Source organism: Amblyomma maculatum, chromosome 10 (genome assembly GCF_055883805.1).
Source record: "Amblyomma maculatum isolate TAMU_Amacu chromosome 10, ASM5588380v1, whole genome shotgun sequence".
Lineage (NCBI taxonomy): Eukaryota > Metazoa > Arthropoda > Arachnida > Ixodida > Ixodidae > Amblyomma > Amblyomma maculatum.
In genome coordinates this window covers 31674219-31804869 of record NC_139353.1, presented here as the reverse complement: position 1 = coordinate 31804869, position 130651 = coordinate 31674219, and the positions used below count along the sequence as shown (strand labels likewise).

The window sequence follows — 130651 nt, the reverse complement described above, 5'->3', positions numbered from 1 at the left end:
ATGCATCTCCCACGAGCTCTCAGCCGCGGCACGTGTAGAACATGAGATTGTCTTATCAAAATAGCTCTTTGAGCCAGTTTGTTCATACTAGCACATAAAAAGACCAGCGCAAAATAAGGGAGGGGGGGGGGGGGGGGGGCAAAGGAACACAAACGTGCGACAGGACTGCGCCCGTCCTGTAATTTTGGGCTCCTTTGTCACCGTTTTTTGCGCTCGTCTTTTTATGTGCTAGTATGAGATCGTCGTTCTGAGCTTGTGCATCTTTGTGACCACACGAACAGTACACTGTTAATTTTTATTAGCGTTTTTTTTTCGTGCATGTGGAAAACGTCGCTAGCAATACGATCACCAAAGAGTATATCGACCACACATCGAAAACATGAGATCTGGTAGTGGAAGTTCCCGCTGTCAGGATATCTCGCAAGAGGGGTAGAATGAAAGAGTAACTCAAAGTGAAAAGAGTGGCAGAAGAAAATTAATGTGATTTCGCTTTCAGGCACCATTCACTTAAGTTGTAGTAATTTAGTACTGTCGACAGAACAATGAGTGTACAGAAACACGCGCGAACGTTACAACACGAGCACTCACAGCCACTGCGCTGCTCTACCGGTATAAATTGGCCCCGCTTTGTGTTATTGTACTGCCCTCACAAAGTCAATGCGAATTTGGTAAGCTTTCGTTGTCCGCGCAAAAGAAGATGTTCCAGATTGCTCTAACAATACAGGCAGTCTAGAACACAGTCCGGTGACTGAGCTAGAATCAAGGTTAAAACAAGGGCTGAGTTTTTTAACTAGTTTGTTATTTAGTTTGTTAACTAGTTTTAACATTCCGAGCGCAAAGTCATAGACTGCACTTTTCTAATTACTCCCCAAAGTTTAAGCAACGTGTTAACGTTTGGTCGCCAGTATCGTGGGCATTATGCTTTCTTCTTCTTCAAACCGACCGTGTCTAGTGTTCACGCACACAAGAAAACAACAAAGCTTGGAAAGGAGATATCTAGTTTGTCCCCTTGGCTAAGACGAGAACAAGGCTTTTTCCAAAGAGAGTTCTGTCATCATTGCGGAGTTAATTGCATAATTTAAGAAGTATACAAGAAGCTTTTGCTATCTCGGTCAAGAATTGCCTTTGGCTACCCATAGATTTCTCGTCTCCTTATCTTTATCTAAAGATCTTTGATTTCACATAATAGATGTATAATAGCTCCAAAATAAGCGTCACGAGGGCTGCCTCTTTAATTTCCCTGCTCTGTTCGCTTAGCGCACGTGTTGATTCTAGGGTGACCTAGGCTACTGCTATATCACTTGCCCAGTGCCACTCTTCAGATGGGTAAGAGATTTCCTCCAACAGTACAGAGCAGTGCATATAACCATTGTGTAGGGGGCAGCACGTATAGTTACGAAAAGAGAAACACCCCTGTTAGTATTTCATCTTCAGAGTATCTATATGTAACGCTGTTTAATCTTCGCTAGTGTGTGATTGCAATCTTTTATTAATTCAATGTGCTCGATGGTCTGGCCTCCCCACTACCCGTTCACCTGTATCTGTGAGCATTCCTCTAATTCCTGCAGAATTAGTACGTTTATCTAATTATGCCTTGGAAGTGTGTGCTTCTGTTCCCACAGGCAGTTTTTACGGCACTTCATGACTCATCTCTCATGACACCGCACTCTGTAGGTGGTGACTGCGAAAAACAGCTTGTCTCTGTTATTATTGCTTCTCGTTTAGAAAAAGTACAGTTGTTTGTAGTCATTTGGGCCAAGATGCCGTTATAAGAAGAGTCGTGGAAAAAAAAAAGTTGTCTACTAATTTTGTGCTCTGCGCATCATGTACCATTAGAGCGTTGTACGCGCTGTTCAAGTTACAAAAATTTATAGGGGCCTGTTTAAATTTATAGGCCTGTTTAAGTTTGAAGGCCTGTTTAAATTTACAAAATTTATAGGGGCCGTACAACAAAAGGGAGGCCGTATATTACATTGTTACTCGTGTTATATGTTTGCTGTAACCCAAAGAAAGTGTTGTGAACGTTGTACGACTGCCATGTAAAATTGTTAGTGTAGGTAAAATACTTCAATACATTTTCATTGTTCTCGAACTTGAACTATGTTGCAGCCCACGGTTTCATGAGCCCACATTGCAACAGACTGACCATGCTTGTTGTACTCGTTGTCATGCTTGTGGAAAATACATCTGTATGCTTCTCTCGCAATCTCGGTGTGTCTTGTCGTTCTCGATCGCGACAGGTGACAGGTCACTGTGAAGTCTGAACATCAACAGCCCTACAACAAGACAATTACAGGTCCTTACCGTTCTTCGGCGTCCTGGCAGAGACAAGGTAAAGATCATAAGGTTTAAAGTGCATAGAAAGCCGACGCTCACACTGACGCCCGCAGCTGCGTCGACTTACTATGCAATCATCCGAACAGCCACAAGGCCTCCACCAACCCAACCCTTCTTCTGCCAAGACCACGTGCTTTTCGGCAAGCGGTACAGACTAAACGAAGCTGCCATATTCGGCACCTGCAGAAGAATGGCTACACCCGTCGCTTTAACAGTCGCGTCACCAGGCGCGGAGCAAAGAAATCAATTAGGAGCAAATCGAAGGAACCTGCATGACCGCATGGTACTATACGCTACGCGAGAAGCACGCATCCTACGGAAGGAAAAATTCGCTATGACTGGCAAACCCGCGCAAAGTTCATACACTAATTCCTGCCATTGGTCAAGGTTCACGTCTCCCAAGGACAATAACAGGGAGGGACTTGCAAGGAACATTGGCTAGGCAAAGCCGAAATTAGAAAACAAAGCAACACAAAAACATTTCGGCGGGGAATGACGAAAGGAAAACCCTCGCCGAATAACGCGTGCTTCTACACCACAAAATCGTAGTCAAGCCAAAAAGCGTTTTGGGCGTAGGACATAACCTGAAGTTAAGAAGCTTCACGTCGAATCATGGCACATTACAATACAAAATGAACATAAATAGGCTCCCACGAACAATACGCGTAACGTGCATGAATGACATTCATATGTGACCAACTAAGGCTAGGAAGTAGGGTCAGCTCTCTGCAAAGTGCTGACCTTTCAGCCGGACTGAAGATGATCCCGAGTTCTTCTTCTTCTTCTTCTTCCTTGATATTTGGCACATACCCACGAAGGGGGATTGGCCAGGGTTCAGTGTGGACTGCCAAATGTCCTACACAAACTGAATTAGTGTAATAAAGTAATTGACAACTAAACAAAAACAAAAGGTTTTAGATCACAAAAGTTATTGAATGAAAAAATATGATGCAAAAATTTGTAGTTTTGTAAATTTGGAATGCAATTAGCAGGGGAATCTGTCCGTAGCTGTTATGTAGTTATGTAAGTACTGACAAATTTGAGGCAGCGCAAATCCTTTCGCACTCGCACCGAAGGAGAGTAGAAGCGGGACCGATAACGTAAATCCCAAGCGTGAAATTGGACTTTCTAAATGCACCCTCCTCTGATATGAAAACCTTCGGCAAGCGAGAAGGAAGTGATCGATATTTTCAATTTCACCGCAAGCCTCACAAACGTTTGTGGGGATGATCCCGCATCTACATAAATAAAGATTTAAGCGAGAAATCCTGCATCTCAGAAGAGTCATCGTAACCTCACACTGCCGTGATTTACATGCTCGAACTTTCCATGAGTATATGAGATGCTGGTATTCGGCTGTAGATAGCAAAGAATCATTGCATGTAGCGGCTAGGTATTGATATCGCTGGAAACGGGACATTCCAAAAATGGTGATATTAGGAATGGTACAAGAAACAGATGCATCAAGAGCTGATTTAGCCAGGAAATCTGCAGTTTCGTTATGAAAAATACCGCTGTGTCCGGGGACCCAGATGAAGCGTATTTCTTTCACCCACCCCGGTATGAAATACTTTAGTGAGCGGATCAACTGAGCATCCCGTGCTGACTCCAGTGACAACAAAACAGAAAGAGAGTCTGATAGAAAAATTATTTTTGATTGACTACAGGGAACTTTTAGTAGCGCTAGCCCAATTGCCATAAACTCTGCTAGAAATATCGGTGTGTAATCCGGGACACGCACCGAAAAACTCCAGGAAAGAGACTCCGAAAAAATTCCAATCGCAGCTTTGTGCGCAATCACAGACGCATCAGTGGCAATTACAGCGTGATCAGGGAACTTTTCAAGGTGTTCACATAGGAGACTGGATATTAAATTTGAGGGCAAGTGCTTCACATTAGATGGAAATATAGAATCATAATTTATATCCACAAAGGACGTTGAGCAACCAATAGGACATATAGAAGCAAGGTCCACACCAATGTTTGTTAAAATGCTCTGCGTATAAACAACCTGGGGCTTGCAGACCCTTGGCCACTGGTGAGTGAGAAAGAGGGCGGGGTTTGACACAAAAATAGGTATAGCCACACCGGGAGTAGTCTCAAATGATCGCAAGAATGATCTGACAGTTAGAAGGTGGAAACGGGAGTTAAGGTCCGGAATGCGGGCCTCCAAGTACAGAACAGTGGTAGAGACTGACTGTGGAAGCCCTAGGCAGAGGCGCAGCGCCCGTCTTTCTAAAAGCAGCAAAGGATGTAGCTTATATTTTGGACACCCAGAAAAAAGAATGCAGCCGAATTCCAGAATCGGTCTCACATAGGCTTTGTACAAAAGTAGAAGAGTATCTCGACGCATACCAAATTTCCTGTTACTTATCCGTGTCAGTCTACCAAGGGCACGTTCACCTTTCCGAGCATTAGACTTGATGTGAAGCCTCCAATCCATACCAGCATCATACGTAATGCCTAAATACCGCACAGATTCCACTTGAGGTATGACATCTGAGCGGTAGTTTAACGAAACATATAAGGGGGTTACGGTTTTAAAAACTAGCACACTACTTTTGGACACATTTAAAACCAATTTAATTTTGTCAAACCAGACCTCAATTGCATTTAGGTAAGCCTGTAGTGAACGATATAGGTCATGAATATCTTTTGCCGAGGCGAAGAATGCTATGTCATCTGCATATACATATACAGTGACATCAGGATGAACCGGAATATTGCACATTAATATATTAAAAAGGAGTGGGGAGAGCACAGAACCCTGAGGCACCCCTCTTGTCTGTGCATAGGTGTCTGAGGTTAATGTGCCATCAGTGCAAAAAATTCTCGTCCTTTCAAAAATTCCCTGATCCACGCATAAATGTAGAACTGAGGACGTAATAATGACAACTTGTTTAGTAGAATGGAATGTTCAATGCTGTCATAGGCCTTAGCAATATCGAGCGTCACTAACGCTGATACCTCCTTGTTGTACATTGCAAGGCGAATCCTACTTTCTAAATCTACATGTGCAGACCATATTGAGCATCCATTGCGGAAGCCTATTTGGGAAGAACTCAAAGCATTAACCTCTGAGATATGCTTTGAGAGGCGGCCATGCACAATTCTTTCTATTAATTTTACTAGATTCGAAGTCAAAGCTATCGGCCGAATGTTTTCAACATGAAATCCTTTACCAGGGTCTTTCAAGAGCAATATAATTTTCGCCACTTTCCAGACGTGAGGCAGCCATGCAGATTCTAATGATTCATTAACCAGATCCAGGAGATCCTGAGTGAAATCATTTGCTAAAATTTTGACCATACCTACCGTAACCCCGTCCCAACCTGGAGCCGAGTTTCTCATGGAAGAAATCACAGATAGTAGTTCTGACCTATCAACTTCAACATACTCTGAGCAGGAAATGGGAGCGTGCAAGGGAACTCTGCACTGCTCCTGGAAACGTAATGCTAGTCCTTGCGCAATTTGTTCTAACTCATCCTTTGCCTCCTGTGGGGACAACACTACTGAACTTAATGACTGTGAAAGGTGCGAGTTTCTATTTCGTTCCATGAAACGATACAAAGCCTTCCTGTGCTTAGGGTTTGACAAATAATTATTTAAATTTTCGTTGTACTCGTCCTTTGCCTGCGCTATGGCTCTTTTGAATGACGCCGAACAAAATTTGTAGTTTATCCAGTTTACTGGGCTCTGGTTATAAGAGAGGCTTTTCCATGCTGCTTTTCTACGGCGGAAGGCTTTCTCACACGCGTCATTCCACCATGGGGATGGCGACTTATTGTTTACTGTAGACCGCACAGTGAACTGGGAATCTACAGTAGCATTCGCGATTGAGGAAAATACCTTTTGTGCTTTGTCGGTCCTACATGAACAAAGGTTTGATTTGAGGGAGGAGCGTAGCGAAGCTGCATATTTGGCGTTGTTTACTAGTTTACGGTCCAAAGTTCTATCTCGTGTTGTGCTCATCATGATGGTAAATGTTATTGGAAAGTGGTCGCTAGACGTACCACTATCTACTGTGGACCATCCTCCTATACCTATCCCACCTGCTGCCAGGGATAAATCGACGACAGATTGTGAATTTCCGCGCATGAAGGTTATAGCCCGAGAATTGCAGCAGCGCACAGCATTTGACGACATCCACGTCCATAACAGCTGTCCACATGCGTCGGAGTAGTTATCCCAAAGTGTATGGTGCGAGTTAAAATCACCTGCAATAACTACCCTATTAGAATTTGTAAGTAATCTGTCAAAATAGTCTGAGCTACGTACACCTGTGGGGCAGTAGACGTTAGCGACTGTGACAGGGCCACAATGCGGCAATGTGATATCTACAGCCAAAATCTCACACTCAGGATTCATTACTGTTTTGCTTATTTTTGCCCGGTGACATAATTTTGACGATATCAAAGTTAATAAACCACCGCCCCTACCGTTTACACGATCGGCGCGGAAAACATGATATTTCTTTAAGGTAAATGACTTTGCGGGGGAGAGCCAAGTTTCTTGCAAAAGCACTATGTCTGGTTTATGTGTTGAAAGGAGAAGATATAAATCTGGAAGTGAAGATATAATAGAGCGACAATTCCACTGCAGAACTTGTACACCTGCCATGATTACTTATCTAAAATTGAGGCCGCAATAGCCTCTTTTAACACATCGGTTTGCTGTGAAACTTTGGAAGGTCCTTTTTTAGTTTTGGTCTGAGAAATGGAGGACTTAGAGGGTGAGCTAGAAGCACGGCGCTTTTGAGTAGGGCATGCCATTTCAACATCATTAGAGCAAAAACTTTTGCGAGAAATGCCTACAGGGACACTGTCGATTGGGTGCACTTGAGCCAGCACTAGAGGAGAATCTGCATTTGAACTTTCAGTACAGGTTTGAGATGAAATAGATGCTGGAGTCAGCACAGGTTGAGGTGGGCAAAGTGACTGGCTACCAACAATACTAGACAAAGCTTCAGTAAAGCTGGTAAGCATACGGTCAACCACGACAGAAAGGGCTTTTTCAACCGTTTTCACAATTGCGGTAGACAACGTGGTCTCAAAGTCTGGAGTAGAAGGGCGCACACAGTTGGCATAAGTGTGCCTTTTCCGATCAAGAAGGGCATAAGCATCTGCTCGAGAGCAACGATTCTCTTGAATTAATTCTAGTAACGCTTGCTCCTGAGATCGTTTCTCACAACTGGGGTCATCAGCCGAGTGCTCGTTACTGCACAGACAACAGCTAGGTCTTGCAGCGGTACAGCTATTAGAAGAGTGTCCTTCCCCACACACCCTGCATCTTGTCGCAGACTTACACGCTCGTCCACTGTGTCCAAATCGCCAACAGTTGGTACATTGAAGGGGGCGAGGACGTAGCGGGTCAATGCGATAAATAATTGGCCAAATTTTTAACTCAGATGGACACATGAGACCGGCAAAGGTTGTTATAACTGACTCTGTAGCAACACGCACCCCGGCCACTATGCGAGAGCAGCGATACACTGAAAGAACACCAGCTCCTGCGTCCTGAAATTCCTCCAAAATTTCTTGAGCAGTAGATGCAGGATCCACTCCACGCACAATACCCTTAGTGCAAGCCAGCTGTTCAGGAATAAAAGCTTTTACAGGAATCGATGTAAAAGAACTGCAGCGTAGCAGATCTGACACACAATTAATGTTGCAGATTTGCAAACTATACCTCTTCTCCCGAAAGGTCGCACCTCAGAGATATCAAGGTAGTGATCCGTCAGAGTTTTGAGTTGCTGCTGAATAGCTTTCGGATTTTTCATTTTCAGCATTCCATCGCCTATCGGTATGAGTGCGACAGGAATCACATCGACGCCATTTTTTGCAAATGATTCCAGAGGCAAGCTTTCATTCGGCAGGCTGGCGAACCAATCTGGCGAGCCCCCTCCCGGGGTGGTGAAAGACATGCCTGTGCGCAAGGTAATGACACCTTTACATTACCATACCAAATCCTATAAAGCTAGCCTGAACCCTGATCAAAACCCCCCTGAACGTGGAAAGGCCTCACCACGAAGAAGCTCAGGCACCGAACACCTTGAGGACTCCCAAGACAGGCAGATCAGAAATCGACGTCTTCTTATTCTGTCTGGTTCTTCCTGTCTTTCTTCGTCGCAGAGCCGTTGGTATCCGAGTTGGTCCCATGCTGCCCCCGAAATTTTCATACTTCGTTTTTTTCCTCGGCCCTTTGTCGGTATCAGCCTCCTTCCAATTGCAAGACACAAAATGGATATCTATAGATTATGTTTCCATTCAAGTCCAATGAAGACACTGTTCCCAATGACGTCTCAACCAGCACGACTGCAAAAATAAAAATCTGCACAGATAGTACAGAACTTTTTAGTCGAAGGAAAAAGCACCCCGGGCCAGATTTGGAACCCGAAACTACCGCCTGGCAGGGATAGTCGCGCTACACACTAAGCTAACCAGGACGACTAGCAGGAGGACGAGAACGAGTGGATCATTACCTCGAAGTGGAAACGATATCAGTACAGAGTTCGCTATGTGTCTGGGTTGCTTTCCGTATGTCCTAGATAGTTTTCCGCACGTCTGCACACTTTTGCAGCCGATATAGTGCATAACCTTCTGCTGCTAATGCGAATGCAAACCTACAAACACATTTCCTAGCATCAACACAGATATTGAACCCACCAGTGTTCGATAGCAGTGAACAAAAGAGCGCGAGGAGCCACTGTGGATTCGCCAATATTTGCATGGCTCAATTATATGGACACCGCTAGCGCATAAAGCTCTCCGAAGCTCTTAGCTAACCATCATCACACACTCATGCGTTCACTGTGGACAAAAATAGACAAGTCTGTGCGTTTGTGCGGTTCAGGTTGTATTCAAATATTGTGTTTGCAGCCTAAAAACTGATGTCATACGGCTTATCGTTACAACGTACAAAACCATCATATAAGCCTGGAAAGCTATGAAGGTATATAGGTATGCGTGTAAACGTACATATTAATGCGACCACGCTATCCCTCGAGGCCGCGTTGATTCCAGTAACTGCATGGACTAGAAATAAAGGAGTAGCTACTCATTATAGCATCCGACCGAACGTAGCCATATGGCTACAAAGCGAAACTATACAGAAGTTAAAGAAAAACTCGTTCTGGTTCGGGGCTTAAACCCTGGACCACCGCCTGTCCTGAGCTGTCGCTCTACTCACTAACCAGGATGACTAGCATACTTAGGGAGGAAGCGAATCGATCGATAATTTGAGGTGTGGTCTGTGTTAGTTGAAAGTAAAGGGGAATCCCGTAAGGTGGAGTCAATTTGTAATCAAATGGCAATTACTCATTAACCATCCCTAAGATATTAGATATCAAAGAATCATTCCTTTTCGTCATTTTCTTAACATTTTTTCTCCCCACTGGCGGACCTGACTTGCCTCTGTAGCTCTCATTGACCAGTTGACTCCCGTTCGCTTAGAGAAAGAGCAGCTGCTGTCTTGCAAGGTATTCATCGCTCTCTACGTATCGCCTCCCCTAGTATAATGTAATGCCCCGCTCACATTTCTGGCATACAGAATCAAAATGACCGAATAACACACCTAGTCCCCTAACATCGGTAACCAATGTCCACGAATGGGCAAAGTTGTCTGTGAGTTTGTTTTGTATCAGATCTTGACTTTTCTAAACCCCTTTCTTGATACGCTGAACGTACCCCAGGGCACAAGGCGTAACAGAGTCCATCGGTATTCCTACATTTCTCAACGTTTCGTTAATGCGTGCGTGTATGTGTCGTCATACAAATCATCTCGCATCCATAGAAATGACAAACAGGAAAGGTAAGCAACTCCCCCGCAACAGTGGTTCAACCACGGTCTCGAAATAACAATAGAGAGATTTAGTTTACCGTGATCTGCGATCCGCCACCGCGACTCTCTACCGCGCGTGGGCAGGGCGCTCAAGCTGATTGGTCCCGACGCGGCAGGTCTGTGTGCCTACATTCAGTATGTGGCGCCATCTATCGGCGTCAAGGGGGGTCTGGACATGCGCAGTGGAACGCGCGGTGGCGGATCACGGTAGCGGATCGCGGGTCACGGTAAGCTAAAACTCTCTAATATCATGCATGCGAAGAAAAGCGTAAGATGCAAGCAGTAATTTCACGCATTATGCTGACTGCCAAGACAAGTGCGCCACGACGCGACGTCAGCAACTTGCTTTCACATTTCGCACAAATTAAAACTAAACTCATATTTAATATGTCTCATGATTATCAGCGTTGTAAGACGCCTAAAAGCGGGCGATTGAACAGAAACCGTTTTCACGTGCTTGCGTTTTATGTCTTTTTTATTTATTAAGGAACAACTAGCAAGCACACTAACTAGTTAATTCCCTGTCGTGCAGTAGGCTTAAGTTTTTAACACACGTTGCAAAATCAAAGAGCTAGTGTAGGTGAATCGTATTGCGGTTCCGGCTTTCACAATTATCGGCACCTGCGATTTGTTATTTCCTACTTTTGTTTTTCTCAGCAAACAAAAGGAAGATCAGAAGCATAAAAAAGGAGTTATTCTCGGGCACAACAGTCAATCATATCTTTATTTACAAGGCCAAGTTTTGTGGCATGTGTAGTGAATTAAATCAAGGCACTCTGGAGCTCGGTTTTTTTTAACCATCCGCTCATTCACGCATAAAGGGAATTTTTGAGAAGAACTAGAAGAACAAGACACAGCCGAGTTCCCCCAACTAGCCGTCACGGAGTTTAGCGATGTGATCCTTCTGGAATATTGAAGGGACGACGTGCCTGCGAATAAACAAACACAGCCTTTACTATCGCACAAAATATAAGATGATAAGCAAAGTTTCTGGTATTTCAGAGAAAAAAAAAGAACGCTGGAAAAAAGACGGCGAAAGCACGCACGCAAAATATATGCGTCTATCTACACAAAGAACAAAAAAAAAAAAAAAACAAATATTGCATGATGCTAGATGCCAGATAAGCTTTTACTACAAATGTGAGCAGCCCTGCAAAAGGTAATTTTAATTTCTTACTCTTTCTTTGCGGCTGAGAAAAAGAATAAATACGAGTGACTAAAGCCGCGCTGGTGGCGCAGACCATGCCAACGGGTTCATCCTTTTATATGCAGTTTCAGTAATGAAGCTGATTTGTTTTCAGCCTATAGAGTCATATCCTACAAGTTGTGTGTGCTAAACCGATAAGCTCTCTCTCTGCTAGACCGATAAGTGCATTATTTCTGTAGTCACTGACCTAGTCTTGGGACAGTGACCAAACGGAAGCTATCCACTCCTCCCCCTGTGACATTCCACGTTCACAACATACGTGCATGTCATCATCATCCTCATCGTTAGCCATGAAGTAATTTTTCGCACATGAAGGTTTCACTCATCATTTGAAATCAACCCTGCCCTAGGTCAGATGTGTCCCGTCAAAAAAATTCCTTATCTAATCAAACCACTGACTCTAGCCGCCCCCGGCAGCTACATTTGCTATATACAACGGGACTACCGCACCTTGGAAAAATATCCCGATTTCCTTCTATATCCCCACTATAACTGACTCCGCCTCTGCCCACCTCACTCTATTATTCCTCCATGCACCACTGACTTTAGTAATAGTTTCGCATTGGTTACCAAGGGAAGGAAAGCGTATCAGAGGGCGGCAGAAAGTTAGGTGGGCGGATGAGAAGTTCGCAGGGGTCAAGTGGATGCAGCTAGCACAGAACCGGGTTAATTGGAGAAATATGGGAGAGGCATTCGCCCTGCAGTGGGTATAGTCAGGCTGATGATGATTATTATTATTATTATTATTATTATTATTATTATTATTATTATTATTATTATTATTATTATTATTATTATTATTATTATTATTATTATTATTATTATGATGATGATGATGATGATGATGATGATGATGATGATGGTGGTGGTGGTTTATCATCAGCGGTTCTCTGTCAGCACAATGGTATTTTAATATACGGCACCACCAAAATGCGGCGTACTTTTGAAGTCTATAGACTTTAACGAAGCTTCGCAGTGAGCGATCAGTGCTACTCCTTTGAGCATGCGCGTACCTTCTGTAAAAGGTCGGGAAGTACTGGGCCAAGTAACAGTAGACGACGAACGGCTGCGGGCCGAACCAAATCTCCTCGAGCTTGTTGGCCACGGCGAGCACGATGAGCTGAGCGGCGCGTGCTGGCGCCATCTTATTGCTCTTGCCAGTCGGGGGTTTGAAGCTCTCGATCTTTCCTAGCGTGTCGGTGAAGCACTTCTGGCGAATTGGTGTGGCCACGGGTCCCGGGCAGACCATAGTGATGCGGATGCCCTTGTCGAACACCTCTGACCAAAGGCCCTCGAAGTAGCCCTGCAGGCGCGACCGACATCGAGGTGTGATGATTGGTCAGCACAAAACAGTAGATGTATGGTCTACATAGCGGCATTTTTTTGCTTTCCTACATGCCTGACCACAGGTTGAAGGTTTGATGGTGATTACAGCCTTACCTTCAGAAAATTAACAATGCTGAAAATAACCGCGAGGTGTACGTAGAGGTCCGCAAGAAGGAAAGGATGGCTTGTTTACTCGTAAAGTGATAATATAAACAATATGACATTGTTGGAATAATTTTGAACCAATAATATCTCACCAGGATTGAATGGTGGGGGCATAGCGGCTCGGAAAAAACAAAGCCTAACGTATAAGAAAAGGATTTATGAAAGGCACAGTGACAAGCTTAAAAGGGCAACTCCATAGACTTTTTTCATATTCACAGATGAAAATGAAATATTAAGTTCATGTATTGCATAGTATTTATTTCCTCTTTATTTCTTGAAATTTCTCATTGCGCACATTAAACGAGGTTCTTATAATGAACTCGAAAGCGTTGAAAAACCGCCTGAGCCGTTTTATGACTTGGTGCACTTAATACCCAGCGGATGCGCCTTTCAATTCCCTGTTGTGCACATCTCATTGTAGTCAAGGTACCTCAATTAAATCACACTGTATGGATGCTACGGCAGAAATGATTTTGGTTTTACAATAATTTAGCTGCGCTACCATGTATGGAGGCTGTCTCTTTTTTATTTTGCAGCCTCCTACGCCAATCTTTTTTTCAACTTCTAGCAGCCCACGTACAGGTGGTGAGTGCCCGCTTTCGGTGGTTATGCAAAATGAATTGTTTTTAAAATCACTTCCTCGAAAAATGCAATCGGAGCAACGGAAACCGAAAGTGCATTCAACTTACATGCAGAGCTGCTTTCGTCCCGTTGTAGGTGGCTGAATCAGGCAAGCCTGCAGAATAAAATATTCAAGGCAGTGCTAATCCGTTGCCATAGACAAAAAGTGACCTTGTGAAGCGACTAATAAAGATAATACGAGATGCAGCCTGAACACTCAAGAGTTCTCGTAGTATGCTCATTTGCGACATGGTTTACGAAGTGTTTGTAAACTCGACCCATCCATCAATCATCCTCCATCCACAGCAGTTCGGTGTGGGCGAAATTTATACGCCAATTAGATGGTGCATGTACGCATAAAGTATATATTCGGCCTTCCAAAGACCGAGTGAAATTGGAGCAACAAACAGAACAGTGCCACAAACACACCTATGTACGCGAGGGCCCACGTAGATAGCGAAAAGACTCGCAGCAGTGCTAGAAATGACGATGTACAGGATTGGCCAAAAGTTCCCATGTTATAGTGCTTACTTTTAAGCAATACAGCCTGGCACATAGCACTTAATTTACTAAAACAGATAACAATACTATCTGGAGTGAAAATAATATCACCCCTACCCTCTACAGAGATTTGTGACCTTAGAGGTCTTGACCAACCCTGTAGGTATATTGAAGGCGTTAAATCTTTTCTCATGAAAGTGTAATGCGCGGATTGTGGCGTGTCCTAAGCAGGCGGAATTGAGCCGCGCATGAACGGGCAGGTAGGACCACTGAAATCTATGCTGCTGTGTTACAGGGTAAGCGACGATCTGTATTTTGAGTAGAGATGGCATTCCGCACACTTGGACTTTTCCTCTGTGAATTAACACACGAACAGCAGAAATCACTCAATAGATCATGTCATCTCATGTGCGTCACACATTGGTTTTGTTTTAGATTATTTTTTACATGGAGAAACTAAGGCACGGCATAGCTCAGACAGGTCCTTCAGCTCCACCATACTCACCAGCTGACCCTAACCTATAGACGCACTCAGCGTCAGCATCGCATTCAATATTGCTGAACTGTTTTGATGTTTTATTAATGAACGCGACAATGAGAAACGTAGAGTGAGCCGTTCTTCACCCACCTATCTTGGGGGCAACACTGCTGAGCACAACCACGTGACCGCTCCTCCTCTCGAGCCAGTGCGGAAGCACGGTCTGCGTCAGATGCACGTGGCTGAATACGTTCAAGTCGAACATGGCCTTGTGTACCTGCATGCATTGCACACCGACCCCGTACAGTTATTACAGCGCAAGTATAAGTTGTTCAACATGCAAAAAAAGCTGCTCCATATGCGTCATTCACGGCAAGCAACATTTTCACTATGCGCAAACTAAATGACGGCGCCTCAAGAGATCTGTCTTAAACCCACCACGCCATTTAAAGCTTATACCTCCTAACGGTCGACGTTCGCATAAAGGCAAGTCACGTTTTCACATCTATTGTCACGCTCTGCGCTCTAATAAGGCTATGAAATTATAGGAAAACCAAGTGCTATTGAGCCCAAGGGTGCAAGCTGATACTAAGCAAGAAATTGGTAGAAACAGAGAGAGAAAGAGAGCAATAAACTTCACCTAGCGGGAAAAAGCGATTGAACTGTTACATCCTATAGACTTAGGCTAAGAGACACACGCTCGCCACAACTTATCATGATGTATTGAATTTATGCGCCTTATGTTCTCATATATTGAGATCTCTGTTCATACCGCTGCTTAGCCCGTGAGATTAGCACACACTGTAATAATGCAGTAACTGCGCTTAAACGGGTATCAGCATGCACTTCGTTTATGTGCTGAACTTGTACACTCCCCCAAAACAAATAGCGTCCATCATACTTAGAAATGTGTGCTATAGCATACACTGTGTTTAAGGTGTGTTTAAGCTGTGTTTAAGCTGTGTTTAAGCTGTGTTTAAGCACTTTATGTGCCCATCACAGGGGACCAGCATGCACTTCTATTATGCGCTTTATGCTCATCACATTATATTGCCATTAATTATGCTTGTATATGCAGACGCTCTCAGCCCACAAAAAGAGAGACAAATGGGCAACGCTCCTGGTACTGAATTTCTCACCATGCTGGCATGACCATGGTGTTCACCAGAAGTACCAGTACATTCTCACGTTCGTGAATGGCTAGTATATGAGAATTACTTCAGATTTGTTTTCCCTTGGCCACGTTCCTTGTGTGGCTTACGCGGTCCCTACACATTCACGTAACCACGCACACCGAAGAACATACAGCAAGACGCACAATGACGCTGTTTTGGTTGTGATCCAACTGAAAGCAATAGAAAACACTCGAGAAGGTGGTCACCTCCATTTTGATGTCTTCGAATTTGGCTGCCTGGGAGCGACCGGCGCAGTTGACGAGAATGTCCAGGTGGCCGAACCTGTCCAGTACCTTCTTAAACTTGTTGGCGTGTTCGTCGAAATTTGTCACGTCCATGGGAAGCACTAAGACATCCTTTTCGCTCAGAAGTTCCTGCGCTGGAAACATCGACCGGTGATTTATCGCAGGCGAAAAAAAATTTCGGTGATAAGCTCGACGCCTACTGTTTTGCATGTCGGCTAGGCGCACTGTCTGATAGGTGTACTTCGTGAATGCTAGCTCGTTACAGGATAAATTAGCACGTCACTCAGTACGGCAGGGCACAGAAGACGAAGTAACGTCCAACAACAGTCGCTGCAAAGTACGTTCCCTGTGTTCGCACTTACGGCGAGAAAGACGGTATACGCGCAGCAAAGTATGAGATGAGCGCACGTCAACACTCGACTTAAGGTTTCGATTAAACAGCAGCGAATTTCACGCACTTCAACTTCAACTGTCTTCTGCTTTCAGAAAGCGCGCTCTCACTGACCGCAGAGTGCAAAAAGCGATTTCCCTCTATTTTAGTTTTAATCCCAGCGAAAGAAGTGTGCAACTAAACGAGAGCCATCGGGGTTTTTTCGAAGTAACAGTCGTTACTTCGCTCAAAGTGCTACGGTGTTTTCAACGAACAAAACTGGGAAACAATGCAGCAAATGCCACTCAAACGACGATTTATGCGCACGACTTCACAGCAAGCCATCTTGTGCCTTCTGTAGTAGGATACAACTTTAAAAAAAAAAACTGCAGTTACCAATTACCGACAATGGGCAGTGAACACGGCTGAGCTGGTCAGTAAACATAATCGCTTTTCAGTATTTGACAGTACCGAAAAAAGCCAGAGGCATCGATATTATTGCGATTTCAATTTGGTCTGAGGTGAGCTTTTTTATTTGAGTTATCAGAACAGCCATAACGGCGGACTATTTCCTGTCGCGGAGGAATTGTGCCTGTTGGTTACAGCATTAAGTTGTATCCAATTACAGCGCGGCATCGCAGATGCATGGCGTTTGCGAAACAGTTGACTATCGTCATGACAGTAGGTTTACACCATGGGTTAAAGGACCTGCTTCCAAGTTGTTTGCCGCTATGCTCTTCGTGTGCATCCAACCATAAGCAGAGCTGTCCTGCTAACAGTGGCAAACACTGCTGAAATCTAGTACCAGCAGGGGCATGGCTTCGATGTGCTCCCGGACACAAGTGTCTAGAAGACAACTTTGCACGGTACCTCAGAGCAGCGCCTTGCTCAAAGGCTGGGATGACCACTGTAATATAACTGTACCCTGAGATCAGGCTCCTGGGGCCGCATTCCGAGTTTGCGTTGTTATTGAAAGTTCCCGTATCTCCCCGACGTCAAGTCATGTGATTGGTGGTAAAGATGAAAGTGGTAGTGACATCCGGTTCCGGCATTTCCCCCAATCAGATGATTCGAGGTCGGGGAAATAGCGACACTTTCAATAACGACGCAAACTCAGAATACGGCCCCTGTTCTCTTTCAGTTCATCGCTGTGAGTGCGTTAATCTTTGGGCCCCTTACCAATGAGCGTGTACTTGACGTCTTCAATAGCCTGCTCGTCGATGTCCGAGAGGGCAACCTTGACGCCGTGCGTGGCGAACTCCAGCGCCATGGCACGACCCAGGCCGCTGCCGGCTCCCGTGATCCATGCCACCTGCCTCCTCAAATCGGCTGAAACGTGGTTGGAGAAAAGGACATCTTGTTCATTATGTTCACGTTGATATCACATGGCTGATAAAGTTATAAAGATAAGCGCCAAGATATAAAAATCTGGACGCTACTTTTCTTTTCTCATCGCCGTTATGCATGGGTTGTGCTCTAAGCATCAGCCTTGGTCGTGTGTGGGACTTGTAGAGTTCAGTCTCCATATTCGTGATAAGAATATGAGTGGTTGTTCCATGAAATATCAGCTGTTTCTAGCAAAAGCGACGAATTCTTCAGATGCTAAAGCAAACGTGCAAATATATTTTTAGCCCTGAGGCAACCATACGTCAGTCTAACACACATTGCACTTACCGAATTACCGAACAAGCATGACATAGTTGTCGCTTTTCTGATTCAAACCATGAACTCAACAGCACAAAGAAGCAATTTAAAATTTTAACACTCTTCTTCGTGCTGGAACTGATCCCAGCTATTTCGCATCCGCATTTAGAACCAGCGAAAGCCTCACGACACCATGTATAACCGGAGGTCAACCTGGGCGTTCGCTCGACCTTCAACGAGCTAGAGGTGACAATGTGGCTATATAGCTTAACCAACCACCTGTGGTGTACCAACACCTGATCTTTCACCTTTGACGGCAGATACTGCATCACGCATTTATTCTTGTTGACGGCGTCCTCGACTCTATAATCTCGCCAATTAAATCGCTACAAAACCATGTCTAAACCTAAGCCTAACCAAAGCGAAAGCAAGCAAAACGTTTCGCTTCGCCTAACTAGGTTTAACATGGTTAAACCTCAGCCAGTTTTTCACCTGCACAGAAGACACGTATCCAGAATGCATGCACATGCCAATGAACACGGTGGGAAGATTGTGAGTCCCGGATTTGCTACTTTCTAATCCCTACTCAGCTTTCGTACATCCTATATACTTCGTTTTGCTTAGTTATATACCCTTGCTTCATATTCGTTATATCGCTCGATGTCTAACTTATTATATGATACCAGTCGTCAGGGCGCAGACTTTAAAGTATAGTTTCTCGATGCACGCGTTTTCGAAGTGTTCTTTTTCTATGCCTAGTCTGTCAGCGGTTATGCGCACTCCGCTCCTATTCCCCCGGATTACGTCAAACTGAAAAAATATATTTGCCGTCCCTGTTACTCACATTATTTTACCGTAAAATTGTAACGAACTAAATTGAACCATATCATTATATTTGTGAGAGCTACGCCACATTCGAGGGTACTTGCATCGTGTGAAAAGCGCATTACTTGTCCTTAACCAGCCAAAGTAACCGGCCTAGAAATGCGATACTTAGCCATTAAGCTCGGGAACGGTATGGTATGGTATGGTATGGTATGGTATGGTATGGTATGGTATGGTATGGTATGGTATGGTATGGTATGGTATGGTATGGTATGGTATGGTATGGTATGGTATGGTATGGTATGGTATGGTATGGTATGGTATGGGTATGATATGGTATGGGGCGGGGGGGAGGGCATTGGCATGGCATGGTATGGTATATATATGGTATGGTACGGTATGGTACGGTACGGTATGACGTCCTGAAACTCAGTTTGAGCTATGAAGGATGCTATAGTGAGGAATTCCTTGAATAATTCCGACCATTCAGGGTCGCCCTTAAATCAAACAGCACAGCACAAAGACGGTTTTGCATCTTGTCTCCTTCAAAGAAGGACCACCGTGCCAGAACTCGCTCCATCATATTGGACTCGGCAACAAAGCGCCAGAGCAACTAAGCCAACGCGGTGGGTACCTTCTCTGGAACAGTTCTTCAAAAAAGGAGAATTTTATGGCAAAGCAACACTCTTTAAAGGTCGATTGAGTACACTGCATGTTCGTTTATTTTGTGTGTTGGTTCTTAATTCATTCTCGCTCCCTCGGACACAGCCAAGCAGTGCAGCGCTTTTATTGCGCTCCCAGAGCTCAGGAGGCCGCAATTAAATAAAAAGGCCATTCGTCTCATTGTCTAAATCATACAGAGCAAAAGTACCCCGGCAGGAGTCCTTCCACGCACCAGGGCAAGCAACAACGCGAAAACCCTTCTGGTCGAAAGCGAGGCGCCTCGACAGTCTTCTTAGTGCTGACCGCAGATAATGAGCACTCCATATGCACTAAAATGATTATGAATATATGCGCACGAAGCAACTATTTGTGACGTGCTCTCATTACCGAGAACAGCCCTACAGTTGCACTACAGCGCTCAGTCCTTACAACTGAGTGAGTGAGCATGCGTGCACAGAAAATGACATGCACGTCTTTGCAGCGAGTGATAAGGACTTGCTGCCAAGAGCCTTGACTACAAGCCCTTATCACTCAGACAGCTTCAGGCATGAGTTGACGGCTTGCAAAGAGAAACAAGCATGTCCGGAAACAAAACAACCACGCCGTTGGTGGAGCCAACGGAGATAAGCCAAGTCTACCTATCTTGTTGAGTTTTTACCGCGCTGAGCCTATCACTAGCGAATTTTTGCATTTTCTATGTTGGCTTTAGCTCCGACTTTTATTATAGTCTATACGTGGTTGTGCCGGCTTGTAGATATGCAGCCAATCCTTGATTTTGGGGAATTAATATACGCTTATTTTTTTTTTACAAAATCTATCGGTTATCATACCTTAAGTCTAAAGATGTGTCACTGATGAAGCAAGGCTATCAGAATAAACTTAATTAAATCATAAAATAAAATTCGCCGTCAAGTCTGTTGATGGGAAAAACCTTTGAAGTTCTCCGCAGGGACTTTCAAAGAAAAATAAACATGCAAATAAACCCCGGTAGACTACGCAACCCAGAAGTAGCAATACTATAACGTTCTTCTCTGAACCACATTACAGATGTATCGCGTTACATGTACACTTCCCTTATTACATAGCGAAATTGCGTTTTTATTTCATCTGTAGATTTCAGTCGTTGGACCGGGACCTTATTAATTCCCTACTGAAAAACCAAAAGTTATACGCGGCAATAACCTCATAACATCTCATCTACGTATTCGTATATACTCTCACACGGTGCACATCATTATAATAAAATATCGTACATATTTATGATAATGTACAAAAAAAATATCAGATCTTATGTAATTATATGCGACTTGTATGTGATTTCTTATGTGAGTTGAGTGAGATTGTGGGAGAAAATGTGAGGGTATTGCCTCATACAATTTTTTCAGTAGGGTTAGCTCTTCGCTTTTGCGTATATATGTCATGAGTTACATTATTGCACAATGTCATAGGCCGCAGGTGTGACTCTGAGAACAAAAACCTAATTAGTCTTTTTTATTCACACAAATATAAAAGGTGAGCTTGGTGCCGGATATCGGCTACTCTTTTTCGCATTTTTATTGACAAATCACACTGGCAATGAAATATAATTCGCAACGCCAGAAGTAGCAATACTATAACGTTCTTCTCTGAACCACATTACAGATGTATCGCGTTACATGTACACTTCCCTTATTACATAGCGAAATTGCGTTTTTATTTCATCTGTAGATTTCAGTCGTTGGACCGGGACCTTATTAATTCCCTACTGAAAAACCAAAAGTTATACGCGGCAATAACCTCATAACATCTCATCTACGTATTCGTATATACTCTCACACGGTGCACATCATTATAATAAAATATCGTACATATTTATGATAATGTACAAAAAAAATATCAGACCTTATGTAATTATATGCGACTTGTATGTGATTTCTTATGTGAGTTGAGTGAGATTGTGGGAGAAAATGTGAGGGTATTGCCTCATACAATTTTTTCAGTAGGGTTAGCTCTTCGCTTTTGCGTATATATGTCATGAGTTACATTATTGCACAATGTCATAGGCCGCAGGTGTGACTCTGAGAACAAAAACCTAATTAGTCTTTTTTATTCACACAAATATAAAAGGTGAGCTTGGTGCCGGATATCGGCTACTCTTTTTCGCATTTTTATTGACAAATCACACTGGCAATGAAATATAATTCGCAACGCAACATATCTACAATACGCAATAAAAAAAAAAAAGCAAATGCTCACGCTAGACATAATATGAAATAAGAAATAAACTGTATTATTGAAAACAGTGTTTGGCCATAGCGTTCACCCCAAGCACGAGGTCACGGGTTCGATCCTTCATCTCCAGCGGCCTCATCAACGAACGGGGACGTGTGAAAACGCAGGTGGCACACATTAGCATTAGATCCCTATAAATGAGCCCTGGAGCCAAAGAAATATAAGAGCTGAAATCTTCCTTTTCACAAACTTTTGCGAGTGCGTGTATATGCATTTGGATTTTCGCAAGACTTAAAGAAAATTCTCCATTGGTCGAAATTTACCACCAGAACTGCGTGCTTCCGAAGGCGCGACTTCGCTATGCCGGGGAAAATTTTTATAAATGGCATCCACGCTACATACAGGCACATTCACAATGCGAGCGATCTGAAAAACCGAGGACGCTCGGCGAAGCGAGTGTACCTTGGAAACATAAACATCTCAGTATAATAATAACAGTACCTGACATACTTGGATGCCAGCACTTCTTTTTTACGAATAGTCACCCTTACTCTTTAACTGAATCAATGTTATGACTAACTCAATCACTTTTTTTTTTTCTTCGTGTGCCATATAAATAAGTAGTGCCCTTTGCTCAGTAAATGTGGTCGTATCACGTTCAGGTAAATACGGTAATTACAAACGTATAGCCTAATAGGTAACCCTAAATACGACCCCTTTCGTTCACCTGTTCTCTTTAACGGCGCTATCAATGCGCCGAGGACATCGATATCAGTATACAGAAAACGCCACACGAATCTTTACCTGGCGAAGTACCAAAGTGCTCGGCGAAGATGAGGCTCCAACAGGCGTCGGTGTGGTAGCGGAACCAGTAAGCGAGCGCCGCTAGGACGATGCCCGCAACGCCCAGGGCCACGAAGCACAGCATGGCCTCAGTAAATCCTCTCTGGAAACCGAGACACCCACACTGTCTACCCGAACGTTTCAGATGCCACGAAAGCTCGCAGCGTTATCACTGCTATAGCTCTAACCATACACATTCCCTGCTTTCTTATCTGCCCGCACGCCCGCCACCGCGACTCTCCGATCCTCGGATCGGGAGCCACGACCGCATTTATCTGGAGCCCGTTATCCACTCTGGCGAGTCCTCACGCCGATTGTTTCAGTTATTGCTTTCCGGCCTTTTTTGTCTGCCACGCATAAGCCAGCTGTATTGCTCATCGCGAGCTCTCGTAACCGCTCCAGCTGTGAAACTTCCCGCTCAAATCTAGCACTGCAAAGGCATCACAAAATTAGAATTAGCAGTATAATGGATGGATGGATGGAATATAGGAGCGTCCCCTTTGAAACGGGGTGGTAGCAGTAGCTATCATGCTGATTTTTCTCCCTATATCTTAATTATTATCTTAGATTGGTTAACTATACCATCATTCTATTTATTGATTTTTGTTTCTACATTACTAACATTATGCTAACAAGTTCCCGCGCCATCTATGGCGAAAAAAAAAAACTAGTTCTGATTGGGTAAAATCTTTTTATTTCGCAATAATTATTACAAAATTGTGATACGAAGTGCCTACGTCTTAAAAATTTAGCCATACGAAACAAGAAGACGGTACACGATGAGGAGTCAATTGGTACAGCATGATTTAAACGAAAGCCTGCGCGGCAGATGAGGCACGGAGAATAATGAAATTGTCCGAACATTTCTAATAGAACTATGCAGTGTACAGACTGGGCAGTGAAGTATCCTCAAAACGTGACAAAGAGGCACTTTCCTTTTATCTAGAGGGCCCTCCCGCCGACAGCGGACACAAAGCAGTGTACTTGACGAAACCGATCAAAAAACGTTGCTCTCACTTCGGTTTCATACTTACTCGGTGTTCATGTTCATGAAGAAAAATAAAATAAACTCTTTCTTCCTCTTTTTCTTCCTTTCTTTCTTTCTTCCCTTCTTTCAAAAATGCAGACAACCATCGTTCAAGTGTTCAACAGATAAAATTGCTGTGATGCAAACGGTTTTCGGCAGTTGCTTTTTTTTTTTGTTTTGTTTTTTCAAGCCCATTTGATATTTTGAGCTTTCGGGTATTTACGGCATTTTTTTTTCCTGGTCACGTAAAAGCCAAATTAACGAGAAATCACTCTATTCAGCAGCGATATAACCACTCAACCCGCTTTCATAAATGCCCTTCCTGTACAAAAAAAAAAAAAACTGCATACCGAACCCTATAAAATTTATACTGGGTTTGTCAGTAAGGTACTTCGTGCAATTCGGGTTTTTTTCATTTCCAATTGCCATGCGAATTCTGAAATAAACAAGGCGAACAGTGTTTTCTGTAATCAATTTTCCTTTTGCGTTTTTTTTTTTTCTTCGCTTTTCGGGTATTCCATATTAAAATGCATTTTTTTTTTTTTTTTCACAGTCGCATTCTATTCGTGTTCGTAAATTTCAGTATTCTCACACTCTAGCTGCAAATTTTTTTTTTGGGACTACTTCAGACACTGTAACCCAGAAACTTGTACTGAAATCTCGCGACTGAAGTTCTCCCGCTGCTATCCTACATCGGGTTCTCCGGGGAGTAGGTCCAACCGAAGTCTTCGGACGTGTCCGAATGCTCCCAGTCCCCACGGGCTTAAAAGACTTTTATTTCCTCTTCCGTGAGGAAAGAGGTCTGCCAGTTCAGACGCGGCGGGAGGAGCGGGTTTTCTTCCTGTCATGGGATGCCTACTACCTCTTGCATTGTAAGCGGAAGACAGCGAAACATGTTTTACTGAAATACAGTACAGCGACAATATTCTGGAACGAAATACGAAGGTTCTCCGAAAGCCAGGTCGTCACATGGCCCACCTCCGGAGCTTAAGATGTACCCTCGGAGTCCGCCATACTGGGGGGCTGCTATAGCTACGAGGCCTCTGGAGTGCTCGGACGGGTGTGATGGAATGTTTCCAATATCTCAAGTGGGCAATGCGCGCACTCAACACTCCGGAGTCGGCACTCAATTATGAATTGGATTCTAGACGGGCCAAACCTATCGTTTAATCCATATCAAAGAAGACCGTCCCTGCGGACGACAGTCAACTTATACCCAACTCTTCGAAGAGTTGGGTATAAGACAAACGAATTCGTTCATCTTTATCGAGGGGTCTACCTTGACTCATTTCTTCCTAATTATAATTTCCATAATTCAGACTTCTGATTTTTTCTCGCTTGTGGTATAAATATTTTGCCTGGCCTTAATCGTCTCTTAACTCAGGATTTGCTCGCTTCAAACTTCAAGTTTCTCTCCACCTTTTCGTAATTCTTCTTCAGTCGATGGCCAGCCTCTACCCTGTTGTTACAGGATACAGCCCATCTCTTATATACGGTACCCCACTCCCACTTGCACCATTCTTCACTCAAGGGTGGGTATTTTCCGTATATCGTCTTGTGTGTATGTTACCTTTCGCTTTGGTACATCCCTAGAAATTCCTTGCTTGCCTGTCAGAATCGACCAATAGGAGCGCAGCTAACTGATCAATTTCTGAAAGGCTTGTAACGCATCGTTGCGCAAAAGGGCCCCAAATTCTTTTAATTTTTCTTTCACATCAATTACACCATTACATATACAACTTAACAGTTGCTGACATGGTCAGTCGTTCGCGCCGTACAGCAAGCAAAATTAGTACTTTATATTTGGTTATACCAAACGAGACAGAAGCATCGAAAGTTTTGAGCTTTTAATTTGTCAGATGGTTAAGTTTTTATTTGGGCAAACAGAAAAGCCTTAACTGCGGACTACTATCGGTCGCTGAATTGAGCGTCACCGTGCGCGGCGGATACTGCAAACTTGAGCTATATGGGTTCTCCTTCCCAATTGTCTTCTTCTTCGAACTTCCTGGTTTTACGAAAGCCTGAGAGAAATCAATGGCAAATTGTTTATGAGCAAGAAATATGTACAATTTTTCTAATAATATCAAGCCTAAGAGTGGTTCGGTTTTAAGGCCTGTATTGGATATTGTTGAACATATCTCCAACGTTCGCAGTCACAGCTGGCGACAAATCTCGTCCTCGCTCCTTTCGAGCTATATGATATTCCAGAGGAACTTGAAGAAGCCACGTTACAGGGCTTATATTTGCAAACTTCCTGGGCTGCATGGTTTTTTTACAAAGTCTGTACAGTGTGTTTACAACTTTCGCTGGCAAACTTTATGGCGGCTCGCGGACCTTCTCTGCGGCTACTCGAGCATGGGATCTGCCCACCTACAGCAATACAGACAAGTTGACAAATTGCAACTGTATTCTCTACCTTGGTTTGGTGTACTCTCACAAAAGCAAACTTGAATATGCTACTTACCATACAGAAAGGTACGATTGACCGTATTGGAAACATGGAACAGATGTTTACTACGAGAAATTTGCTTCCAGATCACTTAAAATAGTTTCTGTAGTGCATGTTTATGAATTCCGCTTACTGAAAATTTCCAATCTCTACTCTCCTAACGTTAGACGCATTTTGATGCAGCAGATGCAGCTAGACGAGCGGAGCGCGCCGTCGAGCGAGACGCTGTTTCCGTTTTTCATCTGTCTCTGTAGCCCGCTGTCGTTTCCTGGCTTCATCGAGACGGCGTGGCTTTTCTTTCTGTTTATCAGGAGCGAGTGCCTCAGCTGACCAAGCGCGAGCATTTATATACCCATCGTTTTCCTCCTCTTCTCTACTGCGAGAGAAGAGGTGACAGCAGCGCCTCCACTCGGTAACAGCGCGCCGTGCCTACCGACCGCCGCCACACGACGACTCGACTTCGTAGCCCATCTCTCACAGCTGGTATAACGTCACAGTGACGTCATCATCTCATCCGCGGCGCACCGTGCCTACCGACCGCCGCCACCAGACGACTTGACTTGGTAGCCCACCTCTCGCAGCTGGTATGACGTCACAGCCATCTGGGGTCATTTAAAGGACAAACGTGCCTACCTACCGTGGCTACGTGCGAAGGGCTGAAAATGGGAGTAGTATACTTTGCTGTCGCAATAAAAGATGGCTGGCACAGCGTTTCCTTTAATCAGCTTTCGTTCGTCCACGACGCGATTGTTTATAAACAGCTCTCCGCAAAATGGACTTGTACAGCCTCGTCCACTTCTAGCTGTAACACGCTCACCGCCTTCAAAGCGTTGTTGCGTTCGAACCGTCCACACAATAAAGCTAAGTGGCAGACCATGTGAAGCAGCACATCCGGGTCCCCGTGTGCGTGCATCGATTTGCATCGATATGTGGCTGTTTCGTACGTAATGTTGATTTGAAAGCAGTGTCTGTGTTATAGCTAGAAGTGGACGACCCTGTACATGATAAACAGTAATATTAGGAGCCGTGTAATCATAGCAGAAAGAAATTGGCCATTCAGACATTTCATTCAATTTACACAAGGCCACAAGCACTTGAGCGATTTCGCAGCGTTTAACTTTTATGTCGTTCCATTTTGTGGCTCTTAGAGGCAAATATCCCAAGATATTGGTATAGAAGTATGTCACAAAGACAAAAGAACCGAGCATGTCAACAGTATGTAATCCTTTCATAGGAAACCGGTGAAAAGTAGTGTAAAAAAAAAAAAGAATCTTCATTATCAATTTATTCGGAGGAAGTGCGAAAGTATACGCGCAGAATACCGCATTAAAGACCTTTACAACTAATTTTCCTACCTCATTTGAGTGGCAGTTTTTGTTCAGCTCAGTCATTTTAAGTCATACTTAGGTTGCTGCAAAGGTTTATTTTGATTAGTTATTTTTGATAAGCGGTTATTTTACCACGCTATTTTAAGCCAACCCAATTTTTCTGCGTCATTCTAAATCAATGTCCATTTCGTAAAATTTTAATTTTAGCCCACATTGATTTCTTTGACTAATTCAGCATTAGTAAATGTCAGTCATTATTCACAGTCTTCAGTTTAATTGCATTCATCTCTTCAATGCACCACCAGCTACACATTAGTTAAACTTAAACCTGACTAATTTGTCAAACAGCCTTGGCGCACTTTTTTTGTGTGGGGGAGGTGGTTCGGCTAAAGGTTGCATAGCAACAATCTCTGATGGGTTCGCTTTCTTAAACATTTTAATGAGTAACGGAGGCATTTGCAGCTTTACACACAGTTACAAACAGCAGAGGGCTAGAATGAAGGTCCCTGCACCACTGCCATGCACGCTTGTATTTCCTTTGTTCATTGGCTAAGCATTTCAAATACAGTACACGATTCTGCGATGTACGCTGGCACAAATTATAGTGCCAAATATCATGCGCGAAATGTAAATAAATGCCTACAAAATCGCTAACGTCTTTAAGACACACGTTAGGTCGCACGTAACTGTGGGGAAAAGAAAGGAAACGAAACGAGCAGTTGCATGCACACTGCCTAAGTGTGAACACTCGGTCGGCTGCTACTTGTCCCGCTCCATCTTTATTAGCCCACACGAGTCTTCTATTTGGATCTCTAGGAAATGCAAACATCATCCAGCCATTTTGGGAAACCCCTGCAGGAGTTCGCACAGGGCGCCGAATGAGGTAAGGCCGCCCTGCATGCATGCCACAGAGATAAGTAAATAATTGAAATTGCACAATTCTGATCTGTTGTATCTGCAAGCTCAAAAACAGGTACCAGGACGCTCTGTTTAGCTTTCACTGCTGAATGACACCTCTCGCATTTATTTGCGGACAAAAATAAACACCGAAGATGCTTGCCCTACAACAGGTTATTTACCGCTGCACTTAGCGCACTATGTCAAAAAACAACAGCAATAACAGTGGCCGACAAGCGACGATCGCAGATAGTTAAGGCAGACATATATCGCAGATTTGCTCGGCACCCATAAATTTAAAACTGTAAACTTTAACGCAGTTGAATGGATATTGGAATCGCACTGTCTCTACTGCCGCAAAACCGCGCCTGATTGCGCCGACGACGAAGAAAAAGCCGAAAAGCCCACTACCGCGGCACAATTCTGGGACAAATTTAGAATTTACACTCAACTAAGAACATAATTATCAACATTTAGGTACTTTCAACAAACATGGCGCTCAATGCGTTTGGGGAAATTTAAACAAATTAGTGTCAGTCGAAAAAAACCCTAATCATGGCTGGTTTTAGTCTCATGCCCGTTATTTTTTGTATAAGACTACTGAGCAATGCTTATGAAAGCTATCCAGTACCGTGGTAATAATAATGTTTAGTTTGAGTGCGCAGACAAAACATATCATTCGAATTGCATGGCGGAAGCGGTTGGAACTAGCTGTAGCCACCAGGGCAACGTTGGCCAGGGAGACTGCGAAAGGCTCTCATAACGGACGAGTGTCACAGTTAACTGTTAAGATTTCTCAGGCCCATTTCTTGTGCATGTTCTTTCGACAGTGCCTATTTGCACTCAATATTGCGCTTCCTGCATATCGCATTAGGAATTTGGTTAAGCAGTCCACCATGTGGACCCACGGCGGTGACCGTGAGAGCTCTCAACTACTGATACCGCTCATGACAACCACGTTTCGATGTAAGCGAAACACTGAAACAGCCTGTGAAGGCGCCTGAAATAATATACTGATTACGCCACTAACCGCTGTTATCACGAACAGAGCTTGTCGCGAAGAATGTATGCGGTGCGATGGCGCCTGAGTGCGAAAAACGTACGATCTGGCTGGCCAGATTCATGCAACATACTTTTCGGTCTAAATGACGTTTCAAGAACGGCACATAAAAAAAAAGCAGAAAGAAACCAAGAATTTGTTTCAGACATAATAAGCTTACTAGACATTATTAAATCTTGTCAAATGTTCAGAGCCCATGAAGTCCTGCACACAATGGAGACTGCATTTCAACATGGGAATCCCCTTCGCCAGATTCACAACTCTGGCGATGCATCACGAGCTATATGGTGTGGAAATTAACCAAGAACAGGCTAATTTCACTTCGAAAAAGTGAGCACTGCTCTTTAGAACAGTTCATCCCCATTGCTTGTATTTCCCCTCCCGAGGTTTATGTTGGCGCGAAACTTTGAGCGAAACACAACGGGACACGAGGCAGAAACACACACACAAACTCACGTATGAGCGCACATATGTTTCTGTCTAATTAAAGTTTCCTCTAGTATTTGGCATGTTCAACTGTTAACACTTAATTTGTTTGTGTTGGTGCATGCACTTTTGCTGCCGTATATCCTTTTCTGCTAGGCAAGTTAATCTTTCTACAGCAAGCTCTAAAGACATCACCGACTGACTGTCACGGATAAAAAAATTAAAGGGGGGGAGGGGGTGCAAAGAAAAGCTACACACATAAGATACCTAACTTTGCAATGGTTTTTGTTAAAGATGCTGTACAAGATTTGTACTGACAACTCCTCAATCAGTGGATGCATTCACTTTTATGTATTTCGACATTGGAAACCCATCAACAAGCATGATCATGATTTGCACACATCATCAAAATGAGGAATCAAAAATTAATAACACCCCAACCTCCATACAATGGATGAACAGTTCATATATAGTGCCGCAACTCTTATTTCCACACATAGATATTACACCAGAGTTACATATGTCTCATCAGCAACAGATATGGTAGGCCCCGGCTAGCACTTTAAGAAATAGAAACCACTACAGCCCAACAAAGTGACGAAAATCGTAAAATTATACATTAGTAGTGCAAAGGAAGTCTTGTTTCTCAATGAAAGATGGACACAGAAAAAAATGCACTATAATGAGCACCTCTGTGAGGAAATATCATGCACTGAACAACATGTAGGTTATTTTTCAGCAACATCCAACATGTGGTCATGCGTTGGGATACACTGACGTGCTTCAGCGTGCCTTAATTTTCAGAGCCAGATTAACAATATAAATCATTTTATTGCCACTACAGCATGCATTCTGTCCATTTCGGGCAGTACCATTTCTTTTCACTGTAATCTTAAAACATGTTTTGGTCAGTTCTCAGTCCTTTCAAGCATTCCAATGTACTATGGGCAACGAGATTGTGAAGTAATATATTGCACATTACAGCAACTAAGGTTTGACATTACCAGAACAATCAAAGAGAATAACAGAAAGAGACGCTGTGTAGGAGTGCTTTGCCTCCAGATTAACACAGATAGAATGGAAGACAAGAAAGGCACGCAGAATATACAGACTCCACCAGCAGCTCAAAGAAACACAAAAGCACGTAACATGAATGCAGGATTCGAACACTTGCTAAACATGCACGAACCTATAAAGCTTATGAAAGCTGGCCTACCACTGTAACACACATTATTTACAAGAGCGACAACACACTAAATGTAAAGACAGCCGTGAAATGCACATCAAATCCAGCTTTACAAACTGACAGCACAGTTTATTTGATGCCTGCATGCTGTGATTTTTTACTGAATACACAATAATTTTCGGAATGGAAATCACAGGCAGCTTTTTGGATAAATATACAGTTAAGAGTGGTATGTGCCTAATGTACACCTCACCATGCAACCTACTTCACAAAATAGGCTGTAAAAGCTGCAAAGTTAACAAGCGCCTCCATAGTGCCCTCAAAGCAGACAATGTCACCTGGATGGTATTCATCCCTAATAACGATTGGGGGCCGCTTGGAGAAGAGGCTACACTTGGCTGTTGAGCTCCTTTGCATGAAGAACCGTCTGATGCAACCCAGCTGCTCTAGAATCTTCAGCAGATCCAGTGTCTGCACGCAGGGCTCAATCTGACGGGAAAAGCCATTCCGGAAGTAGTCCTCGGTCACACCAGGATGGTCCATGACATGAGTCAAGACTACCGATAGGTACTGCAAGAAAATTGGGCGGTTGAGCGTTCCGTCGGGCTTCCGCCACAATCTTGGTATGTACATTATCTTCTCAAGGCTCTCAATATTGATGTTTTTAGTCATTGCCTCATAATAAGTTCGTTTGAGGCTGCAACTGTTGCTGTCTCTAGTCCTCCGTGCGGCTGGAGCTCTCCCAGTGAGACCTCTACTTGCAACATCAGTGCCTGCACTGGAAGTGCCAGCATCCTGTTTTTCAGCACTTTCGACGTGAGATGTTGAGGGTACCCTGAGCGAGGAGTTCGGCTCGTTCTCTGCTGTATGGTATGAACGGTCAGCAACATCCATACCGATTTCGGCAGCCTTCTCTGCTTCATCAGCTACATCAGGTGCTGCCATCTTTCTCATCTTTGCTCTCAGCACGTGCTCCTGTTCACCAAGAGCCGAAGCGTAGGCTTTCATGTCTTTTGGGATCTTGAAAGAGCGGACGACCCAAGGCTTGCAGCGCTGGACTGCGACGTAGCGAATGCACGTCGCTCCAACCTGCATTATTGTATTTTTACTGACCAGAAAAGCAAGGTGGAAGTCCAAAGTGGCACTGCTCATGACCGAATGAAAGGTGTTACTGAGATCAGAATAAGGGGCTCCGAGCTGTTCCCTTTTGAGGATAAAGTAGTAGATTTCAGTTCCAACTTGGGCATCTTCCTGAGTTTGCCCCTCAAGCATGTACACATTGGCGAGCCCTTCAGCCGTCCAGGAGGTATCACAGAGGTTTACAGAGTGACAGGCACGCTGCTGGCAAACAATCTTATCGTACAGTGGATTACGGATTTTAAGAGAGTACGATTTGTCCTTTGGCTCTTCAACAGTCCAGCCCGGAACAAGGTCCTCATCAACGAGTGAAAAGTCAAGCCTGCACGACTTGATGATGGCGCAGTCCTGTGGACGTGTGCAGTTGTACTGGAGTGCTTTTGTCATATCCTGCCTCAGCATGTACAGGAATGAGCGAGATGTTTTCGCGTTGCTGCCTGCCGCATCAAAGTTGAGGCTCTTTGCCTTGTCGCTGAGTGTTAGTTCTTCTCCAAAAGAGCTGTCAGTAAGTGCCGCCGGTGCTTTCCGTCGCATTGTCCATCCACTCAACAGACCGCTGTCGAAATCGATAATTGCCTGAGGCACTTCCATGTCATAAGTGAGCTTGTTCATGAGTTGCAGAGTCATTAGTAGTGGCACATATACTGGCTCAATGCAGCTGTCAAAAGTATACGCTTTCCCATTCCGGTGCCTGGCCAAGAAATCGAGCAGAAACTTACTCATTTCTGTGAAGTGCGCCGGAGTGAAGCGCCGCGTCATTTCATATTTGAACCTTCCAGACAACACAAACGGCAGCATGGGCAGGTTGAGAGAAATGTACAGTTTCTTTGCATGACGGGGCTTCCGGCTGATGACACCATTGTGCCTGAGCCGAGCAGTCACGGAACGAACAAGTTTGTCAGGGTATTGCTCGTAAATTTTGTACAGTATCAATGCCCAGTTGGTTTTGCCATCATCAGCAGCGAGAGATGCCAGAATAACCATTGCCACAGAGATGAAGTGGATGTCGACTATGTTGTGAGGCTCCGAATAGGACCAGCTCTCGGACTCCGCTCGCCCACTCACGACAATGTCATAGTGCTTCTTCAGCTCCTCCACAGTGTTGGGAAGGGTGATAGCTTGATGCCGCTCTTCTGAACTTTTGCTGAACTTTATCATGAGATGATCCAAGACAGTTCTGAACATTGACTCCCATTGTTTTTCATCCGATTTCACTGGTTTGGGCCCATGGAACATCTCCACTAGCGTCTGGTCCTGCAGTGCTTCACAGAAGAAAACTGAGGCATTTGCCTTGGTGGCTGGGTTGAGTAGCATAAAACGAAGCCGCCTCTGGCACGCCCGGGAGGTCTTGTCTTTGCTCAGAGAGGGGAAGCGCTCATTTAGGACATCTCTGATGACAGAAAACGGCACCACCATCTTGTCTAAGTGCCGGTCCAAGAACCAGGAAGAAACTTTGCACATGAGAAGAACTATGTCTTCCTGCGATGTCCACGTTACCCGCATGGTTTTCATCTCCTTCAATGCAGCCTGGTCCTTGTCGTCGTAATACGGCTTGCGGACTGCCGAACGTTTTCTGGGCTTGAGGACCCGTGTGATGCTTTCACATTTCTTGCGTGCCAAGGTTTTTTTCTTAGGTTGCTGCTCGCACCCTGCTTTGTCAGCTCCTTTCACAACAGGCACAGCCAGCGGTGCGCTGTTTGGGTCTTTTGGGTAGTACACAGATATCCGGGAAATTGTTTGCGCTCTTCGGTTCTGCTTTGGCAGATTACCGCTTCCTGTATCCTTGGAAGCTCTGTCCAAATAGCTGAGTATCTTCTGGAGGGGCTTTGCATTTTTGGAAGTCCCTTTCTCACTTTGAGCAAAATTCAGGCCCGGCTTTCCGGAAACCTGAGAGGGATAAACCCAGTTTCTTTTGAGGTGCGCAAACAATGCTGAATCAAAGCCGGCTGCACCGAGCTGATCTCCGGGCACCGTGGCATCGTCCTGTTCTTCTCCAAATTCCCTGTTCCTGCAAGCTTCAATCATGGCTGGCTTGTGGTACAGATTCTGCAGCTCAATAACCTGTCCTTGCTGAGAGTGTGCTGTTCCAAGCGGTGTACACAAGCAAATATTCTCCACTTCCAGCCAAAACTGGTTAACATCTAGCTCAGTCTCGAGAAAATAATGCCTCATTGGGTAGCTAACGTCGGTTGAAATTTGATGATAGCCAGGGCGAGAAACGGTCGTGTCTTTGATACACAAGTTCCGGTGAAGGTAGAGGAAAACCTGGTCTTTCTCCTTCAGCCGGTGTGGCCCGAAGGTGAGCATACCCACATATGCCAGCCTTTTTACTGTCTCATGGATTGTGTAGATGTACCTTCTGGCAAAGAGTAGTGCATTCCTCAGCTTCGCAGGCAAGCTCCTGATGAGGTAGTGGGACCTGACCTTGTCGTTTAAGTATTCTTCAAGTCCTTCAATCTTGTGTCTGACTGTGCTGATCTTGACAAAGAGCGAGAGTGGAAGGGAGAGCAGCATGTCCCCGAACAAGACCCATCCTTCAGGCGTGCTTGGACTCTTGGTCAACGGAGGTATGAACATCTTCCAACTGACCTCTTTCTGGTACTGTACAGGAGACAAAGGGTCATCAGGTGATGGCTCCTGTGGAACGCCGTCATAGGTGTACAGCAGGTAGTGCATGAAGACATAACAGAGGTGCATCTTGCGAAACTTGGGCTGTGACCCATTGTAACGCCCCATAGCAGGGCTGTAGACCATTTTTGCACACTCAGTTTCAGGCGCAGGACTGCTGCGGCTGCTGTTGTTCTCTGACTTTGTGGGTTCCCTCTGGGCAGAAAAGTATTTAAACTTTGCTTGTTCCACAGACATCTTGACAATGTTGTCCTCCATGGTCATGTTTGGGAGGCCAATAAACCTTAATTCCTTCACCCTGTCTCCCAGCCTCATGACGATCCGGAACGACTTTAGGTACCCCCCCTTACAAAGCTTGTAAAGCAGCCGCTCGAGGGAAACCTTGTCCAGCTTCATCGTCGAGCCCTCGTCCTTTTCAACCTTCTGCAACACCTTTAGGAGCTTTGTGATGTTAGAGACCAGCTTCTCGGACCTGACATATTCAAGTATCCTATTTGCCCTTTTTAGCATCCCGTAGGAGGGAAGCATACGCTGCAAAGATCTCCGGTTTACAAAATCCGAAGAGCCTGGGAAGCTGATATGCGAAGTTGGGTTCACTTTCTGGAACCAGCAATCCGAGTATGTCTCAACAGATACATTTAGTGGCTCAGAAGCGGATGTGGCCTCACTCTCATTAAGCAATGAAACAGCTGGGGTTGACAATGTAGAATTGTCCTTGCTCTCTTTGGCTTCTTTCGATTCCTCCTGCACTCCGAGTGCTTCGGAGGCTGTTGAGCTCTCAGTCATGGTTGCTTCTTTTGTCTCATCTTTTCCTGAACATTCTACTAGCTCTACTTGTTCCACTTTTCCTGCTGGTTCAGCTGCTTCACGTTGTTCTGGTTCATTTTCGGGAATGCCTGGTGTAGCAGTTTTCTTTTGCCTCTTTGCAGCTGGAGGTTCTGCCCTTGGCTGCTCAAGTAATCGCTTCTTCTCAGCGGCAAACTTCTCGTGTACATCAGATTTCGTGGCAAACTCTGGGCAAAAGTACCTGATTACACGCTGCTTACCAACATCTTCCTTATATGGCACCACAACCTTTTGAGTTATCAACCCTTTCTGAAGATTCCGGATTTCCAGACGGGTTGTCAGCATAGATGTGGCTAATTCACGCTGTGTCATCCCAGCAGTACCAGAGTTGTAGACCTCCCTGAAAGCCTGGTCCAAGCGAGGCCTATCATAAATATATTTTTTCGGTTCAAAGATGAGGCAAGCACTTTTATCATCCAGGTTCTCTTCAGTGTCGTCTTCTACATCATCTTCGTCATAAGACTGGACCAGCTGAACAAACCGAACAGTGCGCATTTTATTGTTGTTTTGCGTGTACCACTGGTCAGGGGTCGAGTCAGGATAGTAGTCCTTGAATGGCATAGAACATCGCTGCAGGTATTTGCACGACGAGGCAGTGATGAGCTTTTTGAACGCCGCAGGGCACATACCCAACTCACTAAAAAGTTTGGTTGACACTTCGCGCTTGTTTGGCTTGGTCTCCAACAAAGCACATAGCTCCTTCAAAAGAACTTGGCTCTTTGTCTTGATCTCAACAAAGAAACGCGGCAAGTGGAGAAGAAAGCCAATCTTAGAACCGCCATTTTCGCATGTTAGGACAAAATCTTGCTTCGTGATGAGGTTTCTCTGCACCAACTGCTTGCGCATTACAAACATGCTCGCGTGGGTCAGGTTGAATACACGCAGGTCCAGTGCGCCTTGTGTTGTCTGGCCGAGGTAGCGAGAGCGACCGATGCGCTCCAGGATGCAGTACTTGTTGTCAGTCAGGTTCAGGTCTTTGGTCGAATTACAGGGTCCGACAAGCGCTTGCTCGCGCGTTAACTGGTCAGCTACTATGACCAACCTGTTTCCCCATGTGGCCATAACTTCGTCAAGTTTGGGGCAGCTCTGTCTGATACTGTCGCTGATGTCTTCGCGCGTGTAGAACGTCGTGCACGAACCACGCTGCCCGTCTTTGTTTACGATTTGGATGGGGTATGTGTCAGGTGGAAGCACAGCCGGTTCGATAACGTAGCCCGTGTTAGGATCGACGTTCTGGTACCGCTCGTAGATGACGAGGTCCATGCGAGGCTCCTTGAGCGCGTAGAAGCGAAGTCGGGACTCTGGAACGAGATTTCGCCAAATGAAGGCTTTCGAGTTGTCGTCCAGGGAGAGTGGGAAATTAGGCCGCCGCCGCAGCCGTACCCAAAACGCTTGTAGCGTGATGCCATCGAGACCTTCCAGTGCTATCTCGTCGATACAGCACGAGTAGAAGTCGTTTTCGGTGGCCATCGTTACCTCTTCAGTAAAGCCTAACTAGAGTGAACTAGAGGCACTCTAGCTAAACCATTGGCCAAATATGCCAAACGCGCATCATGCCATCACCAAAACACTGTCAACAAGCTACGCGCACGCCATACATCTCGGAAGGAGTCTTCGGATTGTTCTTGATTGGGCTGACATTCAAGCCATAGTTCAAGCCAAGGACTGAATTTAGTTTATCTAAATTTAAAATATAAGCATTATATTGTTTCAATAAATTGTAATACGTTGACGCACAAAAAGTTGAAATAATTAAAAATATATGTAGTATCCCCGCATCCCTGTAACCAACTGGTAATTGACTCGGATTGGATATATGTTGGGTAGGGTAGCCAGCAGGACTTCATTGCTGGCTGGTGGTAGCGGGTTTTGCTGTGGTGGTAGCGGTAATGCCAGTGAAGTGATTGTATCGGATCTGCGAGTAAAACACCGGTAGAATTGGAGTTCCTGAAGAAGGAAGGTAAGCGCTAAACCTGTACAACCATGAATCCGTTGGTTATTTGCGCATATTCGTGTTCCTTTGTGCTTTGAATCTCTGAGCGTCTCTGACCGCGCTGTGCGTTTCACAAGACTCCTTGTTATTCCTTTTTACAATTACTTGCACAGTCACCACTTAATTATTGTGTAATGTACTTAATGGTATGTAGAGTAAACACCGCAGCAGTTTAAGTGTAAGCGAGGCCTTTTTAACCCGCTCATGCTGTAGTAGCTTAGACGGCAAGTATAAACTATTTACCTGTTTTGTTTTGTCTGATATTGCCTACATTTTTTCTCGTATAGCAGTCATAGCTGTGCGTATTTCAGTGAGTTGTAGCGTTCTTGTAGCTCAACATCTTATCGCCTTCGTTTTGCTTTGTGGGATCAAAAGTTTGGTAGCGAACTTGTCATGCTAGCCACGGTCCGTGTTCAGTTCACTGCACTCCTTCGTTGCCTGTGGTCGCCACTGCAGAGCGCCACTGCAGAGCACGAAGCCGACGTTTTGAAGTGCTTTCAGTTGCGTGTGGTTCGCGTGAGTTTACAAACTCACTTGAACTGCGCAATCAGGTCATACGTGCATTTTACACTTGTTGCACGGTTGCCACTGTTTCCTGTTCTGTGATAATTTTTGAATCTCGCATTTTGGTGTCTTGGTGTTTGTAAAAAAGAGCCCTGATTTTGTGGTGAACTAGGCGCTTTACCATCTGTGTCAGCCTGTGTAGTGCAGTGCCGATAGGATTAATCTCTGCGACACTATTTATTTGCTGGTGTGTTTGCGGCACTGCGGAAACGAAACATGTATGGATCGAAATAATAGCTCGCTGTTGGTTTTCTTGAAACAGCAAGAGTTTGGAGCACAGCGGGAGCGAAACATATATGAATCGAAATAATAGCTCGCTGTTTTTCTTGAAACAGCAAGTTTTGCGCCGTTTACTGTGGCATGTGTGTTCATCAGAGCATGACTTGGGCACAGAAATGGAAGGTGAACATGGGAGCAATTATTATACAGCGCCAAATTTCCATCCCTAAAACCATGATCACTTGTCTGAAGAGAGGTTATAATAGTAGAATTGCTTTGGTTAGGTTGGAGATGTGTGCTGTATCCATCAGTTCTGATGACGGTCGGAATGTTGCATAATCATCAGTAAACATTTCATTACTGTGTCTATGTCTTGGTACAGAAACAGTGTGCATCCAACATTTCAGCAAAGCTAATGTACATGTGATACTCACAGTTGTAGACCTTGCATAGTAGGGCCAAGATAAGATCATGAAGTTATGTGCTAGCCTTGCATTGCATTCACATTTTAAAGCCTGTGTCTCATGTGGAATCAGCATTGACTAATACACAGAGTTCAGGCAGTGTAGAAAGAGCACTGAAGGCAGTTTTTTGAATAAAAAGTGCATAATCAAGATGTAACTGAAGGGCTATGAGGTCAGGTTATCGTAGAAAACTAAAGTTTTGTGCATCTGAGATGTCTTCAAAATGCCAGTATCTGTTATCAAAACTGCAGCTGAGGAGCATTGTAGGGGTTCTCAGTGCCTTATTACTGCTTTTTTTAGTTGTGTGATGTGACATAAACCCTTTTTTGTTCTCACAGTTTGAACTATCGTTACTTAAACTAGCTTCAGTTTAAAAACTCCAGAGCGGCACGCGGTAAGTGGCGCTGCAGTCAAATCGGGCTTTAGCAAGCCAGCGCATTGCCGGCGGCTGCATGTGTTTCAGTGGCACGCGCGACAGTTTAAAGCATTGATTTGGCTTTTCGTGGAATCTAGCGGCTTTAGGAAAAGTGTTAATTTTGTATTTCTCTTGCTTTCTTTTCCTTCTCATATTTCACCATATTGAGATACATATGCCATTAATGGGAGCGGCGTGGTGTGCAAAGTTGCCACTCCACCTGTGACGATAACGAAAAGAATAAGAAACGAAACACTTTATTATCTTTGTCTACAAATTTGTTTTGAAATCCTGCACATGTCTGTGTTCTAGCCACTATATCTGCATGTAAGAGGAGTTTCCTTCATGCTTGAAGGCCTCTGTCCGCAATAAAGTAGTCGGCAGACGGCTAAAGTGCACGCAAAGGACTCAGTCTACTCAGTCCTAGCCATCCAAAACCATTAGTTTCCGAAAATCCTGAAATAAGTCTCTGCACGCTGTGAAGAACTTAGTACGACAGCTCAAGAAGAAAAACGAAAAGGTATACACAGCATGCTCGTCTACTATTGCCCTTGGTTCCATCCCTCGTCAAGTTGTCAGGCTAATCTGCTCACCGCAAAGTGAAACACCAACTTGCCTGACAGCATGTGCTGTCCTGAACCGGGGGCACTGCATGTGTGTAGGACTGTGCATGATTTTTTTTTTTTTCGTTGGTGTGTGCACATGTATGTTTTAGAGCTCTACAACTGCAAAAGTGCAGACTCAAAAATCGATTGCCTGTCCTGCTTTCAGCCCAGTAGAGGTGAAATATGTATACCATCAGCTAAGTCAAGTGTTTTATGCACATATATCACTGTCAAGAGTTAATGATAAGGTAATTAAGTAATAGCTAGTATAGAAAGGCGTGTAAAATTTAATGAGTGAACCATGTGATATATCTTTGGCTAGCTACTGACGATCACAATTGTTACACTGTTGCTTAGTCATTGCCATACAATGCAAAATGGTGCTTACGTCTGCTGAACTAGGTTTGAACACTTGAACACCACCAATATTTTCTGCATTTTTGAGTGCACACTTCTGAACGGCCTTGAAACACCGTCACTGTGGGCCCAAAAGTGCAAAGAGGAAGCAGTATTTATTGCTTGACCGTGCAAATGCACGGGAGAGATTTACAAGCGTGTCAGTCAGTTTTCTTGGTGTCCTTCTTGGTGTGGGCTATAAATGCTGCCCTTCACCCACTTTGCCCCATCACGCTCCAGCTTTCGCTGCTGTTCCACGGCTTCATTCAGGAGCTTGTTTCGACCACTGCGCCACCTCATCTACTCCAAAAAGTGGCCTAGCACCGTAGGAGATGCACAGTGGAGGTGGAGAGTTTCCAAACTGAAGCTGGTTCTGGTAACATTGGTTTGAACTGATGTGATTTCATCTCCAATTTTTTTTTTTCTTATTAGAAAGGTGCTTTTGCTTCACGAGCCACTGTCATAAGAAACATTGGACTTGAGTTCTCCAAGTCAACTGAACTGTTTCTATGTTAATGATTTTTTTCAGTTGGATAAAAGATGGGAGTCCCAGCCTTCTTCAGGTGGTTAAGTAGGAAATACCCGTCTATTGTTGCCCACTGTGTTGAAGAAAAGGTAAGTTTTTCATTGGGCTGTATTCCGAGTTTGCGTACGTTTCCAGGAGTGTCTTTTTCGCACTTTGTCTGATTGGTGAAAATGCTGGAATCGGAAGTGGTGGCAGTTGAATTGACATCTTGTTCTGAGAGCATTTCCATCAATTAGAGGACTCGAAGCGAGGGCGAAAATGGCACAAGCAATGAATGCGGGACAATGATTTATAGCTTTTCTTTTTTATAGCATGTTACAAGTCAGGGTGTCTAGCAACTGGGAAAACCGGAAATTGTCGGGGAAATTTTATGCACCAGGAAAAATTGGTGAAATGTCAGGGAAACCATCAAAAATTTCGCCAAGGGAAAATGGCACGACACTGCAGTGCATTTTCATTTTAACTTGGCGCACAGCAAGTATGTTATTCATGCAGATTTTATTTTGTACTGTCAGCGCGCGTCTCCCACGCCGCGTCGCAAGGTGAGGCACGATATATTACTTTGGTTTGGTTTGGTTTGGTTTGTGGGGTTTAACGTCCCAAAGCGACTCAGGCTATGAGAGACGCCGTAGTGGAGGACTCCGGAAATTTCGACCACCTGGGGTTCTTTAACGTGCACTGACATCGCACAGCACACGAGCGCATTGCTTTTCGCCTCCATCGATATATTACTTTGATGCCAACGCATGGATGAGCTGCCACAATAGAAGAATGAATACGCATGTGAGGTGGGCATTCAATAAATTATGCAGAAGCTGGTTTTGGTTGTTTGGTTTTGTGGAGTTTAACATCCCAAAGAGACTCAGGTTATGAGAGACACCGTAGTGGAGAACTCTGGAAATTTCAACTACCTGGGGTTCTTTAACGTGCACTGACATCGCACAGCACATGAGCGCCTTGCTTTTCACCTTCTTGAAAACCGGCCGTCGAGGCCGGGATTCGATCCCGCATCCTTGGGAACAGTAGTCGAGCGCCCTAACCACTGCGACACCCCGGTGGGGTAAATTATGCGGAAGCGCTGCGTGAGCATAGTATACGTGATTGTACTATAATAACATGTATAATACTGCCATGCGTGCGCGCAGCCGTTTGGATTGGATGGGCTCGGCTTTTTTGCTGGGTTGGCAGCTCGCAAATTTCGAGGCTGGTATCAGTGCGCTTTTACTATACAGTAAACTTTTGATGTCCTTAACGGCCATTAACACTAATGACAGCCTTTTTACTATTGTAAATTGCGGAATATGATTAATAAATAGCTTTTTGTTGGGTATGATTTGTCTATGTTCATTATCATCAGCAACTACATTTTTTAGCCTCTTCACTCGTCTAAACTTAAATAATCAGAGAAAACCTGGAAAAGTTGGGGATTTTGAATATAGTGGTTTAAGACACCCTGCAAGCATTGAGAGGCCTTTTTTAAGGTGCATTATGTGTGGCACTTGTATAATAATTTTTTTTGCATCAAAGTTTCAGGAAGTAGAAAAGTGTCATTTTATTCAATAAGGACAAACTGAAATAGTAATAAAACCTTTGCAGAAATGGCTTAATTATTCCAGGGATTAGGTGAGGACATAAGATGAAAGAAAGACGAGTGAAGGCAGCTTGATAGAATTTAATAATTTTGTGGCAAGATTTTGCAATCCTTTCTTTTTGTTTTCCAAAATAAACTTCAGCCACAGATTGTAGATGGCGTCAAGATCCCCGTGGACACTACAAAACCAAATCCGAATGATGTGGAATTTGATAACTTGTACTTGGACATGAATGGCATCATTCATCCCTGCTGTCATCCAGAAAACAAGTAGGTTTGCACGTTTTTCCTCTACCTTCCCAGCCTTGACACAACTGATGGTGTGCTTGGCTTTGTATTTGCAATGCAACTATGATGCATGGATCATAAAGCAGGCAGCAGCGCAGTTATGTTAAAAGGTTGTTCCGTATTTTTCTTTTTTTAGAGCAATTTGTTGGCAGGTCTTTGTACAGAGCTTCGGACATTGACTAGAATGGTGCGAACGTTAGTTCTTGGATCTGCACCTCCCACAGCCACTGCGAGGGCTTTAACTGTCTTTTTTTTTTTTTTTTGTAATAATTTCGAAATCATTTTTTGCTCCAATTTTTTTTTTATCTGAAAGAGGAACAATAAAGGCTGCTGAAATAGGTGCGATGACAGAACTCAATTTTTAAAACCAAGAATGCTATTTTTATGTGCTTTCCCCCTTGAAATGCATAAAGTGCAATATGTAGATGATCTGATCACCTTGAGGCTTGTTTAGCTGATTATTATGTGACAGGGCTGTTGTGTTTGAAAAAGGCATGTTTTTGAAGGGCCTGGTCTCACAATGTAGAAGCTCTTTGTATCACAGTTGTCCAATAACACTTGCTTGGGGGCTAGTTGGTGCAAGTTCCTTTGAAAAGATGTAGCGCCAAAACTGACAACACAAAAATAGACAGACAGGATAGGGCACCTGTCCATCTCTATCTACGCATTGTCCGTTTTGGTGCTGCAATTTTTACTCTTGCTACTACTATGTTATGGCACAGGGTTAGTGTTGGCGGCTACTGTTGATGAAAAATTTCAGTTTGGCTCCCTGGCTACTTTCTGGCTGCTTCGGACATTTATTTTGGCGCATTTACTAGTCACTTTTTGTTTATGTTAGATACAGTAGCAAGGAAATAAAGACCACCAATTTATTTCCGAGCTTTGTTGTCGGGCTAGACGATGTGCATGCGGCATGACCACCAGCAGGGATGGTGTGCATCGACAGAACCTTGCGCGTGCCTAGGGAATCTACACGTGAATGGCACCACTTCACCGACACGCTTATAGGCTCTGTACTTGAGTCTGACATGGTACGCCACCTTGTGAGCACCGTGCATCTAAAGTACTTCTTTCACAAGGATGCATGTGAAGCTCGGTGGCAACACCAAGTGGGTGCCAAATTGGGTTAGCCGCCCCTAAAATTTGTGGGGACACAGGAAAATATGCAAGATGGTTCGTTCGGACCCTGATGAGGGGGAGGTTTCATATCGGGGTACAGACCGTATTTGCCTCGTCAAAGGTGCTGTCTGAAGCTTTTCCCACTGCTGTTTGTTCATTTATGTTTATGTAGAGCCATGTGTGCAAAGACCGCCTGATAGCGGGCTGCTCGATTAGACATGCTTGAGTCTGTGGCACGAAGCAGCATTGTACTAGGACACCTGCGATGTGTGCCATGGTAATTTTGGCATTGCCAGTTTCTTTCAGTTCGTTCTCTGAGCGTGTATTCTCTGGTGCGAACTTAACAAAAACAGAGATGCATGGCAAAATGAAACAACTTGCTTGTGACATTTTTGTTACTTACATTTGGTCTATGGGTCCAAGAAGGCACAGCTTTAACATTTAGTGTTTCAGCTGAGCTAGATAGTAGCAGTAAAATTACTCTGGTAAAAACACTGTCTATTCTATATAAGCAATGTGTTTGTCTTCTTCCATGCACAGAAACTGCATTTCTAAAGAACTGAAAAGCGAAGCAAAAACGAAGTGCAGCTTATACATTTTAAGACAGCTTAATTATGAAGGAGGAAAATTTGTTGTTTATTTAAAAATGGTAGCTTGCCAGTAACAAGTTTTAATTTTCGAGCCGCTTCCACTCGCGTCATTTCTGTCCGTCATGGCATCTTTATTTCATTGATCGCGGTGGCAGCTTCACAGCCTGGATGCCACAATCAGCAGCCCGAAGGGCAGCCACAGCGTTGCTGTGCTATTTTCTTTACTTTTTTCTTTGCTTCTTTACTAATTACTTTTTCGCCACCACCACCATGCGGGCTTTGCATCTGTCGCGTCTTGTCTTATTTTCCCCTAACCATGGCGTCGTCTGCGAGGTGTTAAAGTTAGGACGCAAAATTCAAGCTGCATGCAGTTGAATTTTCCAAAAGCATGGGTACCGGGTTCAAGGAAGGCAGTTTGCAGTTAGCGAAAAAAATATCTGAGACGGGCGCAAAGCCGCCAGTGTGCTCCGTGCAATGAAGCCGACCATGAAGGCCAGGATATTGGCTGGTTGGCATTGCATATTTCTCCTCGCTGCTCCGCCCCCTCCTCCTTTCCTCCTCCCTCTCATTTTTTTTTCCGATAAAACATTTTTGAGAAGTAGTACTGCTCAGACTTTGGACGCTACATGCACTTGTGTGAGCACTGCGTATCACAGGATATGCATATGCAGAGTCTGCCGCAAGCACATATTTTTGTCGCACTTTCTCGCAGCATGATCCTCAACGTGTTTTCTACTGAGTGAACAGGTGCGACTTATACAAAGTTTCGACTTATACACCGGAAAATGTAGTAATGGTTGACATAGTATTTGTTTGCAATGCACCTGTGGCTTAAATACTGAGCAAAACAGCCAAGCTTCAGGGCTCTGTATGCTGTTCTACTTGTCTACAGATTTAGAGCTAAGGTCAAATGGCATGGCTACTTTAGGCTACTTTTGGCTCGAGTTCTGGCTCAACAGCAACCTTTTGCAACAAGTCTAAGATCTTGTACTCTAGTACAGCTTGTTGCTCTGTTAGTGGCATGTGTAGAGAAGAGTCCACTCTTCACACCTCTTTTCTTTTGGCAGACCAGCCCCCAAAAACGAAGATGAAATGATGGTTGCCATCTTCGAGTACATAGACCGCATCTTCAGCGTGGTTCGGCCCCGACGACTGCTCTACATGGCTATTGATGGAGTGGTGAGTCATGATGTTTACTTATTTGGTTAGTGCTCAGGAATCTGGTTAAAAGGACACTGCTGTTGGCACTAAAAGTGGCAGTGTATCTTTGAGACAATGTCAGTCTCATAAATAGCAAAGTAGCGGGGGTGGTGTTTTAGACGGCGACCTTTCCGCTTTTGGTATGGTGCCTCACTTTTGTGAATGGTGCTGACCTACAGTTCTTACTGTGATCGACCACACATCTCATGCCTGTATTGGCTTGACATATGAGGTCAGAGGTTTTGGCAGGGTTACCTAGATGTCTTGTCTTCTTGGTAGGGAGGGGTAATTGGCTGCAAAAGACAGGCTGTACAGATGATGTACGAGGAATGAATCCATGATGATGATGTTGGTGATCAACTGCAGACCACTGCTCACCACATAATGGCTTGTATGAGCAACTGCCAACACTGGTTCAGCATCGCATTGCTATTTTTTCATTACTGGTGCATCGTAAAATGGCACCTGTGTTTCATGATACCGTCATGCAAAGGGGAAAAATGACTGAGCGAACATTGAAATAGTTTAGCTGGATTTCATTTCGTGTGGCCTGCTGCTGGAAAGTTTGCACAGTGTCATTCTGCTCTTTCCCAAGGGAAGCAGATGATGTGCCTCAGACAGCTTTATGGAGAGAAAAAACAGCGCTGCAAAAAGAGTGACCACTGTCATAATCATTTGTTTGAACTATGCCTCCCAAGATTACTATTTATCAGCCTACCTTGTATTCACTCATTTATTGTCGCACAATTGCGTTGTGAACATGGTTTCATTTCATATTATAGGTGCACCGTAATTGACAATTTAACTTGTCCTCGAGCTTTCAGGAGGGATCTCCAACTGTTTTTTTTTATTACTGTAATCAATGCTTGCCTTCGACGAGTAAACCTTGAGGCTAGCATATTTCAGTGCAATCAAGTTGCGGAGAGTGTCTTTCTCAGCATGGCCATATTTCAGGGTAAGTAGGTATGAGTTGATTGGAAGGAAACCCATAGCGATTCAGTGTGCATCTTTGTAAATAGCAATCTCGCATGAGGCACACTGCATAGGCTCCACAGTGCACGATGCTACAATGCTCCTTGCCCGTTTCGCTTGCCGTGCTGCCTCGTCTAAACCGGAATCTTATTGCGCAGGCTCCACGGGCCAAGATGAACCAGCAACGCTCGCGCCGTTTCCGGGCTTCTAAGGAGTCTGCAGAGAAGGTTGAAGAGATGAGTCGCATCCGCGCGGAGCTGCGGGATCGGGGCGTGCCGCTGCCACCCGAAAAGGACAAGAGCGAGCACTTCGACAGCAACTGCATCACACCGGTGAGCGGTCACTGCTCGAGCTCACTTTTCACCGTGACTACACTCTTGCTGCCTCTTATCGTGGTGACGAAAATTTCTCTCCTGTTGAGAAAGGTGTAGTCACTGCGTCAGTATTGAGGATGCTTGCAACTAGCATTCTTTGTAAGCATATGGCGTAGTGGCTTATGGGTTTGGCTTGGGAAGCAGCAATCCGGGTGTGGCAAAACTATTTACATCTCACAGGGTGAATTGTTCTGTACTATCAACATCGATTTAGTGAATACTTGCTGCGGTGGCTTAGTGGCTTTGGTGTTTGGCTCTTCATTATAAAAGTCGTAGGTCAAATTTCAAACTGCGGTTCAACGGAGGCGAGATGCAAGAGGTGTCTATGTGCTGTGCTATGGACCCTTTGCAGAACTCGGGAAGTCAGCTTCTCTGCACATTAAAAATCCTTTCACTGTGGCACCCAAACCTGTTTTGAGAGCAGAAATAGGGTGCTGTGCAGGAGACGTCTTTTGTGACAATAATGGCCGTGTTCATTTCCTGCACCCCTGTGCCTTTTGTTGCTGTTGCGATTAACAGATTAAGAGCACCTCTGCGTATCATTTACATGATTGTAAGTCAACTCGAATGTAAGCCGACCCCTCCAAATTGCACGTCCAGAAATTAAAAAAACAGAAATACTGGTGGATCCTTTCAATAACAAAAATTTATTGCCTGGCAGTACTACTGGTCCCCTCCTCAGATCACATATTTCTTTGATGCACGCTGCAAGCTTTGCCTCCAGCCATGGATAGCATCCAGACTGTATCCCTCAGAAGCCTCTTTGCTTGGCGTCACAGTTGAAAGTTATGCCCCCCTGCCACCGCACTCCCACATAGCTTATTCAGAAGCTTCGAACTTGTAGCCCAATGCATAGTTGTTTCTTTGGCGTAATTGATAGCTGCCTTCTTGCATGCTGCCGTGAATGAGTGCCGAGTGCTTTTCGTACTGGAGAACTGATGACGAAGTATGTGGCCGGCCGCCAAGTCAAACGCGCAAACCTCGGGCAGCACAAAAGAACGAAGGATCGATGTCGGCTCTTCCATCAACCATCGACACTTCCTGGAAGTGCTGCCGTGTCACTCGACCCGATGCGACTGACATGCAAATACGAGGGTCTCCATGATTGGCCCTTCCGACTTCCGTAAGCTATCGACACTCCCGTAGTTGCGGTGCGCACACTGAAAGTAAAAAAATTTAAATTCTTCCTGAGAAGTGCGCACGGCACCTGAACGTTGCGTTTTTAGCTATAGAGCAAACGAACTCGCCGTAGCCTCCTTGATACATTGTCTTGTTCTGCCGGGCTTTGGTTTCGATTGTAAGTCGACCTCCTCACTTCAAATTTTAAAATTTTAAAATAGGTGGTCGGCTTACAATCGTGTAAATACGGTACCATTCATAACCACACCTCTCCTCCCCTCCTACTTTTCAATAGCAGAGGAATGCTATTTGCCAGGTTCATGTATCACATGAGGCTTGATACAGATGTTTTCTGCACTGCATGGGCAAGGAAGAAGGTGGCGATGAACACGTAAAGAAGACGGTGCGATCCTGCGAGAAAAAATGAGAGGGAAGTAAACGAGTTGGTACAGGCACGGGACTGGGCGGCATGCCTTCGGGAAAGATAATTTGGTGTGTTTGTTGTTTTTTCATGCTTTCTTCATTTTTTTTTCTCTTCAAGCTGCAGCTGTAGTTTACCTGAATAGGCTGAGGTTTCTTGCCTCTTCTTTTTCATTTTCCTGAGGTCTCGCACTCCCCCCTCATATTATATGTTTGCAAACATGGTATCTAGTTTGGAGTTGTGCTTACATGTGTTTCTTTGGGCTGAGCTTTCGCCTTCCACCCTCAGTGGCAGGCGACCCCTATCTGCACATATCGCAGTGTTTTAAAAATCCCTCTTCTTTGAAAGGACGTCCTGTTATTTCGAAATATCTTCTAGGATGTTCATGGTCGTGCTTATGAAGGAACGCCGCCAAAGACTTATGGTGAAATCAGAAAACTACTTTGAAACCTTTCGTTTACATTCTAAGCCTGCTTTTCATCCTCATTCAGCTCCTACGTCCATGATTGCCCACCCTGTTTGTAAACATGGTATTGGTTAATGTAGTAGTCCAACATGTTGGATTTCACTTTGGCTGGTTTTGTAATTATCTGCACACACTTTTGATTCAGCCAGGTTGTTTGCATTACCACACAGTACTTCAGTTGTCAAGAATATCTCAACTTATCCTGCATATCCTGCACGCATCAAGAAACCAGCAGACACTTTTTGTGTACATGTGGCTTACATTCACTGCAGCAAATAGTATATTAAACTAACTTTTGCTTAGGAGGGCCAGTGTTCTTAGGTGCTTGCCAGTCAGTATTTCATGCTGATGATTGAATTGATCAAAGCCATCTCCAACTTATCTTTCTTTAATTCTTTTTGACAAATGCAGGGCACACCATTTATGGACCGTTTGGCAAAATGCCTCCATTATTACATTCATGACCGGCTGAACAATGACCCAGGCTGGAAGAACATTGAAGTCATTCTCTCAGATGCCAACGTGCCTGGCGAGGGGGAACACAAGATCATGGATTTTATTCGAAGGCAAAGAGGTGTGTGGTGTGTGTGTAAAATGTGGCCAGTTTGTTCAGAAGAGAAGGTCTGCAAATTTTAACCCTTGTGAACACAACTCTGAAAGTTCGCTGGTCGTAGTTGAGATGCTGTAAAACCTCAATATTTCAAACTCTGTAAGTTCAAGGTCCCAGGTAAGTAAAGGAGTTTGTGCAGTCTTGCAGTTTCTAAGGTAGTATATTTGACTGGATAATTTGAAGTGGCGGCCTGCATGGGCCTGTTTAATTTGAAGACATGGGATGCTATGTGGGAGTGCTCAGTCTCAATTTCGCCACAAATTAATCGAATGACGACCCCTAGAAGCCGCTTCGTTAACGCTTAATATGCCATAGCACCCCAACCTCGGGACAACAAGCACAAAAAACTAGCATATGCAGCTAAGCCTGGTTATAACAAAATTGTAAAATGTCCGCATTTTTTCTTTGAATCCAGGTTTTCGTTGTATGTAGTTTTTGCATGAAGACTCGAAAGGACAATGCAGAACGGAAACCAGATTAAGAATTTAATGTAAGGCAAACCATCTTTGAAAGTGTTTACTGTAAATCAGAATAACTCGAAGTTTTAGAAGTAGAACGTTCCTTGATCGCACTGGGGCACGGTGCGACTATGGCAGCAGCCTCTACCTCCGCTGTGGCTCGCACAAGGTGTCTACGAGAGGGGCAGGGAGAGGGTGTGGCGAAGAAGTCAGAGTCTGAGCAGTGCGCGCGGTTGCACCGCTGCCAGACGAGGAGGCACCTGCGTCCTCACCATGTTGTGTAAGCACACGTTCCCTCTAGCCCGCCACGATTGCCCCAGGAAACAGACTCTCTTGCCTCGCGCTCGCCGGCGCTCAGCTGTTCCCACTACTGACGCATGAGAGATTGCAAGCAACCGTGTGGCGGCGGTGGGTGCGCACTGCTTTAGGGTGCCCTAACTCCTTACCTCGTGTCTTTTTATTTGTCTTTTTACTTTTCACTGATTGTGAGCGCAAACTACTGTAGTGCCATGTTCCAAAAATGAAAGCAGTGGAGACTGCTGCATCTGCCACATAAATGAACCGTCTGCGCTGAAACACGGCGCGATGCATGAACTGCAGTCCCTCATTGCGATCGTAGACGTACCTCTCAGGTCGGTTCGTGTAATATCTTAATGAAATTTGTGGGGTTTTGCCAGATATTCAGTAATTCAGCATCAGCCAAGGTATAGTTGGCTCCATGAGTGCATTATATCAAGGTCAACTTCCAAAATATGTTTGTTACATGCAGTTTTCAAATACACATAATTCAGTGGGTCGGCTTTGGGGAATTGAAAAGCTTCTTAACATCGAGAAATTCACTACATGGAGGTTAGTTACATAAAGTTTTAACGGTAATGGGCCGCTGACATCGGAGCATCTCTCACTCATAGCAGTGGCAACGTGCCTTGCGTCATGACCATTTTAGAACACTTTTCACGGTCTCGGTAAGGCTTCACTTTCTCACTGTTCGCCCAAAAATAAATGGCACCAATTTATCTTTTTTTTTTATTGCAGTACCGTGAACGATGCGTGCATGTTGCGTAGATTTCATAATTCTTCTTTCTTTCACAGCCAATCCGAAGCATGATCCCAACACTCACCATTGCCTCTGTGGAGCTGACGGTGAGTGGGTGTTACATATGAAGTCACATATTGCTCAGCTTGAACATCCAATGTCTTCATTCGAAAGGGACACTTTGAGGGAGGGGGGTGGGAGGGGGCAGGGCAGGGTAGGGGGGCAGGGTAACCAGTATATCGCCTCTTCAGGAGCCAGGTAAGTCTGCATCTACTTAGGTGGACATTGGACCGCAAAGCTGCAACATGAACACTGCATCAGTTTCTTTACTTTTTTAACTGGTCGTTGAACATGAATAAATGTTTGAGACTACAAAGACTTCAGAAAATTATTCATCACTTATGAAACAGGTCATAATGCTCGTTCTGTGACGACGGGCAGGGTGAAATTCAGCATTTGTAGTGCCGAACGCTTCTCTTGTCTTTAGGTCTGCACAGTTATACACTTGACATTTGACCATGAGCTCTTGTGGGAACGACATTCCCTCTTGTTGACTGTAGTTGCAGTTTGTATTGGTTGGAGCAAAACTCCCCTTGACCCACTTACTGAAAACTTGCCTCATTGTTTGGGGACCTTTGTTGACATCCACCAAAGAACTGGGAGCTGCTACCGCCATCAATATTGTGGAACCGCCAACGTTCGGATCCTAGACGAGGAATTCCAGAATAAATCAATGAGTGCAACTAACCAGTATGACTAACCTGCCAATTTTCACCTTGAAGTTCCTCCACTTTATCGTTGAAGAACTTTTGTCAGAGATTTCTCCATTGGCAGAATTCTGAGAGTCTACTGCAGCACTTTTGTTTTGTCATGACAATGAAAATTTATCTTCCATTCTGCATTTGCCTGTTGACAGGTTCCACTTAGCAAATTTTATCATTCGTGATTATCCGACGAGAAATCCTGGAAACGACAGCTACTTACTCATTCCGCAGTGAAATTCTAATGCAAACATCTTGGCTTGCTTTCTTCAAAAGTTTCGCTGCACCTGCAAGAGATGGCGCTACAAGCTTTTTGATTTCCATCAAAGTTGCAGGTGCAGACAAAAGTAAACGAAGCACGCTATTTCGTTCTAACATTTTTCACGCGTTGCATAATTGAAACTGACAGCCATGGTATGTGCAAGCTGATAGTAGATGGTAGTGCGCATTGACTTGACAAATAGTTTTCTCATGCCTGATAGAGAAGGTGTGACTGCAGTTGGAATGGAAATGCATGCTCCGTTTACTTATGTGAGCAAGCCTGCACGTGGTCGCTTGTGATAATAGTAAAAACTCGTTACAAGAGACACTCAAGGGACCCAAAAATTCTTACCAACTTTATCAATTTACCAGCTTAAGAGAACCAAGTTTACTTTCCCTTAACTAAATCTGTTTCATATCAGTGTCCTGTTTTGTTGCAATATGTCAGGAACCAAGAAGGAAACTAAACTGTCGCATATACGAGTTCGTGCGAGTCAGCTGCGTTGCATGAGCACACCTGAGTTAATTGTGTCTCTTCTAAATAGTGAACAAGTTATTTTTGGGACTTGCAAAAGTTGCCCTTAGTGACTGAGTGTCTCTTGTAACCTTGTCTTTTGTATGCAATGTTGTTAACATGCGAAACATAGGAAAAGCAACCGAACCATTGCCATGTGTCTCTTGTAACATGTCTCTTGCAATGAGATTGTACTGTATTTATAACATAGGCTTCATTCTATTTTTTTCCGTATTCGTTCTGTTGCTCTCATAGCTGATCTAATTATGCTGGGGCTAGCCACCCATGAACCCAACTTCACCATCATTCGAGAAGAATTCAAACCCAATCAGCCCAGGCCTTGTGAACTCTGTGGACAAATTGGTGAGCAAAATCAAAACAATTTTGGATCAGTATCTGCTTACTTTTGTGGAATAATCTTCTCGAATACACAACTATATTTTTTTTTCTCATCTCCAAGGACACGAAATGAAAGACTGCCAAGGTCTGGCCAAGGAAAAAGCGGGCGAGGTCAGTATTTTGTAGTTGCCGAAGAAGTTTTAATTAACTTGGGGTAGAATCGTTGCTTTTTATAAGAAAAAACTTGCTGGGATCACAAAATTTGGTCATCTCGGCTTAAACCCTGCGCCCCAAAAACAACAACACTTGAGCATGTTTAGTGTGTCTGAATATATGCTACATAGAAACAATCAATCAAGTAGCCTTCTGGAGAGAAAATTATTGCAAAAACAGCATTAGTTACACGCATTAGGTGAGCTAAAGACGGAGCGCACGAGACTAGCTACCGTTATCCAACTCGAAAATGGCTCCGGTCTAGCTGTTTGTATCTCGCAGTGGCGGCTTTCTTTTCCTTTTTCTTTTTTTCTTTTTGGTTTTAAGTTTTTGCTCTGAGAGCCGAGGACAGCTTCCTCACTGTTCTCCGCAGTGATACTCGAAAGCCATCTTGTCGGAGCGCACTTTTTGACTTTTTTTTTTCTTGACAGTGCTGTGCAAGCAGCCCACGAATTTTATTCCACGAGGTGGCTGTGGCTCACGATGTTTACGAAAGTCATGGTAATTGAAGGAGAGGCAAAACAGTTCATAAACAGTTCATAACAGTTTTTACATTTTGCACTATGGTAAGGGAACCAACAAAACTGTCTCTCATTGTCCATCTTATCTGAGAATTCATCATAGTTTATTTTAACGGGAGTCACTGTATCTTGAGCGTTTTCCACGATGTTTGTTTCTTTGAAATTTTTCACGCCGCATACTTCATCGTACCACAGCAATGTATACATATATTGCAGGATAATAAACTTCATATCTGGAACCTGCTTGTCATGAGCTTATTTCTCTGCAACCTATTTCGTATGCATAAAACGTACAGATTCATTGCCCGGAGCATTTTTTATCACCTTTCCTTCTCTCGCATATATTTGAAGCCATGGAAGACACTAACAAGATGTCTTATTCTTTCTTTGTCTTCCTAGTTCGACGAGCTCGAAAAACCTATTGGAGCGGAAACGGAGTTCATTTTTCTTCGTCTCAACATTTTGCACGAGTATCTTGAACGTGAGCTTCGAATGGACAACCTTCCCTTCGATTTCAACATTGAGGTAATCTCGCTCTCCGCGGGTATGTTCCTTTCTTCCAGTGGCAAGTGCTCATAAATTCGCTACTCAAAAGATTTTGCATCGCAGTAATTTTATCTATTGAATACCTGGAATATTGTTGTCTATACGTTTCACATGAAAACTAGGCTAAAATAACTATTTTTCGCGGTTTTGTCGAGTGCTTTACGTAGCACACACTGTCGGGAAGATCGTAAGAACTGCGCCAAAATCATAAGAGCCTCCATGACTATTTTGTGAGTGCGACGCAGTAACAGTAGTGAGTCTTAACAAGCGGCCTCCTCATGTTTTGTGGAATCGTTTGAGGAGGATAGCCAGATGCGGGACTATGGCTCAGAATAAGAGCGAAGGAAGTGGTTGGATACAAGAGAGAGCAATAAGTGTAGGTGTTAGAATGATGTGACACCATTCCAAAATAAAATTAAAAGACAAGTGACGCGTAAAGCAGTATCCAATAGGGCAAACTGGTCGATGTGTGCACCTTACGGTAGCAGTGGGATGGTGGGAATTTAAGGGAAGTGAAATGGAAACTATGTTACTGGGGCTATGTTTTGGCAGTGAGAGACTTATGGCTGTCATTGCGCCCGCTTTATATGGTCTCCTAGCTTGAATGATCCAACTTTTTAAATTAATGGAGGTTTAATTAATGGTAATTAATGTAGTAAGTTTAAAGCAGCAGCGTACAGAGTGGTACGTCACGTGGGCGACCCATCTGGGAAAAGACCTGCTCACAGGGCCTACTGATGAGGTCTAACAGGAGCTCCCGAGCTTCCTGTTTTCGCAAATGAGGGCCTACTGATGAGGTCTAACAGGAGCTCCCGAGCTTCCTGTTTTCGCAAATGACAGTGATAGGTTGAGTCTTCCTAAAATTGCGGGCGTTTATGTACTTTTGGCAGTCATTGATAAGCTATGTCTTGTTCACCATGAGCTGAGTGGATTCATTCTTAGGCTTGTATGATATCTAATGAATGACCCACTCAGTTTTTATGTACGTACTTGCTGGGTTCAGAACTAGAATAGTAAAGGAAGTCAAGTAACATCTGTTTATTCTCCTTTCAAGCATTTAAGGGGCCAGGAACTTCTATTTTCGTATAGGGGCAACTTTGTTTATTTATTTGGAACTATATATTTCTCCTGTTTAGTTTTGGAGCGTTACAGTGCACGCACCCGTTCAAAAAGCAAAATAAGAGAGCTTGCATCATCATGCACTGTATATATTCCAAACACCTTTTGGTCCAAGTGAAACTGTCGTGCAACCGTTATGCTTTTTTGTGCACATCTCCCCAAATTGCGTTTTACAGAGGGCCATCGACGACTGGGTGTTCATGTGCTTCTTTGTGGGGAACGACTTTCTCCCTCACCTTCCATCCTTGGAAATCAGGTCGGTGTCTGTCTCTTTTCACATTTTTTGTTACCGTTTACAATCCGTGCGATTACGTCTTTAAGGAAATCATGTTTATCGAAATACTAAAAGAATGGTGTAAAAATGATGTTAGGCCTCCCTAAAAAGTCCAGCTCCAAGGTGTCATGGCTTTTAATGCAACAATTTTCTTATGTCCTTTCTGTGCCCTGATTAGCTACTGTTTCAAATTTTGTGCTGCAGCGTAGTGGTTCTGTTCAAATTGCAATTTCGCGCTTGTTTTGTGTCAATTTGTGTCACAGGTAATTTTTACCTGTGACATGCCTTGATGGAGAGTGAGAAGTCTTTCTGAGAGCTTTTTGGTGCTTGGAACCCTTTTGCTCATCTTGGGAGCCCTGACAAATGCGTTCAAGTTCCCACTGAACAGAAAACGCTGAGAACGATGAGCAGAAAAAAGTTGACCACCTCACACGGGAAGTTCCAAACACTAATGCACCCCCCACCAGGCTCCCTTTTGATGCCCGCTCCGCTATTCCCATCTTAGCATCCTCTTTAAGAAAGAGTACACATGCTCTCATTCCCCCGTGTACTTTTCCCCTCCCTCATAACTTAACGAGATTGGAGGAGGTTTTCCTTAGAAGGATAAGAGCTGGGGCGGCCCTTACCCCGTCGATAACATGCCAATGGGAATCTGAAGAAGACATCAGACCCACCACATGCCCGAAGTGTTCCACACCAGCTGCAGAAGTGGATGTTCGCCACCTGCTGTGGACTTGTGCAGGGACAAGGGCATCAAGGATAAAGATTTTGCAGGAAGTGGGACTGACCGCAACAAGGAAAGAGGACTTCTCCAAATGGCTCGCCGACAACAATTAGAGCAGGAGCCTTCTCCGGTTCCTTACGGACAATAATTTACACAGGTTTTTATAATATGCCTTATGGCAAGCTTGCGTAAAAAAAAAAAAAAAAAAGTGTCCCCATGCCCGAAAAGCCTACAGAGTTGTAGTCGAGACCATGTAATTCCACAGTATGTGACTTATATGCGCGGGTTTTAAGGCTTTCCTTTTTTTTTTACGCTGTCGGCTGTGCTTCCAGTCAACACTCCGCCCTCAATATTTCACATTTGTTATTGTCATAATGACATGATGACAGCACACTGTAAGATCATGTGATGCATTGCTGACAGGGGCTCTGAACCAATTGCATGTCAGTAGATTGTGAAAAAAAGAAAATAGCTGCCTTTGTTACGTTTGAATAAGCTCACAGCTGAACCCCTAGACACATTTTCCAGTCTCCGAAGGTAATCATTAAGCACCGTGTGATTATTATTATTTTTTTTTTTCACCATTCAATTCATAATTAGTGGAAATGGGGACTTCAGTTTTCTCTCTTTTGAATTGGTAAAGTACCACATTCTTATGAAAAATTAATTAAATGAGTTGTCAGTAAAATGAGAGTTGTCTTCTCTTGCAGGGAAGGTGCTATTGACAGGCTGGTCAACCTGTACAAGAAAGCTGTTTACAGAACCGGGGTATGAAAATAGCTTTGCTCTAATTTGATTTCTTTTTGTTTTTTATTAGCACCTGTTGTATTTTGTTGTACTGGCTGTTTCAGAGTTTTGCTACTAAAAATAGTTACGGGCCTTCACACCGCTTATAAAAATTTTGGTGGTGTGTGCGGCCTTATAGTCAGCTTTGTTTTGGCCATTTGATGTTTAAAGCCTGGTGCTTTTTCACGACAGCTCTGTCATTTTAAGGGCTTGCGGCAAAAATGTTTTTTGTTTGTTTATTTTAACAACGCTACCTAAGAGTACCCAAAGGGATTGGAACCTATTTAAATAGACCTGTACACAACCTTTGTCCGTAAAGTTCCAAGACTAGTTTATTTCTTCCCTAGAAGTTATTATAGAAAAGAAAAGTTGGCGCATATGTGTAGCATCTTGTTTTGGTGTTGACATACTGTTTGTGTTAATTGCTGGGGCAGCCACTAGATGGCGTTAATTTTGGAAACCTTCATTACCACTAGTCATCAGCACGTTCTGTTGTGAATGACTGTGGAGAGGTGGACATCTGTAGCGTAAGACCAGGAAGACGTGAGCGTCAGCTCATGCTTGTTTGTCCCCCAAGGAAGTTGAGGGCGCTGCAGTTGTCGACAGCTTCATTGCTGAAGATGAAATATGGTGTTTTCGGTGCCATCCCGTGTGAAAGGGCTTTGGATGACAAGCTTCCATTCAGGACGCCATGACAAAAGAGCAAATTAAATTAATTTATTTTGTAACTGCTTGAAAGACTTCAGGCGTTATACGTTGTGTATAGACTTCATGGGAGACTACCTTAAAGTACCTGAAAATGACTTTGGTGTTGTCTGCCTTGCTTTGTTTTTTTTTCACAGACAGAGTCTCGGAACTTTTCGGATAAAGGTTGTACATAGTTAGGCTCGTGTGCACTACCATTGGCTATGGGTACTGTGTGCCTCCAATCGGACTGTTGGTTTTTCTAGGGTTACCTGACCGAGAACGGCTTCGTTGCCATGAACCGGGTGCAGCTGATTATGTCGGGTAAGCCTGAAGAGGTTGATGTCCTTATCCCCTAGGTAAAATAAATTAATCACAGTCGTCAACAAAAGTGGGTGATGAGAAAGATACAGTGGGACATATATAACTCAGTCCTTGAGTTCCAGCCAGAAAGGAGCTGTATGCACGCTGATATACAAAGTAGGGGTGTGCGAATAGTGAAATTTTCAATTGAGAATCGGATGCGAATGTCGAATCAAATATATGATCGGTGAAAGCAACAACAAACGGAAAATTCAAAGATGGGCAGTGCAGTGAAACTACATACTCTGGAAAATTCTGAATATCAGTTTTTCGAATTGAGTACGAATCAGATAACAAATATATATTCAATTTGCATTAAAAATTTCGTATATTTGCGCGCCCTTAGTACGAAGCAAACATGGAGCTTTCTCTGAGTGTGCTGCACCTAGTTGGGACTTGTTTCAGGTGAATTTCACTTCGTGCATGTTGCAGATAAGCTGAATAGCTTATCTTATATCTTATCATGTGAGTCATGGGGTGTACCACATGACCAAGCCAGAAAAGAAAAAAAGACTATATAAACTCCGGCTTGCTGATACTGATGATACCGATCGCAATGTGGCTGGCCACGGTTTACTGAGCTGCTTCATTTCGGGTTTTGAGATTTTGGTTTTGGTTTTGAGGTTTACCAATTTTGAGTCCGATTGTAATGCGCGTGTATATTTAAATGCTTATTTTCGGGGGGAAAAAAGGTGCGCGCTAGGTGCCCGCGTTTTGTGCATATGTCAAATGATTTTTGATCTTGCCAGGCTTGCAGGTATGTGTAATGTACTTCGCTTCGGGTGTAAAGGTAATATTTTATCACTTTGCTGCGTTGATTACACGTCATCGTTTCTTCACAGAAAAGCTTGGAGGGGCTCGTGTAAGGAGTTTGGTAATAGCAGAGTATAGTCAGTTGCGTTGCAGTATGCAGTGTCACCTAAGAACGCTCCCGCTCTTAACTGGAACATTTATAGGAACCCCAGAGAGAATTTGAAATTGGCCTGTATTGATTGTGGGCCGCATTCTAACAGCAAAGATGTCAGTTTCACTGAAAGGGGGATTTGTAAGCATGAAAACGTAAAAAATATATATATATTTATATGGGTGTCGCCAAACTGCAGTGCATCAAGGTAGTTTTATTTTTCTCTGCCATGAGGCCTAGACCTCAAGGAAAAAAGTAAAAAAATTAAGCCCTGAGGCCTAGGCTACACCGACGCTCGCTTCCAACAGCAACCACCATCTTGATGTCGGGAGTTTGAATCGAGTGCTAGGGAGGTTTCAAAAGCCATATTTGTCAATGATGGATGCATCTTCTGCTGCTGTACATGCATCGACCTAGCTAAACGTTCACATGGTCAATTTTTACAAACAAGCAAATTATGTGCAATTGTCCTCAAATTCTCTTTTACTAGTTTGTTGGTTGCTTGCTGAGCTCTTCACTTTTAGTGGAGCCAAGTGTCTCGTTTGTTTTGTGGGCAAAAATTCCGCTGTTTAAGGGATGGCCATCAGCTCGTTAATTTATCGTAGTTTATCACTGCGTGGGTTTATTCCTACATGGAAATGGAATCTAGAGGGCATCTACCGTGCCATTGCTTATGACCTAATTTTCACTGGTGAATTGCAGAAAAATCTTGTTGGTTTTGATATCCAGACAGTTCTGGCCTCCAGTGTGGTCCTGGCCGCTGCTCATGTTTGTCGGCTGCATTGAATGCTCACCACTTTGGATACGACCGGGCTTGCAATGGCTAAATTTAGTTTGGGTATCTGACTTGCTATTCCTGTCGCACGATGGCTTGCACAGTAAACAAGCATCCAAATATCCTTTCTTAATAAGGCAGTGGCACGCTCTGACTTCTGGTGCGCACACAACTTCAGGCAATAGAACGTTTAGAGTAACCTCGGACTTCGTGAAGGTCGTGCGGTCGCATAGTTTTCGTTTTCATTTTCCGAGCTGCTGCCTGAACTATGGCGAAGCCGATCGATGTGCCCAGCTTGTCCTTTCGTATTCAAACCGGAAGGGCATCTGGCTTTTTCGATGCCAACGTGTAACCTCATATCCGTCCATGTGATTCTTACACTTTTCCAATGAGCCGAAAAAGCACACTTCATACATGCTACTCATAGTTGCGTGGTGGAGCCTCTTTGCATCATGGTGTAGATGGGTTTCGGCAATATATGTATAGTATTATATATGTATATGTAATTATATATATAATAGTATATGGAGGAAGGTGTGAGGAGAGGGGAGGATTTGATAATTTGGGTATTTTTCTTGGTCTCTTGAAGCTCATATTACCAAGTTTTCTTGCTGTAACATGTCATTCGTTTGAGCTCAGCAGTATCTCTTGTATTAATTACATTCTCCCATTGAAGTGTCTGACAGGGGAAATTGTGAAATTGGCCGCCAAGTCTGCAAGGTTGTTTAACCGTCGCTCAGCTTTGGCGCTTCGTAACAAATACTTGTCCTGTGCCCTTGTGCAGAGCTTGGGGAAGCTGAAGATGAAATCTTCAAGCGTCGCCAACAGAATGAGGCAGGTTTTTTTTTTTTTTTTCGTTTTTTTTTTTCCACTTGATTGTGTCGTGTTGGCTCTAATGAGCTCCATGCAGTTGGCTTGTCTAACTGTTGCATTGTTTTGACGTGCAGCTCAACTTCAAGCGGCGGATGAAGGAAAAGAAGAAGAGGATGAAAATGGTTGGTGTCAATGCTGCTTCAGGTGTTTTTGCTTGCTTTCTCTTCCTGGGAGATGAAGAAGCAGGTTTGAAGTTGCAGGTATCATAAGCCAGTCGTGTTGCAGTCTTCTTATTCTAGCACTTTATCAGCGTGCTTTTCTTTTTCTTTGGCTGTCTAGGGTAGCTTGCATTTCATTATTGAAGATGATTGATAACAAGCCTTGAGACAGTAAAGAGAAAACTGTGTAAAGTTTAGCGTGAGGAATCTGGGGCCTTTTACTAGGTGTGCCTTTTTTTTTTTTTTTAGGGCAGGCCAGTATTACGAGGGCTGGAATTCTTTCCTCTTGTTATAATCGTTTCAGGGATATATCAGAGTGTGATGCAACTAGGCTTGCCTCTACTGCATGAATAGAAAAAGAAGCTGTGCAGGAAAGTTTAGGTTTCCTCATTTCTAAAATGACAAGCACAATACTGTATTTGTCGGCAACTTAGTGACACAGATGGCATTGCATTCTTCTGGGTACATTTGCAAAATTGTCTCTCTCCTTTTTTTTTTTTCTTTTTCCCCAGGAGGCTGAATCGGAGGCGAGGCCGGCATGGACGCCTGGTGGGCAGTTTGCCCCAGTCGTAAGAACTACACTTTATTGACATTTTCTTGGCGTTCCTGACTGAAAAGCCTTGAAGTGCAGCAGCAATAAGTGTATGCCCTGTGGCAAAATTTTGTGGATGGTGACTCTGCCAGCCGAATTCAATTTCGACATGTCCAAGTTGTATTGCTTGAGATTTTGTTATATAGAATGTTTAATTGTGATGCTGCATTTATTTACTCTAGGACGCGTGTAGAAGCAGCAATGTAATTCGTTTTTTTGTGTGTATCGGATGTATGTATGTAGCTGTCGTAACAATGACTATTAGCAAGTAGTACAAACACATCTTGGCGTCAGCGTGTTCACTAAGGTATGCTCAAAATAGAAAAAGCCTTTGATTGCTTTTTGCCCTTGATCACCATTTGGTAAAGAAAAGAAACCTTACTGCATACATTATGGCACTCTTTTCGTTTTTTGCGAAAGAGAAAAAAAACTGGTATTCAGAACTTTCAAATCAAACAAGTAATGTTAGGCAGCGAGTTTATTTTCCACACATCTCTGTACCCAGTGCAACAAATGGGTACTTTTATTGTTACCTTCTCTGAAAAGGTAAAGTGTTGAGCAGTTTAAGTTGCTCTAAATATGGAAGTTAAGAGGGGTGCCTGAGTGTTAATGTTACATTTTGTTTACCGTTTGGTCACTGCATTGAGACTGGACTTGGACGCTTTGCTGCAGTTCGTGGAGTTCTAGCAATGTAGGTTAACACTCAGGGGTCAAAGAAAGTTAATTTTATTGTCGATTGCACGGTACCTGAATGGTGGTGTTTTGAGTAACCATAAATTGATAGTGCTGTGTATGTCTACATGCTCCTCTTGTGCTTGAACTCGCTATGAGCGGTAGAGTAGATTTATATACACTACTTAGCTGCATGGAACACACTGTACAATAAAATTTAATTACTGTCATCTCTTTGATAGTTTCGTTACTTCCCTTGGCGTTACATCCATAAATTCTTGCACATGCTGCAAGACGTCGGGAGGTGAAGATAATGGGTTTGTAAATGTTCATAATATTGTGGTTGAAAATGAAATAAGAAATGGACATGGGGAGGGAATTAATGGAGCTATGAGATAACTATAGACCTTTTCAAAGAGTGGTCGTGGGCGCTGCCGTATTGGATACATGGCTGTGCTCGTGGCACAGGGAAGGCTGAGGATTACCTTTCCCAAAACCCGCCCCACAGCCCCAGTCAAACAGATTTCGCTGAGGCTCGTGAAAGGATCTATATTCAAGGACACCTTTGCCAAATCTAGGCACAAAAGGGAAAACTAGGAACCATTGTCCCCATACCGTCAGAAGGGGGTTCATTATTGTGGGTGGGGGCATGGAGGGGGTGAAGGACGGAGGAAGGGGGCAGTTGGAGAGGATAGTTGAAGGAGTGCCAGACATAGCCGGCACCAGATGAGGTAAGGATTCATATCCCGAGTTTGCGTCATCGAAAGTTTTACTATTTTCCCGACCTTGAGTCATCTGATAGATGGAAACACCGGAATCAGATGACTTGAGGTCACGTGAGATAGCGACACTTTCAATGACGCCGCAAACTCAGAATATGGACCAAGGAGGTTTGTGGGGATGAGGTGAGCAACACAAGAAAGAGCGTTGGAGATCAGTGCATGGGCATTCTCTTACAATAGACATCCGGTGGACATCTAAGGATGTCCCAATGAAGTATTTCGATGTATGTGCAGGCTGTTGGGCAGCACGTGGCTGCTGTGCAGAATGCCAAGCGGGAGGCCTACGACATGCGCCGTGAAGGGATGGAGCATCGTAGAAACCTCAGTGACGGCGGAGGAGGCCATGCCAATGGCCGTCTGGAGTCTATGCTCAGACCCGTGAGTCATGTTCCAGCTCCCTTCGACCAAAACAGCATCAAAGAGGCTTGTAATGGATTAGTGTGGAAGCCTGCATTGTGTGACTTCCGCATTTCAACCTCATGAGTCTCGTTCTCTTAACATTTTTTTTTCAGAATTGGTTGGAATATTTAGTTTATTATATAGTATCTGCAGCACACCAAAACAGTGCAGTATTATGTCGGTGCTCATTAAAGAACAAAATTTCTGGTGCCCTCTACCGCAGCATCTCTCATAGCCTGGATCGCTTTGGGACGTTAAACTCCATAGACCAAACAAAACCAACCACATCAAGGTGCAGATCGTCAGAAAATGAGAATGTGAATAGAGTCAGGATTGAATACTGACGCACTGTGACAATTGTTTTATTTTAGCCTCGTCAGGGGGTAAAGGGCCCTCAAAGTACCGGCCCTTTATATACAGTTGAACCCGGATATATCGAACTCGAAGGGGATCGTGAAAAAGTTCGATATATCGATAATTCGATATACAGAAATTGGCTTGTGACGGCACTTACGATGCGAAAAAACGATAGCGTATTTGCCGCGTAATCAACCCACTCGCATAATGAACCCTCTCTCCACTTTTGCGCCCGAGAATTTGAAAAAAAGAAAAATGCTTTAAGGCCAGCTCACTCACATGCAAGCGATTGGGCGATCTCAGCGACGAGCGGCAGTGACAGAGCGAAAAATTTCCAACTTGTTGGAACTGCGTCCCGCTCGCCGCTGGAGCCACCGCGGCAGCTCAAAACAAGGTTTCTGTGTCGCTGCGACAGAAAATCCGAGTGTTTTCGCTTGCATGCCGATGGCGCGCATCACTCCGTTTCGGTCGTCGCATCCACAGCTCATTTCTTGACAGCGTGCCAAGATGTTGCACAGCGATAACATCAGGGCGCGTTTATCTTTTGATAGCTCCTCCGGTGGCGGGGAGCGAACTTGGCAGAGTGCCCGTGATGGATTGATTGCACAAGCCTGGTTCGATTTATCACGCCGCGCTTGGGGCGGGCGTCATGATCGCAGCAGCTGACAGCGTGCTTCTGTTGGTTCATACATGCAAAGATAAACGGCTCCCGCCAGAAAAAAAAAAAAAAAAAAAAGCCTGCCGCTTCTTAACGTCCGCAGCCGCCATATCTTACGCTACGTCGCGCGTACAGCACAACGATAAGAAAGAATGACTCTCGCAAAAAAAAAAAGAAAAAAAAAACAGAGAGCTGCCGCTTCTTAACGTCCGCAGGCGCCATAACCACGTCAGCCGCCGCGCGCAGAGGGTTCGCAACACACGCTGGAGAAAGCGTCCCACGTCTGTCTGAAAACGGGCTGAGCTGGCTTGGCGCATGCGTAGCGTGTGCTGAAGGAGAGAGCTCGGCAAAAGAATGGGCACACCCACGCACATGGCTTGCAAACGTCATGTGTTGGCGAGCGGAAAACGATAACTGCAGATGCGCGCGCCTTTGGGGAATGGGCGCGGCGCTGTCCAGAACTGTCCCCTCTCATTCCTTCCGCGTGTGGCTTGAAAACGTCACGCGGCAAACGGCCAAGAGTGATGCGATCGTTTTTGGAGAAGGCACACTTTCCAGTGCGTAGTGCGGAGTTCGATATATCGAACGACCAGCGAAATTGAGTTCGATATATGACGCGGCTTTCCTATACTTTTACATGGGATTTTCAAGGGGATATTCCGTGAGTTTGATATAACCAAAATTCGATATATCCGGGTTCGATTGTATTAGTTAAATTCAACCCCTACTGTATTCAGGACAATATCAACGTTCAGAGAAGAGGGGTAGTCTCAAAAGCAATGAGAGCACCAAGCATTGCCATCGGTTCGTGGGTCCTTTTTTATTCAAACCCATTCAATTTCATTTTACCTGGGAAGGTCCCTTTGCTAATGCTTACTGTGGTCACTCAGTTGCCTACTGCGACATGCAGTGGGATGTACCAGATGGGCCTGCTTCCTGTGCTTGCATTATGCTTACTTTCTTAACAAGTCCGTGTCATGGATAAAAGTGGTACTGTGCAATCTCGTTACACGAGACATGGTTACAAGAGACACTCAGTTATAAGAGATACATGAAAATGGTTTGGTTGGTTTTCCTATGTTCGCCATGTTAACAACATTGCATACAAAAGACATTGATACAAGAGACACTCTGTTATGTATTAAGGGCAACTTTTGCAGGTCCCTAATGTAACTTCTTCACTATTTATAAGAGACAATTAACCCAGGTGGGCTCATAAAACACAGCTTCCTCGTACCAACTTGTATGTGTGGCAGTTTAGATTTCCTTATCTAAATTCTGTTCCATATCAGTCTCCTGTTTATTTTTCAATATTTCAGGAACCAAGAAGGAGTCCAGAAGGAGTACCTCCTCTTGACTGCGAAGTCAAAATGTCCCTGTTGTTTCAGTCACACAGGAATGTGACGGCAGTGGCTAAAACAACAGGGACATTTTGACTTCCTAGTCAAGAGGAGGCACTCCTTCTTGGTTCCCGATATAATGCAACAAAACATAACACTGATATGGAACTGAGTTTAGATAAGGAAATCTAAACTGCCACACATACAAGTTGGTAAGCATTTTGGTTACGAGACAATTTTTACGGGTCCCTTGAGTGTCTCTTGTAATGAGGTTTTACTGTATTGGAAGCATAATTTTTAGTCTGGAATGATGGTAATGGCCCACTTACCGTATTTACTCGAATCTAACGCGCACCTTTTTTCCGATATATCGTGTCCAAAAATTGGGTGCGCGTTAGAATCGAGTACGACCCTAAATCTCCGACATCATATCGCCATCGGCATTTCAAAATGGCCGCCTGGTATGCACTTCGAGCCTACTAGCTGGTCTAGCTGTCTATGCCTAGCTGCAGTAGCGTCCTTCGTGTGCTTTGGTACATGTGCTTTGGTTAGCCTACCCGTTTTCTGCGATTGACCGACCAGTATGGACGTGCCGAAGATTCGTCGAGTTCATCATGATGCCGCATTTAAAAGGAAAGTCATCGTGTGTGCAGAGACGGACGGAAATCGGGCCGCATCACGCGCATTCGGAGTTCCGGAGACATGCGTGCGGGACTGGCGCAAGCAGAAGGAAAAGATTTTCGGCAGCAAGGCTACACGAAAAGGTTTCAGTGGACCGAAGCAGGGCCGGTTCACCGAAATAGAAGAGCGGCTCGCAGAATATGTTCTAGAGCAGCGAGCGGCGCAGCGGCCAGTGACGACGGACCTGCTCAAAGTCCGGGCGATGCAGCTAGCCCTACAAACAGGGCTAACGCGGAGCGACTTTAAAGCGAGCAGGTGCTGGCTGTCTAATTTTATGAAGAGAAAAGGCTTTTCTCTTCGAAGGCGGACAGGGATATGCCAGAAGTTACCTGAAGAGTACGAAGAAACGCTGCACAGTTTTCAGCGGTTCGTTCTAAGTTTGCGCCGCAAGTACGGCTACCACCTCGGCCAGATTGGAAATGCCGATCAGACACCGCTGTACTTTGACATGCCTGCCACCACAACCGTTGAAAAGAAGGGGGCGAAGCAAGTGCGCGTGTTGTCTTCCGGCCACGAAAAAACACGCGTCACCGCAATGCTTTGTTGCACCGCGGATGGACACAAGCTGCCCCCGTATCTCATATTCAGGCGCAAGACGCTCCCGAAAGGAATCGTGTTTCCGAGTGGCGTGATTGTGCGCGCCAATGAAAAAGGTTGGATGACAACGGACTTGGTCGCCGACTGGATCGATAACGTCTGGCGCAAGAGACCCGGCGGCAGTTTGGGCCTGTGTGCGATGCTTGTGCTCGACGCTTTCAAGTGCCATCTCGACCAACGCATCAAGGACAAGCTCGCTGCGTGCAACACTGACCTTGTCGTGATACCAGGTGGCATGACATCGCAGCTCCAGCCGCTCGATGTTTGCTTGAACAAGCCAGTGAAAGATAGGATTCGGGCGCTCTACACCGAATGGCTTGTGAGTGGCTGCCATGAATTCACTCCCAGCAACAGAATGAAGCGTGCCTCGCTGCAAGAGTTCAATGGATGGGCGAAAGATGCGTGGTGCACGATACCGTCTGCCATGGTCATCAAGGCCTTTAAAAAATGTGGCATATCGAATGCCATGGACGGCACCGAGGATGAGATGCTTTGGTCCGTCAGCAGTGACAAGGAGTTGTCTGACAGCGACGACGAGTGAACCTTGTGCCGGCATAGTGACAATCTTGGCAAGATAAGCCGTTTCCTTTTGTGTGTGTGTTTTTTAGTGCACCGAGATTAAATCTTTGCTTTTCCAAACGAGACGAAGTTGTATTGCTGTATGAAAGCGTTAGGTGCGCGGTACTCTTTTTCGCGGAGAACGGGTGCGCGTTACAATCTGAGCTTTTTTTTTTTTCGGGGGTGGGGGTCACGAAAAACGGGTGCGCGTTACAATCGAGGGCGCGTTAGATTCGAGTAAATACGGTACTTGTGTACTAACTGGGGTACTAGTCAAGGACGCAGCAGCAAATTCTCTTTGTACCTTACGCTCTTGGACAACACTGGACAACATGGATACTATTGGACAACACGGATGCACTTTGTGGAATACACCCCAGCCTGGAATTGGAGCATATGTCAGTGTTGCATTTTGCACTGATTGTCTTCTCTGTTCTTTTGTTAGTCGGTGGCTCTTGGCTTCCATGTCGTTTCTGCATTCCTGAGAATGGCACGATATGTGCAGTTTAACATGGTTGTCATGAAAATTGTAAAATGTCTGTGATTTTTGTTATGTCCAGGTTTTCGTTGTAGCCAGTTTTTGTGTGGAGGCTCGAAAGGATAATGCAGAATGGAAACCAGAATAAAAATTGAATGTAAGGGAAACCACCTTGAAAGTGTTTGCCATCGATTAGAATTACTCGGAGCTATAGGAGCAATGGAACGTTCGTGATTGCGCTGAGGGCGCGGCGCAACTACTGCAGCAGCCTCCATCTCCACCGTCATTTCCTTGGTCGCTTTCGCGTCATTTCGTGTTATATTGTCATGAAACTTGCAGGGTTTTGCTAGATTTCCAGTAATTCAGCACTAGCTAAGATATAGTCGGGGCCACGGATTCGTGAACCGTTGTGACATGTTCGTTACATGGAGTTTTGAAATTTAGTAAAACCTCCCAAATACATTTTTAAAGCATGCGGGAAAAAAAACGTATGATCTGAACTGCCTAATTTTGAAAACTTTACTGAATGAGGTAGTAAGGCATTTAGAATTGAGACTTTCACTGCATAAAAGTGTAGATTAGCATTTATAGACATCCAGTATGCACAGCTCCTTTTGTATCTCTCGCAGAGTTCAGTCCACATCTACGGTGTACTAAGCGAGGAAGAGATTTTGTTACAAATCCAGTTCTTAGAAAGTAATGACGAGCCGGAATCATTTCCTTGGTTGTTTCTTGACGCTTCGCCCCGTTACTGTCTTGAAGAAGCCATTGCGATTGCTTGCAGTTGCCGCATTTTTGCTCACACTTCATCCCCCAGACCCGGCCCGCTCATATGCATGCGAAAAGTCATAGTTATGCCCCCGAGGCACCGCAAAAAACCCACCATGTGCTCCTCAGGAGGTGTTTCCACGGAAACAGGTGCCTGGTATGGTGGCTTTCTTTGATGCTTTGCCCCTTTGCACTCAAATACTGCAGGAAAGCGGCTGCTTAGGGTAAGCGTCTTGAGTCAGTTCTTTTTTTCTCAAGTGCTCATTAGCACTTCGGTGGTTGATCACGTAACATATCATGCGACCACATTTTGTTGAAATTTCAAATTTAGTAACCGCGAATTCATGTTATCCAGGAACATATTAACCGGAAACAAATTTGTGTAGCTTAATTAGTGGAAGATGTTCTACTGCCTGTGATTTTGAGCGTATGAAACAGGAAATGGTATGAACCGGGAAGATATCAGCGAGGTTGTAATGTACACACAATTCAGTGGGAACAGGGTTGGGGAATTGAAAAACTTCGTAAGATCCAGGAGTTCACAACAGTTCGTTACGTAGAGGCTTAACTGTACGCATTAGCTGCCTCTTGCCCTCACAGTGGGAATGCGGTTTTAGGACTTAAAATTTTTATTGGCTTTTTTTTCCCAGGCCCACAGCGACAGTGACGTTCGGGGCGAGAAGCGCAAGCACGAAGGGGACAGCTCAGACGAAGAGGAAGAACCGCACGATGAAGTGCGGTGAGTGCGGGTCTCCTGGGCTGCGGTTCTTCGTGGCATTCAGGTGTAGTATTCGGTGCTCTGACCCTGGTGTTCTTGTTTGCAGTCTCTGGGAGGATGGCTGGCGAGAGCGGTACTACGTGTCCAAATTTGACATCAGTCCTGACAATATTGAGTTTCGACATGATGTGGTGAGTGTAGTATTTGCACTTTTGTTGTCGGCCAGGTTTTTGAGAGCTGGGCTTTTTCTGTCCGTGATGGCTGTGGAGAGATGACCTTTGGTTGTTGATGCAGGCGGCTGCTTATGTTGAGGGGCTCTGCTGGGTTCTTCGCTACTACTATCAGGCAAGTTTATTTTTGCATAATCTGTCATAGGAATTAACCTGAACAGTGTGGCAATGGTTTTGTTGTGGGCCCTAAATATCCTAGCAAAATTTGGAGAGGAATTATTCCTGCTTAAGCACTCAAGTAACATAGTCCCCTTGAGAGTCGTCATTTTTCGAGTTTCCAGCTTCTTTAGTAAGGGGGAAGGGGGGTTTAGGATCCATCACTTTTCAAAAATGTTTTGAGGAGCCTCACATGTCCTGTAAACAGTTACAGTATAGCAACATGACATCTAATGCATGGATGGGCTAGGTGCTTGGCAAAGCAGACCATGCAGTCTAGATATTCAAAGGTTCCACAGAGCCCAGTTTGATTTTAGTACAGTTTTGTGGTTGAATGAGTTACTTCTTGAGACCTCTTTCTATCTACTTTTTTTTTCTGACTGTCCCTTTTCTGCAGGGCTGTGCATCCTGGAAGTGGTTCTTCCCCTACCACTACGCACCGTTTGCGTCAGATTTCATCAATGTTGGAGACCTGAAGATTGAGTTCGAACGAGGAACTCAACCTGTAAGGGCTTGCATTCATTATGGTAATCTGATAGGGCTTGTGAAATCAGTGTCGGAAAGTGTTTCCCTATGAGACTAGAGTTGGACCCGGTTATGTAATATTTTTATTCGCACAATACTGCAGACTTTCATTTGGGTCCAGGGTATGCAGGACCTGAAGGGGATTCCCAGAATGATACACTTCACTGTATGAGAAATAGCAGTACATATATAGGCTTATCTGCAATGCGGCCACTCTAGCGATGAGCTTCATACAGCGCCATGCCGCCCGCTGGCGTGCTGACAGTGCACTGCTTACCAGACATTTTCCTACCTGCCCTGCTTTGCATCGAAGCTGCAGTTGACGGCACCTTCTTAACTAGCTGCTGCCTATTGCAAGATGCCTAATCTTGTTGCCAGCGCACTATGAATAGACGTCACTCATTAAGCTTTAAACTTGGAGGTACTGCTGCCTTGTGCAGCAGCTTCTGCAGCAAAGCATGCCTAGTGAGAGCCACAGCTAGGGTTTAGTTTGGCTGACTGCACAGCATTACATAGATGTGGCACACAAACTGAGTACGGGACCAGAGCACACCCTTGAGCTTATCTGACGTTACCTCTTCACATCTCATGGCTCTAGCACTGCCAGCAGATGGTCAAGGCTGTTTCCACATTCAAAAAGTGATAGAAGACTGTCGTTAGGAAAAGTACCTCTTTCAGGTACATGGTGTGCTACTTGGCATATTGGATGCGTGGGGAAATTGAAGTTCCGTATACTACATGACTTTCCCATACTTCTATAAGTGAATGATCTGTGCATTCGATATAGCCTGGAATTCCAAATATCCGGGTCTGATATGATGGGGGCTCTACTGTAGAGCAGCCATTTGGAAGGTGTTTATTTTCATTTCGAACCCTTCCAATGGCGTAAGTTTGTCGAAAGAGTGACGTACAAAGCATGAATTTTTTGATGCCAGCTGACTGCAAAAAAAAAAAAAAAAGAAAACCAAGGCATTCAACTTACAGGTAAAAATAAACTGTGCATGAATAGTTACATAATGAGAATATGCAGTGGCTTGGAAAAAAAGGGGCAAAAAAGCAACGCGCCCATGTATTGTGCGATGTGAGTGCACGTTAAAAAACCCTAGGAGGTTGCAGTTTCCGGAGCCCTCCACTACAATGTGATGCCATCTAAACCCTCTACTTTAGGAATGGGCATTCTCTAGATATAAGGCGTTCCTGAGCTGTAGTTTCTTTTTCTTCTGTTTTCGTTGCCAGTTCAAGCCCATGGAGCAGCTGATGAGCGTGTTTCCGGCGGCCAGTAAGCAGCACTTGCCCACGCCATGGGCGGATCTCATGGACGACCCGGTGGGTGACCTCCTTGTTTGAGCCTCTTTGTGTTCTCAGGGAGTGGGGAGCGTCTTGTGACGAGCTGCAGCTGTCATGGAGAGGAAAAGCTCGTCTCTGATTATTTCCTCACAAGCATGTGCACCCACTTTTTATTATGTTCTTTTTTTCGTATAAAAGCAATAAGACTTTGAAAGGGATGCCGAGGGCAAAATGATTTTAGTCTATGTCGAAAGATTCGCTCAAAAAAGACCTCTGTTATAAGCTAGAGAGGTCCGAAAATGAATCCCAGAGTGTCATTGCCGTTGGCTTTTTTGTGGGGAGGCCGAGACAGTTTTTGTGTGCACGGATCTCCGAAGCCATGCCACACTGCCGTTCGCTTCCATATGATCATTATGTTCTTTTCACTGCTTATATGGCGTGTAATTCGCTGGTGAAGGAAATTGTTCCCAGTACTGTCAGTACTGAATGCACATTTGGCTGCTGAACAGACATCAGTGTAGGCGTGTAGGGTCAAACAGGAATTGGATCGAGTTGCCTTCGGGGTCTCTTAAATGCCTTTTCAAGTCGAAATTACTCCGTAGCCCTCCACTACGGCTCCTCTTTCTCTCTTTCCACTTTCATTCCCACCTTCTTCCTTTTCCTTACAGCAGCGGTTCAGGTGTCCACAGAATAAAGTGTGACAGATACTGCGTCTTTCCCTTCCCTGTGAACCAATTAATGTAGGGTTGTGTGGATGGAAGGGATGGTTCTTGAACAGGTAGGGAAAGCTTTGGCTAGGAAGACTGCCAGGCTTGTCTAGCATGCAGAGATGTACTGTGAAATACTAGTTGAATTAATTAAAATGATAAAATGAGTTACGAAACTATCAGATGTGCTGCCTGTATTAGTCTAATATATGGCAAATGCGAGGCATAAACTAGATACAGTGGCTTGGCCGTTGACTCAGCAGTTTCTTTTCCTTCAGCAAGAGCAAATATTCACGTATACCGAAAAAAGAACACCTCTGGTATATGAAACCACATCGACATGTAGCAATAATAGTTCAAGTGTAAGTTTCATTGAGTCGTTTTCTGCGCAGGGAATGAGAGCATTGCATTGGCTACCATTTTTCATAAAAGAAAGCTAAAAAAATACACTGTACATGTAGAACTTACCCTTGGAGCCTTTGGAGGTCGTCATAAATTTCGCGTTACATTTACATCCACGCTTTCGACAGTGTACACACCATGTAATGGCATTGCGGTGACATCGCTGGCCACTTGCTTCAGGGTGATGTCGCAAAACTTCAGCCCTTTGTACTGACCTGCGTTAATATGGTGGAGGATGGATGGGTGGATTTTATACTTTTCTGTTTGTTTGTTCTGTTTGGAGGGGCAAAGGGGTGCTACATTTTGTATTTGGTAGTTGATGTGCTGTTGGTCTTCTTCCCTCCTCCCTGTCTCTCCCAAGCGCTGGCAGCAGTGACAAAATTTTGCGTGCCTTGCTCTCTCAGGACTCGCCCATCATCGACTTCTACCCGACTGACTTTAAGGTCGACCTGAATGGCAAAAAGTATGCCTGGCAAGGTGAGGTGCTTTGTAACCCCTGACACTTCCTTCATTTCTTTGTGGCTAGTTGTTCTGTCCTTCTCTGTGGTTCGATATCTTGCTTAAGTGGTGCCAACGAGGTTATTTTATAGCACGGACATTGACCAAAGTGCAGGGGATCTTCTGTCGCTAAGTCTTTAGTGTTGGTGCAGTTGTCCATGCTTTGTATGTGAGGGACTATAATTAGCTAGTCTGAAACCTGCTGCCTAGAACCTGCTAGTCACATCCAAATAAAGGGAAAAATTGGAAAAATTTTCTATTGCTAATTTTAGCAGTTGTCTTACTTTTGGTCCTGAGCTGTCTCATAAAATGTGCCATGAGAAAGGTTTGACTGCAAAGTTTGCATGTTGGGGGGTCAACTTTGGAAGGAGCCTTATAAAGTTTGACTGTATCCTTTCTCTTCTCTCTATTTTTTTTTTTTATTATTTACAGTTTCTAAGTGAATTTATGCTTCAGCTTTCTGTTGTTTATTTGCTGGGGTCATGACTGCTTCCACAGTTCAAGCTTGTGCGTTCAAAGACCTGAGTAGTTTGGAATTGGTTTATTGGAAATTTGGGACAGTTAGTAAAGTTTTCTGTGTTCCTGTAATTTGTGACACGAATTTTACCAGATACTTCCAACAAGCACTTTGCACCAACTCTGTTCATTCAAGGATGTGGAGTGACATGTGAAAATGATTAAAAGCTTTTGATGTGGGGTTGATTGCTTCTAAAGCCTGATTTTATCCTCTAGACTAGGAAGGTTGTAGTTAACAGAATTTCATGGTAGGGAGATTAGGGTGCATGCATTGTAGCACCACTTTCTTGAGCTTGATAAGCTCTTTGCACTGTATTCTTAAAGAAAACTGAACGATAGTTGAAGGGGGGAGGGGGGGGGGGCCACCATTTCGCAAGCTTTGCAGTCTGAGGCTCCCCTTCAACCCTTGTTCAATTTGCTTTGACTTTATGTAGCTGTTTTCGTCATTTCTTTCTACCTTTGTGCTAAATTGGTTCTTTCTTACAGGTGTGGCCTTGCTACCGTTCGTTGACGAGAAGCGGCTCCTGGAAACGGTGCAGACAGTCTACCCTCTGCTCTCGGAGGATGAAAGTGAGTTGTGGCCGCCGCATTTCATGCACGCAGCCGGCGTTCGTGCGCAACATTACACAGTCTGACTGCACTCCTGTATTTGTGCTGCGCAGTGAAACGCAACTCGCGAGGGGATGACGTCTTCTATGTCCGCAAGGGACACCGCGGTTACAGCTACCTTTTGGGTCTGTACGAAGCCTGCAAAGACTACAACAGAGTGAGTCAACCATCTCGACTTTTCATTCACTCCAGATGGTTCGATGGTTTTAAGGGGGGACATCCCTCTTAGAACTATTAATTAATCAAATTATTTAATCAAATTAATCAAATAAAAATTAATTTAGTTGATAAACAAAATAAATTATTCAATATTTGTCTTTGATTGATTTAATTCAGCATTTTGGGTGCCAAACTGCCGCGTGGGCATCAACAGGCATTTCTGCCTTAATTGCATCGGCAGTAAGTTGAGACCAGTCATAGACTTATGCACTTGAAATTGTTACTTGCTTTCACAAAGATTTGATAAAGCCTGCGGGCAGAAACTGAACGACTTCGTTACAAAACCGTCATAAAATCAAAAGCGAATTAAGAGGTACTAGAGTTTTCTATAGGTGTATGAATAGTGTGTTTTCTAAACTAAATTGGATATGAATAGTGTAGATTCGGTACTGAATCTGATATGAATAGTGGAAGTGAAAGCCGAATCAAATATGAATCAAATACATGTACAAAGGGAACAAGCATTCATAACCTTGTCGCACCAGTGGCGGCGCAGTGGTACGCTGCTATAACTTATAAGCTATGCCTGCAATAACACGTTGTAGCACAAAGTCTGTATATTGTGTCCATGACCATTAGGCTATACATGTAGGAAGATTACCGTAAAAACCCGCGTATAATACGAGTTTTTTTTCCAACTTTCAGCGTTCCAAATTTCCGCCTCGTATTATTTGCGGATCCCAACCAAAATGTCAAAGTTTTGCGAGAAGTTTTGGTTTCGTTGCCGCGTGGCTACGGCTTGGCTTTGTTATCGATGTGCGGCTACGGCTTGGCTTCGTTGCCCTAACGTGGCCGCACCCCGCAGTGGCCACGACGTCGAGGTGTCGTCTCTTCGTTGTTGGGTCGTCGAGTGCGCACAGCATCAGCGCATGTGCTCTCGTGCAAACCACGGTTCGCGAAAAAGTGCACGCTTTTTTCTTTAAGTGAACGAGCAAGATGCCAGGGTCTCGGAAACAAGTACTCGGCTGCTTTTAAGAGAAAGGTGATTTTAGTTGCTGAAAACATCGGCAACAGTGCGGCCGGGAGGCAGTTTGGCGTCACCGAGGGAAGCATTCGCGGATGGCGACGACAGAAAGAAGCCCTTTTCGCGTGCAAGGGAATGCGAAGAAGCTTTCGCGGGCCAAAGAATGGCGCATTCCCGGAAATTGAACTCGCTCTGACGGAGTTCGTACGAGAACAGCGAGCATCGCATCTAGCTGTGAGCGTAGAGCTTATGCAGGCAAAAGCTAGGGAGCTTGCAAGGAAAAAGGGAATTCCGAGCTCCGCCTTCAAAGCAAGCAAGCACTGGATACATCGCTATATGTGCCGTGCTGGATTCTCGCTACGCCGGCGAACCTCGATTTCACAAAAGCTGCCCGAATCCTTCGAAGAGCTGCTGGTGGCTTTTCAGCGCCACGTGATTTCTTTGCGAAAGACCAAAAACTTTCAGCTGGGGCAAATAGGCAATGCTGACCAGACGCCGGTTTACCTGGACATGCCATCGCCCCTCACCGTCCATAAGAAGGGCTCTAAACAAGTTTGTATCCGGTCTACTCAGTCATGCTATCGTGCACGGCAGACGGCCGCAAGCTCCCGCCCTATGTCATCTTCAAGCGCAAGACAATGCCGAAAGGTGAGGAGCTGCCGAAGAATGTCATCGTGAGATGCCATGAAAAAGGTTGGATGAACGAGGATCTTGTCCTCGACTGGGTGAAGTCAGTGTGGTGCAAACGGCCCGGTGCACTGTTGTCCTTTCCATCCATCCTCGTGCTGGACGCGTTTCGTTGCCATTTGGCCGACTCGGTGAAGAGGCTGCTAAGCGACTGCCGCACAGAACTTGTTGTGATTCCGGGTGGGATGACCTCACAACTTCAGCCTCTCGACGTTTGTGTCAACAAACCCTTCAAGGACGCAGTCAAGCGATGCTACGCGGAATGGATGCGGTCAGGTGAGCCTGCAGTGACGCCGGCCGGGCGGCTGAAGCGAGCATCGCCAGCCACGCTGTGCGAATGGATTGTGGACGCGTGGGCAAGCATCCCAGAGGAGCTTGTGCGCCGTTCGTTTAAGAAGTGCGGCATCTCAAACGCCCTCGATGGCACAGAAGATGAGTACCTGTGGGATGATTTGTCCGACAAAGAAATTTCCGAGGAAAGCGCTGCTGAAGATGAAAGTGATTGAAGTGTGAGGTCCGATTTCAATAAATGTCTTGTTTTTTTCTCTCTCGTATTATATGCGGTAAAAACTTTTTTTTCCATTTCGCGTCTCCAGAATTTCACCTCGTATTATATTCGGGTTCGTATTATACGCGGGTTTTTACGGTAGGTTTTACCATTGATGACTAAAGAGAATCTACTTAGGATTTTCTAATTTGAAAAGTAGCCAAAGGGACATTTGTTGACAAGTATGGTAGTTACTGCCAGAGTGATGTTGGCTGTGGTTTCTTCACTTATAATGGTGGCTTTTTATGACTTGTATTGCCATTTGTTATTTTTATTAAACAATAATTAAGTGTGTATACAGGATTTGCCTGTTACTTCAAATAAAAGTTGTTAAAACTGGATACAGTCTGCAGGACATTGTTGGTATGGCATTGAAAAGTTCTTCCCAGTTATACATTTATAGCTGCAGATGCGAAAACATTATGGGCAGAACTATTTAAGAGCTATTCTTCAAGGATTTCATGCTGTGTTAGGTAACACTAGAGTAGAGTTGCTCAAAAAATATTTTTATCGATTTTGTGAGGATTTCTTGCACCTTATTGGAAGCATTAGTAACAGTCATAATATTGTTAGACGTAAATATGTCAAATATAGCCAAACAAACGTAAACATCAGTCATCAGGTATGCATGACTGCTAAGGATGAAGGGAAGACATGCGTTGTATTAGGTTTGGAATAGGTTGAGATGGCTGTTTCAGGTGAGGAACAGTTGATCATTAGAGAAACAAAAAATGAAAATGTAATGTATTCAAGACGTCTCTTCCTTTACATATTTTTGACATAAATAACTTAGCAGGCTGGAGTGACATAAAGGTGACATTGGGCGTTTTTTTTCAGGAGTTTGACTTGGAGCCCAAGTACTTTGGCGGAGTTGGTGGCAAAATTTTGCTAAGTCACAATGCAGTTGGACCAGGAGAGTAAGTGGACGTTTACTCTTGCTTCTTGTGCAGTTGTTTCGCGTGTGGTTTCCTGACATTGGCTACCCCTCTGTCTTGTTGAAACCGGAACTCACAAATGTGTTCTCTGACTTGCAGTTCGTGTCGTTTACTGCTGTCTTTTATCGTGTGCTGTGCGGTGTCAATGCACGTTAAAGAATTCCAGGGTGTCAAAATTTCCGGAGCCCTCTATTAAGGCATCTCTCATAGCCTTAGTCGCTTTGGGACGTTAAGCATCATAAACTAAACTAAGCATTTACTATCGTTGGTGTTTGTGTGCTTAACGCTGTGTGAGGAGGGTGCGTTTTCAGCACAGCACTGATTAATGCTCCTTTTGCAGTGACACTGATGGGCTGGTAATTGAGTCGGCCTCTTTTGTGTTTTTGTAGCCCTGTGAAACTCAACGAGGAGTGGGCCTTTGATGTGCAACAAACCGTGTGGCCAGTGGAGGGCTCCGGTGATTTTCCACTAAGTGCTTGCAGTGTTGTAGCAGCCCGCTGATTGATGATTTTGCATGTTCAAACATCATCAGCCTTTAACATCAATGAAAAAAAAAAGAAGGCAATAAATGTGTTTTCAAATTTTGGTAACATATTTCATTTTGTTCCTAAAATCTCTGGTGCTATCATTGAGATGCTTGGCTTGTAGTGCAATTTTGCATAAAGAAGTGGTGGCAGCGCTTCTTTTTTCTTTTCGTAATACTTTTGTAATCACTAATAAGTTATCTGAATTTGTATTAGCAGGGTATGTCAGATTTGATGGTGTACTCAAATAAAGACTAATTGTGAGGGAATTCTTTCATTTTTCTTTCTTTTTCTATTTTTTTTTACTTTCAGCGACGTGCGTTCTGTTATTCGAGGCCTGGAAGATGTTCCTGGAAATATGGTTGTCTGGTAGGTGTACTCGACTCACTCCTTCAATTGTACTTTCAGAAATTTTAGCAACCTCTTCCTTCCGAAGTGACAAGCCATTTTGCAGGGAGTGGAGGAGGTCTTTGAATGGAGTGCGAGTTATCTCTTCCCATCTATAGGAAGATTGAAAATTGAATTAGTTTTTAATTGTTCATTTTGAGTAGACTGGTTCGAACAGATGAAGGAAAGAAAAAGGGACACACAGACGAAAGTGATGACACGCTTTTGCTAGTAGTTACACTTCCTTTAGGGTTTCAGTGCTGTTTGGTAGCGAGAGCTGCAAATTGCATTCCCATCGGGGCTCTGTTTTTCTTACTAGGACGTAGCCTTAGCCAGCTGAAACATAATATTTTGATGTCTACATCTTATACTGCTTATATCTGTCATCTCATGGTGTGTGCTGATCGAACAACAAGGGGCAGTTAGAGTAGTATAGTGTGCCTTAATTGGTGCTAGTACAGTCTGCATTTCTGTTCGTCACACGCAGCATCTGATTGTTTGGATGTGGCGCTGCATTTCCTTTTCCACGTCTCTTAGTGTCCGCTTCAGGGATCCCAAGTACAGTGATGACTTTGTCTTCCCAGCCACGCGCCTTCCTGGAGCAACGTGAGTCCCGACATTTTGCCTATGCATCTTGGTTTGTTTAGGGAGTCAGGAGATTTGGAGCAGAAGAGTCATGTAATATGATAAAGGGACACCCTAATGTGGTGAAGGAGTCCTAAAATGACAGACGAACCGAAAGCAACAAAGGGAACCTATCCTAATGAAGAATTGCAATGCAATAAAGAGACCCTGACGCGACCTTTTGCTGCCGTATTTTGTTTTTGTTTTTTGTTACCCATAATAGCAACGACACTACCATGATGCAGGAGTGTTGTGCTAAGATTCCTTTAGGCCCGTTTAAAAGAATGGAAAAAGTCGGCGGGTGACAGCGCCTAGCTGCACTAATGTGGTTCTTTCTCAACGCTGTGTTGTCTTCGATGTCTCTTTGTAGGGTCAAGCATTTCTCGCCACCAAGAAAAAGTAAAACCAACTACACGAAAGTAAACACCGTGCTGTTTTAGCACAACTTTGATGGTTGTGACTGTTTGCGAGTGGCGTCATAGAGACTAATATTGTGCCTGGGTTTTTCTTTCTTTTTTTTTTATTTTTCTTCTTCCAAACAGCGACCCGCCACGAGTGCTCAAGCCGGGCGACCTCTCCCAAGAGCAGAGCCGCAATTGGCGCCCACAGATTGGAATGGCCCCGCGCCGGTCAATAGCGTCGCTGGGTGACTCTGGACACCGTATGGTTGGGTAAGTCGATGTTGTTCTCATTTCCATCTACAAAACGTTTTTATGAAGGCAACACTTGCCCAGCAATCGAGTCCTTCCTTGTGTACCGGTTCATATACAAAGGTATGTTTCGTGTTATAACTGAAAATTTCCTCAGAGTCAAAATATATTTCAGCCGATTTTTCCACACAGCAGCTTGAAAATTCTGCCAATTTGTAAAAGCAAAAGCGAGGGAGGGGGTTTCTGTGTCTAGAATGTCTTGAGGTACTATGAAATTCTTTTGTCAGAGTTCAACCCTCAAAGTTCCTAAAGAAAGGTTGAATGTTCTTTAACGAGACTTTGCTGCTTTGTTTTGACATTGGTACTTGTCAAAGGAATTGGGCCACGGATACTTGTAACAAATATGCATTCATTCTGTGGTATGATGATAGTATCTTCTTGAAGTTCTAACTGGCCCAGGGTAGTTGTTGGAACTGCACAATTGTCGCATTCGGCATGACGAGACACTTGTCATGACACATTGACACATGCCTGGTCTGGCCAAGGTGTTCTCAACCTGAGTTCTGTGGCATGTTTAGGCTTTTTGGAGTACTGTGTGTTGCACCTTCATTCCTGTATGCCGCTGCCTTTAACTTTCTGTGGGCGCTTTACTTGTATACTAAGTCAGATGCACTAACACCTAGGCGATGCAGGCACGTTAGCATGGCAAAAAGAGACTGAAAGCAAGACATACTATACGGTCATTTTGTTCTTTTGAAGAGCTCTTAAAGTTCTGTATTGTAATTAAAACGATTGAGAACTCCTGGTATGATTTTGTTCTTTGCTGAAGAAATAAATTGTTAAACCTTGTCTCAGTGTCTTTGTGAGACATACTTTTGCTCATCATCATCATCATCTTCAGCCTGACTATACCCACTGCAGGGCGAAGGCCTCTCCCATATTTCTCCAATCAACCCGACTCTGTGCTAGCTGCATCCACTTGACCCCTGCGAACTTCTTCACCTCATCCGCCCACCTAACTTTCTGCTGCCCCCTGCTACGCTTTCCTTCCCTTGGAATCCGGTTTGTTACCCTCAGCGACCATCGGTTATCCTCTCTTCGCACTACATGTCCTGCCCATTGCCCAATACTTTTGCTATTGCATTGCAATACCTTGAGCATTGTTCATGCATTGCAGTAGCTGATCAATGAGCTGGAGTATACAGTGACACATGTAAAGGAGGACTAATTGTGCAAGCCAAATTTATTTAGGGCACTTTAAGTCCTTGTTTTGGGGGCAGAGACTTGGCCTGTGAACAGTTCAGTTTGACGTTAATCTTGATAAAGCATTTTCAATCTGTGTTTTCTTTGTTATTTACATCTGGATTTCGACATTGCCTTTGCAGATTTAGCATTTGCATGGTCTGTTACTCTGTTTGTATTGAGGGTAAAACTTATCACACGTTTAGCACAAGCATTGTAAGCGAGATGCATGTAACGAATGAATGCAACATGAAAATGTTGGCAGATTTTGCTGCTGATGGAACATATGATGGAACAGTCTTCGTCCTTAATGCATTCCATGGTGTGTGTGCGTTGTTCAATCTGAGTAATTCACATTGTTCTCCACAGGCATGCTGTTGGAGCTATGGGCCAGTACAGCCAAGTGCCACCTTCGTACCACGACCGGAACGACCGGCAATCGTGGGGACACGGTGAGTTGTTTACCGTTTTCTCTCTTCCTCTCACTTCTCTCCTCTTGCCGCAGGGTCCTTCTTATAGCTCCTCTTTGCCAAACTTGCAGCTGCTTGCCGCTTTCTCACAGTGCGAAATACGACGGTTCTCCGGAGATCACGGCTACCTCAAAATTACTCGCAGTTCCAAATTCACCGATGATTAAAGAAGTATTAATTCCAACCGGGCAGGGACATTTGTTAAGCACATCATAAGCCTCTAGTGTCACAGGTAAGTGCGTTGAGGCAAACTTGCGGCCATCACACTTGCCATCGGGCTGACACCTTACTCCCGACAGCCTTCTCAGAGTCGGCGAGGATTTTGGGGTAAGTTGGCATGCAGGTCTAGTCATCTACGCCCATGCTGTTGGTCCTGTGGTGCAAGTTGCTGCCGGGATGGTTGACTAAAGGTGCTGTTATACAGTCAAACCCGGTTATAACGAACTGCGTAATTCAACGCAATTTGTTCGCTATATAAAGTATTTCGCTATAACTAAACCCGTTTATAACGAACTTCAGTACCAAATTCGTTATACACGATGTCCAGACAGTGCAGCGAAAACGCACTAACTAAAGAGAAACCGTGCCGCTCACCATGAATCTACAAAAGAAATTTATTGCAGATAAATGCTCACTTATTTGCAGTAGGCAGTGATCTTCGCCTGAACACTGCATTTAGCTCCATCAGCGAGAATCGCACTTTCCACACGCGACATCATTTCCACAAACTCCAGTCCGCTTCCCTGTATTCCGGAGCAGTATCGGCGCAGCAGATCGGTAGCAGCGAGGGCTTCGTGCAACGTCGGGCGAGGGCGATCGTCCTCCGGCGGCGGCTCCTCGGTCTCCTCGTTCGCACCAGATGTTCTAATTGTTCTAAGCATTACTACCATGAAAGCTAATTAATTCAGATTTCAACAGTTGGAATTTTTGGATAATTCAAACTGTGCTACTTGGTTCATTAAGCTTCATAGTACATTAAAGCCCATTAATTTGAAAGCTGCTTGGTTCTGCCTCAAATAAGGCAAACTGTGTGCAGTCAGGTTTTGCTGGTCTGGTTCCTAAACCCAGAGAACCGCCCCCATTATAGGGTGGCGTAGTCAGTTAAGAGCTCGTTAATTCTACGCTCATTATTTCATAAATATTGATCATGCATCTGGCTGGTCCTGGCCAGTGCCCATGTAAGGCTGTGATGTAGGACGGACATTACATGTTTTGCACCAGTTAAATAAAGGCAGGCCATATCCAGGTATAAGCAGCACAGTTCATTTACATAGCCCTGCTAAAACCGGAACTGCATGATGCAGAGTTGATCGTGATCCTTTGGTCTGCACAATGGCAGACACTGCAATAAACATATGGCCACCTCTTCAGGAATAGGCCTTCTGCCCAGAGTGCTTTGCTTCTACAAGCTTCACACCAGACCGTGGTGACGACAGCTGTCGGCCACACATCAACCAGCCAGCTAAGATAAGCTGCTGACTATTTCAGATGCTCATTGGCAGCACTGCATGCTTCTCTTGCTTCCTTCCACGCTGTGCGTCGATTCCATTTCAACTGCGTGCTGCTCAAATGCCGTTTGTGCATTGTGCAGTGATGCCCCCTCACACACGATGCAGGCTGCTTGTTGCATCGTCACTACTGTGGCACATCATGGATAGTGCGAAGGGCTGTACCACTTTCAAAGATCTTTGCGCATGTAATAAAGACTTGATGTCGATCATTTACATTCATATATTAGACACAAATTTGAGGGAAGCTGCCATTCGGTACATGATAGCCTCTAATGGTTATGTGCTGAAGAAGGATGGACATCCGGGCAAGTTGGTAAGGTGTCGTACATGTAAAAGGCTGTGAACAAGGGAGGTGACAAGGTGTACACTGACTCGCAGCTTCAGTTTATTGAAATGCAGAGAGAATATAGCTAAGTCCCATCAACACTGCGTACCACGGGATCACCAACAAAAAAAAAAAGGTTAGGAAAAGATGGTGTCATCACTGCCCCAAACACGTTTTCTGATCCAGAAAGCCAGTCCCACTGCATGTTAACGTGATGGATGACTCACCGACGCATTTGCCTTGTCGCAACATGTGTCTTGCCACAATGCTTTCTCACGTAATTTTCAATTAATGCACTGCCGAAATGTCTGTAGCCAAATGGTACGGGAAGCGGCCTTCATATCCTTTACACTGCTCAAACATGTTTGATTCTCTATCAACGGACTGAGCTACAGATCTTGGTAGCTTATCAGATGCTGAGAAGACCTCTTCCACATCATATCTTCTGGCCACATTTTTTTAAACTGCATTGCATTCTATGTACATATATTGTAATACAGTTGGTATTTTGGCACTTTTCTACCCAGCCCTAGCTTGCTGCCACATTGCCCTGCTTAAAGGTTTCACATTTTTAACCACTGTTTCGTACGTTCTGGCAATAATAACATGGCTGGGAAGTCCTGCATTGATTAGCCTTGTTACCTTTGCCTGGTGAAGTCGCCACACTGTGAAGACTCGAATTTATCGGGACTGGCACCAGTGTGGACACTGCAATACTGCTATTAATGGGTTTGGAGCAGTTAGATGCATAATCAAGTTGTAATCACTTCTAGGTGGATAACGCCGACACATATGGTTCCGTGAGAAATGTCAAGGTAACGTCGAGAAACTGCAGCCTTTTTTGCTTAGGACATATGTTCCATTTTAGGCCCAAAACTTGGGACCTGCTCCTTAAACTTCAGAATATGAATGGCTGTTAAGCTATCCCGACATTACCAATTGTAGGAGATCAGAAGGTCGACATACCTGAAGATTTTTTTTCTTCTGTCGCTCTACTTAACAAAATGTCATTTAGCTCAGGAGCAACCTTCGAGCCAATACATGTGCCCAACTTTTGGGCATGCATCACACTTCTGTATGAAACGAATATTCTCTTCAAATAAAAGGTGCGTGGTTAAAGTGATTGCGTTGCAATTCCACAGCTACTTGTAAAAGCGAGCTTGTCATTTTGTTCTGTAAAGCACAATTGCAGATGAGTCATGAGGTTCTCACGTGGAATATGTAAAGAATAAAATGAATCTTCAGCATCTGCTGTAACTGCATTAGCAATCCCCTGATTTGTTGGTTCTTAAATGGAGCGGGTCACAAAAGAAGGGCATTCCAAATGAAAATTCAGCACTAGCTTCACCTGATATTACCTAATAACTAAAGAAAAAAAAATTTCGCCATGACGTTTTTGGAAAACAGTCGCCCTAAAATGCTTATCAGGCTAGCCGTGATGAGCTCTCTCTTTCTGCTTATTATTCATCCTTTGTGTTATGACTATAGCATCTTTCACAGCAGCGTTGCCAACTTGATGGGATCTATTTCGCCGATCAAGCGCACTGTTTCCCGATTGATCTTCCTGGTATCTTTACCCACTTGACAAATTCTTTTTGGCAGTATGAACCCCTGAAAACAATTGCAAAGGAACTTAGTATGTATAAGAGCGCAGCCTTCAGATCTTTTTTTTAACATCGGGGCCTCGGTCAATGGGGTAACGTTCAGAAAGCCGCGTCGCCGCAACTTCGTCCTCGAGGCAACACCCACGCATCCAGAAAGAAAGCATGCGCCTCTGGCCTGAACAAACTATCAAAAGACGCATTTTTGGTGGTGGTCCCACGAAGAGTCTGGTGCTTTGAAGCAGCAGTGTAGAGAGGCGCACCATCTGTTGGCGTCTCGTGGAAGTTCTTCACAGCAGTGCACGTTATCGATGCAGAGAAGCGAACTTAACGGGAAGTGCGAGGTCTTGATTTTATTCGCTTTCCCTGCGCGCCTTAACGTTTCCCGCTTGCTTCTTGCGTTTGTTTTCCTTCTGTATTTCCTTTCGTTATGGGTTTCCCGTAGCTGAAGTTTTCTTTGTTATTATTATTTTTTATTTATTTATTTATTTTCTATTTTGCCTCTTATCTTTGCTCTTCGCTTTCATTTTCCGTCTCCCCTAACCTCTCATTTCGTTTTGCCTTGGTGCCTCTGGATTCGAGATGCACACTCGACAATATGCCGTGTTCGGTCATGTGGCCAAAGTGGGCGTCAGTGTGGTTGATTTGTCGACTTTAATGCGGCGCTTACCGTTAATTCGCTCCAATGGCAGACGTCAGTGATGTTTCTCTCTCTCTCTCTTCGTCCCGAAGTTAAACTGCATATCGAGCAGCGGTTGCTCGCTGCGGCTGCGGTCTGGGTAGCTAGCCGTGATGAGCTCTCTCTTTCTGCTTATTATTCATCATTTATGTAATAAATTTGAAATGGTATATACAAGGTCTTGCTCAGCTACGGCTTCTCACATTCTTTACCGCCTCTCTCCCTCTCTCTTTCTCCTTTCGTCATTATTTTTTTTTTTTTTACCGGTACGTATTTGAGTCTAGATGCCTCGAGTTGCAGTCCCGTGTGTATTGCTGCTGCGCGCATGTCTGCACGGAACCGACCTCCTTTCTCCTCAAGCAAGTCTTCTCTTTCATCTTGCTCCTCCTCTTGGGTTGGCCCTCCTCGTGCTCTTCACTCGAGCCTCGCGGTCCTCCATGGACACTCCAGCTTTTTAGCCCCCACCGCTCACTACTTCCCCCTCCACATCTTTTTCTGGTTTTGCGCTCGCCTCCGTCCGTGCTACGATGAATTAGAGGGAGCGAGAGAAAACGATGATGACACTCCATATGAACAGTTTCCGCGAGGCGACGCTGGGTGCGGGTGAGCAGCTCCTCGGCCGCAACTCCTCGAAACTGGCTGCTGCGCTCCATGCAGCGGCCCATGGAAGTCCCTGAACTATCGCGAACGCTCTTGTGTTCTCTCTAGACCAGCTCTTTTGCGCGCGGCGGCCCATCGTTGGACGCCGTGTACGGTTGGCGAGCCGCCAAACGGCTCGCCGGTTTCGCCCTTTCGTCGAGCACCACTGTACTGAGTGTGGCGCAAGGAGTGGATGTTCGGGGCTCGTTTCGCAAAAAGAGAAAAAGGAAAAGGGAATAGTGCGTGAAAAGAATGCAGAAAGCTATATGGGAGAGCGGAAGATGTAAAAAGGAACCCGTATAAGTGTCCACACGCACACACACACGGTGGTGGTCGTCATCAAACCTGTCCACATTGTGACCGAGGGTTACAGTGGCGGAGCCGAGCACCGCCCGCCCTTCCAGTTCCTCTCTTTGCGCCGGCGCTTGAAAATCACTCGAGTCGCGGGCCCGCTTGACGGCAATGATGATGATGGTTCCGACGTCGGCTGTGACGAGAGCTGGTCCTCCTCTTCGGGTGTGGCGGCGGAGATGGTGTAGTGGTCTGGTGGTTCCTTCCTGTCCTTCAGACCTCTTGTCTCTTAGTCAGTTCGACGACTTTTTTTTTTCTTCTTTTTGTTCGCATTTTCTTTTTGCCATTGGCGCTGGCTCTTCGATTGCGCTCTCGTGGTACTTCTCTTACGTGCCGCCGCTGCTCTCTTGTTTCTTTGTGGCGGTCGTTACGTTCCCGCTCTTACGGAGATGGAGTGCACTCTTGGAGCCCTCCCGATTTTCCTCTCTCTGCCTCGCGAGCGGCCGTTCTTCCGTCGAATCGCGCCGCTTATAAAAACGGCGTCGTCGTGTACGCCAGCTCGTTCGCGAGCCCGTCGTCTTCTCGTTCGGCTCCGGTGAGGCGCGGAACGCGTTGTCGCAGTTTTGCGGGGAAAAAATCCTCGCACACACGCCACACCGTGCTGCGCGTGGCTGCCCACTGCCGTCGTGTATAGTGCAACCGCCAAAACGTGTCATAGTGCTGTGGGACACGCTGTGCTCGCTTCATTTCCCGCCTTGTTCTTTGGATTCTGGCTGAGTTTTATGTGAGAGTCTGCGCTACATCGGCTTGGCTGGATTTCTGTGCCCTCGGATACGGCTGTGCAGTCTGCGCCACCGAAGGATTTCTGAAGTTCCGGGCGCTGGGCCTCGAGTTCTTGCAGTGTACAATGTGCGCCGTGCAGATCGCCACGCACTGAATGTCCTCCCGTCCTGAAGTGGTGGCGCCCTGATGATGGCAACATATGCTGCCCATGATGTGTGAGATATTTGTTTTCTTTCTCTGGGTATACTTTTAAGACGGCGTTAGCGCTGACGCTCAGCGCCGGCGAAAGTTGCCGTTAAACCTTGATTTCTCGGCTGACTCGCCAAGTTCCTTCTCTTTTCACTTCGTCTTGTTTACTTATAACGATGGGGCCCACACGTGCGCCCGCGAGTGCTGTATACGCAGATCTCGTTCGTGTCCGATGCTGCTGAGCCGTTGTGATTGCCTCACTGTTCACTTTAGTGCCATGCCGTGGAAAGAAGTTTGTGGGTCCTTCCGTGTTATGTGGTGCAGTATGTCTAGCCCGATGAGTACTGCAATTTCTCCACGACCTGGAGCCTCCCCTTCCTCTCTTCTTCACTCCCACGACCTATTCAAATCCACCGACGGGTTTTTTTTTTTTTTCTGCGCCGACGAACGTTATATACACGCGATCAAGATGAGCGTGCCTTTCTAAAGGAGCGAAGATACTTTCAGAGTGCGCGCTATTGTGTGGCCGCAACACTCGGCACCACGAGGGGTCGCCACGACTGCGGCGACCACCACGAAGACTGTTCTACGTTGTCGTGGCTGTATACTATATCACAGTGCATGGGTATAGGCCTCACAGTAGCATGCAGTATACACAGGGAATATAAATGCAGATTCGCATATAAATGGCCGGCCGAAAAACCGTGCTTCATATCGCACGCGCCTCTTTCGTCGATAACCGCAAAAGTTATGACGTCACGGTGACGCAAGCATCGAAGGCCACGTGCTTCAGCCTTTCTTTAACGAAGCTTCCTGTAGCTAAAGGTATAACAAGCTTTTGAAAACCCAGTGAAACTAGCTGGCCTGCATTGTTTCAGTGTCACTTCTGTAGTTGTATGCACTGCGCCCTGCTATCGTTTCGTTGCTCTATGCAACCGTCTCATTAAATTACAGCAGTATACTTAGTTAAAATCGAGGCCACTAACTGCTATTTACCACTTGCTTAGCCCCTGATGGGCATTTCTAATTCAGAAAACTAAACAGCTAATGTAGATCCTAACTTAGCTGCAATGCAATGTCCATTGGGCAAATTATATCCGATCACTTGGCAAAGAACCTTTAGCGTTTCTGGAGCTTCATTACGTTTTTTTTTTTTTTTTTTGTTCAAATGGCCAGGCAGTTTTTTAAAATGTTCAGTATGCCCTATTCACTCTATTGATCGCGCGTTGAGACAGTGCTTATAATATAGCCAAACCGCTAAATGTAGCCTTCACATATTGTTTCAAGTTATCCAGTACATTTTTTTTTTTATTACAAAAGGCGTGAAATATACGTGCGGTCTGTTCAGGTGGATTGTGCAGCAAGGCGGATATAGGCCTGGATACAGTATAGAGCTCGATGAAAATTTAACCAAATTTAAGTAGTATATATTTTTTATTTTTGACCTTAAGGGTGTATATTATATTGCAAGGTTAAAAGCTGCAAACATCCAAGGCGAGTCTCCCTCTTCAAGTCTTATTAATCGGTAACGTGGTACGATATATCGCGCGTCAAAAATACGCATCTGAAAGCTCGTTGAGTTGGCTTTCACGCATCGCGCACTTATGAAATGGCGTCGTTGCGGGTGGTATTGCCGCCAAAATCATGTTAAGTTATTCTACATCGTCAAATGCGCGAACGACGTCTCTATTCAGTGCATGAAAATGCGAATGACGCCATCTTTTTATTTCTTTTTTTAACGGGTATTGCGTGAAAGTTAACTCTGCGGGTTTCAGGTGCGTTTCTTTCTACTTTGTATTTTTCGATCCACGTTGTCAATTAAGAATATTTCAAAAGGGACTCATTTTTCATGTTGGCGGCCTTCAATTTCGCAATATTGCCCCTTCATGTCAAGAACAGAAAAATTGATAATTAAACATCGTTAATTATTCGCATAATAATTCATCTTTTAATGCTCAATTTTAGCCTTGCTGTACAACGAACCTGCCAGACAGCATTAAAGTATATTGCATGGTTTATAAAAGACAAATTTGTACCGATTAATTTGAAACGCGCGATAAAGCGTTGAGGGTAGAGTGCATTGAGGTGGGATACTTGATGATCGCAAAACAAGGTTTTGCTATTTACTTCTGCAGCCCATGCGATGCCATGGTTGCATTCTCTCAACGGTATAGGGTCCTCTGAGCAGCGTCTCCTGGCAAATAGCAGAAATCCCGCTGTTCTCACCGCTTCTGGCGCCATGGTAACGCTCCTTTTTCGAACGCCGAAATGGCGGTTGAAATCCACTTCGTAAAATTTCTTTTTGCGCTTCTTTTTTTTTGTAATTCACAAAATAAATTTATAACGTATTTCATGGGGTGCGTTTCCTTTCAGGTTTCATTTTATGATGTATTTAAAATAAGTAACCGTAAAACAAGTCGTGTATATGAGCCGGAAGGAGGCGACATCAAATGATGTGGTATGGCAACGCTCACGCGATTTATTTCTGTAATTATTTCGGCAATTATTTCGCGCTTTCAGTGAGTGCGTGTTACCTTTAGGTTACATTCGGAGACAGTTCTGCACTGGAATCGCCGTTTAACTCGCTGACTGCAACCAGTGAGTAGAAGTGTAGTTGCAGGATCCTACCGTTCATGGATCGTAATTGCGCCACGTGATGCAGAGAAGGTCACGTGACACTGGCGCCATCAATGCCGTTGGCGGCGTTGCTTGGGGCGCGGGTTTTCGGTTTTTCGAAAGCGTGTGTCTTGGTATAAGATAGCCCGAAATTTGTTCAGATACGGCGCCGAGGGCGATCGCGTTTTCGAAACTCTTAAAAGCTTCATTTTTTCTTTTTCTTTTTTTTTTTATTCAGATGACCAAGCAGCCTTTCAGAAGGTTTCAGTATGTCCTATTCACTCTATCGATCGTGTGATAAGACATTGCGAATCCCCTCAATGTAGCCTTAAAGTTATGCAAAACATTTTTTGTTTCCAAAGGTGTGAAAGATACGTCGGCGCGGTCGATTCTGCATCGACTTTCTTTTATTGCGAAAGCAATACTGCTAGCACTTCGAGCCTTTGGCGTGTCGTGGCGCCTCTACACATGACCTTTCACGTGACCGTGTGACGTCACGCCAGACCGAGAGACGGGACCCCCCAGCTCGCGCCATCGGATGGTGGCAAGGAGTCCTTACAGGAGCCACAGCGATGACGTCACGCCATTTTCACGTTACCGTGTGACGTCACGCCAGACCGAGAGACGGGGCCCCAGCTCCCGCCATCGGTTGGTGGCGGCGAGTCCATGCATACACGGCGCTGTGTCGCAGCCGAGAGAGGGCGCTCGCTGTTTGTGAAGAACGCTCGGTCACCCGCAGCTAATGCTTTCGCTGAATATTTGGTTCAGCAGCGTCGAACTCTTGTAATTTTTTTCTCATGTACGCTAAAACAAGCTAAAAAAGCATTCAGATATTAGTGGCCGGCTGCCGTGAAGCACCTGTTATAGCAGCTGTACCTAACCAAATGTGGTTAAGGATAACGCAGCGAGCTGCAGCGGGAAGAAAAATAATAGGTGAGTAACGTTAAGAGACAAAAGGAGGACAGAGTTGGTCAGGAAACAAGTGCGAGGCAATAACATTTTGGTCGAAATCACGGAGAGAAAATGGACATTGGAAGAGGGCCTGCAATGCAGTGAGTCGAAATATAAACGATGGACGCATTCCGAACGGGATGTATTCTGAAGAAGACAATTGTGGGGCGACATTAAGTTAAGGTGGGTGGATGAAATTAGGAAGTTTGCGGGATTTAGGGGAGTGCAGGTGGTACAGGATAGAGTTGACTGGAGAACTTTAGCCTATGCAATGGACCTCTTCAGGTTGTTGGCGATTCTTGGACAATGGGCCTTCAACTCACCTTGCGGAGACAGGCACCACATTGTGCCGTATCGCTCTTTGATCGCAGCTGTATCTTTTTTTATGTGGATTGACCGTCGAATCCCGGCCTCGACGGCCGCTTTTCGGTGGAGGCGAAAAGCAAGGTGCCCGTGTGCTGTGAGATGTCAGTGCACGTTAAAGAACCCCAGGTGGTCGAAATTTCCGGAGTCCTCCACTACGGCGTCTCTCATAGCCTGAGTCGCTTTGGGACGTTAAACCCCACAAACCAAACCAAACCAAACTATCGTGCGAAGCGAGTCTCTCACCCCAGCTCTGTTCTTAAAAGCCAGCCTTTCTCCCGCAGTATACCGGATGTGTCAGCGAACACTTTCAGAAACCTCTGAAAATAGTGAGTTCAAAATAAAAGATATTTGCAGGAACAAACTCCCAGGTAGATATAGTACCGGTGCATGTGTCTAGATTTTGTACCGTTGGACAGAGGTTGAACAGATGCATGGTTGAAATTTCACTTAAGATTTTCAGCAGCGTGCGGCGGTAATCTTGGCGCCAGAATGTTGGGCTTGCGCTGAGAGCCGCTGCCTGCAGGTCTGGATAAAGACCACGTTGGTTTCACTAATTAATGGGTTTCGCATACACGCGGGACCGAATCCGCAGCCTTCAGCTGATTTTATCGACAAAAATCTTCGCCACAAAGCCGGTCTTGATCGGCTCTAAGCGAAATGAGCGAGCAGTTTTTGCGCGCTTGATAAATTGATAAATCAATCAATCAATATTTTGTTTTTCTTTTTCATGATCAGTGTTCATTTCATAATTCTATAGAAAAGGCGCCAGTGTTCGCTTTTTGTTGCTTGTACCCATTTTGCATGCTTTGGTCATCAAAGGGCAGTCGACAGTATTACCGGACGTGCATCAATTTAAATCTGGAGATGGACGTATCGAAGCGTATGCAGTTTGAAACGGTCGCGAAAGGTATTTGTGAATAGTAGGGATGCCTTCAACGTACACGCGTTACAGCGAATTCTGCGGCACTTCAACTTCGTTACTGCGTATTTAGTGTGCTGTGGCAGTCGCCATGTCCGCCCTCCACTAACGCAATTTTGAACAGTACAATGTATACGTGTACAATGTATGCCTGTACGTGTTACGTTGTTTTGTTTGCCTTTGGGCCCATCTAACTGAACGCAACCCGTGCTGTACTTTTTGTGCTTACCACCCGTTGCCACAGATACAACGTACTGTGGATCGTTCGTATAGCGGTCAGAATGGGAATCGGCTTGTCTGCGTTGGCCGTTTGAAACTGATGGCTGATAGATGCTCTGATGACACGAATGACCCCGGTTACTCTGATCTGAACGCCGGGCGCTCTCCCTACCCTTAGACGTTTTTGTCCTGTCTACCGCTAAGACTTTCGCAGCTTTCGTGTTGCGCTGCGCATTGTTAGTGTGCGCGTGTATACATACGCCGCATTCTTATCGGCGCCCTCCGGTTTGTCTCCATGAGAAAGGCCCTCGATCGGCGAAAATTAATCACATTTACTTTTTCTTTTCTTCCCCGGCTTTGTCATTGCTCATATTTTTCTTTTTTTTTTTTTTCGGTTCGGCTGCCACCTACCTCTGCCGTCTTCTTTATTCGCCTCTCTCTCTCTGTTTTTTTTTTCCTCTCTCAATGGCCCTCACCCCGCGACCGTTGCTCCCCCCCCCCCCCCCCCCCCCCCTCACTCTTCATCTCCCCCAGCTGCCGCGCCGTGGTGCGCGCTTTTCTCGATGCCGGTTCTGCTTGGAGGGCCCTTGACGAAACTCGAGTGAGACGAGGCTCTGGTGCGCGCCCGACGAAAGGATAGTGGGAAGCAGAAGAAAGTAATAAAGCCGTTGGGAGGTTACTGCGCGCGCTGCGATTGGCCGCGTGTCCCGGTCTCTCGTTGGAGCGCTCGGTTCTCGAGGGAGAGGAGGACGTTGAACGCCCGAGTAGAGGCGGCACCTCCCCATTGGTCGATTCGCCCCGGCGTGAAGAGGCCCGCCTTCTTCGGGTATTTTATTCCCGCGTTTCGTGCTCTCTCTCACCCCCATCCTCACTCTCTCTCTCTCGCTCTCCTGACTTGTTTGAGAGGGAGGAGGTTATCTTTTCTCTTGCTTCTTTAGAGGTCGAGGGCAAGCTCGCTCCTTTAGACTTCTTTTTGTTTTCGTAATCTTCTATTACCTTTTCTTTTTGTGTGTGTGTGAAATGCGGAGAGGTTTTATTATGAAGGCAGGGTAGCGCGCTCGCTGCAATCTTTTAATGTTTATTTCCTTTCTTCTCGCGGTCTGCGAGGTTTCAAAGCCATATTGCGAAAACTACGTGATTGTTCAATCATCGTAACCGCGCCGCCGCTGTGTATTCGGAAAACGCTGCGTGTTTTCGGGAAACGATGGTCTTTTTTTGTTTTTTTTTTTGTTTTACTTAAGCGAAACAGCGTGGACGATGACAGGCGGTGTTAATCTGGTTGTGGTTATTGATGGGTTGTGGGGCGCGTATTGCCGTAATTAAATGTCGCAGGTCACACGTTTAGCGGCGCAGGGACAGTCGAAGTCCTGACACGCTGTTGGAACGGGCTTAACGAGCACTGGTTATACTTAGTTTTTCGTGTCTTCGTTGCTTTAACTGGAAGCCTGTCCGCGCAAAGCAATATGTGTATAGCTTCCCCATTTTGCGTCGGCTAGATGGAAAGAGCTTGTTATTAGATTTTGTTGTTTTTGTCGTAATTAGCAGTACGTATGTTTGTTTTTTTGTTTTTTTTTCTCGACAAGTGCACTCTGGTGGTTTGGGTTTTGGGATGTAAGAAGCGCTGGTCTGGTTTGCCTTAAACGCTATTATTCCGCGTTATATACATGTTTCTGAGAAATCGCGCGGTTTTCATAGTCTGTATCTTGCGTGCGTCATTTCTTCGTACGTGCAGCGTTTGGTTAGTACAGCCATCTTGCGCACCTCGGGCAACTTTTTTGTTTTGCATTTAATTAACTAATAGGTTAGTTAGTTTTTTTTTTCTAAATAACTAAATATTTTTAGACCATAAATGTTATAGAGCCTTTAGAAACCCCCCATTCCGTTATTTGCGATAAAGAAAGCCTCACGTGCATCTTTCTGTCCCCGCGGGCTCAGAAGAAAGCCCGCGAAATACAAATATAATCGCTAGACCGCGGAGCATTCCCGAGCCACGATTATGATGTTTTCGGTTGTAGTTTGGGTGAGCGAAATCAGCTGCGCCGGTCTCTCTCTCCGGCCCCATTGCAACGGCTGGCCGATATGCCTGCAATGGCTTTTCTTTTTTTTTTTTTTTCGCCCGCGTCAGCCAGCCAGAAATAAAGGTATATACACGAGAGGCTTTCTTTATCGCAAATAATGTAATGGGGATTTCTGAAGGGGCTCTCCAACTTGGCAACTTACATTTATGGTATGATGTCAATATTGATGAATTAACCTAATTAACTAATTGCGAAACAAATAATCGCATGTGCGGCTAACAGCTGTATGCAACTGGTTTCCCTGGCCTACCTCAGATATTCTATTTTTTGTAACCTTTTGGTTGAAGTTTCCGGATAAGCCCCTCGGTTGCGCATGCTCCACAGGCACCGGGACATTCCTGCTTACTTCTGTACGCCATGCATACAACGTCGCCTTCACTCTCCACTGCTCCTCCGAATTTGTTTGGAAGTATTTCACGACCCTCGGAGAAGCCAGTTTGTCTGGGCTGTAAGGGGGTTAGTCAACTCTTTCCTGTCCTACAAGAGGCGCCCAGCGCCCCAATATGGCAGCGCTTTTCACTGCTTTGTAAAATCGTATTAAGTTAACCTTCAGTGCGAAAGCTTTTTAAAAGTTGGCTGCTGCAGTTTTCCTGTATTTGTACGAGATTCAACGGTATATGGATGTACAGGGTTTTTGGGTTTTGTAGTATAGGGAGATCGCGGCGAAGTGTGGTGTCGCAGTGGCATTAAAGTTCTAACGCAATTCCCAGATGAAAACCGTGTCGAAGTTCAGGCTTCTCCTCAGTGCGCTGGTGGAAAGCAGAGAAGCAGATAAACTCATAACCTCTTCGTCGCCGAATTGTTAGATTTCTGCCGGCTACGCCCGCATTCTGTCCTGCAGTGTGGTCGGTCTGATGCTGCCAATTCAGTATGTGTGTGTGTGTGGAGGGGGGGGGCGGGGTTGGTTTGGTTTGTGGGGTGTAACGTCCCGAAGCGACTCAGGCTATGAGAGACGCCGTAGTGGAGGACTCCGGAAATTTCGACCACGTGGGGTTCTTTAACGTGCACTGCACATCGCACAGCACACGGGCGCCTTGCTTTTCGCCTCCATCGAAAAGCGGCCGCCGAGGCCGGGATTCGATCCCGCGTCCTGGGGAACAGTAGTCGATCGCCGTATCCCGGAAACGAGGCGGCACACAAACTAGCCCGAGATCTCACACACCGGGCTGGAGGAGTGTATGCCACCGGAGCAAGGCAAACAAGAGGACCTGATTAGCTATAGCGAAATAACAATGCACTACAGACTGAGCAGGAGGGTCCTACCACCACCAGACCCCATGTTAGGCGAAGAGGAAGCAGCAGCATGGAGAAAGCTAGACAAATACATACCCGAACCCAGTTCTTGTCAACCATATATGGCCAGAAGTACGATCAGACCTATGTTCATTATGTAAGGCAAGGGGATCTCTAGATCACATAATATGGGAATGTGCGAAGGTCACCAGGCAGGGCTAAAAATATAACTAAAGACACCTGGGAAACCCTTCTGCGAAGCTCAGACCCAAGAGCCCAAAGAGAAATTGTTCGACTGGCCGAAGATGCCGCCGGAGAACAAGAACTACCGGCCTGCAACTAAGGCGACTGTCCCGCCTTCCGGGTCTAACCCCCGAAGAGCGGAATAGTCACTCTGTTGGACGAATAGAAGTTCTCTCTCTCTCTCTCTCTCTCTCTCTCTCTCTCTCTCTCTCTCTCTCTCTCTCTCTCTCTGCGCCACCTCGACGGTGTGTGTGTGTGTGTGAGAGAGAGAGAGAGAGAGAGAGAGAGAGAGAGAGAGACAGAGAGAGAGATTTGGGGCTGTTCACTGTGCAGAGAAGTCTGAACACATGCGCAACTCAGTTCGGCGATCGCGCGTCAAAACTTTCAAATGTGCAGAAAGACTCGGCGTTCCTCACCTGCACGTTTTATCGATTCGTCCCCTTCTAAGCCTCTCTAGCTACCATCTGACGAAACTGCAGTGTTCCTTAGCAGCTCTTCCTTTCATTTTAATGACGTGTGCGGGCCATGTATATATAGGGTCACTTCGAACACCCTGCATACGTGTACGCGCCGCTTTCTCCCCGTTCTGTTTATTGCTTGCCACGTGCGATCTCTCTCCGGGCCGTGCCTTGTGGCGTTGTTTGGAGAGTGAGTCGTCGCATTTGAGCCACTCACTATACCCGCCACGCCGCCGATACCCGGAGCTCTGGAACACATGCACGCACAAAGAGAGCAGCAGCTACGTGCTGACCAGTGGTCACTCTGCGTCCCCATGCGCCGCCCGCGACTGTCCACTACACTACGGCCGGCGTCGCCGCGCGCACCCCGAGCACCTTCACGCCCAGTGGAGCGCGTCGTCGGAGGCCCGCAGGATATTGCCTGTCCCCGGCCTTTCCGCGCGGCCGGAATGGGGAGCCTCGATGGACGCGCGTGTTTGCCCGCTCTGTTCTCGCGCACTTAGCTTTGCGGGAAAAGGCGTGCGCGGCTCCTTTTGTTTTCGGGAGGCATGCGTATATAGGCCGCCGCTTTGCTGTCTTAGGCGCAAACTGTGCCTCTAAGCTGTCTTATAGGGCGCCAACTGCGCTTATACTGTGTATAAGCAGGCGTGGTATACGTGGGAAGGCGATGGGTTGCTCATAAAGACCCTATATAGGTTTAAGTGCTTTCCTGATTAGCCCGTTCGGAACGCGGTGTTTTGGGGAGGAAGCCTGGATAAACAGCGTTTTGGCAGCCGATAGTATATAATGGTGACCTGTAGCCCCCCCTTCCGTTCCTCTTCTGGTGTGTGTAATTATGTATACGCACCGTCCACAGAAGCTGCCGCGGTTTGATGAAACGTCCTTGCGATCGAGAGCAATTGGTGCTCGCACAGCGTGCACGGATGAAATCTGATGGAGGCCCTCATTTCGATGGAAGTGGCTCGATTATACGCGCTCTGTCAAGGTGAGAAATGGCTTCGCCGGGTATACTATATGGCGGCAGTCTCTTCTTTCAGACACTAGGGGTGGTTTCAAGGGTGGTGATGGTGAAGGCGGTCTGCTCCAGATGAAGACTTTAATTAAGGAAGCCATAGTTAAGCTCTTCATTTGTTTCTTTTTTTTTTTTTTTTTACCAGAAACGTACAAGAAATGTGTGGCTCAAATGGAGCCTTCCGTCCTCGCCCCCATAAATCCGCCCGTCAGACACTTTGCTCTTCCATGTACAGTTGCCGTATATAGACGCAATTAACGTGACACCGAATATAACGCGAGGTGGGAGTTTGCGCCTGGAAGAAAAAAAATTATTACAATTATAACGAACTCACGATTGCAGCACGAAATTATAACTTAACCATGCACTGATTTGATCTAACCCAACGTGAAGCGCCATGTATACGCCATGACACGTCTGAAGCCGGTGTCGTTCGTTGCTGTACACTGCCAAATTTAGCACTTTCAGCAAATTCAGCACCATGAGCCTCTTTAGGCTGACGGTGAAAATTTCGTTTTGGCGAGATTTGTCCGCGAGATGTGTCGACGAGATTCCGCGAGTGACAGATACCGCGCCTTCTACTTTCCTGTAAACCAATCATAGAACGCCGGATAACTATGATGCGTGCAACGGAACGCTGGTTGTGTTCGACAAGGGGGCGAGCGATGTACCGCGTGCAGCAGCAGCGATCAGGCTTTCGCCTTTCTGCACTTTGAAAATACCTCGCTCCGTGCATTGCGGCCTCGAGGTTGTCGAAAGGTTGGTTTCTCCTCGCTACTCGCAAGCCTAGTGGCGGAACTGTTTTGACGAGCAGCGAGGAAAAAAAAAAAAACGAAAAAAAAAAACAGAACGTTATATTTGGAACGCGAAGTTTGCTCTCAACGATGTGATTTCTAGGAAGAAAAAGAATCTAGTTTTACAATGATTTAACAATGTACATAGCCTCGCTGTCTGGCCGTTTTGAGGTTAGCTGTGGCTTTATCCCACTCTGGTATATAGAATCCCTTAGAGTTGCGCATTTTTCCATATTTGTGCACATTACACACACACACACACACACACACACACACACACACACACACACACACACACACACACACACACACACACACACACACACACACACACACACACACACACACACACACACACACACACACACACACACACACACACACACACACACACACACACACACACACACGCGCACACACACACACACGCACGCACGCACACACGCACGCACACACGTACACACACACACATATATAGTGAGCCTTCCGTGGATGTTCTTTTACTTGTACATGCCATGATCTTCCTCTTTCATTTGCCAATTTTCACATGCCAATTTTTTTATTTAGTCGATCGACCCCTAGAAAGAGGGTAAAGAAACCGGACGTTTGCCAGAAAAGGCAGAATATAAACGACAACACATTGGAAAAATTTCGCACTATTATCTCAGAAACAGACTGGGATGCAGTGCTCGCAAACGTCTGATGAAGCATATAATACTTTTTTGTCTCTATTTTTAAAGTCTTACCTATCGTCATTCATTTTAGTCCCTAAGCGAAAGACTAGCAAATCAAAGAAACCTTGGATAACGAAAGAATGCCTTAAGATGATAAAAAGGAAGGATAAATTGTTCAAAAAGTTCATAACCACACGAGACACAAATGACTGGAAGATTTTTAAACGCCATAGAAACAAAACCAATGCTGTGATACGGAATAAGAAGCGAGAATACCTTTTTAATCTTTTTCAGCCAGAGTACAACTCTAAACCGGATGCTTTGTGGAAAAACATAAGATTTTAAACCGTTCTCTTACAGATCACAGCGTTTCCGAATTAACATTAAATGCCTCTCTGGTATCTGGTGTTGAGTTGGCGGAAGCTTTCAATCATCATTTTGTCAACATAGTTTCGAGTTCACATCATTCTGAGGCAATAAATGGAATTACCAGAAACAGCGATAGTTTGTACTTAGGGCCGACAGATGAGAGTGAGATTCATGCAGAATTCATTTCTATGAATAATAGTACGGTTTGCGATATTGATGACATACAAATCAAGCCGGTTATATACGTTTTAGATTTGATCTTACCGCAGCTTTTGTTTATATATAACTTGGTCCTTTCAACAGGAACCTTTCCTCGGAAAATGCAGGCATCAAAGGTAATAGTGTTGTTTAAAGGAAGCGATAAAAATAACTTGTCAAACTACCGTCCAATATCTATTCTACCAGTTTTTTCTAAGCCTTTAGAAAAATTAATACAAACTAGAATTACTGCATTTGCTGATAAATGTTGTCTTATTACTCCCGCACAATATGGTTTTCGTAAAGGCCGATCTACCGAACTAGCTCTATTAACACAAAAAGAATTCATTCTACGAAGCTTTGAAAACAAAGAGTTAGTCGCTGGTATTTACATTGATTACTCCAAAGCATTTGATCGTTTAAATCATAGGACATTGCTAAAAAAGTTAGAAGCATACGGAATCCGAGGTGTGCCCCTAGACTTAATACGTTCATATCTGGAGCATCGTACACAAAGTGTTAGAATAGGCGAAAATCTTTCTTCCTCAAAGCGTGTAACTATGGGCGTGCCTCAAGGGAGCATCCTGGGGCCCCTCTTATTTAATTTTTATGTCAATGATATTGTAAACATTAGTGCAAGGCCAGAGTATATAATATATGCGGGTGACACAACACTCTTATTTCGAAGCAATGACTACAACGAGCTTGTAAACGACATAAATGAATCGTTGAATCATTTGAGCACATGGAGCAAACTTAATTCATTAGAAATAAATGTAACCAAAACAAAAGCAATGTTAGTTTCCGTAAGACAGTCATCGTTGCCAATAATGTCTCTAAATAATAGCATAATTTTTGGCCATGCTCCTATTGAAATCGTTGATGAAGTAAAAACACTCGGTGTTTATTTTCACAAAAATATGTCCTGGGATAGGCACATAAATGAAACAATTTCACGCCTGTCAAAAGTAGTGGGTATATTAGCAAAATTCCATTTCTTTCTACCGGCCAAAATTAAGCTTCATATATACAATTCATTGTTCTTGTCTACACTAAACTACTGTTTCCTTGTATGGGGTAAAACTACACAAACAAATTTAAATCGATTATATGTACTTCAGAAAAAGGCGGTCCGCCATATAGCTGGAGCAGACTACTACACTCATACCATGCCGCTTTTCAAGAATTTTAGAATAATGCCAGTGGCCCATCTCTATTCATACAACTTAGCCGTTCGCTACAAACAGCACATTGCTACCTCTGAATCTACAGTACTTTCCATCGCCAATTTAAGAGCACTTACACGAACATACCCTTCACGTTCTACAGATACTTGGATTGTGCCTTTTGCGAGAACAACATTTGGCCAGCAAATGCTCGCATATCTTCTGCCCTCTCTCTTAAATTATCTTCTCCAAAATAAAGTTGATATTGAAAAGGTTAAGAAGAGAACAATACATTTATTTTTTATGTCACAGATGTAAATATGCTTTGCTGTTTTCTTTCATTATTTTGTATTTTCTGGATTTCATGCTGCATTCATTTTGATGGTATTCACTGGCCCTGTTGATATTTCATGTGCAGATATATTAAGCTTTTCCACAGACTGAATTATGTGGAAAATAAAGATGTTTGTAACTCTTGTTTGAAACCACAATCTGAATTTTGGATGCACCGATATTGTATAATTACTAACCCCTCGCTGTTGCCATGTATTGGGGCCCGAGCGCCGTCAAGTGAATTAACGTTCACTTTTTGTCTCGGGTCCCTCATTTCTTCTTGAAATGAAAATAAACTTGAATCTTGAATCTTTGTACATGGCATCGTCCCGCGGCGCCGGCTCCGGCACGCGCCTGAGTTTTGTCATCGGATTAAAACGCTAGACAAGGCATCTCTGGCCTTGCCGTCACGACCTCGCCGTCTCAACCTAGCCTTCTTTCACAATATATATATATATATATATATATATATATATATATATATATATATATATATATATATATATATATATATATATATATATATATATATATATTGAGGGTATAGAGGAAGAGCTGACTGCAAGCTTTGTTTTTTGCATAGGGCGCCCTTTGGCCGCACCCTCGAGGTTGAGCCACCATCGCACTGTGATTCGCGCTTCATGGAGAAGTGTGGTTGGTGACCATCCTCCATTCGCTTTAAGCGAAGCGCAATTAAAGTCCTTCAGATACGATGCTTCTGCATCCTCTGGACACTGTCGTGGAATCTCTTGGAAGAGGGCCCGGAGACGGGTGGGCCAGGGAAAAGTCTTCACTCTTCTAAACTTCGGCATTCAGGTACACTTGCGCGTAGTGGTCGGCGCCAGTATAATTGAGACACAAACTTTCGCAGCTTGCATGTAGGGGCGCTATACGGAGTTTAAAAAAAAAATATGTGAGCATACTCTCCCTCCCCTCTCGAACTACTGTACGTCTCCCATTTTCCTTTGATACCGCACAACATAAAAAGAAAGGGAAAATTCCTGGTAGTCAAACAACTACTCTGTGGCAGTTTGAAGTGTTCAAGTCAAGAAACCTTGTTTGCTTCAAGTGCTTCTTCAGTTTCGGCAACAATAAAAAATAACCCATGCGAAATTTGAACGCAGTTATTTAAGCATTTTTGTGATATATTGAGGCAAATAATTTGGTTTGGTTTGTGGGGTTTAACGTCCGAAAGCAACTCAGGCTATGAGAGACGCCGTAGTGGAGGACTCCGGAAATTTCGACCACCTGGGATTCTTTAACGTGCACTGACATCGCACAGCACACGGGCGCCTTGATTTTCGCCTCTGTATCAATGTATGTATGTATGTGCGGTTCCAAAGCACTTTCTCTCACTAATCAGAGTTTCTCATAAGAAGAGAAAAAGAGAGCCGCGAGCGAGTGGTGCAGAGCTCATGGCCGTTTTTTCTCTTCTGCATGGAATTTGTCTCAGGACCCTCTCGTAGCAAATGTTTCACTTTCGCTGGGATACAGCGGCAACGGCTCCAACTGATCAGTTTAGTTTATGTGGTTTTAACGTCCCAAAGCGACTCAGGTTATGAGAGACGCGCCGTATAGTGGAAGACTCTGGAAATTTCGACCGCCTGGGGTTCTTACACTGACATCTCACAGCACATGGGAGCCTAGCCTTTCGCCTCCACCGTAAATCTGCCGCCGAGGCCGGGATTCGATCCCGCGTTCTTGTTCGCACAGTAGTTGAGCGCCCTAACTACTGCGCCACCACGCGACGGTGTGGCTTCAAAGGTGGCACGCGTCTCAACCGCCGAACGAACGCACAAGAGCCATACGCTCTAAAAAAAGAAAAATACTAGCAGTGTTGTGGTCGTGCCATTCTGAAGAACACACTCGAGACTTTTTAGCAAGCCCCCCTGTCACCCATCCTTGTCGTTTTTACACAAATGGCCCGCACTATAGCGCTGGAGTAAAGTTCGGCTGTTATGCTGTTATACTGCTGAGCTGATGTTAGGCTATCCGTTTTCATGATCCCCCCCCCCCCCCCCCCTCCAAAACAAAAATAATACATTTACCATCACTTTCCTCCCTACAGGGTTAGGTATTGTTCGGACGTGGGGACCATGAATGCCTATCCACCGCATAAACTGTTCTCTTTTTTCTGGGTTCCACAAGTACAGCCATGCCTCACTTTCAGTCACAATTCAGGCCAGAAAATTTGAGTTACTTGCATGAAGCTGCATGCAGGAACGTTGTCATGAATGAAGCCAGTGGTGTCAGTCTTGCGCGTCCATCGTGCCGCGGCCTTAGGCATACCTGAAACGAAGTGGACGATTGTGTAATACGAAATGTTCAATCCTCTGGCAACTTCGGACACCATAAGTCGATGAAATAGAGCCCTCATCGAAGGTATGGAACGGTCCAGATTGCTCGGAGTTCTCAGTCGCGTGCACATGGATTGCGTGAAAAAGCGGTAAAGTCGCGTGCACATGGATTGCGTGAAAAAGCGGTAAATGCGTAATTAATTTTTTTTTTTTCCTTTTTCTCTGATGCTGTCTCTGTTTAACCCCCGAACGACGTCTGTGATGTCACATACGAGCGTTTGGTAACGTGGAGCATACAAAGACTGCAATCTGGTCGCTGCTCTGTTCACACACACACACACACACACACACGCGCGCGCGCGCGCACGCACGCACGCACACACACACACACACACAAAAAAAGAATAAGCAGTGGTTGTGTTGCAGTTTATTTATTTATTTATTGATAAATCGCGTGACCTCAAGTCGCCTGCTGTGCATTTAGTTACGGTGTTTGAAACTGAATGAGGCTACGAGAGAAAATTTTTGTCGCAAATTAAGCGGGCGCGAATGAATACCACGCCATGACTTGTGTACACTATACTGTTGCGCCCTATTTGAAAGCAAAAAAAAAAAAAAAAGAAGCGCATCCAGAATTTTAGTCTACTCCTTGTAGCGGATTCGGAAGATTGCTTGAATAGCTTGGAGTTGGAATTAAAGAGCTTCCTTTCGAACTTCTTTTTTTCTTGAAGCGGCCGCGTCCAAATCGTTACGTGCGGACAGAGTCCTTAAGTGTCTTGGTTCGGATAAACCGGAACTTCGTATTAGGCGGATTTGAATTAGCGGGATGGCCACTTTGCAGAAAAGTCGGCATCCCTCCTGTAGAGCGGGTTCGGTTGCGGGCTTTCGCGTTATTTCATTCGCACCGCTCAGTAAGAAAATTGCGGCGCACGGGGTCTCACCCTTCCGTGCAGCAGAGCCCCTTACCCATATGGCGCAGACGGACCGTTCGGCACGTGTCTCCGCCACGTGCTCATCTCCGCGCCCTGCTCTCTCCGAGTGGAAGTGCCACATGTATGTCTCCCGTGTCCACCGTTTTACAGTGTCTACAACGCTCCCGCCCCCCCCCCCCCCCCCCCCCATTTTCGTTGTGTACAGGGGCGCTGTATGCAAGTGCATGAGACGTCGGAACTATACAGCGCTCAGTGTCGCATGCAAGCGCTGCACGAAGTGTATCCTCGCAAATTGTCCAACGGCTTAAAACCGCAAACCCCGCGTGATCTGGCCCCGTTGTTGAGTTGTGTGTGCGTCACTCTCCTCTTTTGGCCTCCGCGCGGCCCTATTAAATTCTCATCCATCAGTCTCTAGCGCGGCGAGTAGGGGGAGCTGCTTGACATCGCCCTTCTTTTTTCCCGCGCGCCACTCCGTTCTCTTGCTCGCTTGCACGTGTGCGTGCGTCTGTGCTTGAGTTAGCAAACACTGGCGGCCGAGCGGTGTCGCGGTCTATATAATTTGTGTGTAACTTTCTCATTGTGCGACTGAAACGGCCATTTTTTTTTTTTTTTTTGAAGCACCGGCACTTTGATTTGTGTTCCGTGTTTCTGCGTAGCAGCTCCCTTCCTTCAGTTTCAACGCGTTTTGTGGTAGTCTGGTTTGTCTTCTATGAGTGTGTATGCGGGCGCCTTTCTTACTCCCAGATGGCGCATATGTCGTCCCCATTTGCGCACTGGTCTCCTCCCTGTGTGTGTGTGTGTGTGTGTGTGTGTGTGTGTGTGTGTGTGTGTGTGTGTGTGTGTGTGTGTGTGTGTGTGTGTGTGTGTGTGTGTGTGTGTGTGTGTGTGTGTGTGTGTGTGTGTGTGTGTGTGTGTGTGTGTGTGTGTGTGTGTGTGTGTGTGTGTGTGTGTGTGTGTGTGTGTGTGTGTGTGTGTGTGTGTGTGTGTGTGTGTGTGTGTGTGTGTGTGTGTGTGTGTGTGTGTGTGTGTGTGAGAGAGAGAGAGAGAGAGAGAGAGAGTAAGGCGCCGTAGTGGAGGACTCCGGAAATTTCGACCACCTGGGGTTCTGTAACGTGCACTGACATCGCACAGCACACGGACACCACTTCGTTTCGCCTCCATCGGGGCTGAGGCTGATAAAACTTTATTCACAATAAGTGGGAGGAATAGGAGTAGTCAGCTAGCGTGCCGCAGGCATCGAAAAAACCTGGGGTATATATATATACCAAGCCAAGCCTATTGAGGTTAAAAAGAAATCGCCACTTTTAGCCAAACGCAAAGTTATTAGTAAGGAAACAGTGAATTACTAACTGAGCACTGTAATTGCAGGGCTGTCGATGGTTTTACTTGATGCAGCGAAACAATAGAAGTGTTGATTTCGTTTCCTAGCTGCTATGATTCGCTAGCACAGTTATACAAGATTCTGTGGACTGTTGTTATCAGCAGTCAGCTGCTCTATTATTTATATTTGACCAGTGACCGAATAATCAAGATTGCCATTTTAATGATAAGAGCCTTGTCGCATTACAGGTTTGTGTGCTTGCGGCTGCAGGCACGCGGTGACAGAGTCATAAAGATTTGTTTTGCTTTTCTTCGGACATTGTTTGGACATTGTTTCAGGCATGTGAAGGTCCAATCTTCGTATACGTGTGTGCTGCGTTTGCGCTGTCGAGCTCCTGAGCGAAATAAAGAACTGTTTCGTCTGTTTACTAACGTAAACATTGCCCCCCCCCCCCCCCCCCCCATCTCATTTAGAACGGTTTACATACGTCTTACCGCTTTTTCTAGAACACGCGGGCACTAATTTGCAGTGTCGAAAACGATAGACCGAATACAGAGCGCTATCGTCGGGGCTTTTGCTTGCTGTACATCTTCCCCTTAATTTTTATTGGGTGACACTGATTTGGTGATTTGTTTTTTTTTTTTTTTTTTTTCAGATTCGTATTTGTTTAGTACACAATGTGAAAAACGGTTACGGTGAGCTTGAGTGCTGTTTATTTTTATTCATTCGTGATTATAGTGCTTTCTGGGAACGTTTGAGCACATAAACAAGGTATAACGTTATTGCCACGACATCCCGTGCGTGCTGTATGCGTCTTGGGACCGCCTATGTACATCTCGAAGCCCTCCTCGTCATCATCATCATCATATTGATATTGGTTCCTGTGGTGGAAACTCTCGAGCTTAAGCTCCAAATGAACGTGCTCGGTTACGGAGATACAATTTCATGCCGTACTTCGCTTCCGGCGCGTTCTTAGTTTATAGTTTACGAGTTTATGTGGGGATACCTGAACAGAGATAAGGACTTTGATTGTTAAAAACTTAGCTCTTCCGTGTGCTTCCTCTGTTACTGTGTCTTATAAGTGTTCATGCTTGTTAATATTTGCTTTCTCGCGTCACTGCACGAGTTTTAACTCGCCGCTGGCTGCTGCTGTTCATTGTGAACCAATAAATACAATGTAAACGTAGCAGCGTGAGAGGTTTGTTTGAAGCTATATCACTCGTTCCCATTATAGCCGGGCGCATATTTACGCGTTGCTGCGGCTGGTGCCTGTGACAAAGGATTCTGGCGAGGGCGGGGCTCCCCCTTTGGCGATATCGGTCAAACGTCCGCAGCACGTGGTGCCCATGGTCGGAACGCTGAGAGTGACCGGTGGTGCTCCGCACTGCCCGACAGTCCTCGTCTTCTTTGCACACCCCTTTCGGGTACGCGTTTATTTTGCGTTTGTTTGCGTGCGTCGCTTTTTAGTGTGTATAGTATTGTAAGGCAGCGCTGCCCTGTCACCGTGTATACCTATGAAAAAAAAAAAAAAAAAAAAAAACAGCGTGCTGCCTCCCCCAAAAAGGAGCGAAGTATAGAAAAACACATTGTGCTTGGAGACGACGGTATACGCATCACTATACCGAGTCTGTCTGCCTCTGAATTGTGGAGGACCTTGCTCGATCGTTTGCCTAACGGCAGGCTGCGGATAGCCCTCATCTGCAGCTTGCGACCAGTGAACCATGGAAGAAGCCTTTAGGCGCCCCCTGTTCTGGTTTGTAGATGAACGGGGTCGTCGCAGAATCTGCTCGGTAGCGCTAAAAAGGAGGTATACAGTTCTAAGTGTCCCGTCCATAGCAGCGCGCTGGTCAGTGCACGGTGGACTACTACTCATAGCGCGATGACAAATGGACGTCGCGTGGCCCCGACTGCGAGCCGGGTTTGGCGCGGGTGCACTCATCTCGCGGTGGCGGCGGTAACGGCACGCCGCGGTGTGTCGTTCTCCTTGGCTTGGGGCGGGAAAACCCTTTCTCTTCGCTCACTGTCCGCCCCCATTCGTTGACCGCTACCCGCCACGCGTGCCGTTCTCGGTTGGAGCTTTTGTTTGTTTTTTGCTTTTCTCTTTCGTATACGATATTTCTTGATTTCTGCTTTTATTGCTGACCGGTTTCTCTCTGTACCTCTTCATTCGTTTCGTCCCTTCTTCGCTGCTTCCGTGGTATACGATCTCTTCTTTTTCAAAAGTTGAAGAAGCGTTTTTATACGGTCTGTGCGATTCGTCAGTCGATGGTTGTTCATGCCTGCCGCAGGACAGGGAAATTACCGTTGTTCGCGCGCTGCTGCGGCGCGCAGTTTCGATTGAAGACTTGGCAGAGGTGCTCGCTCACATTACGAAATAAGCTTAGTGCGAGAACTGCCTATGTGGAATGGCCAAAAATAAAAAGAAAGAGATTAGGTTTGCTTCTTTTAATTAGTCTGTGTGATGATTTTTCTTGCACTGTTTTGAATTGTACGCTGTCTTTCCTGTGATTGGTTTATGTGTAAAATGACGGGGCCTATGTACCAGAATGTTTCTTTTTCTTTTTTGTTTTAACCGCATTTTTTATTATTCGTTACTTTGACGCAAATCGGCGCATTTTCCGATGCCACGGCAGGTTACGAGCCGTTAGATGTGGAGCTGAACTTCTGATAGTAGCGGCTAATTACTGCAAACAAAGTCCTGTAGGTGTCCACAGTATATGTAGCTGTATGACATCACTCCCGCGTAAGTTCTACAGTCGTATGGGTGAGCAAAGGGACGCACGAACAGAGGTCAAAATTGCGGTTTTCCTTGCTTAAAAAAAAAAAAAAGAAAAAGCACTAAAGAGACGCCTGCTCTATGCGCGGAGAGGCATTCTTTCTAGCGCTAAATTGACGAGTTTGAGTGACAAAGAGACGGCGGTGGTGCTTTTGTCCGCGTAATTACACTAGTAGAACAGAGCTAAACCAGGTTTATGCAACCTTACTACCTCCTTTGGTAGGCGGGTATGTGAAGACACGCTGCGAAGTTTGAATCGGCTCGCGCCGCGGGTTTTTCTTTTTTTTTTTTTTTTAATCGTCGACCGCAAATAAAGGCGAGAAGTTGACCGTGCCGAGCGGAGGCTCACTCTGTCCGTTATCACGTCTGGACCCGAGTGACTGCGTCTTTCAACCTCTTCATCGAACGAGGAGCGGGCGGCGGCCGAGCGACGGCGTGGGCGCGTTTCAATCGACCCCACCGTGGCATGGGCTGCCTCGTTTCATCGCGAACACCTGAGAAGGGGGGCTTTTGTCTCGGCTACTATTTGCCTTTCTCGGCGGGGGACGAGAGCGCAGGACCGCCGCGTGGACGTCGACAGGCAGCGCACTCGCTGCACCTTGTGGAAACATGCATAACAAGGAATGAGCGGCGACGCTTGTGGCTGGTTCGCCCCGACTCGCATAGGCGATTCGACAAGCGTGACCAGGCACCTGCGTCTCCGTGGCGTTCTCTGCAGACGCGCCCTGTATGGCGTGCCGTAATGGGACACAAGGGAACTTATAGTGTTGCAGCACGAGCTACAATTAAGCTTCTCGGCACTTACTCTCTGCTATTAACGAAGTGTGTTTTTGCAGGCTGATATATTTTATTTTTGTGTTGTGTGTGTGTGTGGGGGGGGGGGGGGTGATTTATTGTGATCTTGTTTTCGCTTAATTTGTTGCTGATAGTCGATATATACAGCCCTCTGATTAGATAAGGGAGAGGCCTTCGCCCTGCAGTTGGTATAGTCAGGCTGATGATGATGCTGATTAGAGATAATTACGTTAATCACGCTCTCAGGCTTACCCGAGTTGACTCTTGTCCTATATCTATTCTGATATTCCGCATGCGCCAGCGGTAATACCAACTCGGTAATATACCATGTAGTCTCTGGCGTCACACAACTCGCCGACCAATCAAAATCCGGTAATGTCGCCTGCCAGGTACCACCTGCCAGAGGCATGCTTGTAATTTTTTTTTTTTTCACTCAGCGCCGGATTTTCTGCAGAACTTGGCCTTTAACCATATCGTGTTAATAACTAAATAACGCTAGGTCCGTCCACATGTTCGTAGCTAGCTCCAGAAAGTTTTACTTGCACTGCATGGAAAGAACCGAGGCAGATGTCTGGTGGCGGAGGCCATCTCAACTGTGCGTGCCTGCTGCTGGACGTCTTCCTCGGACAGAAAGAGCTGAAGGGAGTACCGAAAATGTGCGCCACCGCAGCCGCCGCAAGTGTGGCCGCATTCTTCGGCGGCGGTAGTTCCGACACTCCCCTTTCCCCCACTCCCCTCTTAAAAAACAGATTCCCCATGTGCACCTCGTGCGTTGTGTGCCTCTTGTGATGGCCGTTTGGATATATGCACGCGCACAGAGCCTGCTCTTCTTCCTGATGTCTTTGGTTATCTTCCTGGTATCAGGCCGCAGCGAAGAACGCGTTGTTGTTGTTGTGGCTGTAGGGAGAAGGAGAAGAAAATGCACGGGCCTGCTACTGGCTCTGTAGCTGAGCCACCTCCGCTGCCTCGTGCAGACAGAAGAGAAAATAGAGAAGAAAAAAAAGGAAGAGGGAAAGAAAGACGCGCGCCGCAACAACAGCCGTCGTCCACCACCGAAACGGTGACGTGTGCAATGACGGCCTACAGCAGATCAAAATTCTGTGGCAGGATAGTCCCCTTGCTAGCGGCGGTGACCTGCCTGTCCCAGCCCCATCAGGGGAAGCAGGAGGAGGAATACTCCTCCTCCTGCTCCGCCGCATCGGCGTGATGTTGTGGCCCGAGCCCGTGTCTCGTCAGAAGCGGAAATGCGGCTCATAATCGCCGCTGGCCGTTCGGCTTGACAGCTCGCGGTCAGCGTAGGCCTCGGAAGCCGTCGCTGCAGTTCGCACGTGAGGCTTGAAAAGCGTGACGCGACGCGTGACGTCCGTGTTGTTGGCGCGATGCGTCACGCCCTCTGTGTAAAGGAAACGAGCCGCATAATGGCGTTAGAGGCACGGGGGCAACTAAGAAGCAGCTTGGCTTCAAAGGGGAGGGGGACGAGCTTTTAAAAGGAGGCTTAGGCGGCGAAGAATGCGTAGGGGGCGTCGGTTATTTGCTCTACTTAAGATGATGCTTCTTTGTCTCGCTTTGTGATCAGGCTGAGCCGCGGGTCCTGAGAAAGCAGCACCAACTCTAGAGAGGGAAGAGTAGGTGGGGGTGAACTGAGAGAGCGCTGACCAGCGGGGGCATATTTCTCAGCGGAGGTGGGAGTGATGGTGCGGATGCTTGCGGAGGGGGATTCGCGAGTTGCCTCCTGGCTTGCTCTGCGGGAGTTCCCTTTTCTGGACTGCTTAAACCTACACCACCGCGCCCTTTTGTGTTGCGTATTCTTTTTCTTTGTGCTGTCCAAACTCTTCGGGGGTGCATCGACTGTGGCATGGCTTTATTTTTTTTTTCTTTTATGTGTTCGAGCTCTGCCTGTATTTTTCGATTGACCGCCGGTTTTCCCCTTTACGTCGTCTCGCCGTTGAACTCATTGCTGCCACGTGCGTCAGAAGAGAGTTCTGCTGGAATCGTATCTGTGTGTGCTGTGTTAACGGCAGCGTCCGTCCCGCCTTCCGCATGGTCCTTATTTCTTTTCGTGCTTTCTTTTTTTCTTCTGCTTTGTCCCTATGCTCTTCTCATCCTCCTTTTAGTGCAAACCCGGTGTTTGCTCTCCTTTTGGTGCCCTCTTCTCTCGTGCCCTGGCAGGATCGCCCAGAAGTGGGAAGAATTCGAGAAACGCAGCGTGCAGGTGCCTCAGACTCCTTAAGCCTCTGGGAGATGTTTCTATCTCCACCTTTGCAGTGGGGTCTCTCCTCTTTTGCGTTTGGCTGTGCGCGTGCTTATTTGTAACTCTGAAGTGTGTGTGTGGGGGGCGGGGGGGGGGGGGGTGTAGAAGGGGGTGCCGTGCTTGTATGGAACTCCCGCCGCGTATAGGTCGCCGCATTTAGCCAGGTCTCCTCGCCTCTCCCAGCATACGCCTTCTCCCGAGTCCACTGACTGTCTTCGCAGGTGGCGTCATTTCGGAGAAGAAAAAAAAAAGGGGGGGGGGGGGAGGGGGTCTACAGCTAGGGACGCTGATGGCGTTTTGATGCTCTGCGCGAAGTCTATGTGTCGGCGTCCCCCGCTCCCCCTACACTGGGTATACGGGGTAACGTTTTCAAGGGCATCATGTTATTCTGTTTTGCAGAATTGCACGTTCATGTTCGGATGTGCGCATGCTCTAGGGATGCGAATGGAATAGACCATTAGCGGCGCGAGGGATGATGATGTGTTCAGTCGTCGTATGTACGAATTTTCGACGCCATTAAAAAGCAAGGAGGTAGTCTCGAGCAATGACCAGAGTGACGGTCGCTCACGAACTCACCTGGATCCAGGGGCCTGTCAGATTGTTGGTGCTACTGGTTGTAGAAGTCGCTTATTTCTCCGCTCACACCATCTCCCGTTTCGCCTCTGTCGGTGCCTGGCTAAATGCGTGCTGACGCCGGTCCACGGTGGATCCTTTGTCATTTGTTCCGCTATTTGATGCCCAGCCGTACCGGTTCTGATCTCTCGAGTCGATGGCGCGCCGACCTTGTATTTTATTCGCGCGTAATCTCCGGTAGGGGTGTTGTGTGAGTAGTAAGGTTAGTGCAAACACTGCGAAGCGAATATGCATTCAAAATAACGAAGCGCTAGCCACGGCACTACGAGCGTTGGAACTGTAGATGCTGAAAGGTGCAGCACATTCGTGTATACTTGTTGGCACGGAACGCGGTGTCAGTGTCTATAAATGCCACGTGTATTCGATTTGTTGTTCCAAACAGTGGTGTCCCGCCTGGGTGGCGCAGTTGTTACGGCACTCTATACAGTTTCCAAGGATACGGGATCGAACCCTGGCCTCGGCAGCCGCTTTTAAGTGGAAGCGCAAAGCAAGGCGTCCGTGTGCTGTGCGATGTCAGTGCGCTTTAAAGATCTAACGACATTAGATGCCCGACGAGGGTGGGCAACAGTGTGTCAGCGGACACAAACCCGGACTTGACTCTCTGCCATAGAACTGGCATAGTCAAGTGGACGAACAAGCATCAGGATCTAGGTAGCGACCACTACGTGCTAGAGGTAGAACTAAGTAGGAAAGTGAGCGTTAAGCGCGCTGTGTGTCGGACGGAAACCCAAGTGGATTGGGATAAATTCAGACAGATCAGAGAACGGGAAGAAATTGGAGATATAGAGTGCATTCAAAATTGGGCCGCCCAATTAATTACCCATGTCAACGAGGCCACCGAAGAAATTAAAGGCGAAGCTCTGCCTGAGGCGATGGATAGCAGGTTATTCGGCATGTTCAAAAAGAAAGAAGAGCTAACGAAGAAGCTCAAAAAGCAAAAGTGGAACCGCAATCTCAGGAGAGAGATAGCCAGACACAACGTCGAAATAGAAAAATACGCCCGGAAACTCGAGTCGCAACGTTGGGATAACAAATGCGACGAGATGGAGGGCACCATGAATGGGGCCAAGACGTGGCAACTGCTCAGGTTCCTGATAGACCCGACTAAGTCCAAAACGGTCGCCAATATAGAACAGGTCAAGGCGAGGTATAACTTTAAGGGTACGGACAAACAGCTCATTGACAAGCTCAAGTCCATGTACGTAGCTCCCCCCGCCACAGCGCATTACAGAGATTACAACGGACCGGCGAACAGCGAGCTTGACGCGTCCATAACAGTGGCAGAAGTCAGAGCGGAGCTGCACGGCCTAAAAAGACGCTCGGCCCGGACCTCGTTAATAACAAGATGCTCGCAAATCTGGACGACGAATCGATCAATGCCCTAACCAAATATTTAAATCAGGTTTGGGAGAGTGGTCAAGTACCCCAAGAGTGGAAGAGGGCTAAGATCACCCTAATCCACAAGCAGGGAAAACCACCGGGCTTGGAGAATCTCCGCCCAATATCGCTAACATCCTGCGTAGGCAAACTACTTGAGAAAGTTATTCAGAGGAGGCTAACCAAATACACCGAAGAGAATGATGCGTGGCCGGCTGAATTGGTCGGATTCAGGCCCGGCCTTTGTACGCAAGATACCATGCTCAGACTACATAACGATGTTGTCAGAGACTTCAGGAAAAAAAATACGAAAGCTATTCTAGGCTTAGACCTTAAGAAAGCTTTTGACAACGTCAGTCACGACGCCATTCTCGACGGGCTCGCTGAGCTTAGAGTAGGCGAAAGAACCTACAACTATATTAGATCATTCCTGCGAGACAGGACGGCGATCATCAGCTTTCAGGGCTTATGTTCGGAGGAGTTCCCGCTGGGTAACAGAGGCGCTCCGCAGGGGGCTGTGCTCTCACCTTTCCTTTTTAACATCGTAATGAGGAAGCTCCCCAGTAAGCTTGGCCATCTCGATGACTTAAAACTAAGCATCTACGCGGACGATGTGACCGTCTGGATGTGCGAAGGGAACGACTCGTACATCACATCCAGGCTCCAAGAGGCAGCAAATATAATCAGCTATCACGCAGAGGACGTAGGTCTATGCTGTTCGCCAGAAAAATCGGAGCTTCTGGTAATGACCAGCAGTAGTGGGAAGATAACTCCAGATATCAAAATTAAAGTCAACGGAAACGAAGTCCGGAAAGTAGATGAAATTAGAATATTAGGTATGATTATCAACCGCAGGGGTAGTAACAAAAGCTGATGAAGAAATTAAAAGATCAGGCGGAGCTCGTAGTCAGAGTATTTAAGAAGACGTCCAACAGAAGGAGTGGTCTCACGGAGGCTAGTAGACTCAGACTCGTACAAGCTTTTGTCACGAGCAGAATGTGCTACGCGACTCCATTCCTAAATATCAACAAGACCGAGATGGAGGGCACCATGAATGGGGCCAAGACGTGGCAACTGCTCAGGTTCCTGATAGACCCGACTAAGTCCAAAACGGTCGCCAATATAGAACAGGTCAAGGCGAGGTATAACTTTAAGGGTACGGACAAACAGCTCATTGACAAGCTCAAGTCCATGTACGTAGCTCCCCCCGCCACAGCGCATTACAGAGATTACAACGGACCGGCGAACAGCGAGCTTGACGCGTCCATAACAGTGGCAGAAGTCAGAGCGGAGCTGCACGGCCTAAAAAGACGCTCGGCCCGGACCTCGTTAATAACAAGATGCTCGCAAATCTGGACGACGAATCGATCAATGCCCTAACCAAATATTTAAATCAGGTTTGGGAGAGTGGTCAAGTACCCCAAGAGTGGAAGAGGGCTAAGATCACCCTAATCCACAAGCAGGGAAAACCACCGGGCTTGGAGAATCTCCGCCCAATATCGCTAACATCCTGCGTAGGCAAACTGCTTGAGAAAGTTATTCAGAGGAGGCTAACCAAATACACCGAAGAGAATGATGCGTGGCCGGCTGAATTGGTCGGATTCAGGCCCGGCCTTTGTACGCAAGATACCATGCTCAGACTACATAACGATGTTGTCAGAGACTTCAGGAAAAAAAATACGAAAGCTATTCTAGGCTTAGACCTTAAGAAAGCTTTTGACAACGTCAGTCACGACGCCATTCTCGACGGGCTCGCTGAGCTTAGAGTAGGCGAAAGAACCTACAACTATATTAGATCATTCCTGCGAGACAGGACGGCGATCATCAGCTTTCAGGGCTTATGTTCGGAGGAGTTCCCGCTGGGTAACAGAGGCGCTCCGCAGGGGGCTGTGCTCTCACCTTTCCTTTTTAACATCGTAATGAGGAAGCTCCCCAGTAAGCTTGGCCATCTCGATGACTTAAAACTAAGCATCTACGCGGACGATGTGACCGTCTGGATGTGCGAAGGGAACGACTCGTACATCACATCCAGGCTCCAAGAGGCAGCAAATATAATCAGCTATCACGCAGAGGACGTAGGTCTATGCTGTTCGCCAGAAAAATCGGAGCTTCTGGTAATGACCAGCAGTAGTGGGAAGATAACTCCAGATATCAAAATTAAAGTCAACGGAAACGAAGTCCGGAAAGTAGATGAAATTAGAATATTAGGTATGATTATCAACCGCAGGGGTAGTAACAAAAGCCTGATGAAGAAATTAAAAGATCAGGCGGAGCTCGTAGTCAGAGTATTTAAGAAGACGTCCAACAGAAGGAGTGGTCTCACGGAGGCTAGTAGACTCAGACTCGTACAAGCTTTTGTCACGAGCAGAATGTGCTACGCGACTCCATTCCTAAATATCAACAAGACCGAAGAACACAAATTAAACACCATAATTAGGAGATGCACGAAGTGCGCTCTAGGACTCCCCATAACTACTTCTAACGACATTCTAGAGAAAATGGGGTTGCATAATGAGTGGAAAGAGCTAGCTGCGGCGGTCAGGCTGTCCCAGAGAGAGCGACTCGCAGGAACGGCGGCGGGTAGGCAAATCCTCGATTGGGTAAACCTACTAGCGCCCGGGGAAGGCGAAAGTGTCAGAGAAAGCATAGATCGAGAAATCAGAAAGCATCTATACGTCTCGCCCATACCGAAGAACATGCACCCCGTACACGACGAGGGGAGGAGAAAAAGCAGAGCTAAGCACCTCGCTAACAAATTGGACAAACTCCCGCCGGGATCGGTCGCCTACACCGATGCAGCGATCGGGAAAGAAGGCGACGTAACCTCGGTCGCCCTATTGGACACTGGGATCGCCATAGGAATAGAAAGAAATCGAGATCTACCGCCGGTAGAGGCGGAGGAGATTGCAATAGCCATTGCCATTGCACGACCAGGCGTGAAACACGTCATCAGCGATAGCAAAGCGGCGGTTAGAAATTTTAGCAAGGGTAGAGTCAGCAATCGTGCTGCAAAACTTCTGAACGAGTCGTCTCTCGCCGAAAGCGTGACCATAATCTGGACCCCAGCACACGCCGGTCTCGCCGGCAACGAGGCTGCCCACATGCTCGCCCGCTCCTCGCTACCTCGGGGTGCTGCGGACGCCTCCACAACATCTAAAACCAAAGAATGTATAGGTACCTTTAGGGATGTAACGGACAACTTGAAGAAAGACCGGAGGATATATCCGCCACCGGTTAGATCCCTGAGTAAAAAGGAATCGTATGACTGGAGAAGACTCCAAGCTCGAAATTTCTTTTCGCCCCTGTGGAGGAGTTGGACGGGTGCCAGAGGGCGGAAGAGGGACGGTGCAGAAACCGAAATTTGTAAATTTTGCGGCCACGTGGCAACATTAGATCATATAATATGGAGATGCGTTCGTGCCCCAGGGCGCAACGCGATTAAAACTAGCGATGAATGGGAGACCACGCTAAGAAGCTCCGACGAAAAAACACAGCGATTCGCCGTCCGCCTGGCGGCCGAGGCTGAAGACCTCTTCTCCTAGACGAGGCCGGGTGTCCTCTGGCCGCGGTGTGACAGACTGCCTCCCCGGACGCCTGCGTGCGGACTCGTAGGTGGCTGCTGCACCATATTCGGCGGAAATAAATGTTCTTCCTCCTCCTCCTCCTCCTCCAGGTGGTCGAAATTACTCCGGAGCCCTCCACTACGGCACCACTTTCTCTTTTTACGCTTTCACTCTCACCTTCCCTGACGGCGCGCGATTCAGGTGTCCACAGAACCTGACAGATACTGCGCCTTTCCTTTCCTGTGAACTAATAAAAAAAAAATGGTTTGGTTGGTTTGTGGGGTTTAACGTCCCAAAGCAACTCAGGCTATGAGAGACGCCGTAGTGGAGGACTCCGGAAATTTCGACCACCTGGGGTTCTTTAACGTGCACTGACATCGCACAGCACACGGGCGCCTTGCTTTTCGCCTCCATCGAAAAGCTGCCGCCGAGGCCGGGATTCGATCCCGCGTCCTTGGGAACAGTAGTCGAGCGCCGTAACCACTTAAAAAAATGTTGCATTGGTTATTAAAAATATCGTGTGCGCCTCCGCGTTTAACTTCACATCACGCGCAAACGCTGCGGCAGTTCCCTGTTAAACGTAACACGAAAATTCACTAAGCATGCTCGACTTTGGTTTCAACCTTGAATAGGCCAGGACCACGCCGTCTAGTTGTTCGAACAAGCAGCTTCCATCGACTCTGATGCAATTGAGCAAAGACAAGATCGAGAGAAGGGAACTACAATGCAGTACAAATGTATTCGAGCCCGACAAACTCACCAGATCCCGAATAAATGACATATTATATATATACTACCCACCGGATCAGAACTTGCTTATACCCCGCCGGGGTAGCGCAGTGGTTACGGCGCTCGACTACTGTTCTCAAGGACGCGGGATCGAATCCCGGCCTCGGCGGCCGCTTTTCGATGGAGGCGAAAAGCAAGGCGCCCGTGTGCTGTGCGATGTCAGCTTGCACGTTAAAGAATCCCAGGTGGTCGAAATTTCCGGAGTCCTCCACTACGGCGTCTCTCATAGCCAGAGTCACTTTTGGACGTTAAAACCCCACAAACCAGAACTTGCTTATATGTAGGGGTTGGACTTTTCGTTTTAAACCGAAAAAGGTCAGTATCTTTTCATGCCCACCGCGAACTCTCGACGACGGGAGAAAATAACAGTGTTCAATCCAGGTGCATAATGTGAGACAGTGGGATCGTTGATTTAAGCACAGTGGTTGAGGGTTTTGAGGCATTGTTCATGGCCTCACGAATGGGGAAAAAATGGCAGCCGTGCTTCCCGACTCTCGTAAACATGTCAAGCGTCCGAGGAGGGGCGCCTGCGGCAAGGCAGGCACTTCGAGGGGCGAAGGACAGACCAGAGCATTTGCAGCGCAAGTGTTTCCAGGAAATCGCGAAGATCTAAGCCCGCCAGTTTCTCGCCACGTGACTCTTAGAGACAAGCCCAGAGAAGCGCATTTGTTTTTAACTGATTTGGTTTACGCAAAAACTTGATCGTAATAAATGATATTTCAGTTACTCCTTTGTCTAACGTGTGAATTCGTGTTTTACATATGCGTTTTGTCATAACGCCAATTTTCATCGTGGCGTTAGCATCTTCTTCCAGGATTTTAGCTGTATTCGGATTTTGGATTATGGATTTTAACTGTATACAGTTAAAAAAAAATAATCATTAAACAACATTCAAGAAAAGAAGCCAAAATGAATTTTACGTCACTTTTAGCTGTACATGGATGATTCTTATCCCATCGAAAAAAACCGATATTTTTTCAGCAGAAAATAATATTAAGCGAAACAAACCGAAAGTTGTGTTTGCAAATAAACACCGAAAAAAGTCAGCCGAATTCGCAGAAAATTAAAACCGAAATTTATATGCCATGCTTATTTATTTATTTATTTATTTATTTATTTATTTATTTATTTATTTATTTATTTATTTATTTATTTATGGCGCTGAGTTTGCCACACGGCATAAATGGTGGTGGTATAGCGTCACAGGAATGTGTGGAGCGCAGCCATGTGCAAGAAGTCACACAAACTGCGTGCATAAATGTTGTTTGTTGTCCATAAGTGGAAATGAGAGTCATTACTTGGTGAAAGTCCAGCTTTTTGTAGTATGGTGTTGCGCATATGCGAAGTTCCTGGGCATGTCCATATTAGATGCCGCGGAGTCCATCCAGCCTATCTGCAGTTCGATGATATGCCATGCTTATGTATACCGCTTATTTACTAGACCCTCTTCCCCCAACAGGTATTAGTGGGATTTCGATATTATATAATCATTTTGTTGTGATGCACACACTCAGTAGCAGAGTCAACCAAGAGGTTTCACTGTAATGCTTTGTTAGCTGATGTGCGTGAGCAACCAACGAATTGATCCGGGTGGGGCTTGAAAAGTGTACTGCTCTGATGTCTTCATGCATCACGAATTCCGACAAATTACGGTTTTTCTTTTTTCGACCGGAATACCTCTTTTCAATTATTGCTCGCTGGGTGCCGCCATAATCCTCACTGGACTGCATTTTGCGCGTAGCGCTAGCTTGGGGGAAGCCGCAGCAGAACGCGTTTTTCTATCAACATTTCCCTCTCCCGATGAAAAGGTCTTCAATTGCTTCAAAACAACATGTTGGTCGCCAATATTTAGTGCGAAAACTCGAGTTTATTATGTCGGTTCGATGTAAAAAAGTCGCCAAGAGCGCATGATAGTAACCTGAAGACCCCCTCCCCCCCCCCCCCCCTTCCCAAAGAAAAGGAGGAGGGGGGGGGGGGTGTATCGAAATAAAAAAGAATAAAACAATACAAAAACACTTCGACCATTTATGACGTCGGTGCGTTGCAAGAGCACCGCAGATGTTGTCTTTGTGGTGGCTCATTGGTTTGGGCTCCTTGACTACTGACCCCGAGAAAGTCGCTTCCATCCCGGCCGCGGCGGCCGCTTTTTGGTGGAGGCGAAAAGCAAGGCGCCCGTGTACTGTGCGACGTCAGTGCACGTTACGGAAGTCCTCCACTACGGCCTCTCTAATAGCCTGAGTAGCTGGGACGAAACCCTGTGAACCAAACCTTTGCGATTAATCTGTGATATTACATCATTATATTATAAGGGTTCTCATAATGGAGCTCTTGTGTTCGGATTGTATTTTGTTGGTCGGTTGGTTGGTTGGATTGAGGGGTTTAACGTCCCAAAGCAACTCAGGCTATGAGAGACGCCGTAGTGGAGGACTCCGGAAATTTCGACCACCTGTTGGTATTTTGTGTGCACATTCAGCGTTGCACTGTTCCCTGCCATAGAGCACTCTTTATTTTTATTTTTTTTTTCACTTGATACCTTGTATTCGCTGTTTCCTGGTCAAGCTACACGTGCGACGACCACATTTGGTCCTCGACGAGTCAGTGCTTTTTTACATGCACACATAGGCGTTCATGGAGTGCTCGTTAGGAGCCCTTAGTCGATAACATTTAACGATGAAGTCTCCTTCGGGGCTTCTTTCTCCCGCCTTCTCTGTATAGTTCGACACCTTTTTGTGTCGGTTGAAGGGCTGTTGCAGTCGGCGCAGCCGGCCCATCACAAGTTATTTCTGGGCGGGATATTATGGAGCCCGGTATGCAGACGGCGAACAAAAATGAAATTAAATTTTTTAGAAGAATCCTCACTTGAAACGGTACTCCAACTCACCTAAGAGCATGCCCACCCCTTTCCCTCTCGCCCCTCGTCTCCTTTCTCGTGTTTGGTTCTCATTGAATGCCTTCCCTGACACTGTCCGTCCTGGCGACGCATCGGCGTTAGAGGAGTTGTCCCCTTGCTAAAGAAAGGTCGCGCTTGTGCGACCTTCATATTCACGCATACGAACTATACGCGTGCGCAGGTTCTAGACAGGCCGTGTGTGCTCGCGTCTGTATGAGTGTGTGTGTGTGTGGGGGGGGGGGGGGCGTCGGCGTTTATATTTCTTTCAGGGCTATATTATATAGTGGGACCTATTCTAATTCGGATATAGCTGGGTCGGCGGTACTCGAACGTCTTTGACCCACGCTCGATCTTTTTCCCTTTCCCGTGTCAGCGGTGTTTTTGTGTGCGCGCGGTTTCTCCGTCGTCTTCCTCGTGCTCGAGGGCGGCTGGTTCGGGGACGCAATTTTACTTTGCGCCCGTCGTCGCGGCGGGTCGACCCGTTATTGTTCCTCAAGTAGGTGGGCTTGCGGCCCCGCGACGAGGACCACTCGATATATGCGAGACCTCTCCTCCCCGTCTAAGTTTCTTTCTCTCCCCGTCTCTTTCTTTCTCTCTCTCTCTCTCTCCTCTCTCTCTCTCTCTCACACACACACACACACACACACACACACACACACACACACACACACACACACACACACACACACACACACACACACACACACACACACACACACACACACACACACACACACACACACACACACACACACACACACACACACACACACACACACACACACACACACACACACACACACACACACACACACACACACACACACACACACACACACACACACACACACACACACACACACACACACACACACACACACACACACACACACACACACACACACACACACACACACACACACACACACACACACACACACACACACACACACACACACACACACACACACACACACACACACACACACACACACACACACACACACACACACACACACACACACACACACACACACACACACACACACACACACACACACACACACACACACACACACACACACACACACACACACACACACACACACACACACACACACACACACACACACACACACACACACACACACACAGTTTCTTATATGCACGGAAAGACAGAACGAACGCGTTGCTGTTGTTGCCTTCATTGCTTTCCTGTGCTATTACCGTGCACGGGTGTTTCTCTTACGCATAGCTTTGGTCTAATTGTTTTAAAGTGTGCCTTTGTGAAGTGACATTTGTGGCTAAATGGCGTCGTCGTGCCTTGTAGTGGTTACCTATAGTAACCATAAACGTGCGTCCAGCACCTATCCTCAGGACGGACACTGCTGATATGGTGGTCCCTAGTCTTGAGAGACGTGAACGTGGATAGTCTAAAGAAGAGGAGAGGAGGGGTGCTTGAAAACATGACGCCATGTAGGAATCCGCCGGTTATCGGTCGGTTCTTGGTCGGTTTTCGGTCGGTGCAAACTTACACGAGGCGCGGTTTACGTAACGCAAAAGAAGTGCCAGCACAAGAGCCCATACATATGTCTTTGAAATAGTACGAAATGCAACGCGCTAGACGACAACTGGAAAAGAAAAAGAGGGCTTATGCGGTGCAGTTATGCAAGGTCGTCCATGGCCAGCAGCGATCAAACAAAACGGACTGACATTCCATTCTAGCTGAAATTTAGCTCCTACTAAAAGACGAAGCGATAGCCCTATCAAAATGCGCGCGTTGGCCTGGGTGGGAGCGTTGTCAGGTTTGTGATAGCCAAGTACGGCGCAGGATCCGCCCCGAGTTGGCGGTTAGGTAACGTGGCCAAATAGGTGCATAAGCGAATGGCGGTTTCATTTAAATGGTTCTCTCTCACTTGAGCGGCTTGTGGTGATGATCGTATACAATGGTGTAGCCTGCATTTTGTCCATCGGCGTACTTTAGCGCACTTGAAAGCTTAGAAACCAGCACCGTGTTCATTTAGTCTGCCGGCGTATGTCGGTATTTTCAGCATGTGTCATTGCGTCACGAAAGTATACGATGATGTTCTTATCTTATTTCGTCTCCCAGTATTGTACTCGCTATAGTATACGACGCAGCGCAGTGTTCTGAGAACGGTTCTACGTGTCCGACGCAGCTGTTCTCATTTCGGCCTGTCGCCTATATAGTCACCAAACCGTAGCTCGCTCCCGCGTTATATTCCCCCTTCCCTCACCTCGCTGTCCTTCCCACGTCTTCAGTGCTCTCTTCACGCTGAATTTAAACCGCTCTATCTCGACAAGCATTATGCTAAGCATATCTGCATTTGATGGCCCAGTGGAACTTTCTGTTCCATTCGGGAGGCCTTCTTTTTCTTCGTATTGATGGTCGCTCTTGCCTTTTTTTATTTTTTTATAAAAATGACACGGCGCTGCCTGTGAGGAGCCCTGTGTATCTGTACTTTAATACCAGGCGCTCTTCTCCGCTTCCTGCGTGTTAGGCTTGCCCACTGTTTGACAGATACCATTGTGGTCGACGCCTCATTTCGTATACGTGGTGAACTCCTCTCTGTCCCTCAGAACTCTCTGGTCGCGGAGAGCGCCCTCTGCTGGTAGTGCGGGAAAGCCACTCGAAGGTGCCACCGCTAGTGGCCCCGCCGACCTGTACGTATCCCTACAGTGGGTTGCGTGTATAGGGAGAGAAGGGTACAAGAGGAATTGCCCAGTCGCCATCGTTCGGCCTTCTCCTTCAGCAGCGAACGTCGTTCGATTGAATCCCTCCTATGCTTGCCGACCAGCACCACCACCGAGCTCCAGAAGCTGCTCCCGTCCTCCCCCTTTCCCATCGTATCCCTCATTCGATTTCTCGCCACCGATGAACGCGCTGAGGCGCTCCTCTTCCGACGGTATTAGCATTGTCCGCCGACGCTGCTCCCGACGAAAAGCAGAGGAGTGATGGAGAGCAGGGAGAGAATAAGGGACAGTGTTGTGGGGAAGAGGCCAGGCCTTTCTTCCCTGTTCCTCTCCACTCCCCACCCGTCCTTGGCGCCTTCCACTCGAGTTCCTTTTGTTTTCTCGAGTGTTTTCGAACGAACCTCGGGGCCGCCGGAACAGCGGACGGCCAGGGGTTCCCGGCAGGGGTTCCCCCCTCGTGGCCGCGGCTGTGGCTGTTGCCGCTTTTCTGGGTTCTCCTCTGTGGACGGACGGTTGGAATCCCACTTCACGTTCCCACCTCTGCTTTGGACGCTGCTGCTGCTGCTGCGGAGTAGGTCCCTTTCTCTGTGTCTCCCACACGCACGTATTCTGCGTCGTCTCGTGGGTTACAGTCTGTGGCGGCTTTGTTTACTGACTTCTTAAATTTACTTTTTTTCTGTTTTTTCGTCGATCGTGGGTTTTGTAACACCGTGCACGCAGTGTACTCGCTTCCCGCGCTCCGCCTGACTGGTTGGTTTGCTGGCGCCCATCTGGTCGCACTTCTTGATATGTTTTTTTCTGGCCGGTCTCCGACCGATCCGCTTGGTGTGCCTCGCTGAGGTTGATATTTTCCGCCAGACCGGTGGTGCGGACTACCAAATATGTCTCGCTTCTGCTAACGGGACTGTAAATTAAGCAGCGCGACTCGTGATGAAAATAAATGAAATAACACTTCGTTGAACGTATCGAGCCGGTATCTGAAGGCGAGAGGAAGAAATGAGCCTTTTATAGAATCAAGATCCGTTTTCGTGCGATTTGGTCTGCTTCTCATCTATTATAGACGAAGCAAACAAGGGCAAAGAGGCTAAACCTTGGCTAACCAGAAATATCAAAACAGAAAATAAATGTGTGATAGAAGTATACCGGGTTGTGTGCATGCTGCTCGAGCTGACTTTCTCTACATTCAGTTGTGCTGGCAGTTGGAGGGGATACCGCATAAGCTTTCTTTCATTCGCGTCTTTTTCGAAGCCCTCTTTATTGTTCTTCTGTAGAGAAAAAGCCTAGAAGTGGTCCGTAGCTCATGCTAAGGACTCCGCCTCATGCTAAGGCACTCATCCAGGCACTCCGCATAGATGGAAACTAGGCAGGTATTTTTTATCTCACTTTGCTATGTACCAAGTCTGTCTCGGGGCTTGGTGCGGAGTAGTGCACCGAATGTGGAGGCATTTCGTGTCATCAAAAAAAAAAAAAAAAAAAAGTGAACTTGGCATTCATTGCTGCTAGCTGATGAATACCTCGCTCCCGGCATCCCAGTCCGCTACTGCTTACTTCTGGTCTATTGTTATAGTATATACCCTGCAAATGATGAAATGGCGCATGTCCGCTGTTTGGAATTAGTCGCAATTCGGACGGTGGTGTCGTGTAATTAACGCTCAAAGCGACGATGTCGTAGACAAATTGAGAGCAAATCAATGGCAGATTGAATTAGGCAAGGGGAGGGCATTATTTTTTTCTATCCCTTTTAACCTCTTCTTCGCTCCTTTTTCGTCTTATTCGTTTGTCTAGCAAATTCTAAGCATCCGTGTGCGTGTCTGGCTCATTTCCGAAGCATTCTGCCGGTGCGTGGCCTGCCCGATCCGACTGACTGGCCCGCCTGTGCCAGTGTCGGAGGCTTCTCCACCGCTCAGGCCGCGCGCCGGCTGTGGTGGCAGCGGCGGTGGGCTCGCCTCGTAGAGAGAGCTCGCGGCCGTGTTTGCGGACCTCTCGAAGGTTCACTTTTCTCGCTAGAGTTGAACGGGCTCCCTTCCTCCTCTTCCTCCGCATATACGTGTACCGCAGACACCGCGTCGTCGCGGTATATCGGGGCCACTTCAACGCGGCGAGGGATCTCGGCCATGGCGCCGCGCATCGTCCGCGTACTTTTTCCTTTAATTTTGTATTTCTCGTCGATGCCTCGTGTACGCCTCGCAAGACGCCGCTTCGTCGCAGTGGGCACGCCTAGAATTCAGCCTTGGCTCTGGGGTTTCTGAGGGCTTTCGCCCGGATTTCGCTCGTTTGCCTTGCTGTCTGCGCCCGCTGAAGGTGATTTGTTTCGTGTCCGCGCATCAGGCCCGTGCATACGGCTGAAAAGGCGGGATGTGGGGTTGGGGGGGGGGGGGGGGGGGGTGCACTCTTGTCTTGTTTGTTTTGAATTATGTGCCGGTTATTAGTTTGATTTGTCTTCGCGATTGCATCGGCTGCCCACATTTTCGGAGTCTGTCTGAAACAGCATCATGTCCACGGGACTATAATGACTGAACAAGAGCTCCCGATTTGGGTGATGGGTCCCTGGTTCTTTTTCTGCGTGTGTCATTTTTGTTTTGATATTCCCTTATATAACCAGTCTATAGAATGCTCCACACCGCGTTGTTTTCGCAGTGTATTCATTTCAATTATTTTTCCTTTTGCCGAACCCAGTTTGGAAATGACGTGTATGTGTTTGTAGAAACCGTAGAGCTCTATGTTATGCTGCCGATTGTTCCTATAGGTCGTGCTGCGTGGCTTTTTGTGCACTGCCATAGTGGCTCGAAGTTGGCGAGAACAACTTATTACATCCGCAGCTTATAAAGGACTTCCACCGATGCCACATGAGCCGCGGCTCATGCACGGCTTAGAAGCGACCACATTGGCATGCGTATTTTTGAGAGAAACTACGTGTTACTTTTTGCCCTGAGCCAATAACGGTGTCTGCGTGCATGTCGGAGGTCTAAGAATGTTATATACACGCTCTGCTCTTTTTTTTTTTTTTTCTTTAATGTAAGAATCGTAATTATTGCTCTGGAGCTCATGTATCTTCCGTTTTTCTTTTTCTTCTCACTATCCAGGGGCGTCAGGTCGGGGCAGCTACCGGCAAGACTCTTCCCCCGGTAGTAGACACCTGTGGAGGTGAGTCCGCGGCACCTTTCGTTTTTTTTTTTTTTGTTTTTTTTTTTTTTTTTTTTCGAGGGGTGGGGGGGGGGGCGTATCCGATTTTCACTTTTTTTAAATGCAATCATATCAAGTCTTGGCGATGGAAAAGAATGCTTTGTCTATCCTAATGTTCGTGTATCTGCCAGGATGTAACGTTCACCAGACCGGAAGTGTTCTCATTCGCAAAAGTGACATCGCCGGAACGAAAGAGGCAACTAAAGAGCAAACCGAGGGAGGCTTCGAAATCATACTGGGGACGTGTGGGAAAAAAATGCGCCCACGGCCATAGAGTAAACCTGACTGGGAACGTTCTGGGTCACGTGCATCCATCGTCGTGAACCTAGTTTCTGCCACCACTCTCAACGTTACTGTTATAGGAGCTCCAGTAACGTTTACCACTCTTACACTCTCCGTGTGAAGTATCGGCTGTTCAGCCTCTCCCTGATGGCACCCATATTTTACTTAGGTTTTCTATTTTAAAGCGAAAGCCTTTAATGGCTCATGCTGTTGTGGACAAAATGTGTCCCCCTTCTGCGGCGGCTCTGATTGGCCGAGGCGAGATGATGTCATAGAGGTCTCGACCAATCAGACAGCACCATCACAGTATGCGCGAATGCGTGCCTTGTATGGCCATATGACAATCAATGATCGGTTACAAATTGATGACTAATGAATTGATTAATCAATTTAATAATTAATGCTTAGCTAAGTAATTCAATAACTACTTAATGACTAATTAAATAATTTATTGATACATAATGGGTAATTGGGTAATTAATGCCTATTTACTAATCAGTGCCAGTTGCGTATCAGAATACGGCACTCAGGCTTTCGCCTTTCACTGCTTTAGTCGCTAAAGTCCCTCGTAATTTTTTCATTAAGCTAGACTCTGCACACACGCATGTTGTTCATGGCCCTTGCCATCGTCCCTCTCTCTGCTCGCCGTGTACAGCGGCCGTGGCGGCGGAGACGGCTTCCAGCGCCAACATTCCGACGGCTACCAAGGAGGAGGCGGAGGACGAAGCGACTGGTCGCCGCAGCAAAGAGGCTACCAAGGAGGGCCCGGACGGGCCGGTCCCGGCACTGGCTGGGGACAGGTGAGGGCTCCTGACACGCCTTGCGAATTGGCCTGTCACCAGAATCACTGAAAATGGCGCTATTAAGAGGTCGTACAGGTGCGGACAAATGTAAGCGGTGCGCGCGCTATTGCTTTCGAACTTTTTCCACTGGTTACCTAACGAATTGAAGCTTGCAACGATGGCACATGGATGCTGTTAGTAGACGCTAGAGGGCTCCCGGTTAATTTAGTCCACTTCGGCCTCTCAATTGATGTTCGCCGACATCGTGAGGCTCACGGGCGCTTTTTGTGCTTCTCTTTAAAAACGTGGCCGCCGAAATCTGGTCGAACCCGCGTCATCCGATTCAATAATCGGATGATTATTGAATTATTGATGACAGAGCCACAGTGGAGGGCTGCTTTTAAGCTGTCGCCGAATAATGTTGCGTCGATAACATTTCGTCTTTGTCTTTTTTGTTATTTAAAACGCGAAATGCTTTCAGCTTCCTCCTCGGCAAACTCGGCGGAACATCACCCGTTGAAAACATGACTTGGCCCACCCTCGAAATTTGACTGGCCAACCCCCGAAATTAGGTCGGGATGTCCTCATATGTAGATAGACCGTCGATATTTAGACGTTTTCCCACGATATTACTTAGGTTAGTAACAGTCTCTCAATTTCTGGAGTTCTCGTACGCCAACTCCCTCATAACTGACGCCATTTCGTGACGCTAAACCCCAGGTATCGATGAATGCGAAAAGCAAGACGTCCGTGTGCTGTGCGATGTCCGTGCACGCTAAACAGCCCCTGGTGGTCGAAATTACCGGAGCCCTCCACTAATGTGTCACTCATAGCCTGAGTCGCTTTGGGACGTTAAACCCTTTACAACGAAACCACCCGGGAGCCGCACCGAACCAGTTGGCAGACACTACATAGAAAATGAAGCAAACTGTTGGGAACCTTTCCTCCGAACGTTTGCGCACGCCAAAGTAAAGAGCCGGGGGAAGCGCACGAAGGTTCCAGGGTTCTATCCTAGACGGAATACGTCTTTCATGCAACGCGCTTTATGGTTGCCCTTGACGACGAGGTAAACAACAATTATTTACCGAAATTATGCGCTGCGTTTTTTATCCCACCAGATTTTGCGTCGCTGAAAACAGTGGAATGAGCTCTGCTCAATGAACAGACTGCGGCTTACCAAGATACTTTGTTGGGCGAGTTGGTACACATTCATTATTAATTTAAACGGCGCGAACACAAAGACAAAGGACAAGATAAAAAGAAAGCCACAGTACAGCGCTTGTACGGTGGCTTTCTTTTATCTTATCCTTTGTCTTCGTGTTCGCGCTGTTTAAATTAAGAACAGACTGTGATAGTCTTGGAAAGCTTTATCATCTTGTAGAGAATTTTGCGGTACTTTTTTTTGTGTGTCGCTATCATTTCATGCGTTTAACTGGCCACGGGTTCCGATCTATAGCTGGGTGTGGAATCTTTCCTCTTCGCAGTCGTCGTCGTCGCCGCACATTCCGCGCTCCTTGCCTCCTCCGCCCCAGGAGCAGCAGCGCGGCTACGGTGGTCAGCGTCAACACCCGTACCAGCAGATGCCGCCTCCGCGCCAGCGGGGCGGATACCAGCAGCAGCCGAGACACCACCGCAACCCGACCTGGTAGTAGCGGTAGTGGCCACAGCATCATGCTCATTCGATCACGTCGGCGTACATCAATAAAAAGTCACGACACGCTCGTTTTAACAGTGCTCTTTAAGCCCAAACTCTGCTGCTCGTCATTTCTTTTATCCCGCGTGCAATGTGAAAGGTTTGCTTTTTAACGCGATATTAGAAAGATTTAGCTTACCGCGATCCGCCACCGCGACCCTCTACCGCGCGTGGGCGGGGCGCACAAGCTGATTGGTCCCCACGCGGCAGGTCTATGTGCCGACGTCAAGTATGTGGCGCCATCTATCGGCGTCAAGGGGATCTGGGCATGCGCAGTGGAACGCGCTGTGGCGGATCACCGTAGTGGATCGCGGATCACGGTAAGCTAAATATTTCTATTAGATTTAGCTTTCCGCGATCCGCCACCGTGACTCTCTACCGTGCGTGGGCTGATTGGTCCCGACGCGGCAGGTCTGTGTGCCGACATCCAGTATGTGGCGCCATCTATTGGCGTCAAGGTGAGCTGGGTGTGCGCTGTTGAACGCGCGGTGGCGGATCACGGTAAGCTAAAACTCTCTATTGTCAAAGGCCCCCGTTCACAGGAAAACCCGGCGTCGGTGTTGAGTGAAAAACTACCAGCCTGGCTCTAGCAGGTTTTAGTGAGTGCGTATACATTGCCGGGCGCTTATTGGTCGACAGGTTGTGTCGCGTAGCGAGTCCACAACAGAAGGGCGAGTTGGCAGGAGCAGCCAACTTGGGTAACTCCTTTCAGATTGGGATCGAACCCTTCGATACCCCATGGGTCCTGAGTTGGGCACCCTGCACCTAGGCCACGCTGGACTATTCGTAAGGCTGTAGAACTTTGTCTGGTTGTCTCGCATAGTGCGGTAGCTCGCTGTTGTGTGGTAATGAATATTTGGTATAGAGGCATAAATTAAGTGATTTGCTATCAAGCGAGAGGCAAAATGTATCAAAAAAGTATCCGCTAGGCGAGCCACAGACGATAGTTATTAGATTACATAGATTTAGCTTGCCGGAGATGTACACTGAAGTAGACATATCGTTTTGTGATAACGCGTTGCTACCGTTGCCTATTTTGTCCTTTCTCCCTGTCGCTCACCTTTTTCATTTCCTCTACCGCTTCCTCGCTATCCTGTTATTTCTGCTGCCCCAGTTCAGGTGCTTCAGATAGCATGCAGATACCGGGGCTGGTAAACATATTTTCCCCTCTTTTGGATATATAATAAAATAACCACATACTACTACTACCATTACTATTATTACTACCACTACTACTACTGCTACTATTACCGCTGTTACTACTATTACTACTA

At 45.8% G+C, this 130651-nt stretch overlaps 3 protein-coding genes across 3 annotated transcripts; 1 reads left to right on the top strand and 2 right to left on the bottom strand.

Moving 5' to 3' along the window:
* Positions 1–10887: 10887 nt before the first annotated feature.
* On the bottom strand, positions 10888–22843 carry LOC146176067 (dehydrogenase/reductase SDR family member 7-like). The gene is made up of 7 exons (XM_084582391.1): positions 22412–22843; positions 17444–17593; positions 15856–16028; positions 14625–14751; positions 13564–13610; positions 12397–12686; positions 10888–11105 (listed from the first exon to the last, which is right to left on the bottom strand). Exons 1-7 carry the CDS (start codon positions 22533–22535, stop codon positions 11048–11050), a joined length of 969 nt encoding a protein of 322 aa, XP_084438517.1. The 5' UTR covers positions 22536–22843; the 3' UTR covers positions 10888–11047.
* A 4390-nt stretch (positions 22844–27233) lies between these two features.
* Positions 27234–37060, bottom strand: LOC146176066 (general transcription factor 3C polypeptide 1). The gene has a single exon (XM_084582390.1). It carries the CDS (start codon positions 36902–36904, stop codon positions 31085–31087), a length of 5820 nt encoding a protein of 1939 aa, XP_084438516.1. The 5' UTR covers positions 36905–37060; the 3' UTR covers positions 27234–31084.
* A 205-nt stretch (positions 37061–37265) lies between these two features.
* LOC146176065 (5'-3' exoribonuclease 2-like) lies at positions 37266–129427 on the top strand. The gene is made up of 33 exons (XM_084582389.1): positions 37266–37394; positions 40620–40705; positions 42350–42477; positions 45272–45383; positions 46535–46708; positions 49168–49330; positions 50917–50967; positions 52652–52759; positions 52857–52906; positions 53869–53994; positions 55311–55390; positions 56843–56900; positions 57869–57926; positions 60429–60478; positions 60592–60639; positions 61188–61244; positions 62956–63099; positions 69208–69296; positions 69382–69466; positions 69570–69620; positions 70059–70166; positions 71423–71512; positions 72987–73059; positions 74083–74166; positions 74259–74362; positions 77460–77539; positions 78394–78450; positions 79006–79074; positions 79635–79763; positions 81354–81436; positions 126521–126581; positions 127558–127702; positions 129169–129427. Exons 2-33 carry the CDS (start codon positions 40631–40633, stop codon positions 129331–129333), a joined length of 2955 nt encoding a protein of 984 aa, XP_084438515.1. The 5' UTR covers positions 37266–37394; positions 40620–40630; the 3' UTR covers positions 129334–129427.
* Positions 129428–130651: the final 1224 nt, after the last annotated feature.

What these genes read in the sequence shown, in the direction of transcription:
- LOC146176065 (XM_084582389.1), top strand. Translation starts at nt 40,631, where the DNA reads ATGGGAGTCCCAGCCTTCTTCAGGTGGTTAAGTAGGAAATACCCGTCT. An exon ending in GTGGGCAGTTTGCCCCAGTC is followed by an intron (nt 61,245 to 62,955) that starts GTAAGAACTACA and finishes ATGTATGTGCAG; the next exon opens with GCTGTTGGGCAGCACGTGGC. An exon ending in TTGAGTTTCGACATGATGTG is followed by an intron (nt 69,467 to 69,569) that starts GTGAGTGTAGTA and finishes TTGTTGATGCAG; the next exon opens with GCGGCTGCTTATGTTGAGGG.
- LOC146176066 (XM_084582390.1), bottom strand. Translation starts at nt 36,904, where the DNA reads ATGGCCACCGAAAACGACTTCTACTCGTGCTGTATCGACGAGATAGCA.
- LOC146176067 (XM_084582391.1), bottom strand. Translation starts at nt 22,535, where the DNA reads ATGCTGTGCTTCGTGGCCCTGGGCGTTGCGGGCATCGTCCTAGCGGCG. An exon ending in GCACTTTGGTACTTCGCCAG is followed by an intron (nt 17,594 to 22,411) that starts GTAAAGATTCGT and finishes ACCACGTTTCAG; the next exon opens with CCGATTTGAGGAGGCAGGTG. An exon ending in TCGAAGACATCAAAATGGAG is followed by an intron (nt 14,752 to 15,855) that starts GTGACCACCTTC and finishes CAATGCATGCAG; the next exon opens with GTACACAAGGCCATGTTCGA.